The sequence below is a fragment of the Triticum aestivum genome, chromosome 7B (assembly GCF_018294505.1).
Source record: "Triticum aestivum cultivar Chinese Spring chromosome 7B, IWGSC CS RefSeq v2.1, whole genome shotgun sequence".
Lineage (NCBI taxonomy): Eukaryota > Viridiplantae > Streptophyta > Magnoliopsida > Poales > Poaceae > Triticum > Triticum aestivum.
The window spans coordinates 12,742,236-12,886,414 of NC_057813.1; the positions used below are offsets into that span (position 1 = coordinate 12,742,236).

The 144,179-nt window shown below is 47.9% G+C and overlaps 3 protein-coding genes and 1 pseudogene across 3 annotated transcripts; 2 read left to right on the forward strand and 2 right to left on the reverse strand.

Annotated features, from left to right (window-relative positions):
• Positions 1-23,469: 23,469 nt before the first annotated feature.
• Positions 23,470-81,579, reverse strand: LOC123157551 (rRNA-processing protein FCF1 homolog). Its single transcript, XM_044575838.1, has 9 exons — positions 81,211-81,579; positions 56,657-56,718; positions 56,473-56,529; positions 56,285-56,390; positions 48,915-48,957; positions 48,724-48,796; positions 48,489-48,576; positions 23,802-23,858; positions 23,470-23,523 (listed from the first exon to the last, which is right to left on the reverse strand). The coding sequence occupies exons 1-9, from the start codon at positions 81,577-81,579 to the stop codon at positions 23,470-23,472; spliced, it is 909 nt and encodes a 302-aa protein (XP_044431773.1).
• LOC123163278 (uncharacterized) lies at positions 43,488-43,588 on the forward strand (annotated as a pseudogene).
• A 1,734-nt stretch (positions 81,580-83,313) lies between the features above and the next one.
• Positions 83,314-86,380, reverse strand: LOC123157359 (rRNA-processing protein FCF1 homolog). The gene is made up of 9 exons (XM_044575617.1): positions 86,162-86,380; positions 86,013-86,078; positions 85,836-85,941; positions 85,293-85,335; positions 85,103-85,175; positions 84,863-84,950; positions 84,015-84,071; positions 83,850-83,928; positions 83,314-83,734 (listed from the first exon to the last, which is right to left on the reverse strand). Exons 1-9 carry the CDS (start codon positions 86,233-86,235, stop codon positions 83,721-83,723), a joined length of 600 nt encoding a protein of 199 aa, XP_044431552.1. The 5' UTR covers positions 86,236-86,380; the 3' UTR covers positions 83,314-83,720.
• Positions 86,381-86,462: 82 nt separating this feature from the next.
• Positions 86,463-89,276, forward strand: LOC123157360 (uncharacterized). The gene is made up of 4 exons (XM_044575618.1): positions 86,463-86,707; positions 87,257-87,457; positions 88,578-88,710; positions 88,795-89,276. Exons 2-4 carry the CDS (start codon positions 87,291-87,293, stop codon positions 88,849-88,851), a joined length of 357 nt encoding a protein of 118 aa, XP_044431553.1. The 5' UTR covers positions 86,463-86,707; positions 87,257-87,290; the 3' UTR covers positions 88,852-89,276.
• The last annotated feature ends 54,903 nt before the right edge of the window (positions 89,277-144,179 follow it).

Consider the following 144,179-nt stretch of genomic DNA (forward strand, 5'->3'; position numbering starts at 1 on the left):
AAAAACAAGTGGGGCTACTCTAAAAGACAATATGACGTGCGTAAGTAATAATATTCACAATTTCATTTTATTACACCATCATTTCTGTTGAGTTTCATTCATATATATGTATTAATTAACCCCCCTTCTGCAAATTAGACGTGGCAGATGCGGAATGAACTCCTAGAACCAGATCGCATGAAAGCAATTCAAGAGGAATTGGCGGGATTCTTTCTTGACCACGTCATCAGTAAAGCCAGAGAATACCATGTGGAAATTGATTTCAATTGCTAGGGGTTTGTAATTAAGAGATCTTATACATATTGTACATGTATGTTGCCAGTAGCGTCGGATACATGATACGAAAACTTGTTGTTCGACCAATCTCTCGGAGAATGAGAGGTCGATCGATCACCTCTCTCGGTATGCATGACGAACTTCTGTACTGAATGGTTCTCTCGATCACTTATGTATATATAGTACGTAGCGTCGACCAAGCACGGACATAAGAGAGGACACTTCTCTCTATTAATTAGCTAGCTAACACAATATATAAAACACCTAAATTAACCCCCCAAAACCCCCAACCCCCCCTCCTTTCAAAAAAAAAAAACCCCAGCCACTGGAATGCTGACGCGTGGATGCCTTTTGGTCCCGGTTGGAGCCACCAACCGGGACCAAAGGCCCCCTGACTGGGCTCAGCGCACAGGACCACGTGGAGGCACATTGATCCCGGTTCGTGTTTGAACCGGGACTAATGGGTGAAGGTATTAGTAACGACCCATTAGTCCCGGTTTATAAACCGGGACTAAAGGCCCTTACGAACCGGGACTATTAGGTGTTTTTCTACTAGTGCTAGTTAGTGAGAGGCACAAGCATATATAGAGAGAGGATTATATTAATTGCAGCCAGATTTCAAGAGATGGGCAGTACAAGCAGTCAACATCTGATTGCTTGTCATAGTAAGATGATTACTTGGATTGTTGATCAAATGACCCCACATAGTCAAAAGGACACCTCGGTTCATTTGAAAGTTGGCAAGTTATGTTTTGTACGATGTAGAAAATTGACCTTTTCTTGCTTTGTGTTTAAAAGATCTGACCACTTGCTAAATTCCGTCTTTGCAACAATGCGTGTTAGACAATTGACAACCACCCTATGGACATTCTTTTACCGAAAAAGGGTTTCCCCCGCTTTATATTATAAAGCACCAGACACCGATCACAGGATAACCGGGGCGAACGGCACAACAAGCCCAAAAGGGAAAAAGAAGAAGAAATAAAAGCCAACAACGGCAGCTCGGCAAGCACAGATGATCCGTCACCGCTGCGCCCTCCATCCACGTCCTACCATACGCCATGGCACCGGCCCGCCGCATACCAAGCAGCACCTCCAAGAAGGAATGCAACGCCAACGACGCTGCTGCCCGGACGTGTCCTAGGGTTTCCCCCAGCATACGGAGGGGAGCGGGGGATGGGTAGCGCCGACACCCTTCAAGAAGGAATGATGGCACCCTCAGGTGTCACCGCGTTGGAGCCGGAAGATTAGGCAGAGATTTCTCCCCCATCCCCAAGCACCGCTACCCACTCGAACCGGGGCCATCCAACCATCAAGCCACACGCAAGCACGCGCCACCACGGTCTTGGACACATCCAAGCCGCCCCGCTGCGAACACCACCACGAGGCCAAGGAGGCCGGAAAGAAGCACCAAGCGACGGGAGGAACCACACCGAAGACAAGCGGGAGGGAACCACCTCCCCCGCCGACGTGCGGGAGGCCCGAGCACCCGGCGACGTCGTGGTCGCCGACCGGACGTGGCAGCAGGGCACACCAGGCCACCCCTGGCCCGGCCAGGTCCACAACGGACCCGCAAAGCCCCGCCGGCCATGTTGCAGCAAGCCGGCACCTGCGCCGCCCACTCCCAGCCGTCAACGCCGCTCTCCCGCCTCCTGGAGGCCACGCCGCCGGCCCGTCCCGCCGCCGGCCCGCCCAAACCCAGATGGGGCCCGAAGGGCCCAGATCTGGGCCGAGCGGGCTGGATCAAGCCGCGCCGCTGCGCCACCCCGCCGCCAACGGCGACGCCTTCGCCCAGTCGTCCACCCACGCCGCGCCGGGATCTCCACTGCCACGTCGGACCGCCGCCGCCGAAGAGCACCTCCCGGCGCACACCGCCCCGCGCCGGGGAGCATCAAGAGGGGAAGGGCAGGAGGCCGCCGCCGCCAGCGACGGCGGCGGGGAGGGAGGGAGGGAAGGGGGGGCTCTAGAGGAGGGGGCGCCGGAGCGCGGCTGGTCGCCCGCGGGGACGACGCGGTCGCGCGAGGGTCCGAGCGAATTATGGTGTTCTCCAAAAAAAATGGATATTCTTTTTGCCAATGGGACAAATGTGGCGGTGTCAATAATATTGACTTGGCAACTGGGGGCAACAAGGATTATGCCAAGGGTATGAACCATATGAAAATAATATTATATCGAGGGGCGCGTTTACCAACCCCCCTCGAGAAACACTCATACCGAGCAAAAAACCTCGAATAATTGGAAAATTTTAAATTTAAACGCTCACAGTATAGTTAAATACAGACCATCTCTTCTGTACAAACAGAATTGGTCCTGGCCTAGTTGTAAATCCAACGGGCATTGAGACGTGAGTTCGAGTCTGGGCTCACGCTTTTATATTTCTTTTTGAGGATGAAAAGTTAAAAAATATTGCCAAATTGTTGGAGTGACCAGGGGTCGTACTCTACGAGTGAGCAAGTGGCAGCTCGGTTTTATGGCGCTAGGCCAGGGCAAGGTACATGATACTTAAGAGTTAAATACTTATCTATATCGATTAAAAATATTGAATTCAAAATTTGATTATAAATTTCGTCCGCTTTTTTGTTGGAATTTTGTGGTTACCATAGTAACCGCAAATTCGGGTTCCCCTTGAGAAAAAAGGTCTTTTGGGATCCAAAACCTTGGATACAATCAGCCAGGGGCGGAGCTCTGTAGGGGCCGAACCGGGTCATGGCCCGCCCAGGAATTTGATCAAATATCTTTTTACCTATGGGTCTTCCTAACCCAGCCCATGATCGCACAGGCACAACATCCCTGCTTTCCTCGTCTTGTGCATATAATCCCATCCTCTTAGCATGTAGCCACGCGCACTACCGTAGACAGGGAGCACCGGCCACCCAAGCACGCCGCCGGCCATCTCGCGGAGCAACCACCGCAGTGCCGCCCACCGAGAACTCACCTCGCCCCTTCCCTACTCCCTCCCGCCTCCCCCGGAGTGATCGATGATGACTATCCGCGCGGCCGCGCCGTTGTGCGTACTGCCGGCCAACCAGTCCTACGGCTGTTCTGCTCCAAGCCTCCAACTCCATTTCAAGGCTCCAACACGGCAACATGTCAAGCAGGGGACTGACAGCCCTATTGTGTTCTACGATTTGATTGACGTATTACTTTTTTTGTTCATTACCCTTTTAGCTTCTACAGTGTTGAACGTATATTTTGATTTCTAGTATGAAGACCATTCAAGATCACGCAATAAGATGGAAGATGAGAATCTTGCTAATAACATGTTAGTTTACACAGAGCGTGCTATTCTGAAGAACTAAAAGTCTAAAACCATGAAGATGTCATCGCAGATTTTAGAAGCAAGAAAGGATCAGAGAGTTGATTTTACAAGCAGAAAGGATCAGTGTAGTAACTTAATAGTTCTTCATGGTTGAACTGCCTTTTGGTACACACACATTTATATATATACACATATTTGTTCGTTCCATCTTGTAACATGAGCTTATGATTCAAAAGTTGAAAAAAAATTGTACTCTTCTTCAGTCTGGCCCGCCCAACATTTTCTTTCAAGCTCCGTCACTGCAATCAGCTCAACTCAGCACGAGAATATATTTATCAGTCCTAAATCAATGAACTTGGGCAAGTGTGACAGTGCATTCAGGCTAATAAGATTCCTATTGCATTCGTCGGCATAGGTGTTTACTAGTACATGTTTATTTTGAGAGAAAAGTAGAATACTTCATTGTGCTCAGAAGAAACATAACAATCAAGCGGTCTATAGAACAACCAACAAGCATCCGGACATTGGTTTTGATGGAGCGAACTTCGACCATTTACTGACCTAGATCTCCACGGCGATGCGTTGAAGGCTAGATACTGAGAGTGGTGCCCAGCTACAGCACAGCCAGGATAGCCGGCTCTGCTTGCCCCTATGGCAGGTCCATCACTAAATTAATGTGAACCCTAAGTTCCTGAAGTCTCTCAAACTCATGACTCGATAGAATGTCCCTATCCGAATGTCCAACATGGTAACAAACTTTCCGCTGCCCTTCCAACCTCTTTTGTTCTCTTTTTACCTTACAAAATAATGTGGTGGCGAAACTACTATACGGACGACGTTTCCTTGGACGATTTGTGGACGACAGTAAATCAGCGGCTGGGCTGCAATTTCTTCTATGCATGGACGGTTCTAACCATAGCGTCGTGCAAGCATCGGCTTGATTTTGTCGTGTGCATAGCAGCGCTGATGTGGTGGTAGCATCAAGTTTGCTCTATGCCACCTTTTATAACCAGCTGGTTTGGTTGGATGCATACATACAATGTCCTACCAAATAAAAATTAACGATTTTCTACAAATGGCCAAGGCAGAGCACATGGCCACCATTTTTAGTGTGTCTTGTAACGCTATTATGGTTGTATTTGTGATGCTTGTACCGATGGAAATATAGTGTTCAGAAACTATAGGTATCTCTACTAGAGTCACACCCGAGGTTATAAAGCCTAGGCTACTAGTACGTACTATTTGCATGGCCATCTACGTTGAGCTCATTCCGAAGAGAGAGTGATTATTTGTTGGACTAGTGTACAAAATCCATACCCAACACATATAGCAGGTTAGAGCATCTACAGACGGGCGCCTCAAACCGACCTCAAACGCCCGGGCGGGCCGCCCGGTCACTGACTGGTCACGAAATTTCGACCTAGACGGGGTATCAAATGGGCCACAAACTCCCGAGCTGACCGGCACTCTTCATACCCAGCCCAAATATGAGGCGGGTATGGGGGCGCCCGGTGCGTCCGCCACTTCGGACTGACCTCGGGGTCCCACGCGGTATCGCCCCAAAACCCGAAGGTCCAACGGACGTCTCCTATGATGGGCGGCGGGTGTGAACACCGCGTGGTGCCGGTCCGCTAGGCGCCCAATGCCAAATTCTGCTATTTAAGCCGGCCGGCGTCCCCCAACCCTAGCCCATCCACCTCCTGCCTCTCCCCGCCGCCAGCCCGAACCTATCCACCTCCTCTCCCACTCCGGCGCTCTTACCATGCACTCCGGCTTCGCCATGGTCCGGAAGAAGATAATTAACCACCTACGTCATGCTCACACCGGAGCGCCTATACGGGATCGAGTAGGAAATCCGGGCGAGGCGCGCCACCTGCATCGCTGTCGGGCTGCCTCCGGACTTGTCGGAGGAGGAGGAGGAGGAGGGAGCGAAGCAGTAGCCAGCTCCGATGGAGGTGGTGGATCCGGAGGATTACAAGGAGGTGGAGCAACCGAAGCAGGAGCTGGAGCCGGCTCCAGGCTTCAACATGGAGCAGGCGGAGGCGGAGTTCGCTCTCGCCAAGCGGACGAGATGACGGAGCAGTAGGCCATCCTGGGTGGTCATCCAGGATGAGGCCTATGTGAAGGCCAACCGGAGGTTCATCCAGCAGGATTGGGCGGCGACCGATGCCCTTTCCGACGAGGCCGAAGCGGGGATGGATGCATTGGCCGCCGCAAAGGAGCTGGAGGAGCCGCATGAGCCGGAGCTGCGGCTGCCGCCCATGTGCCCGGCGCCGGGCACATAGATAGTGGTTATCTCTGACGAGGACAAGACTAGTTGATCAACGTAGTATGTAGGATTTTACTTCTTCTTTGCATGCTTTTGTATGGATTTAAGATTTCTACTATGAGGTATTTGGATCTGGATGAGGAAATTTGAGGCGTGCCCGTCAGTGCTTGCGGACGCGTCGGTGGACGTTTGAGGGGCCGAATTAGCACGTCACGGCTGTAGTTGCTCTCTAACAACTCATCTTTGCCTTTTCGTGAATATCATTGTACACATCTGAAATACGGTGCTTCTTGACATGATTGACACATAAATGAGCTTCCAGACACGAAAATTGATATTGCTAGGCTAACGATATTCCCTCTATTGCAAAGTACTATAGAGCACATATTTCAGTTAGGTAAGACAAGCCATTGGCTAGCTATTACTCTGGAAATATGGAATATATTTCACATAGAATTGAAATGTTGTTGTTAAATTCATGTCGTGCTTATCATTATGATCTTTATTACAAAGTAATTTTAACATAATCCACGTCACAACGAAATAATTGTTAATCTAAGTTCTGCCCTAAATAATTTGAATGCACATACATTTTGCAACCAGGAGTTGTTGTGAAGCATACAATTCATCGAGAAGGGCAAGTAACAGACACACACACACACACACACAGAGAGAGAGAGAGATGAGCATTAGAAGTAGTAAGCAGGACCCACCATAGGAGGGAGAGAGAGAGAGGGAGGGAGCGAGAGAAAGAATCGCATGAGAAACTGCCCAACCCCTCCCGCGAGGCGATGGGGAGGGATCCCTAGATCGCAGCCCCCCCCCCCCTCCCTCGCCGACTCCAGGGAGCGTGGCCAGGTGAAGCCCGGTTGGTCCCAAAAAACAAGAAAAAACAGCAACTAGCACTGGGCACTAGGTTAATAGGTTAATCCCAAAAAATAAAATAATATGCAAAAGCATATAAAACATTTAAAATTGATACTATAATAGCATGTAACAACTAAAAATTATAGAAACGTTGAAGACGTATCAACCGGCGTTGGCAGTGTGTGCCCGGGGTGGCAAGGGCGGTCTGCCTGTCGGCTCCACCGGGTGGCTCTCACGGGTCATGGAGCCCTCAACTGTAAACAAGGCAACACAAAGAGGCGAAGCCACTTTGGCAGCCAGCTGGTGGAGCTAGCAATGGTGTCTTAACCCTCCCATCTACTCAGGCACGCACTTGGATTGGCGCCCGGTGGTAGTTCCTTTTGGGCTGGTAGTAGTGGCTCAATGTGTCGGGTTAGTACGTGGTTGGCTCGGATGGTAGGGGCGCCACAAGGACGGGGGCAGGGAGCCTCTTGGACTTGATGCTGCCGAGATCTCAATGTGCTAGATATGGCACGATGGGTGGTTGCAGCATGACTAGCAGCTATCGGCGATTTTTTTCATGCTCGGATCTAGCCAGCGGGCCTCGTTCTTGCCAACGGGGTCATTTTGGGATAAAAGGAGAGGCCTTCTGCCGCTTAACCGATTGGTGGTGTCTGTGATGCGGCGACGGTTGAGGGACGACCACGGATACCGAGGAGGTGACCCAAAGGGTGGGATCCATGGTGCTCATGGGCGGAGCTTGCAACTCAGGTGTTAGCTAGTCAGCATGGCCGTGCGGGCAGCATGGTGTCCGATGTGAGATGTTTGGTGGTGGTGGTGCAACAGGTGTCCTCGTGACTATTTGTACTACGTCTCGGAAGCGGAGAGTTCTTGCTGGGATGAAAACCTGTCCTGGATTTGTCAGGACGACAGTGGCGACACCTATGGGTGTCGTCTCGTTTTTGAAGGCATCACTATGTTTATTCTTTGTCCTCCGTGTTTCTCCGGGGGAACCCTGATCCCTGGATAGGGCGGTGGCAGTGCCTTGGAGTACATGGTACATCATGAGCGGCTTCGTCTCTTTGTGTTGACTTGTTCACGGTTGAGGGCTCCGGGGACTTCAAGAGATGACCTTGTATCATGTCTTGACTGCATGTGTTGGGGTGTCGTATTATATGTGTTAGGTTGTATGATGGTAATTGCTTTATTTGTAAAGCGGGGCAAGAGCCTTTTCTGATAGAAGCAGTAATTAGTATTGTTACGTTGCCAATCCTAAATGAAAATTCAACAACCGATTCCTTATCATAGTAAGATGCGCATAATGACAACTTTGAAACTGTTGATCAAATGATTCGATATCTCCTTAGCTTCCCTTGACTTTGACAATTGACAATAACCCAACTAGCCTTTTTTTTTTCGTGTTGCCAATGGGCGAAACGGGAATGCCATATTGGATTGGCAATTGGGGGCAATGTAGCATTAGCATGCTAAAGTATTGAACCATATGACAACATTTACATTTTACATATTGCATATAAGGTATTTTTGAGTATGCAACTCAACACAAATGTTAATAACACCAACAAAGTGGGGAAGTTGGTTGTACTGAAGTTCAAAACGAAGGATAAATACAGATTTCTTACAACGTTTCTTCCGAAACTTCTGAGAACAATTCCCATGAGGTTGGTACAAAATTTTGAAGTGTTTACGGTCAACTCGACCCAGGACGACAATATTCATCCATCCTAAATCAAGGAACTTGGGCAAGTGTGACAGTGTATTTGGTCTAATAATATTCTTGGTGGTGCATACGATGTCAGCACACGTGTTAGGTCATCCATTTACCACATGACAACTTCTCATAGCCACACAGCTGCTCGTTGACCCGTTGCCTTGGTCCTATGGGAGCTAACTGGTATGTAGTTTAGCTAACAATAAATTTGATAGCAAAAGAAAAGGTTCTCCCAACAAGGAAGCATGCAGCTAGTTCCCCACGTCTCTCAATCCCACTAGTTGGCTCCATTTTTGGTTGTCATCCAAAGGCCAGATCAGAACCATGGCAATCGTTGCTTCGCCTGTTTTTCTTTGTTTGACTTTGCAATGACTATAGGCAGTAGTATCATGCTTGCTCTATGATACTCATCCACTTTTTATAGCATGGTTTGGCTGTGTACAGATGTAGGCACACTTTTATTTATTCTTTTACGCTGTAATAATGTTGTACAAGACAATGGCTACCAATTATTTATTGCACCCTTGGGGAGCATGTGGTTTTTATCTAGTGACACTCTTATTTTCTCTAGGATTTTGGTGCTCGTGTTTATGAAGCTTCAGTGGCAGGCAATACATTTATTATCTTACAAAGCGGAAGCTACTAGTGCATCTTAGGGCATGTTTGGGACTGCTCCGCTTCACAAAAATCGGTTTCGCTCCACTAAATTTACTTTGAAGCAGTTTCATCTAGAAGTTGTAGTACTATCAAGGAGAATGTTTGGCTGCCATCTAGCTCCAGCTTCAAGAATGAGATATTTGGTGGAAAGAATCTATTTGATTGGTTGAGGGGGGAGAAACGAAGGGGTATCCACTTACTGGTGGCAGTGGTGGGTAATTTCCACCCAACTCCAGCTTCTAGAGTTTTTTGGAGCACCCCCTGAAGAGCTTCATAAAAAACTGGGAGTTGTACACAAGATTCTAGTTTTTTTGTGGAGCGGCATATTGTGGAGCTACCCCGTTTGGCTTGTGTTTTCTGAAGCGAAGCTGAATTTGAAGGAGCAGAGCAGTCCCGAATAGGCTCTTAATACGTGCATTGCTGGTGAATAGAAATACTACTCTGTGGCAAGCCCATCTAGAAGAAATGTATTAGACACGAGTGAATAAGTATTCAAATCCAACAACAAAAATTGTCATGCATGTCTGACAAAAATAATATTGCACTTTGACATATTCCATGTTCCAGTTCAAGAATTCTCCAAGAAATATTAACGTTTTTTTGTACATACTACTTATTCTTCGTAATAAAAAGGTACCTCTTCGTTCTCTAGCTCGAAAAAAAGTTATAGGTTTGTTGTTGCACTACAAGTTGTCGAAAGCTTACTAGCAGCCCTAGGCCGGCATCCCGACTACATGCGAGGGTTCTTGTTTGTTCTATGCTTCAATGTCAATTTTGAATCTAAACAATAACATGCCACGTTTGGACCTCAGGAAGGCTCAACGGAAATCAAACATTGTGCTTACCATAACTCACCAGCTCTGCCATCTCTATGACCAACTTTCCTAAACCCCGACACACTTGAATGCTTGATACCCTTCAGTGTCTCTACCCATGGGGGTATAGCAGCTGACTACAGACTAGGATGAGGAGCCAAGGTTGCAGTTAAAATACACAGAAATATCAATCATCCCGAGGTACTCGTTGTTGGAATAATCCAAACATACCTACATGTGTTAGTGCTAAAAGTAGGAAAGTTCATTGAGTCATGTTAGGATTAGTAAAGGGTAATTAGCGTTGCCGGATGATTAGTACGTCCGGGTTCTAGTAGGTGTCCGAGTTGAGGTTGGCTTGCTTACGTGTGTAAGCTAGCTAGTATGGTAGGAGTTGAGATCAATCAGGACGGTGTTAGTTTTTCATGTACGAGTACTAGTCCGTATTGGTTAGAGAAAAGAAGTCTGGGTCGGTGGCGTGAATCAGGTTCTGCACCTATATATACAGGGCAGGGCGTGTGAGTTTTGTAACACAGAGAAAAGGAGAAAAAGAAATAAAGAGGAAGAAAATAAGGGCACGACAAGGGCCCTTGGCTAAACGTTTTTGTGCGAGTGTGTTAGCGTTGTTATTATGTGATCGATCCTGTGGCGAATTTCCAACAATTGGTATCTAGAGCAAGGTTCGAGGGAAGCTACGCTTGCCCCCGGGTGGCGACCCTGCTAGCGCCTCGGGGCGGGCAATATAATCGCTGGTGTAGCGCCAACGACGAGCAGGCCATATAGTCGCTGAGTGGTCAGCGACGAGGAGAAGTGGGCAATATAGTCGCCGCGTGTTGCAGCGACGTGGCAGATCGGGCGGTAGTCGTTCGGTGGAGCGACGACGAGAAGGTGGCGAGGATGCTGTCGCAAGCGAGGCGACTGGTGATCGTTGTTCGGCGGAACGACCAGGAGAACGGCGACAAGCTGTTGTCGGCAAGGCGTTTGTGATCGTTGATGGTTATGGAGGTGCCAAAGTTGCGACACCGAGGAAATCATCGAGATCATCGTTGGAGGGTGCAACGTGGAGATCGCGAAGATGTGAGCCGTCATCAAGGAGTGCACATGAGTTCTTGTAAGGTGCGTCCAAGAGCTCGGGTGTGTGAATCTTCTGCTGCAGTTGAGATGCGTCACTGGCAGAGGAGAGTTGAAAGGAAGAGCGAATGGAAAAAGGAAATCGTGCCTTGCGTTTCCATTCGTGATCAAGGAGTTCCGGCGAGTTCATATACGATGAAGATGAGTTACACGTATATGGCAAGTTGTGTTGCCGCTGGACAGGAGGTGTCGTTCGATAAGATGTGGCATCAGCGACAATGAGAAAGATTGAAGAAGTGACGGGTGAAAGAGATGTGTCTCCCCATGTACAAGCAACCGACGTGAAGATGAAGATCAACGTGAAGATGGACGCGACCGATTAAGTCGAGTTCCTACATGAGGCTATGTGTTTAGTCCGCATGTAGCACGCTAAGATGCGGCAGCGTGGCTGGTAGTCCGGTAATCGTTGGTCTAGTCTAGAGGTCGTCATTAAGAAAAAAAGATGATGACAAAGTGGTAGCCATCATTGCAAGATGAGGGAAGTTGCAGTCCGGTAAGTCGCGACACCGGAGCCAATCGACAGGACAAGATGAAGAGGTGATCGTCTGCGTGTCTCATTGAGTAAAGAGTGGGATGTTTGGATTAGGGGGTGAATATTGGAATAATCCAAACATACCTACATGTGTTAGTGCTAAAAGTAGGAAAGTTCATTGAGTCATGTTAGAATTAGTAAAGGGTAATTAGCGTTGCCGGATGATTAGTACGTCCGGGTTCTAGTAGGTGTCCGAGTTGAGATTGGCTAGCTTACGTGTGTAAGCTAGCTAGTATGGTAGGAGTTGAGATCAATCAGGACGGTGTTAGTTTTTCATGTACGAGTACTAGTCCGTATTGGTTAGAGAAAAGAAGTCTGGGTCGGTGGCGTACGTGAACCAGGTCCTGCACCTATATATACAGGGGCAGGGCGTGTGAGTTTTGTAACACGGAGAAAAGGAGAAAAAGAAATAAAGAGGAAGAAAATAAGGGCACGGCAAGGGCCCTTGGCTAAAAGTTTCTGTGCGCGTGTGTTAGCGTTATTATTATATGATCGATCCTGTGGTGAATTTCCAACAATTGGTATCTAGAGCAAGGTTCGAGGGAAGCTACGCTTGCACCCGGGTGGCGACCCTGCTAGCGTCTCAGGGCGGGCAATATAGTCGCTGGTGTAGCGCCAACGACGAGCAGGCCATATAGTCGCTGAGTGGTCAGCGACGAGGAGAAGTGGGCAATATAGTCGCCGCGTGTTGCAGCGATGTGGCAGATCGGGCAGTAGTCGTTCGGTGGAGCGACGACAAGAAGGTGGCGAGGATGTTGTCGCAAGCGAGGCGACTGGTGATCGTTGTTCGGCGGAACGACCAGGAGAAGGGCGACAAGCTGTTGTCGGCAAGGCGTTGGTGATCGTTGATGGTTATGGAGGTGCCAAAGTTGCGACACCGAGGAAATCATCGAGATCATCGTTGGAGGGTGCAAGGTGGAGATGGCGAAGTTGTGAGCCGTCATCAAGGAGTGCACATGAGTTCTTGTAAGGTGCGTCCAAGAGTTCGGGTGTGTGAATCTTCTGCTGCAGTTGAGATGCGTCACTGGCAGAGGAGAGTTGAAAAGAAGAGCGGATGGAAAAAAGAAATCGTGCCTTGCGTTTCCATTGGTGATCAAGGAGTTCCGGCGAGTTCATATACGATGAAGATGAGTTACACATATATGGCAAGTTGTGTTGCCGCTGGACAGGAGGTGTGTTCGATAAGATGTGGATCGGCGACAACGAGAAAGATTGAAGAAGTGACGGGTGAAAGAGATGTGTCTCCGCATGTGCAAGCAACCGACGTGAAGATGAAGATCAACATGAAGATGGACGCGACCGGTTAAGTCGAGTTCCTGCATGAGGCTATGTGTTTAGTCCGCATATAGCACGCTAAGATGCGGCAGCGTGGCTGGTAGTCTGGGTAATCGTTGGTCTAGTCTAGAGGTCGGCATTAAGAAAAAAAGATGATGACAAAGTGGTAGCCATCATTGCAAGATGAGGGAAGTTGCAGTCCGATAAATCGCGACATCGACAGGACAAGATGAAGAGGTGATCGTCTGCGTGTCTCATTGAGTAAAGAGTGGGATGTTTGGATTAGGGGGTGAATATTGGAATAATCCAAACATACCTACATGTGTTAGTGCTAAAAGTAGGAAAGTTCATTGAGTCATGTTAGGATTAGTAAAGGGTAATTAGCGTTGCCGGATGATTAGTACGTCCGGGTTCTAGTAGGTGTCCGAGTTGAGGTTGGCTTGCTTACGTGTGTAAGCTAGCTAGTATGGTAGGAGTTGAGATCAATCAGGACGGTGTTAGTTTGTCATGTACGAGTACTAGTCCGTATTGGTTAGAGAAAAGAAGTCTGGGTCGGTGGCGTGAATCAGGTCCTGCACCTATATATACAGGGGCAGGGCGTGTGAGTTTTGTAACACAGAGAAAAGGAGAAAAAGAAATAAAGAGGAAGAAAATAAGGGCACGATAAGGGCCTTTGGCTAAAAGTTTCTGTGCGCGTGTGTTAGCGTTGTTATTATGTGATCGATTTTGTGGTGAATTTCCAACAGTCGTGGGCTCCGTAAACTGGTAACCGTGATATATTTCTGCAAGTTTTTTTGAGACAAACTTATATATTTCTGCAAGTAGATGTTGTCAAAAGAAACTGTTGAATGTGTGGCCCATCAGTTGCTGGCCCACGAGGCCCAGGCCCATACCGTCCTAGTGGTCATTGACCTAGAAGAAGAGTGTCTAGTTCTCAAAAAAAAAGTGTCTGATGTTTGCGCCGCAACACACCAAAACAGCCACTGGTACGTCTCTCCTTCATCAGCCTACAGAAACAAATATACTTTATGGCTAGGAGGTAATGGGAAGCATGATTTAGTTCTGTCGGTTAGTAATCTGGAAGTCACTAGAGGATAATGAGCAGGTCGTGCCCATGATTACTTCTAGTAATGAACTTGTAAAGCTGCCGATGTGCCTCCTCTGGGGTTGTAACGACTATGAGGCTGTAATACTTTGTTTGTGTTTAAATGCATTGGCAGTGGTAGGACACTCGACAAGTGAAAAGTAGCACAAGAAAAACAAGTCAAAGGTGTATGATAGAAAGCATTCGTTGACCAGACGTGGATCAAGAGCATCTTACAAATGGTCAAAGCCAAATGAACCATGTTGCTTGTGCATCGGTGCAATCTGTAACATTATTTGATTCTACTGGTTTAAACTTTTAACACTGAACACAGATAGTTCTAGCTAATTGCAGGCATTCTAACAAAATCTAGGTCAAGGGTCTTTTCAGCGCCTTGGGTTTCATCGGACGTGCCACACACGCATGTGAAAGCAACATCAAAGGCTTGCGATCGACGCAGCACATCAGATAACATAAGTGAGGCAATGTGGCAAAAAGAGAGAGCCAAGGACCATAACAAAGCAGCTGAGGCTATATGTACTAGATACATCTACCAGGGCTGAAGAGAGAAAAAAGCCCGTTGACCATGAAATTACCTAGCAACTTATCCCTACATACCCGATGTCTCTCAAGTCCGCGAATTAAGTTGCTAACGTTTTTTCTCCCATCCAAGGTTAGCTCGGAAGCGTCCCAATCAACTTCTTATCTATATTTCTTCCTTCCACTCTTGCGCTTCACAGAAACTATTATATATCATGGTTTGTTCTATGCTACTCGACCTCTTATACATGGCTTCGCCGGATGAATTTTTTTAACCACGTTCTCTCACTAAATGAAGGCTATTGATTATCTATCATGTCCACAGGCAAAGAGCATGTGCTTACGATTGAGGATCATTTTCCTTTACTCCTATAGGAGAAGTTCTCATGCTCAGTATTTATGGAACTTTAGTGCCGAGCAACTACAGTAATCACCACATGGGCCATAGCCCCAGCTTAGGTGGTTGCTACTTCGTACTAATTGCATCACAAACAGAATTCCCTACACAAGATCAATCATAATAATTTGTAAAGGTTTAGTGAGAATTATGAACACGTTGTTTGAAGCATTCAACTTACTAGTAATCATAGAAAAGGGTACACTAACTGTCAAGCTTTCGCAGAAACCTATATCATCTCAGCATTTGCATGGCTACAACTAGGGTAGGATACTTACCTAGCCCATACTATTTTCTCAGCAATAATTGTGCACATTAGAGTGCGTCTAAAACAATTTGAAGACCTCAAACGCTTGAGTTCTGACTAAGTATTCAGTTCACACAAAAATCACAATGTAGACTTGTCTTGCGGAACAATGAATTATTTTTGGATAAATATATTTTTATACCAAACATGTTTCTTGACTTTTGGATAAATAAAAAGCTAGCGATGAAATTCGTGTCCCCATTGCAGTACAATTACATAGAACAAAGCAGCTAGCAGTTTTCGGGTGGGCAACTTTGCTTCACAGTTGTGCAAGTAACATGTCCCATGTTTGGGTGGTGGATTGGACACAATGTAATCTCAAAGAATCAGAAATCACGGACGGTACATCAGAAAAAAGAGAGCAAATAGAAGCCACTGGCCAGTAGTAACACATATTTTTTAGAAAAGGAGAATGACCCCCGGCATCTGCATCGGGGCGATGCATACGGCCACTTTAATAATTATTCTCACAAGACCTTACAAAATCAATACAACAATAAGACTAAAGTCGTTATCTAAGCAACAAACTGTCGCTACACCTATCCAGTTGATGAAGGGGCGCAGATAGTCTGGGCCTAATACCAAACAGACATCGCAGCCAAGCCTAACATCTAAGACCTGAGACCCCAACCTAGCCACTTGCCGGGTCTGGGGCACACACTGGTCCGGCGTGCTCTCAGAGGCCGCCGCCTCCAACTGCCACCTCTTCATCTTCAGAACTGTACTGATGCATCAACCTTGCTCGGTCCAGCTATCGTCGACGCCACCACGGCGTCCAACGACACCTCCTCCCTACGCGCAAACAGTTGAACACGTCGCGGTCGCCACTGATACACCTCAGCGCCATGATGCCAAGTATCACCAGCCGACACAGCTTGAAGTCCTTGGAGGATCTGTCGTGCGTAGCACCTGCCGACCAGGCATGACCAAGCGTAGCACCTGTCGGTCAGGCATGCCTTGACATCTGCACCGAAGCTCTGTGCAAGACAAAGCCGCTCCACCTCCTGCCTCTGACTTCCAGCGCTGCTCCACAAACGGTGCTCCCAAGAGAGAAACGACACCACAGTGCCGCCATCATCTGATCTGGAACACGAGATCCTAGGGTTTTCCCCGGAGCAGCACGAGTGGGTCGACAGTAGTTACACGATGATGTCTTCATCAAGGTAACGACGTAGAACGCCGCCATCGCCTGTCGTCGGCTCGGTTTTCACCGGCAACCATGTCTCCCCAACTCGCAGTCGAGACTAGATGATGGATCTCGAGATCCGATCACCAAGCTTCTGGCCGGCCACCACCGACGAAGAAGATGACCACCACCACTGGCTACACCGGCCAGAATAGATCTGCCATGGGTGCCGCCAAGCAGTCCACCAGGCCCTCGACGCTGCCGTCGATCCAAAGCCAGATGACATGCCGCCGAAGACCGCATCGTGCCGTCGCCCGATCCAAGCCAGCCGCCGCAGCAGCCGCCCGTGGCCCGAGGTAGGGCCGACCGTCGCCGCCGTCGAAGCCAACATCGTCGCTTCTAGATCGGCCGCACCTCCACGCATGTTGGGGTCCCGCCACCCCTGAGACGCGGGAGGGAGGAAGAGCCCCCGCCACCGCCGTCAGCCTCCGGGCGCAAGCCGGCGGCGTCCTCTGGCGGTGGCGGGAGGAGAGGAGGAGGATGGGCTAGGCCCGGGCGGCGGCTAGGGTTGGGGAGCCCGAGTCGCCTGAGCGGGGGCGACCCGAGCCAAAGTCCAGCACGAACACGCGGTCTTCGTAACACATGATTCCCTCTTCTCAAAAAACCACTTGGCACATTAACAACAATCCAAAATAACTTGGTAGAGCTTCTGAACTATTAAAATCCAACAAATGATGACAATCTCTAAGCCTGGATTGTACTTACATAAAAGCAACAAAATTGGCTTGGTTGGCTGGATGCAGCTATACGACGTTTCTTAAAATAAAATTCACTACTGGCCACTTTAGTCTACAACTATTCTTGCACATGAACAAGCTTGTAAAGCTAGGTGGCTATATCATCTTCTTATTTGCATTTTATGCAGAGTGCACTATTCGTGATCGTCAGAAGAACACAACGACAAGTAAAGAAAATGGTATACCCATTAAATGTAGTATTCCACTAGTAACACATATTTACTTTTTCTCTCTCTAAAACAATTGTTCCTTTTGATACAGGTGAATGAAGGTAAATCCGCCCTTGATGATTCTACTTATACAACATTAACTTGGTTGTTTTGGGGCTGATCGCTATCTCTCTTTGTGGTTTCCATGTGAGTCAACAATTTCCGTAACCTGATTAAAGTTTGTTGCTTTCTCGGACATACTTGTCATATCTATTTTGAGAAAAAAAATGACAATATTCCATCGTTCCACCCGAAATCCAAGTGAACCTTAAGTTCCTGAAGTCTCTCAGGCCCACGATTTGCAAACATGGCACTATCCCAGTGTCTAGGGTACAGTGATAAACTTTCTGTCTCCCTTCCTACCTCTAGCATTCTCTATTCAGTTTACAAAATTATGTGGCGAAGCTTGCTCTATATATGCCACCTTTTATAGCATGGTTTGATTGGATGTGGACGCAAAATTTTCTACTACATAAAGGTCAATCATTCTCTACCATGGCCAATGACAGAGACCCACTAATAGAAAAGGGGGCATCTGTCCCGGTTCGTAAGGGCCTTTAGTCCCGGTTCATGAACCGGGACTAATGGGTCGTTACTAATACCCCCCCCCCTTTAGTCCCGGTTCAAACACGAACCGGGACAGATGTGCCTCCACGTGGCCGGTGCGCCGAGCCCAGGCAACCGGGACCAAAAGAAGATGTTTTTTTTAAAAAAATGGCTGCTTTAGGGGTTTTGGGGGTTATTTTTAGGTTGTTATTAGCTAGCTAATAGAGATAAGTGTCCTCTCTTACATCTTCGTCCATGGTTTACCACTGCTGCTATATTCATTTCACCCGCTGCATGCTCGCATCATACATCATCATATATAATAACAAGTCCTACTAATCATGCATCATATGCATCATACAACTTCTACTCATTATTAATAATAAGTCATACGATCATCATCCTCATAGTCATCGAACCCAATCCTACATATAATTGTTCTTAGCACATGATCATCAGTATCAGGTAGGACCTAAACACCCTTAACGTAAAATAGCATAAAATAATATAGACCCTGACTCTCCATTATGAAGAATGGAGATCATCCTATGTCCAATTTTTGCGCTTCGTTGCCTTTTGCTTCCAAGAAACTCCTTATGATTGTCCATACATTTTTTCCATTCTTTGATTGTCATGTCTTCACTTCTTTTAGAAACCCGGTATGGATAGTTCAGATTCGTAGGAAGACCTGGTTGTATGTTCAAAACATGAAGGGTACCGTGCGTATACATCAGATGAGGCACACAATCATTCGGGATTATCCGTTGAAAAAATAGTAATAACTTCGTAGTTAGCAATGATGCACTAGTTTTAAAAGTGTGCAAAAAGATGCACGGATGTCCTAATAGTGAAAACTCTTACCAGGGTATCTCCATGGTAGTTACCGTAGTTCAACATGTGCACTAGTGGCACGTATTGACCATAATGTTGAGGAGTTCGATTGTAGACATTGTAATTCTCAAGATCAGTACAAAATGCGATTAGATGATTTTTCTCCCTATAAGTTAATTCGGAGCCATCGATGTAGTGGGTTTCGTCTACCATCTTCTGCACATTCTTTGAAGAATGAAAAATAAGCTGTCAATGAAAATAAGATGTCAACTATTTTGAAATAAATAATATAAATTACTTAATAACTATGTTAAGCTCACATGGGGGAAGAATTGGAGGTGTGTACACAAGGACCCAAATCGAAGGTCTCTCTTGCTCAATTGTAGGATCACCAAGATCCATGGTGAGCATACCCTAATCAAAACCATACATCTTGCAAAGTGCTTCCCAATTTTTGCAACCAAAATGGGTTACACTCTCAGTATTGTACAGCTTTACTTGAAAATCCACACCATGATGGGTACTTAGGATAATTTTTTTGGTTTCCATACTTTCATGGTCTTCAAAACCCATCCTCTCCCAGACATAACGTCTTGCATAGCATGGGATAAGCTAGTCGAATTGGAAAAGATGAAAAATACATGTTAAAATAGTTGAAGTCGTGCTTAATTATGAAAAAAACTATTGTCGTCGTTGTGTACCATATGAACATCGAAGGTCTCCTCGAGCTTAATACTGAAGCGCCGATCTTCGTCCAGCTCAATGAACCTGTTGCACATACCTCGGTCGTCGTGGCACCAGTCGCACTCCGCCGGGCGGTTTTCGTCGTCCGAGTACGACATTTCCGGCCTATGTTCATAATTCAAATATTAAACTACATCATTATTATTAATCACGGGTTGACTATCAGTGATGTACGTAGCTCCTCCTTTCATTCCCGAGTGCATTATTACACCAAATTGTCTAGCACACGAGAATGAAGGATAACTTTTCCAATATCAGCATTCAATAAGCAAAACCAAATCATAAAATAAAGTAGTATTCTAATTAGCATGCATTCAATAATTATAAGAAAAAGTACATCATCTCTTGGTGTCTGTACATCATCGAATATTATCGCTAATATAGCATCACTAATACAACTAGAACCATAGCACCCAACGGGTATCGTCGCGGGCGGTGGACACCCAAAGATAAGGAACCATCATAGGATCATAGCTCCAGTGAGATCCCTGAAGAACCTGCCAGGTATTGTCGAACCTGCCCTCCAATGCAACCATGTAGCGACGGACGTGCTCGTCCTCCTCGCTGACACGGTGACGTACCACCTACGCGGTGTCCGGAAGCCTCGGCACCGTCACTGGCCCACGCGTCCGCCACCAAACAAGGATCGGGTCAACAACGGGCTGCCTCCTCACCAACCTACGTCCCTCGGAAGGTAGCACGTCCCAATACTAACCCGGCGGAGCCCAGTCCCGAACATGGCCCTGATCAACCAGGCCTCCACCGCCGAGTCGACGACGACGAGGATGCGGGATAGGCATCGCCGACATCGATGCGGGAACTACTTCTATATATAGTTAAATAAAGCAGTTTTATTAATTAAATCAACTAGCTAGTTCAACTACTAAACACTTACTATAAATAAATAAAGTAGTACTTACCAAAAACAAACTACTTCTATATATAGTAAAATAAAGTAGTTTATTAAATCAACTAGCTAGTTCAACTATATATGAAGCACTTACTATAAATAAAATAAAGTAGTACTTACTAAAAATAAGCTAGTCTTTTTCTAACTAATTATATTAAACACTTTCTCTTCTTATTTTTTTTTCCTTTTTCTAAATACTATGAACAAAAAAATCATTAAAATTCTATAAACAAAATTACAACAGAAAAAAATCATAAAAATTCTATGAACAGAAAAAAATCATAAAAATTTGACATATTCGATCTTTGCATATATATGAACATACAAACATGCATATTCAACAATAATATCACCAAAAAAATCTATTAACAGAAAAAAAAATCTAACACAATATGAAAAAAATCTAACAGAAAAATCTATGAACAACACCTCTAAATTACTACACATCTAACAAAAAAATCTATGAACTACAAAAAAAAATCTAAAAAAAACTAACAAAATCTAACAAAAATCATAAAAAGTTGCTTGCGGGGCGGGGCGGCAACGGCGACGGCGAGGTGCGGCACGGGGCGGGGCGGGGCGGGGCGGCGACGGCGTCGGGGCGACGCGAGCCGGGACGTCAGGGGACGGGGGCGTCGGGGCGGGGCAGGGCGGCGACGGCGCGGGCCGGGGCGGCAAGGGACTGCGGCGTCGGGGCAGGGCGGGGCGGCGACGGCGTCGGGGCGGCAGGGGACGGCGGTGTCGGGGCGGCTCGGGCAGCCTGACGGCGTCGGGATGGATTCGCCGCCGTCGGGGGAGAGGAGATCGAAGTGGGGATGCGCGATTATAAAATTTTCCTAAGTGCTACTTATGTAGCAAAAGCTTTGGTCCCGGTTCGTGGCTCAAACCGGGACCAATGCACCCTTTAGTCCAAGTTAGAGCCACCAACCGGGACCAAAGGCCTCTTTTTAGCAGCCCAAAGGGTGGGAAACAAAGACCTTTGGTCCCGGTTGGTGCCGCCAACCGGGACTAAAGAGGGGCATTGGTCCCGGTTTGAGCCACCAACCGGGACTAAAGAGGGGCATTGGTCCCGGTTGGCGCCACCAACCGGTACCAATGGACCCGTATAATTACTTATTTATTTTCTACAGTTGTTTTTTAGTTGATTCTTTCTGCAACTGTTTTTTTAGTCCCACCTCGCCAAGCGAGAGGCACTCACAGCTGTTTATAAACCCTGAGTGCAGAGACGATGAAGAAGAGGCTCAATACTCACATGCACGTTGGTTAGCTTCAAGCCTTGAGGAATATGGTAGACTGCACGGAGCTATGTGCAGTGCAGTTTACACTATTCCGAAAGGCTTGAAGCGAATTAACGAGCATTGCGCCTATTTTTTATTTTTAATGACTTATTACAACTCAGAAATAAATAAATAAATAAATATATATATATATATATATATAGCAGAAAAGAGAAAAAACTATATAAAAAACTACTCAGAAATAAATAGAAGAAAAATAGTTGTGATTAACTTTACTAAAAAAATAAGCATAGATGCTTATTTTAATGACTTATTACCACTCAGAAATAAATAAAAAAACTAAATATAGCAGAAAAGAAAAAAAACTATATAAAAAACTACTCAAAAATAAATAGAAGAAAAAATAGTTGTGATTAACTTTACTAAAAAAATGAGCATAGATGCTTATTTTTAATGACTTATTATCACTCAGAAAAAAATAGAAAAAAATAAATATAGCAGAGAAGAAAAAAAACTATATAAAAAACTACTCAGAAATAAATAGAAGAAAAAATAGTTGTGATTAACTTTACTAAAAAAATGAGCATAGATGCTTATTTTTAATGACTTATTACCACTCAGAAATAAATAGTAAAAAATAAATATAGCAGAAAAGAGAAAAACTATATAAAAAACTACTCAGAAATAAATAGAAGAAAAAATAGTTGTGATTAACTTTACTAAAAAAATAGCATAGATGCGCTTATAGAGAAAATTCAACCTAAATTCATAATAGATTTCTACAAACTTCAGAGAAATTCAGTATGAATTTAGGTCAAATTCCCTCTATAAGGGCATCTATTTTCATTTTGAGAGGAGCTCAACAAGGCAGAGAGGGAGGGGCTTATAAACCGGTGTGAGTGCCCTTCGGTTGGTGAGGTGGGACTAAACTCTGACCGCAACGAGGACCAACGCTTTAGTCCCGGTTCGTGGCACGAACCGGGACTAAAGGGAAGCCTTTGGTCCCGGTTCAGGCCACCAACCGGGACCAATGGTGGTGGGCCAGGAGCGAGGCCCTTTAGTCCCGGTTCGTCCCACCAACCGGGACCAAAAGGCCCAGACGATCCGGGACCAATGGCCCACGTGGCCCGGCCGGCCCCCGGGGCTCACGAATCGGGTCAAATGCTCCCATTGGTCCCGGTTCTGGACTAAACCGGGACTAATGGGCTGGCCCTGCCTAAACCATTGCCCCTTTTTCTACTAGTGACCATGTGTCCACCATTTTTGTTTTTGTCCTGTAAAGTTATTGTATCATGGAGCTTTGGCGTTGATCAACCATAGTTATCACTACATGAGTCATACATGAGCTTATAAAGCTTAGGCTATGAGTACATCTCATTATTTGCATTGCATTCTATATTGAGCTCATTTCAGAACAGATAGTTTACAAAATCAAAAACCCCAGCACGTATATTGGCTTGCCAATTGCGTGTACTGAACCAGAAGCATGCCAAATTATTGAACCATATGTCAACAGGTGTAGATTACATATGAGATGTTCGTGAGACATGAGTCTACAACTCAACACCAACATTAACACACCAAGTGCACTAGGAAGTTGGCTACAGTTCAGTTTTAAACGAAGAACAAGGAAAGATATCTTCTAAAGTTTCCTTCAAAAATTATGAAAACAATGTCCTAAGGAGGTTGATGCATAATTTTGAAGTGGTTACAATCAGCTCAATTCAGCACGGCAGTACTCATATCCATCCTAAATCAAGGAATTTGGGCAAGTGCAATAGTGTATTCAAGCTAATCGGATTCTTGGTGCTGCATAGAAGACCAGAACATGCATTAGGTCATGGATTTACCACAGCCAAAATAAAATAAACAGAACATAAAAGTAAATAGAAACTGACACTAGAGCAAGATATATATTGTTACCTCCACCAATTGTAGCTTCAAGGAGTGATCATTCTATCGAGTACCTATAGTGGGTGATATACATGATTGGAACACCAGGAACCTGCAAAATCAACAGTATGTACACGTTAATTATCAGTGTAAGGGCATGGCTTTGGTGTCCTGGTGGGCTGGTGCTAAACTTTAAGGGAGCAAGTATACCTTTCTTATTCTCCCCTTAAATCTCTATCACAAGTGGCGACGATGTAGCATTTGTGCTGTTACAGAAAACATGTGGTTTCAAATTATTAAACTTAAAGCCATTGTTTAACATAAAAGGTTGTATGCCAAAATGATTATTGACTTTCTATCTAAGGATGAACTTTAAGGGAGCAAGTATACCTTTCTTATTCTCCTCTTTAAATCTCTATCACAAGTGGCGACAATGTAGCGTTTTTGCTGTTACAGTAAACATGTGGTTTCAAATTATTAAACTTAAATCCATTGTTTTAACAACATATGCCAAAATGATTATTGACTTTCTATCTAAGGATGAGCTATGCAATCCAAAGCAATTAAAAAGGTATTACTTACGAGTAAGTTGAACGATATCTGACCATTAGTTTTGTATGAATATGTGTGCACAAGCTTATACTAAGTCATTCTACAAATCTGATGGCACAATTTCTATCTTTAACAAATTCCAAATTTCTGTTCATTAATTAGTGGTCAGATATAGAGAATTCTGATAGCAGACTTTATGGGAATCATGTATTTTTGAATGGCGATAGTACATGCCATGATACGGTATATGTATATGGTCACAGGACACAATATATGGCAGCAGCAGCGTCGGCGGGCGTCCTCGGGGAAGCTCTTGCGGTGGCGATCGGAGGAGGTGGTGGCACGGTGCTTCACCGGGGGGGGGGGGGGGGGGTTCTGGACCGGATTTGCAGTGGCGGTGGGCGCGCATGCCTTCCGGACAGCGGCTGCGGGAGCGCCACTCTGGATGACGAAGTTACCCTGGCGCTTGCGGGGATGGGCGGTGGAGGCTTGAATAGCGGCGGGCGTGAGACGGCCGGCAACGAGATCTGCTTGAGGGGTTGGCGCGTCCATGACTTCCACGGTGACGGGCGATGATTGGGAGGTGTCCATGGCAGCGCTGTAGAGCCGGAGAAGGTGGTCCGGAGCGGGCGGAGGAAGATCAATGGCGGCGGAGGGAAAGGAGAGCAGGAACTGCCGCGCAGAAATGTCCCTCCTGCCAAATCTCACTAGCGATAGGGGTCACCCTCGGGTCGGCCTCCCGCCCCGTGTTTCTAAAGGTTGAGGGGGAGAATTTGTCGCGCCCCGCAATTTTTTTTAAAGGCCGCAGTCCGATACGGTATTTGTTCAGGCCACTTTTTTGCGCAAAACAGTAAATTGGCGGTTATTTGCAATTTGGCGCGATATAATGGGTCTGCTAGAGATGCTTTAAAAGTCTGGGGATGAGCCAAGAGTCATGCCAGAAGACAATGGAATTGCCGTTGTTGAGAAGGACAAAGGAGATGTTTTGAAGTGGTTTTAGATGATCATGGACAACCTTCCAAATGAAGGATGAAGAGGTAGGTTTTGGGGTGGGGTCGAGAGAATATTGTTGAAAGAACCACCGGACCCAGGGAGGTTTGCCGTCTGGAGCAGTTTGTATATGAATGTTATGACGAGGCAGTTGTTCTGAAGTTGCAGGTTTTTTATGCCCAAAACACCCGACTCTTTTGGCTGGCAGACATCTTTCCACGCAAGATAAAATTTTCAGCAATATTCCTGCCAGAGATAAAGCATGTTTGATCACCATGAACGGGGAGAGGGATCATGGGTTTCAATATGTTGGTGATAAGTTTGGCGAAGGCTTTTGGAGGGCAGTTTTGGAGTGAGTTCAGGCGGAAGTCGTCCGGTGATCTAGCAAAAAAAAAAAAAACAATTGCGAAAGGATCATATATGCCAGGTTAAACCGGTCAACATCAGCATGAAGCCGGTGAAAATCGTCAAAAAAAGGAATGATTGTGTGTTTAATGGAGCCACATGATATAGTAACATCCCTTTGATTGAATAAAGTGCAGGGTTCTCTAAAACAAAAGGCTAACTTAGCACGTACACGTACGTGTTGCTCCTGGTTTGGGATCTAGCATTCTAAAACTAACATGTGGCCGAGACTATAGATTATTGAATTCATGCTTCAGCCAGTTGCTCTAAAAGTCCGAACTGATGGAGGGAGGTATGCAATATATTTCAACACTCCCCCTCACGTCTAGCCTATTTTAGTCCTTAGATGTGGGATCGATGTAGGCCGCAGAATCGTTTTATTTAATATTGTGTTGACAGGGTCTTGAACTCAAGACCTCTGGGCTCTGATACTATATTAAATTCATGCTCCAGCAAATTGCTCTAAAAGTCTGAACTCATGAAGAGAGATGGCAATATATTTCAACACAGATAGCATGGCAATGTGGGGAAAAGAGAGAGCCAAGAAACACAGCGGAGCAGCCGATGCGAGATGTACTAGATACATTTGCCACGGCTGGAGAAAGAAAAGCGCCCGTTAATCTTCATAGCATCTTTGAAACTTGTCGTTGCTTACCCGATGTCTCTCAAGCCCACGATTTAAGTTGCTCACATTTTGTGTCCTGTCCACTGTGCTTAGGTCCAAAGCATGGCAATCAACTTCCTTATTTTTTTTCTTCCTTCCACTCTTCCACTTCGAGTTTCCCTTCCACTTGCAAAAACTATCATATATATATTAGTTTCCTCTATGCTACTCGACCTCTTATGCATGGCTTGGCTGGATGATTTTGTTAACCGCATTGTCCCACTAAATGATGGTTATTAATTATCTACCATTGCACTGGCAAGGAGCATGTGGTTCCTATTGAGGATCATTTTTTTTTGCTTTTCTCTTGTATTTCCTCTATCCGCGAATAAGTGTACATCTAGCTTTTGTCCTAAGTCAAAGTTTTGAAACTTTGACCAACTTTATAGAAAAAAGTAGCAACATTTATGACACTAAATTAGTATCACTAGACTCTTTTTGAAATGTATTTTCATAATATATCAATTTGATGTCATATATACTACTACTCTTTTCTAAAAAGTTGGTCAAAATTATAAAACTTCTTTTTTGAAAGATCCAGCAATCGCTGGCTTTGCATTGATTTAGCAGGAAGCAGTGGTAAAACAGTTGTGGGGCGAAGATCCTAAGATCGCAAGTGCAGGGTTGGCCACAGGCGGCCGCAAACCCTAAGGCACGAAAGGGAAAAATCCTACTCTCTCATGGTGGTTCCCCAAAAGGGCTCTCAATGCATGATGCTCCGGTGATCCTCCAAAGCTCGATGCCGTCTCGGATGCGCCTGAGGATTTCTCTCACACTTGGGATGCCGCGGCGGAAAGTGCAGTGGTTCCTTTCTTGCCAAATCTCCCAGCACGCCAGCAGCAAGATCGACCGCGCGCCTTGTTGGTGAGGTGTGTCTGTGCGCACCAGGATGGTTTGGGCGATCGTGGTGGAGTTTCCGCTGCACCAGCTAGCTGCGGGAGAGAGCGATGAGCAGCCTTGCCATTGCCCGATCCTGCTCCAAACCTGCCTGGACTCCGGGCAATTCCAGAACATGTGGCTCGAGGACTCGAGGCTTCTGACACAGAGTTGACAGAAGTAGGAATTCGGCCATCCTCGCCTCTGCAGCCTGCGTTGCACCAAAGCCTATCCCGCAGCAGCAACCACGCGAAGATTTTGATCTTCCCTGGCGCCCAGGCCTTCCAGATGAGTTGGTCAAAGTTGGTGGCTATCCTTCCCTGGAACTGCACCCGGTATGCCGATTTGGCCGAATACGTCTCCGTGCCTGAGAGTTACCAACTGATGGCATCTTGCTCCCCAGGCCGTGCCGGCTGTCCCGAGCGCTACAGCTCGCGGTGCAGACTTAGCACCTCACTAAGGAGGTGCTAGTTTTGCCCGTGAGCGAGATCGCGGATCCATGTGTCGCCTTCCATTGCCTCCTGAACTGTTCTGTGCTTGCGGCGAGAGTGGTTGAACAACCGGGGGAAACATTGTGACAGGGTTTCGTGCCCTAGCCATGGCGACAGCCAGAAAGAGGCCCGCGTCCCTTCTCCGATCGTTACCTTGGTCGATGCCGCGAAGAGGGCCCTCTCTGCGTCGTCGCATGGCAGTTCAGACCCCGCCCAGGGCCTTTCCGGGTGGTGCCATGCGATCCATAGCCAGCGCAGCCGAAGCGCTCTGCCAAAATGCTCGAGGTCCGGGATGCCGAGGCCCCCCTGCTCCGTTGGGGCACACACTGACGGCCAGTTCACCTTGCAGCTGGCCCCAGTGATCTCCTCTTCGTTGCTCCAGAGGAATCGGCGCCTGCACTTGTCGATCTCCCTAAGAATCTTCTTCGGCAGGCGTAGCACGGTTAGCGCGAATGTTGGCATGGCGCTTAGAATGTAGCGGACCAACACACGACGCCCTGCCATCGGCAGCAGCCTGCCTTTCCAACCTACAAGCCTCGCCTTGATACGGTCGATGATGAACTGGAGGTGGACGAGGCGTAGACGGCCCGTGGTGATCGGTAGCCCTAGGTATCTGATGGGGAAGGGGGCGACAGGGCCAGAAAAATCTTGCAGCACCTCTGCCAAGTTGATGTTTTCGCAGCGGATGGGGGAGACGGTGGACTTGGCTGGGTTGATGCAGAGTCCTGTCGCCTTTCCAAAGTCCTCGAGGATGTGCAGCAGGGACTTCACCTCACCATGGCTAGGGTTTACGAAGATCACGGCATCGCCGGTGTAGGGGCTGACCCGGAGCGCGAGATCGCGGACTAGGAGGCGGTTGAGGAGCTGCTGGTCCACCGCGGTGGCAATGAGGTGGTGCAGCGGGTCGATCACCAGGATGAAGAGGAAGGGGGACAGCGGGTCGCCCTGCCGCAAACCTCTGAAGTGCAGGAAACTAGGGCATGTCCTGCCGTTCAGAGCGACCGAAGAAGAAGCCGTGGCCAGAAGGCGCGCGACCCAGTCCCGCCAGTGAGAGCTAAACCCTAGTTTCTGCATTAGCTCGAGAAGGTACTCCCAGGAGACCGTGTCGAAGGCTTTCGCTATATCTATCTTCATCAGAAGGCACGGAACTTTGCGACGATGCAGGGCCCTGGCGGAGTTTTGCACGTAGAGGAAGCTGTCATGGATACACTTCTTCTTTAGAAAAGCCGACTGCGCAGGAGAGATGATTGCGTCGATCATGGAGGCAAGCCTAATGCAGAGAACCTTGGAGATGAGCTTTGCGATGGAGTGGATCAGGCTGATGGGTTTGTAATCCTTGATCTCAGTCGCCCCGTCCTTCTTAGGGAGAAGAGTGATTGTCGCGCAGTTGATCACGGACATGTCTCGCCCAGTGAGGTTATAGGACTGACGAAAGGCTGCCATCACATCATCCTTGATTATGGGCCAGCATGAACGGAAGAAGGAGACGTTGAATCCGTCTGGCCCCGGCGATTTTTGTTGTGGAGATTTGCAGATGGCCTCCCACACCTCTTGTTCAGAGAACGGATTGTCTAGTCCTGCCGCGGGCAAAGTTGGCATCTGGATTGCATTCTAGTTTACATAGAAAGTGCAATGCGTTATTGTCCCCAAGCTGGACCTAAAATGCTCATAGATGATCTGCTCCTTGTCGCCGTGGGAGGTGGCAATGGCGTCACCATTGTGCAGGGCATGGATGAAGTTTTTCTGGCGTCTGGAGTTGATTTTGGCCTGGAAGAAAGCCGTCTTGGCGTCGCCCGCACGGAGCCAAGTGACCCGCGAGGCCTGTCGTTTGCGAGCCCTGTCGATCGCAGCTAGACCTAGTACGTGTAGCTTGAGCTGCTTTCGGAGCCGCCGCTCCTCACTCGATAGTTGCTTGTGCTCCTGGGCTATGTCTAAATGCAGGATGATCTCGTTTGCCATGTGCATCTGGAGCCTCATCTCACTGAAAAAGTCCTTCGCCCAAATCTTCAGGTCCTTTGCCGTTCTAAGCAGCTTGGCGTTGAGGCGTTGGAAGGCGCAGTTTGAAGCTACGGGGCGGTTCCAAGCATGCTAGACTGTCGTGTGGAAGCGGGGGAAGCGAGGCCAGAAGGATTCGAAGCGAAAGCGAGCCGCACGGCGAGGCACAGAGGCTTCGGATAGCAGCAATGGACAGTGGTCGGAGCATGATGTTGAAGCAGCATGCAGTAGATACGAAGGGAAGATGGAGCACCAAGCCATGTTGTAGAAAAACTTGTCTATGCTAACTAGGGTTGGCGTCATCCTCTTGTTACTCCAAGTGAATCTGCGGTTTTTGCATTTGATCTCCTTGAGGCCTGCGGCGTCGATGGCAGCCCTAAATTTGCCCATGATTCTACGGTTGATGTTGTTGTTGTTCTTGTCTTGTGCCTCGTAGATGAGGTTGAAATCACCATTGATGAGCCAAGGGGCGTCTGTTGGAGGTGCAGCTCGCGAAAGTTCAGCCAGGAACTCGTCCTTCCTCCCATCATCGACGTGTCCGTACACCGTCGTCAGCCAGAAGGAACCGGCCGATGCCCTCATGGTGATCTTGGCCGTGATGGAGAAAAGGCCGATGGCATGGGATTGCACGTCTACTCTGTTTTTGTCCCAGAAGATGGCCGCACCGCCACGGGTACCATCTGCCGGGAGCACGATGCAATCATCCAGCCTGCAGCCGCCAACCTCTCTAACTAGTGATCTACTCCACTCGTCGATCTTTGTTTCTTGTAGACAGAGGATAGCTAGCTTGTGTGTTTCCGCAGCTTCGCAAACTACGGCTCACCGGGCCGGCGAGTTGAGCCCTCGAACGTTCCATGACATGATTTTCAGGTTTGCGTCAATCATGGGGAAATAGGTGCATACTCCAAGGACTGAAACTACTGAAAAACAAAGACAGATACACCACCATCGGCCCGAGGCGTCGCCGGTGGCCACCAATAGGCCCCAAATTCCACCGGCAATCGACTATACCCCTGCTACGAGAGCGCCCTACACTGTTACAATGCATGGAGAGGCCTAACTCTACCCAGCCGCTTGCTGGGCGTCGCTGGAGGCTACAGCTACTGGGGGAACCTAACATGGAGAAGCAGCGGCCTCAGCAGCCTCTCCGTCTTGACCCTGCATGCCCGCGGCGATCTTGAGGGCAGCAGCGTCGAGGTTGGTGAGCCTAGCAATGGCCATGATGTTAGAATCGGAGAGTGGCTCGTTAAAGCGGCGGATCAAGGCTTCTGCTGCCTTGGCCATCACGGTCTCCTTCGGCCCCAAGATGCCCAGGCCGTGGATGATGCGAAGCGTGGATCTCTGGCTGACCGGGACACTGGAGGGGTTGGCCGCCTGTCGAGCGCTCTGGCGGGATGGTGGGGCCGCATGCCTAGATCGAGCCGGCATCTTGGCGCGTGTTGGGGCTGTTGGAAATATGCCCTAGAGGCAATAATAAATAGTTATTATTATATTTCCTTGTTCATGATAATCGTTTATTATCCATGCTATAATTGTATTGATAGGAAACTCAGATACATGTGTGGGTACATAAACAACACCATGTCCTTAGTAAGCCTCTAGTTGACTAGCTCGTTGATCAACAGATGGTTACGGTTTCCTGACCATGGACATTGGATGTCGTTGATAACGGGATCACATCATTTGGAGAATGATGTGATGGACAAGACCCAATCCTAAGCCTAGCGCAAAGATTGTAGTTCGTATGCTAAAGCTTTTCTAATGTCAAGTATCATTTCCTTAGACCATGAGATTGTGCAACTTCCGGATACCATAGGAATGCTTTGGGTGCACCAAACGTCACAACGTAACTGGGTGGCTATAAAGGTGCACTACGGGTATCTCCGAAAGTGTCTGTTGGGTTGGCACGAATCGAGACTGGGATTTGTCACTCCGGTAAACGGAGAGGTATCTCTAGGCCCACTCGGTAGGACATCATCATAATGTGCACAATGTGACCAAGGGGTTGATCATGGGATGATGTGTTACGGAACGAGTAAAGAGACTTGCCGGTAACGAGATTGAACAAGGTATCGGGATACCGACGATCGAATCTCGGGCAAGTACAATACCGCTAAACAAAGGGAATTGTATACGGGATCGATTGAGTCCTTGACATCGTGGTTCATCCGATGAGATCATCATGGAACATGTGGGAGCCAACATGGGTATCCAGATCCCGCTGTTGGTTATTGATCAGAGAACATCTCGGTCATGTCTGCATGGTTCCCGAACGCGTAGGGTCTACACACTTAAGGTTCGATGACGCTAGGGTTATAAAGGAAGTTTGTATGTGGTTAACGAATGTTGTTCAGAGTCCCGGATGAGATCCCGGACGTCGCGAGGAGTTCCGGAATGATCCGGAGGTAAAGCTTTATATATGCGAAGTCCTATTTTGGTCACCGAAAAAGTTTCGGGTTTTATCGGTAACGTACCGGGACCACCGGGAGTGTCCCGGGGGTCCACCAAGTGGGGCCACCATCCCCTGAGGGCTGCACGGGCCAAGTGTGGGAGGGGACCAGCCCCAGGTGGTCTGCTGTGGCCCCCCCCACAAGGGCCCAAGGCGCCTAGGGTTTGGGGAGGGGGCGCCCCACCTTGCTTGGGGGGCAAGTTTCCCCTTCTCCCCCCCCTTGGCCGCCCCCCTAGATGGGATCTAGGGCTGGCCGCCGCCCCTAGGGGTGGAAACCTAGGTGGGGGTGCAGCCCGCTCTCCCCCTATATATAGTGGAGGCATAGGAGCAGCCCACACACGAAGTTCTTCTCCTGTTGGCGCAACCCTACCTCTTTTTCTCCTCATATCTCGCAGTGCTTGGCGAAGCCCTGCTGGATTACCACGCTCCTCCATCACCACCATGCCGTTGTGCTGCTGCTGGATGGAGTCTTCCTCAACCTCTCCCTCTCTCCTTGCTGGATCAAGGCATGGGAGACGTCACCGGGCTGCACGTGTGTTGAACGCGGAGGTGCTGTCCGTTCGGCACTAGGATCTCCGGTGATTTGGATCACGACGAGTACGACTCCTTCAACCCCGTTCTCTTGAACGCTTCCACTTAGCGATCTACAAGGGTATGTAGATGCACTCTCCTTCCCCTCGTTGATGGTTTCTCCGTAGATAGATCTTGGTGACACGTAAGAAAATTTTAAATTTCTGCTACGTTCCCCAACAGTGGCATCATGAGCTAGGTCTATTGCGTAGATTCTTTGCACGAGTAGAACACAAAGTAGTTGTGGGCGTTGATTTTGTTCAATATGCTTACCGTTACTAGTCTTATCTTGATTCGGCGGCATTGTGGGATGAAGCGGCTCGGACCAACCTTACACGTACTCTTACGTGAGACAGGTTCCACCGACTGACATGCACGTGTTGCATAAGGTGGCTAGCGGGTGCCAGTCTCTCCCACTTTAGTCGGATCGGATTCGATGAAAAGGGTCCTTATGAAGGGTAAATAGCAATGGACATATCACGTTGTGGTTTTTGCGTAGGTAAGAAATGTTCTTGCTAGAAACCCATAGCAGCCACATAAAACATGCAAACAACAATTAGAGGACGTCTAACTTGTTTTTGCAGGGTATGCTATGTGATGTGATATGGCCAAGAGTAATGTGATGAATGATATGTGATTTATGAGATTGATCATGTTCTTGTAATAGGAATCACGACTTGCATGTCAATGAATATGACAACCGGCAGGAGCCATAGGAGTTGTCTTAATTTATTGTATGACCTGCGTGTCATTGAACAACGCCATGTAATTACTTTACTTTATTGCTAAACCGTTAGCCATACTAGTAGAAGTAATAGTTGGCGAGACAACTTCGTGAATACATGATGATGGAGATCATGATGATGGAGATCATGGTGTCATGCCGGTGACGATGATGATCATGGAGCCCCGAAGATGGAGATCAAAAGGAGCAAAATGATATTGGCCATATCATGTCACTATTTGATTGCATGTGATGTTTATCATGTTTATACATCTTATTTGCTTAGAACGACGGTAGTAAATAAGATGATCCCTCATTAAAATTTCAAGAAAGTGTTCCCCCTAACTGTGCACCGTTGCGAAAGTTCATCGTTTCGAAGCACCACGTGATGATCGGGTGTGATAGATTCTAACGTTCATATACAACAGGTGTAAGCCAGATTTACACACGCGAAACACTTATGTTAACTTGACGATCCTAGCATGTACAGACATGGCCTCGGAACACAAGAGACCGAAAGGTCGAGCATGAGTCGTATGGAGGATACGATCAACATGAAGATGTTCACCGATGATGACTAGTCCGTCTCACGTGATGATCGGACACAGCCTAGTTGACTCGGATCATGTAATCACTTAGATGACTAGAGGGATGTCTATCTGAGTGGGAGTTCATTAGATGAACTTAATTATCCTGAACATAGTCAAAAGCCCTTTGCAAATTGTGTCGTAGCTCGCGCTTTAGTTCTACTGTTTTAGATATGTTCCTAGAGAAAATTTAGTTGAAATTTGATAGTAGCAATTATGCGGACTGGGTCCATAAACTGAGGATTGTCCTTGTTGCTTCGTAGAAGGCTTATGTCCTTAATGCACCGGTCGGTGTGCTGAACCTCGAACGTCGTCTGTGGATGTTGCGAACATTTGACATACACGTTTTTGATAACTACGTGATAGTTCAGTTAAACGGTTTAGAGTTGAGGCACCAAAGACGATTTCGAAACGTCACGGAACATATGAGATGTTTCGATGGCTGAAATTGGGATTTCAGGCTCGTGCCCACGTCAAGAGGTATAAGACCGCCGACGATTTTCTTAGACTGCAAATTAAGGGAGAAAAGCTCAATCGTTGAGCTTGTGCTCAGATTGTCTGAGTGCAACAAATCACTTGAATCGAGTGGGAGTTGATCTTCCAGAGATAGTGATGTTTCTCCAAAGTCATTGCCACCAAGCTGCTAGAGCTTCGTGATGAACTATAACAAATGAGGGATAGATATGATGATCCGTGAGATATTCGCGATGTTTGACACCGAGAAAGTAGGAATCAAGAAGGAGCATCAATTGTTGATGGTTGGTGAAACCACTAGTTTCAAGAAGGGCAAGGGCAAGAAGGGATACTTCATGAAACAGCAAATCAGTTGCTGCTCTAATGAAGAAACCCAAGGTTGAACCCAAACCCGAGACTAAGTGCTTCTGTAATAAGGGGAACAGACACTGGAGCAGAATTACCCTAGATACTTGGTAGATGAGAAGGCTGGCAAGGTCGATAGAAGTATATTGGATATACATTAAGTTAATGTGTAATTTACTAGTACTCCTAGTAGCACCAGGGTATTAGATACCGGTTCGGTTGCTAAGTGTTAGTAACTCGAAGTAAAAGCTACGGAATAAACGAAGACTAGCTAAAGGTGAGCTGACGATATGTGTTGGAAGTGTTTCCAAGGTTGATATGATCAAGCATCGCACGCTCCCTCTACCATCGAGATTGGTATTAAACCTAAATAATTGTTATTTGGTGTTTGCGTTGAGCATAGACATGATTGGATTATGTCTATCACAATACGGTTATTCATTTAAGGAGAATAATAGTTACTCTGTTTATTTGAATAATACCTTCAAAGGTCTTGCACCTAAAATGAATGGTTTATTGAATCTCGATCGTAGTGATACACATGTTCATGCCAAAAGATACAAGATAGTAATGATAGTACCACCTACTTGTGGCACTACCATGTAACTCATAAAACGCATGAAGAATCTCCATGTTGATGGATCTTTGGAATCACTCGTTTTTGAAAAGTTTGAGACATGCAAACCATGTCTATTGGTATGTACACATGAAGAAACTCCATGCAGATGGATCGTTTTGGACTCACTTGATTTTGAATCACTTGAGACATGCAAATCATACCACATGGGCAAGATGACTGAAAGCCTCGTTTTCAGTAAAATGGAACAAGAAAGCAACTTGTTGGAAGTAATACATTTTGATGTGTGCAGTCCAATAAGTGCTAAGGCACGCAGTGGATATCGTTGTGTTCTTACTTCACGGATGATTTGAGTAGATACTGAGTATATTTACTTGATGAAACACAAGTCTGAATTATTGAATGGTTCAAGTAATTTCAGAGTAAAGTTGAAGATCATCGTGACAAGAGGATAAAATGTCTATGATATGATCATAGAGATGAGTATCTGAGTTACGAGCTTTGGCACGCAATTAAGACATTGTGGAAATTGTTTCACAATTAATACCGCCTGGAACACCATAATGTGATGGTGTGTCCGAACATCATAGTTGCACCCTATTGGATGTGGTGCGTACCATGATGTCTCTTATCGAATTACCACTATCGTTCATGGGTTAGGCGTTAGAGACAACCGCATTCACTTTAAAATAGGGCACCACATAATTCCGTTGAGACGACACCATTTGAACTATGGTTTGGAGAAACCTAAGTTCTCGTTTCTTAAAAGTTTGGGGCTGCGACGCTTATGTGAAAAAGTTTCAGGTTGATAAGCTCGAACCCAAAGCGGATAAAATGCATCTTCATAAGACACCCAAAACAGTTGGGTATACCTCCTAATTCAGATCCGAAAGCAATAGGGATTGTTTCTTGAATCGGGTCCTTTCTCGAGGAAAGGTTTCTCTCCAAAGAATTGAGTGGGAGGATGGTGGAGACTTGATGAGGTTATTGAACCGTCACTTCAACTAGTGTGTAGCAGGGCACATGAAGTTGTTCCTATGGCGCCTACACCAATTGAAGTAGAAGCTTATGATAGTGATCATGAAGTTTCGGATCAAGTCACTACCGTACCTCGTAGGGTGACAAGGATGCGTACTACTTCAGAGTGGTACAGTAATCCTGTCTTGAAGGTTATGTTGCTAGACAACAATGAACCTACGAGCGATGGAGAAGTGATGGTGGGCCCAAATTCCAACAAATGGTTAGTAGCCATGAAATCCGAGATAGGATCCATGTATCAGAACAAAGCATGGACTTTGGTGGACTTGCCCGATGATCGGCAAGCCATTGAGATAAATGGATCTTTAAGAAGAAGACGGACGTGGACGTTATGTCACCGTCTATGAAGCTCGACTTGTGGTGAAGAGTTTTTCACAAGTTCAAAGGAATTGACTATGATGAGATTTTCTCATCCGTAGCGATGCTTAAGTCCGTCGAAATCATGTTAGCATTAGCTGCATTTATGGAATCTGGCAGATGGATGTCAAAACGAGTTTCCTTACCAGTTTTTCGTAAGGAAAGGTTGTATGTAATACAATTAGAAAGGTTTTGTCGATCCTAAGGATGCTAAAAGGTATGCTAGCTCTAGCGATCCTTCCATGGACTGGAGTAAGCATCTCGGAGTTGGAATGTACGCTTTGATGAGATGATCAAAGATTTTGGGTTTATACAAAGTTTATGAGAAACTTGTATTTCCAAAGAAGTGAGTGGGAGCACTATAGAATTTCTGATGAGTATATGTTGTTGACATATTGTTGATCAGAAATGATGTAGAATTTCCGGAAAGCATATAGGGTTATTTGAAAGGTGTTTTTCAATAGAAAACCTGGATTAAGCTACTTGAACATTGAGCATCAAGATCTATAAGGATAGATCAAAACCGCTTAATGGTACTTTCAAATGAGCATATACCTTGACATGATCTTGAAGGTGTTCAAGATGGATCAGTCAAAGAAGGAGTTCTTGCCTGAGTTGTAAGGTATGAAGTTAAGAGTTAAAGCTTGACCACGGCAGAAAAGAGAGAAAGGACGAAGGTCGTCCCCTATGCTTTAGACGTAGGCTCTACAGTATGCTATACTGAGTACCGCACCTGATGTGTGCCTTGCCACATGTCTGGCAAGAGGGTACAAAGGTGATCAAGGAGTGGATCACCAGATAGCGGTCAAAATTATCCTTAGAGGAATAAGGATATGTTTCTCGATTATGGAGGTGATAAAGAGTTCGAGATAAAGGGTTACGTCGATGCAAGCTTTAACACCTATCCGAATGACTCTGAGTAGCAAATCGGATACGTATAGTGGAGCAACCATTTGGAATAGCTCCAAGTGGAGCGTGTAAGCAGCATTTACAATATGACCTAGAGATTTGCGAAGTACATACGGATCTGAATGTTGCAGACCCGTTGACTAAAACCTCTCTCACAAGCAAAACATGATCAAACCCCAGAACTCACATGATGATGTGAACTAGTTTAATGACACTAGTAAACTCTCTGGATGTTGGTCACATGGCGATATGACCTGTGAGTGTTAATCACATGGTGACGTGAACTAGATTATTGACTCCAGTGCAAGTGGGAGACTATTGGAAATATGCCCTAGAGGCAATAATAAATAGTTATTATTATATTTCCTTGTTCATGATAATCGTTTATTATCCATGCTATAATTGTATTGATAGAAAACTCAGATACATGTGTGGGTACATAAACAACACCATGTCCCTAGTAAGCCTCTAGTTGACTAGCTCGTTGATCAACAGATGGTTACGGTTTCCTGACCATGGACATTGGATGTCGTTGATAACGGGATCACATCATTTGGAGAATGATGTAATGGACAAGACCCAATCCTAAGCCTAGCACAAAGATCGTAGTTCGTATGCTAAAGCTTTTCTAATGTCAAGTATCATTTCGTTAGACCATGAGATTGTGCAACTCCCGGATACCGTAGGAATGCTTTGGGTGCACCAAACGTCACAACGTAACTGGGTGGCTATAAAGGTGCACTACGGGTATCTCCGAAAGTGTCTGTTGGGTTGGCACGAATCGAAACTGGGATTTGTCACTCCGGTAAATGGAGAGGTATCTCTGGGCCCACTCGGTAGGACATCATCATAATGTGCACAATGTCACCAAGGGGTTGATCACGGGATGATGTGTTACGGAACGAGTCGAACAAGGTATCGGGATACCGACGATCGAATCTCGGGCAAGTACAATACCGCTAGACAAAGGGAATTGTATACGGGATCGATTGAGTCCTTGACATCGTGGTTCATCCGATGAGATCATCATGGAACATGTGGGAGCCAACATGGGTATCCAGATCCCACTGTTGGTTATTGACCGGAGAACGTCTCGGTCATGTCTGCATGGTTCCCGAACCCGTAGGGTCTACACACTTAAGGTTCGATGACCCTAGGGTTATAAAGGAAGTTTGTATGTGGTTACCGAATGTTGTTCGGAGTCCCGGATGAGATCCCGGACGTCACGAGGAGTTCCGGAATGGTCCGGAGGTAAAGATTTATATATTGGAAGTCCTGTTTTGGTCACCGGAAAAGTTTCGGGTTTTATCGGTAACGTACCGGGACCACCCGGAGGGTCCCGGGGGTCCACCAAGTGGGGCCACCATCTCCGGAGGGCTGCATGGGCCAAGTGTGGGAGGGGACCAGCCCCAGGTGGGCTGGTGCGCCCCCCAACAAGGGCCCAAGCCGCCTAGGGTTTGGGGAGGGGGCGCCCCACCTTGCTTGGGGGGCAAGTTTCCCCCTCTCACCCCCTTGGCCGCCCCCCTAGATGGGATCTAGGGCTGGCCGCCGCCCCTAGGGGTGGAAACCTAGGTGGGGGCGCAGCCCCCTCTCCCCCTATATATAGTGGAGGCATAGGAGCAGCCCACACACGAAGTTCTTCTCCTGTTGGCGCAGCCCTACCTCTCTTTCTCCTCATATCTCGCGGTGCATGGCGAAGCCCTGCTGGATTACCACGCTCCTCCATCACCACCACGCCGTTGTGCTGCTGCTGGATGGAGTCTTCCTCAACCTCTCCCTCTCTCCTTGCTGGATCAAGGCATGGGAGACGTCACCGGGATGCACGTGTGTTGAACGTGGAGGTGCTGTCCGTTCGGCACTAGGATCTCCGGTGATTTGGATCACGACGAGTACGACTCCTTCAACCCCGTTCTCTTGAACGCTTCCGCTTAGAGATCTACAAGGGTATGTAGATGCACTCTCCTTCCACTCGTTGCTGGTTTCTCCATAGATAGATCTTGGTGACACGTAGGAAAATTTTGAATTTCTGCTACGTTCCCCAACAGGGGCCTTCCCCAGCACAGAAGGCACTGGTGCTGCAAACAGCTGGCTGGGCGGGGCGCCGCCCGCATCGGAGAGCTGCAGGTGGCACACCTGGGATGTGACTACGCCGAGCTGCAGGGAGTGCGTGGTGGCTGCTCTGGGGGTGTGCTGGGCGAGGGAGAGAGCGGGGCCCATGTTGATGCCGTCATCAATGTTGCTGGCCGAGTCTGCACTTGGCACGAAGCAGAGGGGCTTGTCGACAGTGGCCGCCGCAGCCTTGTCGATGGCGGCCTTCCTCGGGTCCACCCTGGGCGGAGGGGGCAGCTCCTTGCCCACCTCATCGAAGAACTCAGCCACCGGGTCACCGTCGGCCGCAGCACCGCCCGCTTCTCGTGGCAGCGGTCTGGGTGGCGCCAGCAGCGGGTTGCGCGTTGCAGCGGCCGTCCCAGAGGAGGACGCAGCCCGGGAGCCAGTTCTGCCAGACTTGGCGGCGTGTCCTTGGCGTGCGTCGTGGTGGCGGCTCCGGCTGTGCCTCGAGGTGGCCGTGCAACTGCGTTGGCGCTCCGTGGGGAGGGGGCGGCTGGCTCCTTTCCGCGGCCCTGCCCCAGCAGCGTTGTTGGGGAACATAGTAATTTCAAAATTTTCCTATGCACATGCAAGATCATGGTGATGCATAGAAACGAGAGGGGAGAGTGTTGTCCACGTACCCTCGTAGACTGAAAGCGGAAGCGTTATGACAACGCGGTTGATGTAGTCGTACGTCTTCACGATCCGACCGATCCAAGTACCGAACGTACGGCACCTCCGAGTTCAGCACATGTTCAGCTCGATGACGATCCCCGAACTCCGATCCAGCAGGGTGTCAGGGATGAGTTCCGTCAGCACGACGGCGTGGTGACGATGATGATGTTCTACCGACGCAGGGCTTCGCCTAAGCACCGCTATGATATGACCGAGGTGGAATATGGTGGAGGGGGGCACCGCACACGGCTAAGGAACGATCACGAAGATCAACTTGTGTGTCTAGAGGTGCCCCCCTGCCCCAGTATATAAAGGAGGGAGGGGAGGTGCGGCCGGCCCCCTAGGGGTGCGCCTGCAGGAGTCCTACTCCCACCGGGAGTAGGACTCCCCCCTCTTGCCTTGGTGGAGAAGGAAAGGGGGAGGGGAAAGAGGAAAGGGGGGCGCCGCCCCCCCCTTCCTTGTCCTATTCGTACTAGGGGGGTGTGCGGCCTGCCCTGGCCGGCCCTCCTCTTCTCCCTCATGGCCCATGTAGGACCATTAACCCCCGGGGGGTTCCGGTAACCCCCCGGTACTCCGGTAAAATCCCGATTTCACCCGGAACGTTTCCGATATCCAAATATAGGCTTCCAATATATCAATCTTTATGTCTCGACCATTTCGAGACTCCTCGTCATCTCCGTGATCACATCCGGGACTCCGAACAACCTTCGGTACATCAAAACTTATAAACTCATAATAAAACTGTCATCGTAACGTTAAGCGTGCGGACCACGGGTTCGAGAACTATGTAGACATGACCTAGAACTGTTTCCGGTCAATAACCAATAGGGGAACCTGGATGCTCAAATTGGCTCCTACATATTCTATGAAGATCTTTATCGGTCAAACCGCATAACAACATACGTTGTTCCCTTTGTCATCGGTATGTTACTTGCCCGAGATTCGATCGTCGGTATCCAATACCTAGTTCAATCTCGTTACCGGCAAGTCTCTTTACTCGTTACGTAATGCATCATTCCGTAACTAACTCATTAGCTACATTGCTTGCAAGGCTTATAGTGATGTGCATTACCGAGAGGGCCCAGAGATACCTCTCCGACAATCGAAGTGACAAAACCTAATCTCGAAATACGCCAACTCAACATGTACCTTCGGAGACACCTGTAGAGCTCTTTTATAATCACCCAGTTACGTTGTGATGTTTGGTAGCACACAAAGTGTTCCTCCGGCAAACGGGAGTTGCATAATCTCATAGTTGTAGGAACTTTGTATAAGTCATGAAGAAAGCAATAGCAACATACTAAACGATCAAGTGCTAGGCTAACGGAATGGGTCAAGTCAATCACATCATTCTCCTAATGATGTGATCCCGTTAATCAAATGACAACACATGTCTATGGTTAGGAAACATAACCATCATTGATTAATGAGCTAGTCAAGTAGAGGCATACTAGTGACATTAAGTTTGTCTATGTATTCACACATGTATTATGTTTCCAGTTAACACAATTCTAGCATGAATAATAAACATTTATCATGATATGAGGAAATAAATAATAACTTTATTATTGCCTCTAGGGCATATTTCCTTCAAGCGTGTCCTTCCAGGACCGCCTCTGACTGTCGTCACCGTCGTGGGAGCATCGATGGCCTGCCGAGGGCATGCCCTTGCAGCCCGAGGACGCGACCTGCGCGGGATGGCGCATGCGCGGCCGCGAGTCCAGCGCCGGCATACCATCCTCGACGCCGGTCACCCAGCCACCGATAGGCGGGATGCGCGGGTACAGGGGAGCCCACTCTGGCCCGCTCTGGCCCGAGTGCGAGGAGCGGGGGGAGAGCGGCGTCCAGTCTTTGACGCGATCGATGTGGACCAACACGTCCCAGCGAAGCAGGTTGGGGGGGCGCGACCACTCTACTCGGCGGCGAGAAGCCGAGCATCTCCTCCACCCTGCCGGCGCCGCGCGCGTGCTTCCAGAGCGTCCTCTTGGTGGGGATGTGGTGGAGCTGCCACACCCACACCCAGACGGCGAAGTGCTTCGTGTCCGCGCGCTCGAAGGTGCGGCTGTCGAGGCGTTCAATGATCACCTGGTCGCCCAGCACCTCCTTTGCGCCCTCCAGCGTCCACAGCTGCATCGGCAGCTTCTCCATGACGACATGGACATGGAGCATCCAGGTGTCATGGATCGCGTGCGTGTCTTCCCTCCATGGCTCCAGGAGGAAGGAGACACCATCCACGATGATCGAGCCGCGCCGGACGACGAGCTCCTTGTGCGCTGGCATGGTGAGGTGGATGAAGAAGTCTTCTGGATCGTGGCTGGTGACGCGCAGGAGGTGCGAGGGGATCTGGAACTCCCGCTCGATGGCCCGACCGATGGAGAGGGGGCTGGCCTCGTGTAGCTTGGTCATCGCGGTGATCACCACCGCATGCTGCTGCAGCAGGAACACCTGCTGCTCCAGCTCCAGCATGGAGGCGATCACCTTGTGGCTGGAGCGAGGCCGGCGTCCGTGGTCGATGAAGGGGGGTTCGCCGAGGCCATCAGGGGCGGAGGGGGGTGGGGCGGGGAACAATGACGCTCCCGCACCGGACGGGCCTGCCGCACACCCGCAGGTCGGCCACTCTTGCTGTTGGGCCACTCCCTACCAAAGTGGCCTGGCCGCTTGCAGAGGATGCAATGGAGGGGATCGTGGCAGTCGACGCGGCGGTGGTGGGGGCTGAGGCACTGGAAGCAGAGGCCCTTGAATCTCTTTAAGAAGGCCTCGCGCCCCGGCGAGGAGGGGGCGGCTGGATCCGGGCCCGCGGAGGCGCCCCGGGTTGCCTGGCGGTCGCTTGCCGGCCTTCTTGCTCTTGTGAGATTGATAGCGCGTCCAACCTTCATCAATGGCGGTTGGCTCCGAAACGGGCAGCGGGGAAGGCACAACTACAATGGACCGGAGTCGGGGCTGCTCTACCAGGGGGGACGCGTCGGAGGCCAGCGGTCCGAGCGAGAGGGCACCCTCGAGGTCAGCGCCTCGCTGTAGGATTTGCGGGGGCGTCCCCCACTCAAGATCGGCCGGAGATCGGGAGAGGTGGGAGCCATGGAAGAACCAGGGGATCCAGATCCGCCCCCCAGCCTGCGGCATTGATGGGTGGCAGATGGGGAAGCGGGATCCCGGGGAGAGGACAGGGTCGGCATGGGCGGCAGCGCCCGCCCGGGCGGGACAACGGTGGAGGAGGGCGGTGGCCGCCGCGGTCGGAGTGGCCAGCGGCGCGGGGGGGGGGGGGCGTGGCTGAGCGGGTCCCTGCGTTTCTCGACTCTTTCGACCAATCAGTACGCGTTCTCGGCCTTTTGGCTAAGATCAAGTGTAGTATCTGTTCTTATCAGTTTAATTATAAAACTTTGACTTAAGACAAATAGTAGAAGTACACTTATTCGCGGACGGAGGGAGTAGGAGTGAAGTTCGTGTGCTCAGTATTTATGGATCTTTAGTGCCAGGCAATTTACAATAATCTCCGCATGGGCCGTACCCTTAGATGAGGTTTGTACTTCGCATTAATTGCATCACAAACAGAATACCCTAGACAAGCTCATTCATGAGAATTTGAAATGATTTAGTGGGCTAGGCAAACATGTTGTTATTTTGAAGCATTCAACCCACTAATAATCAAACCAAAGAGTACACTAACTGTAAAGCTTTCACTCGATGATCCAGAACCCTAGATCACCTCAGCATTTGCATGGGGCAAACCTCTACAAGCTCATTCAGAAGAAACTATGGTCCTCTCTCAGAAAAACTATGGTGGATGAGATACATATGTAACCCATACTACTCTTTTGTCATAAATCATTGTGCCAATTAGTATGAGTCAAAAACACTTTAAGATCTTCAAACACCTGAGCCCTAACTAAGTATTCAATTCACACAAAAATCTTAGAGCTTGAGTGTACGCTTATGAGATGATAATATAATATTGAGGAACAGTGAATTATCCGCAACATGCCCATTCAAGGTAGAAGCAATTAAACAAGAGTATGTAATTAATGAGTAACGTGGTATCATTCACATCCAATTGTTGATACTAACTCGAGTAATTACTATCAAATTTCTACAACAGCCTTCACTTTTAAGGGGCTTTTAGCAAGCATGTTTCCCTTAGTTTGGGTTAAATAGAAATATTATAAATAGAATTCTGGTCCGCATTCACACAAGCAGTTTTGGGGTGGACAACTTTGTGTCACTGTTGTGCAAGTACCACCATCGTTTTGTCTTAGTAAAGTAGTTTACTGGCATGGCCCGTGATTTAAAAATTGCTTTGACACAAAAGACAAAACGGTATCCCTAGCGCATAAATCGTTGCGAGTTTACGCTTTCATCATCTTTGTTAAATTAAGTCCATCACATCGACACTCATAACACGCTCTACCATATTTTTGCGGAAATCCTAATTTTGGTCGGCTCCTCTCGCCACTACCTTCTCCTATTTCCATACTTCTGCCCCGGATGCGTTTGGGATGCTTCTAATAACCAGTGAATGACAAGTCATCTTCATGTTTAGATCGTATTTCAATCGGAACTTTCCACGTCAATCTTTTTTATTACGTCTTGTTTATACTCCTATATTGGGCTTTTCACTTCTATATTGGGCTCAAAGAATAAAAATTTACAGACGGTACATCGGAAAAGCAAAGGGCAAATAGAAGCCACTCCCCTTTCTCAGAAAAACACTTGGCACATTGACAACGATCCAAAATAACTTGTGGAACATCCCAACTATTGAAATCCAGCGTATGATGAGAATATCTACTCTTCGATTCCACTTAAACAAAAGCAGCAAAATTGGCTTGGTTGGTTGGATGCAGCTATTTCATGTTTCATAAAATAAAATTCACTACTGGCCACTTTAGTCTACAGTTTCTTGCACATGGACGAGCCTGTGAAGCTTAAGTGGACAGTGCATCCTATTATTGCACGCTCATCGAAAGAACACAATGACATGTACGAATACTCATTAAATGTAAATCCACCTTTGATGGTTCTACTTATGCAACAACAAGAGGGCTCTTTTGAGGCAGATCGTTATCTCACATTCCCCAGCATGTGCCCTCCTAAATTATTCTATGTGGTTCCAATGTGAGTCAACAGTTGCCGTCATGCAACTACGAGCTAGCACCCAAGTGAACCCTAAGTCCTGAAGCCTCTCAAGCTCATGATTTGCTAGCATTCCACTATCCCAGTGTATAGGGCATGGTGGTAAACTCTCTGTCTCCGTTTTAGTCTCCGCCATTCTATTTTCAGTTTAGAAAATTATGTGGTGGTAGGTTTGCTCTCCCTATGCCACCTTTTATAACACGGTTTGGTTGGATGTGAATGTACAATGTTCTACTACCTCTGTAACTTATTGAGGTAGTACCAAATAAAGGTTCATGATTCTGTACAATGACCAAGAGCAGAGACCATGTGGCCACCATTTTTATTTGTCATGTGAAGTTATTGTATCGGGGGAGCTTCCCCATTGATCAACTATAGTTATCACTACAGTAGTTCAGCAACTATAGTTATCACTACGAGTCATACATGAGCTTATAAAGCTAAGGCTACGAGTACACAAAAACAACACCATGATAGTTCTGCTGAAAACAGCGTCAGTCCGGGTTAGTTGCATCCAAATCATGGAAATTAGAGTCCCAAACAAGAGGAAAAATGTTGGGAAAAGTAGATACGACGGGGACATATCAGCTTGCAAGTAAAATACTAAGGAGTTAGTGCCGAGGTGATGTATTACGGAACGACTAAAGAGACTTGCTGGTAACGAGATTGATCTAGGTATGAAGATATCGATGATCGAATCTCGGGCAAGTAACATACCGATGGACAAAAGGAATTATGTATGTTGTCATAACGGTTCGACCGATAAAGATCTTCGTACAATATGTAGGAGCCAATGTGGGCATCCAGGTTCCGCTATTGGTTATTAACCGGAGAGGTGTCTCGGTCATGTCTACATAGTTCTCGAACCTGTAGGGTCCGCATGCTTAACGGTCATTGACGATATAGTGTTGTATCAGTTATATGATTTGGTGACTGAATGTTGTTCGGAGTATTGGATGAGATCACGGACATGACGAGGAGTCTCGAAATGATCGAGAGGTAAAGATTGATATATAGGACGATGGTATTCGGATACCGGAAGTCTTTCGGGGGTTACCGGGTACTTATCGGGTCACCGGAAGGGGTTCCGGGCACCCCCGGCAAAGTTATGGGCCTTATGGGCCAAAACAGAGGGAACACACCAGCCACAAGGGGCTAGTGCGCCCCCATAGCAGGCTGGCCTAGGAGAAGAAGGAAAGAGGGAAGGGAAAGGAAAATGTGGAGTAGGACTCCCCCTTCCTTCCCTCCCCCCCCTCTTTCCTTCCCCCTCGGTTATATATGGCAGGGGGCGCGGCTTGGGAGGGACTCCAAGTAGGATTCCTCCTACTTGGGCGCCCCCTATGGCTTCTCCTCCCTCCCTCCCACCTATATATATGTGGGAGGGGGGTGCCTAGCACACACCAGATCAATTGTTAGACGTGTGCGGCGCCCCCCTCCACCATTTACACCCCGGGTCATATTTTTGTAGTGCTTAGGCGAATCCCTGCAGAAAATCACATCACCATCACCGTCACCACGCCGTCGTGCTGCCGGAACTCATCTACTACCTTGTTGTGTTGCTGTATCAAGAAGGCGGAGGACGTCACCGAGCTGAACGTGTGTTGAACGCGGAGGTGTCGTACGTTCGGTACTGATCTGTTGGATCACGAAGAAAGTACGACTACATCAACCGCGTTGTGAAACGCTTCCGCTTACGGTCTACAAGGGTAAGTAGACACACTCTCCCCCGCGTTGCTATGCATCTCCATGGATAGATCATTGCGTGTGCGTAGAATTTTTTTTGTTTCCCATGCAACGTTCCCCAACAAGTCCGTCATCCAGTTGCTACCATTTCTCCGCATCGGGACCTCCATTGCGGTGGGATCGCGAACAGCCACACTATTATGGTTCGAAAGGTGGGTTGGTGATACACCCTTCCCGGCTCGCTTCCCATACCTCTTCTCCATCGTGGTAGACCCTCTGGTCTCAATTGAGACGACCATTATTGCCTTAGGGCGCTTCGCGTTCCGGCGGCCTTTTGGGCCCCCGGAACTAATCGCCTGGCACGAGCTCCTGGATGTCGTTGCACTCCACGAGCTGGACCTTGAGCTGGCACACGATCGCCTATCCTGGCACCTAGAGCCCTTGGGAAAATTCTCCACAAAGCCTCGATACTGGGCCATCGCTACAACCCCTGGGCCGGCGCCCTTGGAGATGATCTGGTTGATCAGACTCCCTCTAAAGATCAAAATCTTCTTATGGCAATGGATCCGCGGACGTGTCCCCTCCGGCGTGGAGGTGTTAAAACGAAATGGCCCGGGAGATGGGACTTGTCCTTTGTGTGGGACCGAAGAAGACTCAAATCACATTTTCTTCTCGTGCATCCCCGCCCAGTTCCTCTGGAGTTGCCTTCACGAGGTGGTCGGTGGTCATTGGTCGTTGGTGTAAGACCAACTTCCCGGACCTCTTCGCCGAGATCCAGGCCTCACCCCCATTAGGTCTCCATATTAGGTAGCTAGCTACTAGGGTCCTTTCTTGGACGCTTTGGACGGTTTGGAATAAGCTTGTGATCCAGCGTGTTCCTCTTCGGCGTGCTACTGACGCGGTGTTCAAAATGTGTGGTTATTTGCAGCTTTGGCGGCCGCTTAGCCGCCACGAGGACCGGGACGCCATGAACATCATCATTGCTGATTTTCGTGTGATGGCTCTTCGTTTGGTGCCGCCCCTCCCTCCGCCACCACTTGAGTCAGATTAGCTTCTTCGTTGCGGTGCTACCGCCTTTTCGTTTTTCTTTTAGGGCTTGTTGAGCTGTGCCCCCAGCTGCATCTCATGTACTACTTATCGCGAGACAGTGTATGTGTGTGTGTGTGTCAACTTGTGTGGTACTTTGTGGCCGTGGTGGTTTGCTTTATTTATATATGGGGCCGAAAGTCCTTTTCCGTAAAAGCATCATAAATTATTAAAATCTTACAGCTCTGATCTTTAATGAGCGAACAAACCCATACATCCAATTTTTTGCTGCAAATTATTTTAGTGCAAGTTTGCAATGTCAAAAGAATATGGTCCTCATATCAGTGACATACCTATGGACATTATGCAGGTAGTCTGCTAAATGTACAATCTTCAATCACTTAAGGTCACAAATATTGCTGGTATACGTCCACTCTAAGTACACAAAAAGTAATTCAAGGATCCAGAATCCTACCTGAGTAATTCTCTCAACCATACAGTCATCAGCATAAGTTCCCTTGTGTGTGCATGCTAGTCTCTGGAACCTAGGGTCCTTAGCAATTCTGTGACACATGGAATCGCAAAAAATAAATTCAAGTGCTAATGGATTAAAAAATAACAATATCAAACACTAATCACACATATGTAATTAGCAAAATTTTAAAGAGATGATTCAGGAACTATTACAACAAATGTGGCATGAATAATACCTCAAAGCCACATGATGTTTTTGTCCTAACTTTTCAAGCTCAGCCATAACACAATCAGTGATGCAGAGGGTACCTTCATAACAAGGTCGGGTTAGTCAGCAAAGAATTATGCAGTTTAACATACACATGAAAAGGATAACACACATCCAAATAAGACAACTAACAACAAAATAATGGTGTTGTAAGCTTACATTTTGCATAAAGGCAGTCCATCAATCCTTTCTCCAAATCCAACTGCATAGGGAAAAAGAAGCATCAAGTCAAGTAGATAACTTTATATGCATGAAGACGAGTCTGACTTGATTGTTAACATCACTAGCATTAGCAAAGCATACGACCAAGGCTATCGAACTAAATCTAATCCCAATACCACCACTTCATCCTGGCCATTTTCTTAGATATTATAATGGTTTTTTATCTAGTAAGCATTAGTAGCTTCAGTTTAATTGGTGTTGAAGCTCCGCACGCCGAAGCATGCCATGATACAAGCAAATGAAATTATGAGAATACATTAACCGTTGCACATGAACTAGCACACCTGCCTAAATGGTACAACTCCAACTTTTTGGTAATAAAAATAAACTCTTCATCTTACGCTTTGAGCGCTACTGAATGCAAATTTGAAACTGCCTGCTGTCCAAATGAGGCATTTGTAAGACAAGTTCTGGTGAACACAAATACTTTTTACAATTGAGATTACACGGGGGCTTCCAATTAGCAAGTATAAACAAACAACAAAGCAGGATAGTTCTTCTTAATGAAAAGAATGCACTTCGTGTGCTTGCTCCAGAAAGCAATCTAGGTTGTTGTTGCATTGCAAGTTCTCGAAAGCTACTAGCACCCTATTTTGGGCCCATTGGCAAGAAAATTGCACAGATGTTATGAATGAGGCCCTAGGTCGGCCCCAGGACTACCAGCAGTAAAGGCAGTGTAAGGAAAACAAGTGATAGGTGTATGGTACTCCCTCCGTCCCATAATATAAGAGCGTTTTTTACACTAGTGTGGGACGGAGGAAGTAGAAATCAATTGTTTACCAGACTTGGATCAAGAGTATACATGACATGTTGTTGTGGCGCTTGGTAAACGTTCAAAGCCAATTAACCATGTTGTTTTTGTGAATCGGTGCAATCTGTAACATTATTCGATCCTACTTGTCTACACTTTTAGCACTGAACACACATGGTACTAGCTAACTGTAACTATTATAAAAAATACCAACCAAAGCTCTTGTCAGCTCCTTGGGTTCCATCAGACATGCAACACGGGGATGAGAGGGCTACACCGAGGGCTTGCGACACAGAGCGACAAACATCCTGAGTGAGGGATTGTGGAAAAAAGAAATAGCTCAGGACCATCAAAAAGCACCCGAGGCCAGATGTACTAGGTACATCTACAAGGATTGAAGAAAGAAAAAATTTCGCTGGCCATGATGTAACCCAACAACTTATCCGCGCATACTCGATGTCTCTCAAGCCCACGATTTAAGTTGCCCACATTTTGTCTCCCATCCAGTGTGGCTTGTTCCGAAGCATGGCAATCAACTTCCTTATCTATATTTCTTTCTTCCATTCTTCCACGTTACAAAAACTATTGCCTCTATAATGGTTTGCTCTATGCTACTTGACCAGTTATACATGGCTCAGCTAGATGCATTTTTTTCAACCACATTGTCGCACTAAATGTAGGTTATTCATTATCTATCTTTGCTACAGTCAAGGAGCACATGGTTCCCATTGAGGATCATTTTCCTTTACTCGTGTAGGAGTGAAGTTATCATTCTCAGCATTTATGTAGCTTTAGTTCCGGGCAACCACAGCAATCACCACATGGTCCGTACCCCCAGTTTAGTTGCTACTTCGTATTAATTGCATCATAAATAGAATACCTACACATGCTCATTCATAATAATTTGTAATGACTTAACGGGAATTATAAACATGTTGTTTTGAAGCATTCAACTCACTAATAATCACATCGAAGAGTACACTAACTGTAGTGCTTTAAATGATGACCCTCAGCACTATATCATCTCAGCATTTGCATGGAACAAACCTCTACAACAAGCTCATTCTGAGGAAACAATGATGGATGAGATAGATAGGTAACCCATAATGCTCTTTCCTCAAAAATCATTGTGCACATTATATGAGTCTAAAACGGTTGAAGACCTTCAAACACTTGAGCCATGACTAAGTTTCAATTCACACAAAACATACAGAGACTGAATGTAGACTAGTAAGGTTATAATATGATATTACGGAGCTGAGAACTATCTACAACATACCCATTCAGAGTAGAAGAAATTAAACTAGAGTATGTAATAAGTAATGTGATATCATTCACATCCATTTGTTGGTAGTAAACTGAGTAATTACTATTAAATTTATACAACATCCCTTCTCTTTAAAAAAATATGGAACATGTTTCTTCCACTTTTTCATAGATAAAATTCTAGCAATGAAACTCTTGTCCCCATTGGAGTACAATTACATAGAACAACATACCTAGCAGTTTTTGGGTGGACAACTTTTGCTTCACCTTTGTGCAAGTAACATGTCCCATGTTCAAACGGTGGATTGGGCACAATCTAACTCAAAGAATCAAAAATCACAGGCGGTAGACTTGAAAAACAAAGAGTAAATAGAAGCCACACTATCCAATAATACCGCATGATTCCCTTTTCTCAAAATGTTACTTGGCACAATGACAACAATCCAAGATAACATGGCAGAGCTTCCTAACTACTGAAATCCAGCGGATGATGAGAATCTCTAAGCCTGGATTGTACTTAAATAAAAGCAGCGACAATAGCTTGGTTGGTTGGATGCAGCCATACGACATTTTATTAAAAAATAATCACCATTTAGTCTACACTTATTCTTGCACATGCACAAGCTTGTAAAGCTTAGGTTCTTAGTGCATCTGATTATTTGCATTTTCTGTAGAGTACACAAATCATGCTCATCAGATGAAACAAGGACAACTAAACAAAATAGAATACCCATAAAATGTAATATGCAACTCCTAACAAATGTTTACCCTTTTTTTTCACCAAAACCACTATGTCTTTTGTTTAAGGATGAAGACAAATCCACCCTATTCCCAACATAAAACATCATTTTGGGGTAGATCGCTATCTCACATTCCCAACATGTGCCATGTTTTCTAGGGTATACTTGTGATGCTGAGAAGAAGTGAAATATTGCATATCGTGCTATAGCCAACTAGCATACGGAACCCAAAATTCATGGAATCTCTGAAGCCCACGATTTGCTAACATGCCACTATCCCACTGGCTAGTGCATGGTGATAAACTTTCTTTCTCCCTTCTTGCATCCTTCATTTTCTTTTCAGTTTACCATATTATAATGTGGTGTCATCAGGTTTGGTCTATGCCACCTTCTATAACACAATTTAGCTGGATGTGGATGTATTACAATGTTCGATTCGTCTGTCCCAAATTATAAGACGGGCAGAGGTAGTACTAAATAAAGCTTAATGCTCATATGCCATGGCCAAGGGGCAAGGGCAGAGACCATGTGGCCACCATTATTATTTTTCTTACAAAGTTATTATATCAATGTAGCTTCATCACCGTTACGCAACTATAGTTCTCACCACACGACTACAAGAGTCATACATGAGCTTATAAAGTTTGGGCTACCAGTGCAACACATTGCACTCTACATTGAGGTCATTTCAGAAAAGATGCTAGTTTGCAAAATCCAAAACCCAGCACATACATTGGCTTGGCAATTGAGAGCAATGAACCAGAAGCATGCCAAAGCATTGAACCAAATGACAACACTTACATATTACATAGAACATATTCTTGAGTCTGCAACATTAACAACACCAAGCAAGCTGGGAAGTTGGCTATAGTTCAGTTCAAAACAAGGACAATCTTACACTTCTTCTATCAAAATTTATGAAAACTATGCCTTAAGGAGGTTGGTACACAATTTTGAAGTGGTTACAATCAGCTCGGCAGTACTCATATCCATCCTAAATTAAGGAACTTGGGCAAGTATGATGGTGTTTGGTACCAGTGCATGGCTAATCAGATTCTTGGTGCTGCACAAGATACCAGTGCATGAGTTAGGTCATGGATTTACCACGCCTAAAATAAGATACACATAACATAACAGTGAACAGAAACTGTCACTAGAGCAAGCTATTATTACCTCCCCGAATTATGTCTTCGGGAAGTCGTTCTATCGAGTACATGTGTTGGGTGATATACATGATTGGAACACCAGGAACCCGCCAAATCAATAGCATGTACACATTATCAGCGTAAGGGCATCGCTCCGAAGTCCTAGTGCTGAGCTTTAAGGAAGCAAGTATAGCTTTCTTATTCTCCTCTTTAAATCTCTATCACAAGTGGCAACAATGTAGCATTTATGCTGTTACAGAAACATAGACCAAAATAAATATTGACTTGCCATCTAAAAATGAACTTGTGTAATCCAAAGCAATAAAGAAGGTATTACTTACGAGCAACCGAAGCATTTTGACTTTTGTTTTTGTATGAATGTGTGTGAATAGTTATAAAAACTTATATTGTGAATCCATTCTTCATGAAAAATTTGATTGTACATTTCTATATATATCAACCAGTGGTCGAAGATAGAGAATTCTGACTGCACACTTTCTAGAAAATATGTATTGATATGGTACTTGCATGGGCACAATGGATGCACTGGATAAAGTATATGATGGGGCACAAATAGGCTCTGCTCACATGTAGTACCTATCCATTCACCTTGGAAGGAATTTTGATGCCACAAATGAATAAGGCAAATCAAACAACTCTTCGCGAAAAGGGAATGAGTGCCACTTTGTTAATCAAAAGCATCATAAAAATTTAAAAATCTTATAGTTTTGATCTTTAATGAGTGATCAAACCCATTCATACCAAATTTTCACTGCAGGTGATTCTAGTTACAACTTTGCAATGCGAAAAGAATATGGTCTTCATCAATGACATACTTATGGAGATTATACAGGTAGTTCGCTAAAATGAACAATCCTCAACCTCTTAAACTTCACAATTATTGCTGGTACCTCCACTCTAAGTACACATAAAGTAATTCAATGAGGCAAAATCCTACCTGAGTAATTCTCTCAATGGTACAGTCATCAGCATAAGTTCCTTTGTGTGTGCACGCCAACCTCTGGAACCTAGGGTCCTTTGCAATTATGTGACACAGGGAATCACAAAAAATAAAAGTCATGTGCTAATGAATAAGAAAATAACAATGCCAAACACTAATGTGTACAATTAGCAAAATTATAGAGAGACGATTCAGGAACTATTACAACAAATGTGGCATGAATAATATACCTCAAAGCCACATGATATTTTTGTCCTAACTTTTCAAGCTCAGCCATGGCACAATCAGTGATGCAGGGGGTACCTTCATAACAAGGCAGTTTTTTTCTTTCTTAAAGGACGATTACACGCAGCCTCTGCATCTGGACGATGCATGCAGCCATTTTATTAATTATTCTAAAAGACCTTAAAAAGTAGTACATTAGGTAGTCTGAAGCCACCATCTTAGCAACAACGGTCGCTACTCATATCCACTTGATGAAGGGGTACCGATAGTCCGAGCCTAATACCAAACAGACATCGGACCAAAACCTAACATCTAAAGCCGGAGGCCCCAACCAAGCCACATACCGGGTTTGGGGCACAAATCGGTTCGACGCACTCTCATGTGTCGTAGCCGCCATCTTCCACCAATCAATCCTCAGAGCAGAAACTAACGCACCGACCTTGCCAGGCCTCTCTGCCATCGACGCCACCATGACGCGAGACAACTTCCTCCTCCTGCTCGAGTCTATCTCCACGCATCGGACACCGAGTCTCCATTGCGCCATGCTGTCGAGATCTGCCGCCATCAATGTGTAAGTTGAAGCACCGCTCCACCAAAGAAGCCTTCCACTAGTCCCTCGGCCCATGTAAACCACCACGAATGATGCCCCCAAGAGGGAAACAACACCAGAGCACCGCCGTCATCTGATCTACTCATCTAGGGTTTTCCCTGGAGGTAGCAAAGAGTGGCCTTGAACTTCTCCACGGTGATGCCATCAAGAAGGGAACGACACAGACAGCACCGCCACCGCCGGCCTTGGCAGCTAGGCGAGAGTAGGTTTTCACCCAGATCTGTTCGAAGAGCCTCCCTCAAGCATCTCGTGCACGGACTGCCGCCATCTCTGCTGGGGATTGGACGAAAGGGATCCAGGCCACCGCCGCTGCCACCTGACAGGCCATGGCACCACCACGGTGCCTACTGTCGGCGCCGCCAGGCCCACTACGCTCGCCTGTAGATGCACACCGGAACCGCCAGCCCGCCCAAGCCCATCTGGGCAAGACAAGACCCGCGATCCCGGCCGCCGCCACAGGGGTGCCTCCGCCGCGGGGAGGTCGCGCCTCCGCTGACGTCGTCGTCACGTACGCTGTAGGGATCCCGCCGCTCCTTGCCGTTGGATCTCCGCCGCCACCGCCCGGAGATCTCGCCACCACTGCTCGAGGGAGAAGGCCCCGCCGCCGCCATCATAGGCCAGGCTTCGCCGGTGAGACCTTAGGCGGCGGCAGGAGGGAGGAGACGAGGGGTGGAGGCCTAGGGCCGGCGGTGCAATCGCCCCCCGTGTCGCCTAGGGTTGGCGACGCGGGGGTGGGACATGGTTTGTCAGCAAAGGACTATGCAGTTCAACATACACATGAAAAACGATAGCACATATCCAAATAAGATAATTGACACCAAAACAATGGTGCTATAAGTTTACATTTTGCATAAAGGCCGCCCATTATCCCTTTCTCCAAATCCAACTGCATAGGGAAAAAAGAAGCATCAAGTCAGGCAGATAACTTTTTATGCATGAAGACAAGTCAGACTTGCCTGGAACATCACTAGCATTAGCAAAGCATATGACCAAGGCTAGTGGCCTAAATCTAATGGCAATATAACGACTTTATCTTGGCCAATTTTCTTTGCTGCCATAGTGGTTTGTTATCTAGTAAGGATTAGTAGCTTCAGTTTAATTAGTGTTGAAGCTAAGCACACCGAAGCATGCCATGACACAACCAAATTAAATGATGAATACATTAACCGCTGCACATGCCTAATGGTATAACTCAAACTTGTCAATACTCCCTCTCTCTCAGTTTACAGGGCGTGCGCATACCCCCAGATCGTCAATTTAACCAACCAAATATAAGTCATATATTACAAAAAATATATCAATATAAACTTCAGATGTTCTATTTTCAAATGGTATAATTTTTGTGTTATATAGTGTATATTAGGGTGATAAAATTAACAACCTAGGTATACGTGTAGGACTTGTAAACTGAAACGGAGGGTGTAAGAAAAATAAACTTGTCCTTATGTTCCGAGCGCTGCTGAATGCAAACTTGAAACTGTATGCTGTCTAAACGAGGCAGTTGTAAGACAATTCTGGTTAACACAAAATAATTTGTACAGTTGAGATTACATGGGGACTTTCAATAATAAGTGAAACAAAACACATCATGCTAATTCGACGGACGGACCTTGTTCTGGATGGAGAAATTGATGGAGTTGGTGTTGGCGATAACCCAGTACGGCGGCCCGAGCGCCATGTTGTAGCTGAAGAACAGCGCCGACGACACCTCCAGCCTGCGAGCAAACACCGATTAGATCCAAGACTAGCACCCCCAAAAAAGGTAGCCCGAAATTCAAGCGCGAGCAGGGCACTCACACATTCCGGCCGAGCTTCTCCTTCTCGGTGTCCTTCTTCCACGGGTCCAGAACCTCTCTTCCTTGTACCTAACTTACCGGCGCAAGCTTCAGTTCAAGCAAAAAAAAAAAAAAAAAAAACAGCGCAAACTTCAGGGCTCCGAGCATTTGAAACCACAAAAGGTCGCAAACAGGAATGGACTTACTTCTTGATGGTCTTCGTCCTGATGATCTTCTTGACGGCGGCAAACTTGGTGCCATTTCTCTTCTAGCTAAATAATCTTTTTCTTTAAATTTTGGTAGACATGTGTGGCTTTTTTTTCTGAATGATCACCCGGGGGAAGGACCCCACTATAGCTGGCCAAATGGGCCGGTTTTTTCGGGCCGGCCCGTGAGCACGCCGGCACGGCACGGGCTAAACGGGCCGGGCCAGGCACGCGGCACGCCCTGGGCCGTGCCTGGGCCTGGAGGCTAGGCACGCGGGCCGGCACGGCACGGCCCGATTAAGTTTTTATTTTATTTTTTTATACATCTATATATGGCTCAATATGTAAAAATAGGCTAAAAACGCTCAGTGCGTCAAATAATAGGCTGAAAATATGCGGCCCACCGTGCTAAACGGGCCAACGTGCCGGCCCGTTTACTAACTGGGCCGTGCCTGGGCCTGGGGGCGCAGCTCGTGGGCCGGCACGGCACGGCCCGTATAGTAATCGTGCCCTGGCGGGCCGGGCCAGGCCTGGCACGATTATAATGGGCCGGGCCGTGCCGGGCCGGGCCGGCCCGTTTGGCCAGGTATGGACCCCACCTATATATATTACTCAAAGGGACGTGAGGCCATACGTTACATCAGAGATTACATCGAGAGGAGAGGTAAAGGAGCCATGACATGGCAGCCTCCCTTTCTAACAGGGTCCTTAAATCTAAAGGTCTAAAGGGTGGTGTCGTAGATGATGTTCTTTAGGGTGACATTTGCAGAGTGCAACTCGTGTCGTTACACCCTAGCATTACGGGAGTCCCAAATCATCCACGGCATGGCGAGAGCGACACTAGGCCAAATGTTGATGTTGAGGCTTACCGGAGTAGTAGTATACCAAATGGCGTCAATGAATGGAGGAGCGGTGAGACCAAGCAGAAGCCAGGCCCGTGCCGCCACAGGGCACACGGCACAGGATGGCAAGGTGGAGGGCGTCCTCCAGGTGTTGATCACTACACGGGCAAGAGGAGTCGGTGGAGATGTTTTTTCGTCGCAGATTTCCCATATGGTTTAACCTGTCGCATAAAAGCAGCCAACCAAAAAATTTGACCCTAAGAGCATCTCCGGCCGCGTCCCCAATAAAGTCCCCCAGGCGACTTTTCGGTTGCCGGCGTCAAAAAATCGGCCCAGCCACGTCCCCAGGGGCCCATTTTTCGCTGGCTCGGGCCGAAATTGGCGTCGGCGGACCCAACCCGAACCCGGCACGCTGGGGGGCACTCGGGGGCGTCGGGTGAATCGTTTTTGGCGCGAAAGCGCCGCGGGCCAGCCGCGTCAGCAACACCGCCCGCCTCGTCTTCTCCCGGCGCCTCGGTTTTCAACGGGAATCAATGGCAAGGCTGCCGCCGGTCAGCTTTGCCATTGATTCCTCACGGGCGGCGCGTCACGGGGCGGCGCGCCGATGCCTCCCCTCCCTCGGACGCGTACACACGGACGCGGCGCGGCTATATATGGCCTCGCTCGCCTCTGATGAGTGCTACCTCTCCCGAGCGCCGCCGCCGAGCTCTTCTCCCCCAGCCCTCCCTCTCCCGAGCGCCGCCGCTGAGCTCTTCTCCCCCAGCCACTCCGTCTCCCGATGGCCGAGCGTTTCCCTGGAGACGAGGCGGCGGCCAACGGCTACGGCCGCCGTTCACTCCGCGAACAGGAGTCCTGGCTCCTGCTCCAGGCGAATATCCCGGCGCCGCCGGACATGCGCGCCGAGCCGACGGGCTGGAGGCTCAGCAATAGGGGAGTGCCCATTCCCCCGTTTCCCGACGCCGTGGCCAAACCATCCTACTTCGCCGACGAGGTCGAGATCGTGCGCGCCTCCCTCACCGACGCCGAGCTCTCCCTCCCCCAGTACGCCGTCGACAACCACGCGGCTTGGGCGGCGTACTTCGAGCGCCGCCAGCAGCAGCGGCTAGCGTCCACCAACGGGGCGCCGGTGGTCGGCGGCCTGAAGAACAGCGAGGGGCGCCGCCTGTGGCGGGGCGTCCTCGGCCGCACGCTTGAGGGCGTGCTGACGCACCTCGAGGGCGGCAACAACCCGCCGTTGGCGTACCCCCCGGCGAGGGCGGCCGCCCCGGCGCACCGCCGACGCGACGGGCAATGGGCGCCAAGGAGGTTCGGCTCCTCCTCCTCTTCTTCCTCGTCGCGCTCTTCCTCCCAATCCTCCGGCACTCCGACGCTGCTCGGTGTCAAGGCCGAGCCCGTGGCGGACACGCCGCTAGGCCGGCGCACTCGCAGCGCCGGCATCGTCATCAGCAAGGGCGGCCGGCGCGCCTCCTCGTCGGCTCCTCCCCCGCACTTCGTCAAGCCGAAGACGGAGCCGGGTCTCGCGCCGGTGAAGACTGAGTCGGGGCTGGCGCCGGTGAAGACGGAGCCGGGGCTGCGCCGGTGAAGACGGAGTACGGCGAGGTCGAGCTCGACGACAACGCGGCCCTTGAATGGGCACGCCAGGACTCCCTGAAGATGGCGAGGGAGCGCTAGTGCGCTGCCCTGCGGCGCTTCGCGCAGCGCCGCCGAGGCCGCGACGATGGAGGAGTCGTCATCATCAACGACAGCGATGACGACGGCGACGACGACGCGCCGCCGCCGCCACCAGCCGGGGAGGGGTCCAGCAGGGGCGCCCGAGTAAAGGAGAAGGCCGACGATGGCGGCGACGACGGCGACTTCTCGGCCTTCAGCAAGTTTTTTTTGATTAGTTTATATATGTAATGGCGACTACTCGACTTAAATCCGAGAATATAAACCCAAGTTTGCCGAAATTTGGTGTGTTTTAGCCGAACTTTGCCTAAATTTGCTATACAAATTATTATTTTTCGCGCCTGGGGGCGGCGGCTGGGGGCCAACTCGCCCCCAGGCCCATCTTTTGCGCCAGGTCACCCCTAGGCGGCGATTTTAGGTGCCTCCTGGGGGGCAACGGCTGGAGATGGTCTAATTATTGAGGCCATAGAGCTCCAAATATAGTCAGCGTTGCCATCAACCTCAGTGTCGGGGCAGAGCAGCGTGTAGGCGCACCTAGAGGCGAACTTCGGACCATGATTGAGGAATCTGTCATCAGGTGCGTCACTCGTGGAAACATCCTGCAGCAAAGAGAAAATAGCAGCAAGTTCGATCGAAGCTACATGGGTTAGGCGATCCAGCAAGGTAGCAAGTAATCTGTCCTGCATGACTTTGGCAACTAGGATTTGAGGTGAGGTGGAGTATGGGTATAGATGGGGGCTGGGTAAGCTAACGCAGGTCTAGGGCATGAGCCAAGAGTCGTGCCAGAAGACAATGGAAGTACCGTTGTTGAGAAGGACAAAGGAGATGTTTTGAAGTGGTTTTAGATGATCATGTACAAGTGCACAACCTTCCAGATGAAGGATGGAGAGGTAGGTTTTGTGGTGGGGTCGGGAGAATATTGTTAAAAGAACCACCGGACCCAGGGGTGGTCTGGCGTCTGGAGCAGTTTGTGTGCGAATTTTATGAGGAGACAGTTGTTCTTTTCTATGCCCAGGCCACTGGACTCTTTTGGCTGGCAGACATCTTTCCACGCAAGATAAAATTTTCAGCAATATTTCTGCCAGAGATAAAGCCTATTTGATCACCATGAACGAGGAGAGGGATCATGGGTTTCAATATGTTGGTGATAAGTTTGACGAAGGCTTTTGGAGGGTAGTTTTGGAGTGAGATCGGGCGGAAGTCATCCGGCGATCTAGCAAAATCTTTTTTTGCGAAAGGACACTAGTAGAAAAGGGGGCATTTGTCTCGGTTCGTAAGGGCCTTTAGTCCCGGTTCATGAACCGGGACTAATGGGTCGTTACTAATACATTTCCCCTTTAGTCCCGGTTCTAGCACGAACCGGGACAGATGGGCATCCACGTGGCCGCTGCGGGAAGCCCATGCAGAGGGGCCTTTGGTCCCGGTTGGTGGCACCAACCGGGACCAAAAGGCTTCCACGCGTCAGCAGCTGGCTGGAGCTGATGTTTTTCTTTTTTTTTAAATGGCTGCTTTAGGGGTTTTGGGGGTTATTTTTAGGTTGTTATTAGCCAGCTAATAGAGAGAAGTGTCCTCTCTTATATCTTCGTCCTTAGTTTACCAATGCTACTGCTATGTTCATTTCATCCGCTGATATAATAACTCATACATGCTCACATCATACATCATCATATATAATAACAAGTCCTACTAATTATGCATCATCATACAACTTCTACTCGTTATTAATAATAAGTCATACGATCATCATCCTCATAGTCATCGAACCCAACCCTACATAATTGTTATTAGCACATGATCATCAGTATCAGGTAGGACCTAAACACCTTTAAGGTAAAATAGCATAAAACAATATAGACCCTGACTCTTCATTATGAAGAATGGAGATCATCCTGTCTCCAATTCTTGCCTTCGCTGCCTTTTGCTTCCAAGAAGCTCCTTGCGACTGTCCATATATTTTTTCCATTCTTTGATTGTCATGTCTCCACTTCTTTTAGAAACTCGGTATGGATAGTTGAGATTCGTAAGAAGACCTGGTGGTATGTTCAAAACATGAAGGCTACCGTGCGTATACATCAGATGAGGCACACAATCATTCGGGATTATCTGTTAAAAAACATAGTAATAACTTCGTAGTTAGCAATGATGTACTAGTTTTAGAAGTGTGCAAAAAGATGCACGAATGTCGTAATAGTAAAAAATCTTACCAGGGTATCTCCAGGGTAGTTACCGTAGTTCAACATGTGCACTAGTGGCACGTATTGACCATAATGTTGAGGAGTTCGATTGTAGACATTGTAATTCTCAAGATCAGTACAAAATGTGATCAGATGATTTTTCTCCCTATAAGTTAATTCAGAGCCATCGGTGTAGTGGGTTTTGTCTACCATCTTCTGCACATTCTTTGAAGAATGAAAATAAGCTGTCAATGGAAATAAGTTGTCAACTATTTTGAAATAAACAATATAAATTACTTAATAACTATGTTAAGCTCACATGAGGAAAGAATTGGAGGTGTATCCACAAGGACCCAAATCGAAGGTCTGTCTTGCTCGATTGTAGGATCACCAAGATCCATGGTTGTCGTGGTTCTAAGTCTGACAGTAAAATGGGGGGTAGGTATGGAGAGGCAAGATCCTAGCTATGGAGTAGTTGTACACACGAGTGTTTTTACGAGTTCAGGCCCTTCTCTGAGGAAGTAATAGCCCTACGTCTCGGAGCCCGGAGGCGGTCGACTGGTTTATGTGTATACGGGTTACAGGGGTGCGAACCCTCTACACTGAGGAGGGGGTGGCTTATATAGAGTTCGCCAGACCCCTCCGGCCCTCAGTTATGCAGGGTTTAAAGTACATTAAGACAGGGGGTTACTGGTAACGCCCTCATAAAGTGCTATGAAGACTATTAAAGCTACTTAATGACAGACCGTTGCGTGCTGAGTGACTTTAGGTCTCCTGGCCGTCGAGAGGTTAGCTTCATGGTCGAGTGGCTATCTTCATCGTCGAGTGGCTATCTTCACTGTCTAGTGTCCTTGGGTTCGTCGAGTGAAGTCCCTCTTGGCCGACTGGAATGTAGCTTCTTCTAAGGGTGTCCTTGGGTATGGTATCCTAGACAGGTCCATGATCCTACCCTAGGTACATAACCTCATCATTAGCCCCCGAATGGATCGAGGTTCGAGTGAGGAAGGAGTTGATGATTTTCTCCGACCTATTTCCCGTGCTTTGATTATGTCGTATCCTGGATCATCGATTTTTCTTTTTGGCGTTGTCATCAACTTTTCTTCAGTCGCCTTGATCCATTCTTGTCTTCTGTCGAGTAAACTTTTGAACTTTAGTGAACTTCCGAGCGACGGTTCGCAGGAAAGATATCGTCTGACAGATTGATCTGCTGTTAGCGGATTTTGCGGGATCCGAATTTTGGGAAGCGCGCGAAGCGGGGCGGACCGCGGTACTCGGATGGGATAAGGCGTGGATGCCTCGATTTCCGCGCCGCCTTTTTCGCCACGTATCGTGCGTGCACGACTGTTTCAAGATGTGACAGGACCGCCCGGACCCACTCGTCAGCCACTCGGAAGCGCCCTTATATAAAGCATCGGGCGAGGGGTTTTTGAATAGTGCCTTCCCATTCTTCTCTCCGCCCCCTTTGCCTCTGCCCACTGCGCCTGCTCTCGCCTCCGCCTATCCACTCCTCGCGTGCTTCGCCGGCGACAATGGTGAAGGAGAAGACGGCGGCCTTAGAGCGCGCGAAGAAGGCGACGGCGACGGGGAAAGCGAAGGGGAGACCGTCCAGTCAGGGCGGATCTTCGTCAAGGTCCCGCCTGCCAAAAGGTTGGGTCCAAGGGGATTGGATCTGCTCGACCATCACCGAGACAGATCTCAATGACCTGGCCAATGAGGGACTGATCCCCCACGGGTCAGCAAGGCTTCCGGGGACCGAGTGTCAACCGCAGCCGCAGGAGGGTGAGTGCGTTCTCCTAGCCACTCATGTAGACCGTGGCTTCTCTCTGCCGCCGAGTGTTTTCTTCCGAGGGTTTCTGAATTTCTTTGGGGCGCAACTCCACCATTTCACCCCCAATTCTATCGCCTATCTTGCTGCCTTTGTGTCCATGTGCGAGAACTTCCTGGGTTGTCGACCACACTGGGGTCTCTTTAAGCACATATTCACATGTCGCTCACAGACAATGAAAAAGGCGAGTCCGGACGATGAGAGGACTAAGGTTATCCAGATGTGCGGTGGTCTTGGGATTCAGATGAGGAATAAGAGTACTTTCCCGGCCATGACCCTTCCTGAGTCGGTTAGAGGGTGGCAGTCGACTTGGTTCTATTGCCAAGACGAGTCGACGCCGGGGCAGTCGACTGGTCTCCCTCCATTCTCCATGGACCGAGTGGACAAACCCTCTTCTCTGAAGGTGCTTCCTGAGGAGAAAGCTCAGGTGAAAATGTTGATGGAGCGCGTAGTCCAACTTGTTAGGGATGGAGTGACGGGTATGGATCTTCTGGAGGTCTTCCCTAGACGGCGCATCCAACCGCTTCAGTACCGAGGCCACCCGATGTGGCTGTACTGTGGTACAGAGGACACCACTCGGGTCCATCCAGAAGCGGTCAACGACGCCACACTGGAGAGGTGGGTGGCAGCCATCACAGGGAATAAGGACAACCCTCGAGGGGCTAGGAGGATCCCACCACTCGACTGTACCTATACACCGGACACGGTATGGCCACTTATCTCCGATTGTAATCTTGCTCTATTCATTCTGCTTTGCTATGAATTGGTCGATTGATCTTTGTTTTGTTTTGTTGTCTGATAGGCCACCACCGAGTTATACTCAATGCCCAATGGAGCGCAGACGCCGACTGAAGAGGAGGAAGGAAGTGGGGGTGAAAGCCCGGAGGAGTGGGATTCGGATGCTGACGACGATGATGAGGGTGACGACTCTAATGAGGAGGAAGAGGAGGAGGAGGAGGAAGTTGCACCTCCCCGCTCGGAAAGACGCTCGAAGCTTGTCCATGATCCCGCGACTGAGCGTGGTAAGGGGGTCGCAACCGCTACACAGTCTACCAAGCGCCCTCGGACCACTTCTCCGGTGCCGACTGAGAAGGCTCCAAAGCAATCTCGAGTGGCACCATCGAAACCGGCGAAGGTCTTGCCGAAGATGAAGATGGTGATCCCCACTATCTCAGGGTAATGGTAGTCTTGAGTTTTCCCGTTTCATGAACTTGTTCTTGGTCGACTCATGGGCCAATCGACTGACTTCTGGAACTGCAGTGCTGCTACTTCTGATACTTCGGCCAGGGCTGATGACCACGAGATGGAGGATGTTGTTACCTCAAAACCTGGTATGACTCTTGTGATGCCGTTTTCAGTCGATTGACTTATTGTCTCTAATTTTGATTCTTTCTGCAGCTTCATCTAACATTGTTATTGACCTTCCTGACAACGACGACGAGGAACCACTGAGGCAGAGGAGGAACAAGAAAGCTTCTGCTGGCAAGGCGACTCAGGACGTTCCAGCACCCGAGACGTTGGTCGTGGAGGGAGATAATGTCACTCGGCCTACCGTATCTTTTGCGGTGCCGTTGACGAGTGCTCGCCCTTCATCGTCGAGTGCTGCTCAACCCTCGCTTTTCTCAACCCACCACGTCCCGGAAGACCAAGTTAGTGCTGCTAAAGAAGCAATACGCCAAGCGAGGGTCATGATGGAGCAAGTGAAGGCGATCCGAGAAGCCAGCTAGGCAGCCTACGATGCCAGTTCAGCTCTTCAGAGTAATGTTTAGGTCAGTCGGTCACTACCTGTTCTGTTAGGATATGATATCCGAAAACCCTTCTTTCTGAAATTTTTAGAGTTTGTCCTACACCCACTGGGTGTGTCGATTAAAGTTTCGGGTTAGTGGGGGCACGCTGAGTGCACCCACTGGGTGTAGTCCCCAAGGCTATGGTGGACTGCTGGCAGTCAACCATAGTCTTTATGTCTTAAGTTTTTCCTTCACTCGATTAAGTCGAATGGATTCATAGACCGGTGGGGGCACACTGAGTGCACCCACTGGGTGTAGTCCCCGAGACTGTGGTCGACTGCTGGCAGTCGACTATAGTCTGAAGAACACCTCCCGTTTTTTTTTGGTCGACTGGTCGACTCTAACTGGTAAAACTAGTGGGGGCACGCTGAGTGCACCCACTGGGTGTAGTCCCCGAGACTATGGTCGAATGTTTGTATTCGGCCGTAGTCTTAGAAACGCTATGATTTTTCCTTAGTCACTCGGAAGTGAATTGTCTTTGACATTTGTCGATTGGTTCTTCGTAGAAATCCTGTGACCTTGCGGCTCGTTACACTGAGTTGGAGAACAAACACATTCAACTCGAGCTTGATCTGAAACTGGCCCAAGAGAACTTGACGAAGGCGAAGGAGGAAGCTAAAGGTATGTTTGGTGAGGCCTTCGACGACTGCCTTTGCCTCTCACTCGTTTCCGAATCTTAATCTCACTGTAACTTTGCAGACAAAGTGAGGGATGCCCTGAAGAAGCAAGACCTTGACTTGGCTGAGATGCAAAAAACTGCTTTAGAGAAGACCAAGCTTGCAGATGAGAAGCTGGCTTCAGTGACCAAGCTTGGAGAAGAAAACACCAATCTGAAAGCTGCTCTTGATGCTGCCAACCAGGAGGTTAGTCGACTGAAAAGTGACAAGACTACCCTGAATGACAAGGCCAGTGAGTTGATGAGAAAGAAGAATGATCTGGAGGCTTATCTGGGTGGACTCGCCAAGAAGTTGTTCCTCATGCTTGAAGGTAATCTTTTGTATCAAACAAATATTTTAACTGTAACCTCCGACTGTTGTCTTGACTCGGTGGTTGTGCTTGCAGAATTTTGCCAGAACTTTGAAGAGGAGACTGGTCGACTGGAAGTAAACCTGGACCCCATCAACTCTCCCGTGAAAGATGAAGTCGCCATGAATGTGCTCCGCCTTGAATCTCGTGTTGCTGCTGTCATCGACTATCTCGCAAGGCTGAAGGTCGCAACTTCTCGCATCGACACAACACTCTGGCCAAGAGAGACACTCCAGAACGACCTCGAGTCTCTGATGACTCGACTGAACGAGGTCCCAAGTCGAGTGCAGGAGTGGAAGAAGTCTTCGGCCAGGTGTGGCGCGGATGTTGCTCTGTCTCTGGTCCGCGTTCACTGCAAGGATGCATGAGAGGACAAGCTGGTGGCTCTTAGGGTGGCTAATACCAAGAAGCACGATTTCCGATTTTTCATGGAGACCTTCATTGCTGCTGCCACTCAGATTGCAGATGGAATTGACCTGGACGAGTTTGTTGCACCTTCCAGCCCTCCACAGGAGGGGTAAAAAAAACTTCCGAGCTCGATACTTTAAATTTGCCTCGGTATGACGAGTGAGTTTTGTAACCGACAAACCTTAACAGGCTTAGCGCCTGAGCACTTTCGGTTCCGTTAGGTGTTATCCGAACTTGGATTCAACGTTGAATATGTTTGCATTTGGTTTGAGATGCCTTTTGCAGGTTAAAGCGAAGCGCTCATTGCAATCGACTTGTTCCCCAATATACTTAGACGAGCACTGGGCTGCGGCTAAGCCTTCGAGTGAGAGGTTTGCTCTCCACTCGGTAGGATTTTCAAAAACTTAGGCGAGCACTGGGCTGCAGCTAAGCCCTCGAGTGGGAGGTCTGCTCTCCACTCGGTAGGATTTTCAAAAACTTAGGCCTCCTTTGGTTCATAGGATTGGAAAATCATAGGAATAGGAAAGTCATAGGAAATGAGATGACATGCATCTCAAATCCTATAAATAGGAATAGAAAAAGAGATGCCCTTTGATTCAACAATAGGATTTTTTCCATTGAGTCTAGGCTAATGTTTGTTTTCCTATGAAATGTGGAGGATAGGAAGAATTCCTCCATAGGAATAGGATTTCATTCCTACAAACCAAAGAGCTCTGAAGGAATTTTTCCTATAGAAATCCTATCCTATGAAAATCCTACAAAATTCCTCCAAACCAAAGGAGGCCTTAGGCGAGCACTGGGCTGCAGCTAAGCCCCCGAGTGGGAGGTCTGCTCTCCACTCGGTAGGATTTCAGATACTTAGGCGAGCACTGGGCTGCAGCTAAGCCCCCCGAGTGGGAGGTCTGCTCTCCACTCGGTAGGATTTCAGATACTTAGGCAAGCACCGGGCTGCAGCTAAGCCCCCGAGTGGGAGGTTTGCTCTCCACTCGGTAGGATTGTTAGATACTTAGGCGAGCACTAGGCTGCAGCTAAGCCCCCGAGTGGGAGGTCTGCTCTCCACTCGGTAGGATTTCAGATACTTAGGCGAGCACTGGGCTGCAGCTAAGCCCCCGAGTGGGAGGTCTGCTCTCCACTCGGTAGGATTTCAGATACTTAGGCGAGCACTGGGCTGCAGCTAAGCCCCCGAGTGGGAGGTTTGCTCTCCACTCGGTAGGATTTTTAGATACTTAGGCGAGCACTAGGCTGCAGCTAAGCCCCTGAGTGGGAGGTTTGCTCTCCACTCGGTAGGATTTTCAAGAACTTAGGCGAGCACTGAGCTGCAGCTAAGCCCCCGAGTGGGAGGTCTGCTCTCCACTCGGTAGGATTTTGTATTGGTGGCGTAGCTCGGAAGGAGAGGGTAGCAGTCGACCTGCACCTCGTCCTCCTTGCAAAGCGCATGTTGTGTTTGTGGCGTAGCTCGGAAGGAGAGGGTAGCAGTCGACCTGCACCTCGTCCTCCTTGCAGAGCGCATGTTGTATTTGTGGCGTAGCTCGGAAGGAGAGGGTAGCAGTCGACCTGCACCTCGTCCTCCTTGCAAAGCGCATGTTGTATTTGTACTTAGGTGAGCGCAATGCTGCAGCTAAGCCTCCGAGTGGAAGGCTGGCTTACCACTCGGTAGGATTTTGTTTATCTTAGGCGAGTACTTGGACTGCAGCTAAGCCTCCGAGTGGAAGGCTGGCTTACCACTCGACAGGATTTTGTTTATCTTAGGCGAGTACTTGGACTGCAGCTAAGCCTCCGAGTGGAAGGCTGGCTTACCACTCGGTAGGATTTTGTTTATCTTAGGCGAAACGGATTTCGCAGCTAAGCCTTCATGTGGGAGACTGCTCACCACTTGGTTAGGATTTTTTTACAGACTTGGGCGAATCGGATTCGCAGCCAAGCCACCCACTGGGGGATTGTTTTGTGTGGACAAAAGAAATAACGATTACTGGGAAAATTATAAAGCTCTTGTCTTTGATAAATAAACTACAAAAGTACTTTTATTAAAACTCATCCGAGTGAATACTTAAGTGTAAAAGGGGCGGAGAAGCTCCGCGTTCCAAGCTCGGGGCTCGTCGATCTGATGCTCGACATTGTAAAGACGGTATGCTCCATTGTGGAGAACCTTGGTGACGATGAAGGGACCTTCCCAAGAAGGAGCAAGCTTGTGTGGTTTCTGCTGATCCACTCGGAGAACTAAATCTCCTTCCTGGAAGGCTCGACTCCTCACGTTTCTGGCGTGGAAGCGATGCAAGTCTTGTTGGTAAATGGTCGATCTGATCAGAGCCATCTCCCTTTCTTCCTCTAAAAGGTCGACTGCATCCTGCCGCGCTTGTTCTGCTTCAGCTTCGGTGTAGAGCTCGACCCGGGGAGCATTGTGGAGAAGGTCACTCGGCAAGACTGCTTCAGCTCCGTAGACCAAGAAGAATGGAGTTCTTCCAGTCGACCGGTTGGGCGTGGTCCTTAATCCCCAAAGCACCGAGGGAAGTTCGTCGACCCATGCACCAGCCGCATGCTTAAGATCACGGATTAAACGGGGTTTCAACCCTTTGAGAATCAAACCGTTGGCTCGTTCTGCCTGTCCATTTGACTGTGGATGAGCGACTAAAGCATAGTCGACTCGTGTGCCTTGAGACGTGCAGAAAGCTCTGAACTCTTCGGAATCGAAGTTTGACCCGTTGTCAGTGATGATGTTGTGCGGGACTCCATATCTGAATATCAATTCTCTGATGAAGCTGACAGCAGTACCGACATCGAGGTTCTTGATGGGTTTAGCTTCGATCCACTTGGTGAACTTATCGACTGCTACCAGCACATGGGTAAAACCGCTTCTGCCTATTCTCAAAGGACCGACCATATCCAAACCCCATACTGCAAAGGGCCAGACGAGTGGTATAGTCTTCAAAGCTGACGCGGGCTTGTGTGACATATTGGAGTAAAATTGACATCCCTCGCACTTGTCGACTATCTCCTTCGCCATTTCATTCGCTCTTGGCCAATAAAATCCGGCTCGGTATGCTTTGGCCACGATGGTCCGAGAGGACACATGATGGCCACAGGTCCCCGAGTGGATGTCATCAAGGATTATTCGACCTTCCTCCGGTGTTATGCATTTCTGACCAACTCCAGTCGCGCTTTCTCTATACAGCTGTCCCCTTATCACGGTAAAGGCCTTAGATCGGCGGACGATCTGTCGAGCCTCTTCTTCGTCCTCCGGGAGTTCTTTCCTCAAGATATACGCGATATATGGTACTGTCCAATCGGGGGTGATCACTAAAACTTCCATGATCAGGTCGACCACTGCTGGGACTTCAACCTCACTTGGATCCGTAACACTCTTAGGTTGCGGAGCTTCGTCGGTAAAAGGATCTTCTACGACTGACGGAGTGTGGATATGTTCCAAGAACACATCACTGGGGATGGCTTCTCTCTTGGATCCTATCTTCGCCAAATCATTAGCTGCTTGATTTTTCAGTCGGGGTATGTGGTGGAGCTCTAACCCTTCGAACTTCTTTTCGAGCTTCCTCACTGCATTGTAGTATCCAGTCATGGCTGGGCTTCTAACGTCCCATTCCTTCATCACCTGATTGACCACCAAATCTGAGTCGCCATAGACCATAAGGCGACGGACGCCAAGTGAAATGGCCATGCGCAACCCATACAAGAGTGCTTCATATTCTGCTTCATTGTTGGAGGAATCAAAGTGGATTTGGAGCACATATCTGAGTTTATCTCCTCGGGGGGAAACCAAAACAACCCTAGCACCAGAACCATTTAACATCTTAGATCCATCAAAGAACATGGTCCAATGCTTCGAGTAAACTTGAGTCGGCTGTTGTTGCTCAATCCACTCGTCAAGGAAATCTGCTATAGCCTGGGACTTAATGGCTTTCTTTGCCTCGAATTTGACATCAAGGGGAAGGAGTTTAATCGCCCATTTAGCCACTCGACCAGTTGCATCTCTGTTGTGCAGAATCTCTGACAATGGTGTGTCGCTGACGACTGTAATGTCATGATCAGAGAAATAATGAGCAACCTTCTTCATGGTCATGTAGATCCCATATACAAGCTTCTGATAATGAGGATATCTTTGCTTCGATGGGGTCAAAACTTCAGAGAGATAATACACTGGGCGCTGAACTTTGAAGGCTTTCCCTTCTTCTTCCCGCTCGACCGTAAGTACTGTACTGACAACTTGTCCTGTGGCTGCAATATAAAGCAACAGAGGCTCTTTGCTGATTGGAGCAGCAAGCACCGGCTGGGTGGAGAGTAGAGTTTTTAACTCGGCAAATGTTGCATGAGCTTCTGGAGTCCACTCGAACTTGTCTGCCTTCTTCATCAGTCGGTAAAGGGGCAATGCCTTTTCACCGAGGCGAGAGATGAATCGACTTAACGCGGCCAAGCATCCAGTAAGCTTCTGGACGTCGTGCACACGCACAGGGCGTTTCATTCGGAGTATGGTGCCAACTTTTTTTGGGTTAGCATCGATTCCTCGTTCTGAAACGAGAAAACCGAGTAACTTTCCGCCAGGTACTCTGAATGTGCACTTTGATGGATTGAGCTTGATATCATACCTTCTGAGATTGGCAAATGTTTCAGCTAGGTCAATCAATAGGTCGGAACCCTTTCGCGACTTGACCACGATATCATCCATGTACGCTTCCACATTCCGACTGATTTGAGTGAGTAAACACTTTTGAATCATTCTCATGAACGTGGCTCCGGCATTCTTGAGGCCGAATGGCATGGTGATATAGCAGAAGCATCCGAATGGAGTGATGAAAGCTGTTTTGATTTCGTTAGGTCCATACAGACGGATCTGATGATACCCGGAATAAGTGTCTAAAAAAGACAATCTCTCGCACCCTGCGGTCGAGTCGACAATTTGGTTGATGCGAGGGAGAGGAAAATGATCTTTTGGGCAGGCCTGATTGATATGTTTGAAATCAATACACATGCGAAGTGAGTTGTCCTTCTTGGGAACCATGACGACATTGGCGAGCCACTCGGAGTGGTATATCTCTCGGATAAACTCTGCTGCAAGGAGTCGAGCCACCTCCTCGCCAATGGCTTTTTTCTTCTGAACGGCGGACCGTCGAAGATGTTCTTTAACAGGTTTCACTTTTGAGTCGACTCTAAGGCGATGCTCAGCCAGCCCCCTGGGAACACCCGGCATGTTAGCTGGCTTCCATGCAAAGATGTCCCAGTTCTCACGGAGGAACTGGATGAGCGCTTCTTCCTATTTAGAGTCGAGTGTTGTGGAAATATGAGTCGGATCTGCACTGGGGTCAGTCGGGTGGATATGAACTGGCTTCGTCTCCCCAGACGACTGAAATGCTGACTCTGTGGCGGGCTTCTTGGACCGCAACAAATCACTCGGATCTGCATTTTTCTTGTATTCCTCTAGCTCTACCACTGTTATGTGGTCATCCGCAATCTTTGAGCCTTTCTGGAAACACTCTTCTGCCTTCTTCCGGCTGCCAGTGATAGTGATCACGCCTTTGGGGCCAGGCATCTTTAATTTGAGGTACACATAACATGGTCGAGCCATGAAGCGATCATAGGCTGGTCTTCCCAAAATAGCGTGGTAGGCACTTCGGAAATCCACGACTTCAAATGTCAGCTTCTCTTTGCGGAAATGCTTCGAGTCGCCGAACACTACATCCAAAGCTATTTGGCCGAGTGACTCAGCCTTCTTTCCAGGGATGACTCCGTGAAAACTCATATTGCTGGAACTGAGCCTGGACATCGGAATGCCAATTCCCTTGAGCTTCTCTGCATACATTATATTCAATCCACTGCTGCCATCCATCAATACCTTCGTCAGTCAAGTGCCTTCTACGACTGAGTCGACCACCAGCGCTTGCCTCCCAGGGGTGGCAATGTGAGTAGGGTGATCAGACTGGTTGAAAGTAATGGGAGTTTGCGACCATCTCAGATAGCTTGGTGTCGCCGGGGCGACCATATTGACCTCACGGTTGATCACTTTCAGTCGACTTTTGCTCTCTACATCAGCAAAAATCACCAGAGTGGAGTTGACATGAGGTTACTCTCCATCACTATCCTCCTTGTCCTCGGCCTTGTCCGACTCCTTCTCTTTGTCCTTCGGTTGTTTTCCTTGAAACTGCTGGATTAAGAGCCGGCACTGGCGAGTGGTATGCTTTGGGTAGATGAAGTTACCCTCTTCGTCTTTCTTCGTGTGGATATGACACGGTAGATCCATCACGTCATTACCTTCCTTATCCTTTACCTTCTTGGGGTTCTAAGATCCTTTGGGCTTCCCTTTGAATTTGCCCTGAGTCACGACCAGAGCCTCTCCAGGAGCAGCCGGTTCGGCCTTTCGCTTCTGCTTCCGACTGGAGTTTCCTTTCTCCGACTGACTCGGCTTGTACTTGCCACTCCGGAGTCGGTCCTCTTCTTCGCCATTGGCGTACTTGGTGGCTATTTCCATCATACGACTCAGGTTCATATCTCCAGTTCGACCACTTGATGGTCTGACACATTCTCTACAGTATGATGCAAAGTGATCCATCTCTAGATGTAATCTCTCAATGTTTCACTCGACTTTTGTACACAAACTTGCAGCTCTGTCAATCCGGCCGGTCGCTTGCAAGTTCCCTCGAACGTCCTGATGAACACTCGGGAAAGATCTTCCCAGGTGTAAATGCTGCTAGGAGCTAACTGATTCAACCACGCCCTGGCCGAACCCTCTAGCATAAGTGGCAAATGCTTCATGGCCACCTCATCATTACCGCCACCAATTTGTACAGCCACTCGGTAGTCTTCAAGCCAAGTTTCAGTCTTAGACTCTCCGGTACTCCAGTCGCCAACCTGAAGTTGGGGGGTATCACTGCAGCTCTGATGGCTCTGCTAAAGCATTCTGGACCTGAAACGTGGACTCGGTTGCTTGTGGGCACATCTCTGTCATGGCCACCTCTATGAGCTCTGTTCCGGTCGACCAAACCTTGCACGATGATGGATCTCGCGTCAAAGCCCGGCTCTCTGGGGTCGACTGGAGCTCTCCGCCCAAAACTGAGCTGGCGTCTGTCATCTTGCTGCTGATGGGCGTTAGACCCACTTCTCGGGGGAGGAGTGGGCACTCGACGCCTGTCGTCACGATCAAATCGATCATCATAGTGGTCCCGCCGGCCTTCACGTCCCACGCGCCTCGGAGGCGACTTTGGACTGTGAGCCGACTGAACAGTATTCGCGGCGATGGATCGACTGTGAATCCTGTTGCGCGACTGTGACACAACTGAATTTTGATCTCCTGCCGCCCGGAGCAAACCTCTGATCTGCATCAAGCCTCTTCCAGCCTCTGACTGAGAGGGCTGAATTGACTCCGCTATACGGGCTGCAGCTGCCAAATTCTGAATCGGGGTCCGATATACCTGAGTCGGTTGCGGAAAGAGCTGACGTCGGCTGGAGTCGGGTACTCGTTGACGCGCGCGCTCGTCGAGTGCTCGCTGGAGGTTCTCTAGTCGAGTGCGTTCAGCCAAGTTGGCCAAACGCGCCTCTTCCAAGGCACGAGCCTCAGGAGTTCCTCCTGCGATGGGAGTATGCAGGGCATCCATGTTCCGGCGGCGAAGATCTTCTCTTTGCTGAGAAGTGAGCGGCTCGGGCTGATATTCTTCATGGGCCTGAGTGGGGTCGCCTCCATCGTCCATCCCGTCGATGCGGGGGAAACCAGGAGGGCTACGAGGCCCATTGACCATCAGGACCTCCGCCGCTGGATCACTACTGTCGCACTCGGATGCAGTCTCTACGGAGCCAGTTGACAGATCAAACAGGCCGTAGAGAGATTCGTCGGGCTCAATCGCCGCGACTTGGGTGGTGGACGATTGGCGAGCCACTGCGTGCCTCACCCATCGCTGAAGCCTCGACCGACCAGAGCGCTTGCGCTGGCGGGAGACAGGGAGGGAAGACAGTGCAGGAGTCGACCGGTATGGGGTCGACGGCTGCCGCAGCAGGACGCCGCGGACACACGCCTGAAAGTGCGTCGCCCCGCGGACGGGGAGCGCGTCGATGTCGAGTGGTGCCTCCTGGAGCCAAGCGGAGTCGTCAACGATGAAAGCGAGCGCACCGAGACGGATCTCGCGGCCCTCGACCAGAGCTCCGCCGGAAACCATGATGAAGGCAATCGGACAAATTGCAACTTCTCCAAAAAGTCGCTAAGACACCTGCCCCAAGACGGGCGCCAACTGTCGTGGTTCTAAGTCTGACAATAAAATGGGGGGTAGGTATGGAGAGGCAAGATCCTAGCTATGGAGTAGTTGTACACAAGAGTGTTTTTACGAGTTCAGGCCCTTCTCTGAGGAAGTAATATCCCTATGTCTCGGAGCCCGGAGGTGGTCGACTGGTTTATGTGTATACGGGTTACAGGGGTGCGAACCCTCTACACTGAGGAGGGGGTGGCTTATATAGAGTTCGCCAGACCCCTCCGGCCCTCAGTTATGCAGGGTTTAAAGTACATTAAGACAGGGGGTTACTGGTAACGCCCTCATAAAGTGCTATGAAGACTATTAAAGCTACGTAATGACAGACCGTTGCGTGCTGAGTGACTTTAGGTCTCCTGGCCGTCGAGTGGTTAGCTTCATGGTCGAGTGGCTATCTTCATCGTCGAGTGGCTATCTTCACCGTCGAGTGTCCTTGGGTTCGTCGAGTGAAGTCCCTCTTGGCCGACTGGAAGGTAGCTTCTTCTAAGGGTGTCCTTGGGTATGGTATCCTAGACAGGTCCATGATCCTACCCTAGGTACATAACCTCATCAATGGTGACAAGCATACCCTCATCAAAACCATACATCTTGCAAAGTGCTTCCCAATTTTTGCAACCAAAATGGGTTACACTCTCAGCATTGTACAACTTTACTTGAAAATCCACACCATGATGGGTCCTTAGAATAATTTTTTTGGTTTCCATACTTTCATGGTCTTCAAAACCCATCCTCTCCAAGACATAGCATCTTGCATAGCATGGGATAAGCTAGTCGAATTGGAAAAGATGAAAAATACACGTTAAAATAGTTGAAGTCGTGCTTAATTACGAAAAAAAACTATTGTCGTCGTTGCGTACCGTATGAACATCGAAGGTCTCCTCGAGCTTAATGCTGAAGCGCCGATCTTCGTCCAGCTCAATGAACCTTTCGCACATACCTCGGTCATCGTGGCACCAGTCGCACTCCCCCGGACGGTTTTCATCGTCCGAGTACGACATTTCCGGGATATGTTCATAATTCAAATATTAAACTTGTACAATTAAATATATGTACTAAAAAACCTAAATTAGATCATTATTACTAATCATGGGTTGACTATCGGTGATGGTACGTAGCTCCTCCTTTCATTCCCAAGTGCATTATTACACCAAATTGTCTAGCACACAGGAATGAAGGAGAAGCTACCCCCATGACGGAGTGGATGATGGAGGGGGCTCCTAGATTTCTGCATAGTGCTCTCCAATTTAAGCATTCAAAGTAGGAGTACTTTTCCAATATGAGCATTCAATAAGCAAAACCAAATCATAAAATAAAGTAGTGTTCAAATTAGCATGCATTCAATTATAAGCAAAAGTACATCATCTCTTGTCTCCGTACATCGTCAAATATTATCACTAATACTCCTCGAATACTATCATACATATAGCATCACTAATACAGCTAGAACCGTAGCGCCCGACAGGTATCGTCGCGGGCGATGGACACCCAAAGATAAGGAACCATCATAGGATCATAGCTCCAGTGAGATCCCTGAAGAACCTGTTAGGTATTGTCGAACCTGCCCTCCAATGCAACCATGTAGCGACGGACGTGATCGTCTTCCTCGCTGACACGGTGACGTACCACCTCCGCGGTGTCCGGAAACCTCGGCACCGTCACTGGCCCACGCGACCACCACCAAACAAGAATCGGGTCAACAACGGGCTGCCTCCTCACCAACCTACGTCCCCCGGAAGGTAGCACCTCTCAATACCAGCCCAGCGGAGCCCAGTCCCGAACATGGCCCTGATCAAACAGGCCTCCACCGCCGAGTCGGCGACGACGAGGATGCAAGATAGGCATCGCCGACGTCGATGCGGGAACTACTACTATATATAGTTAAATAAAGTAGTTTATTAAATCAACTAGCTAGTTCAACTATATATGAAGCACTTACTATAAATAAAATAAAGTAGTACTTACTAAAAATAAACTAGTTTAACTATAGTTCTATTATTTTTCTAACTAATTATATTAAACACTTTCTCTTCTTATTTTTTTTCTTTTTCCTCTATTTTAAATATGAACATATTCATAAATGACTTATATCATTCACAATTTTCCTATACATGCACAATAAATTGGCAAAGAAAATACTATGAACAAAAAAATCATTAAAATTCTATGAACAAAATTACAACAGAAAAAAATCATAAAAATTCTATGAACAGAAAAAATCATAAAAATTTGACATCTAAATTACTTACACAATATGAAAAAAATTGACATCTAAATTAAAATCATAAAAATTTGACATCTAAATTACAACAAAAAAAATCATAAAAAATCTAACACAATATGAACAAATTTATTACACAATATGAAAAAAAATCTAACAAAAAAATCTATGAACTACACATCTAACAAAAATATCTATGAACTACAAAAAAATCTAACAAAATCTAACTCAATTAACTACTACTAACATCAAACTAAATTAGTTGCTCACGGCGATGGTGTCGGGGACGGGGACGGCGACGGCGAGGTGCGGCGCGGGGCGGGGCGGGGCGGCGTGGCGACGGGCAGGGGCGGAGCGGGCCGGGGCGCCGTGAGGCGGCGCGGCGACGGGCAGGGGCGGGGCGGGCCGGGGCGAGGCGGGGCGGGGAGGGATGGCGCGGGGCGGCGCGGGGTGACGACGACGGCGGCGAGGCGGATACGGCGGGCAGCCTGGCGGCATCGGGCGGGCGGGGAAAACTGAACCAAAATTTCACGAGTGTTGTTTATATAGGCAGAGCGTTGGTCCCGGTTCGTGAGACCAACCGGGACCAATGCACCCCTTTAGTCCTGATTGGTGCCACCAACTGGGACCAAAGGCCTCTTTTCAGCAGCCCAAAGGGCGGGAAGCAGAGGCCTTTAGTCCCGGTTGGTGGCACCAACCGTGACTAAAGGGCACCAACCGGGACCAATGACCCCCCTTTAGTCACGGTTGGTGCCACCAACCGGGACTAACGGCCTTGTGCTGCCCGCGTCACGACACGAAAGTTTAGTCCCATCTCGCTAGCTGAGGGAGCTCGAGAGTGGTTTATAAGCCCCAGTCCCGCTGCCCTCTCAAGCTCCTCTCTACTGCAGGCTTACGGGCCTAAAATCACTCTCTATGCTTGTGGGCCTATTTGGCCTACTGCGGGCCTGCATCCTGGCCCTAGTAATGGGTTTCTAGTCATATGCAGGCCGTGGTGGCCCTGTAGGTGGCACTTTTTTTAATTTCTTCCCAGTTTTTTTGCTTTCTTTTTTGTTTCTAATTACTTATTTATTTTCTTTTATGATAATTCTTTTTGCTTTTAATGTTTTGAACAGAATTCTAATTACTTATTCATTTTCTTTTATGATAATTCTTTTTACTATTAAAATTTGTAACAGAATTCTAATTACTTATTTATTTTCTTTTATGATAATTCTTTTTGCTTTTAAAGTTTGTAACAAAATTCTAATTACTTATTTATTTTCTTTTATGATAATTCTTTTTGCTTTTAATGTTTTGAACAGAATTCTAATTACTTATTTATTTTCTTTTATGATAATTCTTTTTGCTATTAAAGTTTGTAACAAAATTTTATATAATTTTTGTTTCAATAATACTAGAAGTTTATAAAAGCTTTTTAGTTGATTCCTTCAGTACCAGTTCTAAGGCTGTTACAAAGGCATTTTATTTGGTACAGGTTTTAAGGCTGGTGCCCCGCGAGCACCTTTTAGTACCGGTTCGTGGCATGAACCGGTAAAAGAGTTTTTTAGTTGATTTTTTCTGCAGCTGTTTTTTAGTCCCACCTCGCCAAGCGAGAGGCACTCGCAGCGGTTTATAAGCCCTGAGTGTAGAGACGATGAAGGGAGAAGCGCGGTGCTCACCTGCACGTTGGCCTGAAGCTAAGCAACGTGCAGGTGAGCATTGCGCCTCTCTTTCATTTTGGCATGGTATATATAGGCATATCATTGGTCCCGGTTGGTGGCATGAACCGGTTGATGGCATGAATAGTTAAAATTTGAATTCTTTGAAATTTGTGTGAATCACAAGTTTGTAATTAACTTTACTAAAAAAATGAGCATAGACGCGCCTATAGAGAGAACTCAACCTAAATTCATAATAAATTTCTATGAACTTCGGAGAAATTCAGTATGAATTTAGGTCAAATTTCCTGTATAAGGGCATCTACTTTCACTTTGAGAGGAGCTCAACAAGGCAGAGAGGGAGGGGCTTATAAACCGGTGTGAGCGTCCTTCGGTTGACGAGGTGGGACTAAATTCTGACCGCAACAAGGACCAACCCTTTAGTCCCGGTTGGTGGCATAAATCGGGACTAAAGGGCAGCCTTTGGTCTAGGTTCAAGCCACCAACCGGGATCAATGGTGGTGGGCCAGGAGCGAGGCCCATTGGTCCCGGTTCGTCCCACCAACCGGGACCAAAAGGTCCAGACGAACCGGGACCAATGGCCCACGTGGCCCAGCCGGCCCCCGGGCAACGGCGGAGCTTAGTTGGGGCCAGCAGGTGCCATGCGCCCCCCCCCCCCCCAGCCTCACTAGTAAACCTGAAGGAAATTTTTTGGGGGCAGTTTAGATTAGATTTTTTTTAGCTTTTGGCCCCTCCAAACAACCATATTTGCTACCTCGCCCCCCTGGACATCATGTCTAGCTCCGCCACTGCCCCCGGGGCTCACGAACCGGGTCCAATGCCCCCATGGGTCTCGGTTCTGGACTGAACTGGGACTAATGGGCTAGCCCGGCCTGGACCATTGCCCCCTTTTCTACTAATGGGATCATATGTGCTCCGTTAAACCGGTCAACATCAGCATGAAGCCGGTGGAACTCGTTAAAAAAGAGGATGATTGTGTGTTTAATGGCGCCACATGATCTACTAACAATCCCTTTGAACATCGTTGTTGAATAAAGTGCAGCGAAGTTCTCTAAAACAAAAGGCTAACTTAGCACGTACATGTACGTGTTGCTCCTGGTTTCGGATCTAGCATTCTAAAACCAACATGCGGCCAAGAACTACAGACCGCATGGCAATGTGGAAAAAGGAGAGAGCCAAGGAACACAACGGAGCAGCCGATGAGAGATTTACTAGACACATTTGCATAGGCTGGAGAAAGAAAAGCGCTCGTGGACCATCAAAGCATCTAGAAACTTGTCGCTGCATACCCGATGTCTCTCAAGCCCACGATTTAAGTTGCTCACATTTTGTATCCCATCCAGTGTGCTTAGGTCCAAAGCATGGCAATCAACTTCCTTATCTTTTTCTTCCTTCCACACTTCCACTTAGAAAATCTAGTATTATAGTATATATTAGTTTCCTCTATGCTACTCGGCCTCTTATCCATAGCTTGGCCGGATGATTTTGTTAACCGCGTTGTCCCACGAAATGATGGCTATTAATTATCTACCATTGCACGGGCAAGGAGCATGTGGTTCCTATTGAGGATCAATTTTCTCTTCTCGTGTGCGAGTGAAGTTCATGTGCTCAATATTTATGGAGCTTTAATGCCGGGCAATTATAGTAATCTCCACATGGGCCGTGTCCCCGGCTTAGGTTGCTACTTCGTGTTAATTGCATCACAAACAAGAACGCCCTAGACAAGCTCATTCGTGAGAATTTCAAGTGATTTAGTGGGCTAGGCAAGCATCTTGTTTTGAAGCATTCAACTCACTAATAATCAAACCAAATAGCACACTAACTAAAGAGATTTCACACGATGATCTAGAACCCCTATATCATCTCAGCATTTGCATGGAACAAACCTCTACAAGCTCATTCAGAAGAAACTATGGTCCTCTCAAAAAAAACTATGGTGGATGAGATACGTATATAACCTATACTACTCTTTTCTCATATATCATTGTGCCCATTAGTATGAGTCGAAAACACTTTAAGATCTTCAAACACCTGAGCCCTGACTAAGTATTCAATTCACACAAAAATCTTAGAGCTTGAGTGTACACTTGTGAGATGATAATATAATATTGTGGAACAATGAATTTATCCGCAACATGCCCATTCAAGGTAGAAGCAATTAAACAAGAGTGTAAAATGAGTAATGTGGTATCATTCACATCCAATTGTTGATACTAACTCGAGCAATTACTATCAAATTTCTACAACATCCTTCACTTTTAAGGGGTTTTTTAACAATCATGTTTCCCTTATTTTGGGTTAAACAGAAAAACTATAAATGGAATTCTGGTCCACATTCACACTAGCAGTTTTGTGGTGGACAACTTTGCTTCACTATTGTGCAAGTACCACCATCGTTTTGTCTTAGTATAGTCTTTCAGTGGAGTAAATAGCATAACTACTACTTTACAGGCTAGTGTTCCAAAAAACTACTGGTTTTTAATTTTTCGCTGATAACTACCAAGTCAGAGGTTGGCTGTTTCAAAAAACTCTAATCACAGAGTGCTTTAAAATTGATCGCGATTATAACAGTTGGGACCCGCATGTAAGAGAACCGTTTGTTTGACTGTTACCTTACATGTAGGGCCCACATGTCAGTATCTGTAAGTTTTTTAAAAAAGCAATCGGGTCCCTATAGGTTTTTTTTAAAAAGCAATCGGGTCCCTAACTGTTTTATGGAAAAAGCAATCGGGTCCTTGCTCGCGCCTCGAGAGGAGCGCGCCCGCCGCCGTGCCCGCCCGCCAGCAGCCGCTGTGACGAGCGTGCCGGCCAGAAGCCCTGGCGCCGCTGCGGAAATCCCTCCCGTCGCCCGTCGCCCGTCGAATACGCGCCGCCGCGGAGCTTCCCTCCAGCGTGCGTGGCGGTCGCGGCCTCCTCCTACCGGCGAGCTGCGCCTGCAGCCGCCGTGAGCTCCCCTGCCGCACGAACTCTCTCACTCTCCCTCTTTCCTGGGCGCGGCGACCCGTGATCCTGGCCATGGCGCAAAGATGGCGGCAGCCCTTGCCGACGCGGCCCGTCGAGTCCCTCCCCCTGGCCATGGCGCGCGGTTGGTGGAGGCCGCCGCCACGCCCCCCCCCCCTCGCCTGTGTGCGCCGGCAGCCATGCCCTGCCTCGCCTGCACCGGCGGCCACCATGAGCTCCGGCGAGCACCTCCCACTCATGACCACGGGGAGGCTGGGGAGGGGAGGGATGAAGAAGAAAGTGAAGAGGAAGACGAAACTGACATGTGGGCCCTACATGTCAGTTAACGGTCAACACGGTCAAATAGACGGAATGTTTATGTGCGGGCCCGACCTGTCATAAACAGGTTTAATTTTTAAACAACAGGCATTTGGGGTTTTTTAAAACAGCCAACCCCCGAGTTAGTAGTTATCAGCAAAAAATAAAAAACCAGCAGTTTTTTAGAACCCTAGCCTGTAAACTAGTAGTTTTATGCTATTTACTCCTTTCAGTGGGATGGCCCGTGATTCAAAAATTGCTAAGACACAAAAGACAAAACGGTCTCCCTAGCGCATAAATCATTGTGGGTTTACGTTTTCATTATCTTTGGTGAATCAAGTCCATCACGTAGACACTCACAACACGCTCTACCATACTTTTGCGGAGATCCCAATTTTGGTCAGCTCGTTTCGCCACTACCTTCTCCTATTTCCACACTTGTGCCCCAGACGCTTTTGGGATGCTTCTAATAACCAGTAAATGACAAGTGATCTTCCTGTTGAGATCCTATTTCAATCCGAACTTTCCACGTCAATCTTTTTTATTACATCTTGTTTTCACTCCTATATTGGGCTTAAAGAATCAAAATACAGACGGTAGATCGGAAAAGCAGAGGACAAATGGAAGCCACTGCCCTTTCTCAGAAAATCACTTGGCACATTGACAACGATCCAAAATAACTTGTAGAACTTCCCAACTATTGAAATCCAGCGTATGATGAGAATCTCTATGCTTCGACTCCACTTAAACAAAAGCAGCAAAATTGGCTTGGTTGGTTGGATGCAGCTATTTCACATTTCATAAAATAAAATTCACTACTGGCCACTTTAGTCTACAGTTATTCTTGCACATGCACGAGCCTGTGAAGCTTAAGTGGCCAGTGCATCCTATTACTGCATTATATGCAAGAGAAAAAAAACAAAGCAGTATTCACGCTCATCAAAAGAACACGATGACAAGTACAAATACTCACTAAATGTAAATCCACCTTTGATGATTCTACTTATACAACAACAAGAGGGCTCTTTCGAGGCAGATCGTTATCTCACATTCCCCAGCATGTGCCCTCCTAAATTATTCTATGTGGTTCCAGTGTGAGTCAACAGGTGCAGTCATGCTACTACGAGCTGGCACCCAGGTGAACCCTAAGTCCTGAAGCCTCTCAAGCTCATGATTTGCTAGCATGGCACTACCCCAGTGTACAGGGCATGGTGATAAACTCTCTGTCTCCCTCCATGTCTCCTCCATTCTATTTTCAGTGAAGAAAATTATGTGGTAGTAGGTTTGCCCTATGCCACCTTTTATAATACGGTTTGGTTGGATGTGAATGTACATGTTGTACTACCTCTGTAACTTAAGGAGGTAGTACCAAATAAAGGTTCATGATTCTCTACAATGACCAAGAGCAGAGACCATGTGGCCACCATTTTTATTTGTCATGTAAAGTTGTTGTATCGGGGGAGCTTCCCCGTAGATCAACTCCAGTTATCACTACAGTAATTGAACTATATTTATCACTACGAGAGTCATACATGAGCTTATAAAGCTTCGGCTACGAGTACACTGAGCTCATTTCCTTTCAGAACAGATAGTTTACAAAATCCAAGACCCAGAACAATATGTTGGCTTGGCAACTGAGTGCAATGAACCAGAAGCATGCCAAAGCACTGAACCATATGACAACACTTACATATTACATAAAATATATTCTAGAGTCTGCAACATTAACAACACCAAGCAAGCTGGGAAGTTGGCTACAGTTCAGTTCAAAACAGAGGACAACGATACACTTTCTTCTAAAGTTTCTTCCAAAATTTATGAAAACGATGCCCCTAAGGAGGTTGGTACACGATTTTGAAGTGGTTACAATCAGCTTGGTTCAGCATAGCAGTACTCATATCCATCCTAAATCAAGGAACCTGGGCAAGTGTGATGGCGTTTGGTACCATCGCATGGCTAATTAGATTCTTGGTGCTGCATAAGATACCAGCGCATGAGTTAGGTCTTGGATTTACCACAGCCAAAACAAAATAAGATAAACAGAACATAGCAGTGAACAGAAACTGTCACTAGAGCAAGCTATTATTACCTCCACCAATTGTGGCTTCAGGGAGTCGTTCTATTGAGTACCTGTGTTGGGTGATATACATGATTGGAACACCAGGAACCTGCCAAATCGACAGCATGTACACATTATCAGTGTAAGGACATCACTTCAAAGGCCTGGTGCTGAGCTTTAAGGAAGCAAGTATACCTTTCTTATTCTCCTCTTTAAATCTCTATCGCAAGTGGCAACAATGTAGCATTTGTGCTGTTACAGAAAGCATATGGTTTCAAATTATTACACTTGAACCCAATGTTTAACATAAAAGGTAACATAGAACAAAGTGACTATTGACTGGCCATCTGAAGATGAACTTATAATCCAAAGCAATAAAGAAGGTATTACTTACGAGCAAACTGAAGCATATTTGACTTGTTTTTCTATATGAATATGTGTGTGAATAATTATAAAAAATTATATTCTGAAGCCATTCTTCATGACAAATTTGATGGTACATTTTCTATCTTATAACAAATCTAAATATATATTTATCAATCAGTGGTCGAAGATAGAGAATTCTGACCGCACGCTTTCTAGGAAACTTGTATTGATAATATGGTACTTGCATAGGCACAATTGACGCACTGGAGAGAGTATATGCAGGGGCACAAAGAGGCTCTGCTCACATGCATTACCTATTCATTCACCTTGGAAGGAATTTCGATACCACAAACGAAGAAGGCAAATCAACTAACAACTCCTCGGAAAAAGGGAATGAGTGCCACTTTGCTATTCAAAAGCATCATAAAAGATTAAAAATCTTACAGTTCTGATCTTTAATGAACGAACAAACCCATACTTCAAAATTATCGCTGCAATTGATTCTAGTTGCAAGTTTGCAACGCCAAAAGAATATGGTCTTCATATCAATGACATACTTATGGAGATTATACAGGTAGTCCGCTAAATGAACAATCTTCAATCTCTTAAGGTCACAAATATTGCTGGTACCTCCACTCTAAGTACACAACAAGTAATTCGAGGAGGCAGAATCCTACCTGAGTAATTCTCTCAACGATACAGTCATCAGCATAAGTTCCTTTGTGTGTGCACGCCAGCCTCTGGAACCTAGGATCCTTAGCAATTCTGTGATACAGGGAATCGCAAAAAATAAAAGTCAAGTGCTAATGGATAAAAAAAATAACAATATCAAACACTAATCACACATATGTGCAATTAGCACAATTATAGATAGACGGCCCAGCAAATAGTACAGCAATTGTTGGGCATGAATATACCTCAAAGCCACACGATATTTTTGTCCTAACTTTTCAAGCTCGGCCATAACACAATCAGTGATGCAGGGGGTACCTTCATAGCAATGCTAGGTTTTTCAGCAAAGAATTGTGCAATTCAATATACACATGAAAAACGATACCACATATCAAAAAGACAACTGACAGCAAAACAATGGCGCTATAAGCTTACATTTTGCATAAAGGCAGTCCATCATTCCTTTCTCCAAATCCAACTGCATGGGGAAAAAAGAAGCATCAAGTCAGGCAGATAACTTTGTATGCATGAAGACAAGTCTGACGGCTGACCAGAACATCACTAGCATTAGCAAAGCATATGACCAAGGGTAGTGGACTAAATCTAATTGCAGTATTATAACCACTTTATCCTGGCCATTTTTCTTGGCTGTCATAGTGGTTTGTTATCTGGTAATAATTAGTAGCTTCGGTTTTCTATGCCATGACACAAGCAAATGAAATAATGAATACATTAACCGTTGCACATGAACTAGTACACATGCCTAATGGTACAACTCAAACTTGCCGATAAGAAAAATAAACTTCATCTTAAGCTTTGAGCGCTGCTGAATGCAAACTTGAAACTGTCTGCTGTCCAAACGAGACAGTTGTAAGACAGGTTCTGGTGAACACAAAATACTTTGTACACTTAAGATTACACTGGGGCTTCCAGTAACAAGTAAACAAACAACAAAGTAGGCTAATTCGGCGCACGGACCTTGTTCTGGATGGAGAAATTGATGAAGTTGGTGTCAACAATAACCCGGTAGGGCGGCCCGAGCGCCATGTTGTAGCTGAAGAAGAGCGCCGACGACACCTGCGGCCTGCGAGCAGACATCGATTAGATCAAGAACGAGCACCCCCAAAGAAGGTCGCCCAAAATCCAAGCACTCACACATTCCGGCCGAGCTTCTCCTTCTCGGTGTCCTTCTTCCGGGGGTCCAGCACCTCCTCCTTGTACCTGACCGACCGGCGCAAATCCCATCTCAGGGCTCCGGCCATACGAAACCACGAAAAAATCACAAAGGGGAACGAGGGACTCACTTCTTGATGGTCTTCTTGCTGATGATCTTCTTGACGGCGGCGAACTTGGCGCCCTTGCTCTTCGACTTCCCCATCCTGCTTGAATCGAAACCCTAGGACCAGTTGTGGTCTCCGCGGCGCTCGAGTGCTCGACGGCGGCGGCGGCGGCTGGTCCGTGGGATGATAGCTCTCGAGGTCGGCGAGGGGGCGAAGGCGGCTGGCGGTATCTCCTGGGCCAAACCCCTCTCCTCTATCGGCGTCCGACTGGGCTGGGCCGGGCCTAAATTACTGGGCTGCGGGTGCCCTTTCTGATGAATGTCTGTCAGTTGCCCATGCTCCAGCCCAACTTGGAAGCCATTCCGTGATGTTCCTCCCCTGATCCCCCACCAGAGTCAGACGGCGGCGACGGGCAGGCGCGCGGCGGCGCGGTTCCGGCGCTCCGGGCATTCTGCGGCGACCCCCGCAATCTCCGTCGAGCACGGAAGAGCGACGCGCCCGCTGCGAGGTCCGGGCTCGCGGCTGCTCTGACGGTCTCAGCATCCGCTCTCTCCCCTGACTCCGGCTAGGGTAAGATGAGGAACTGAGGAATCGTCGGTCCATTCAGTTGTACTACTACTCTGCCAGCGCTAGTTGATTGATTCCAAATACCAGTACTTGTCAATTGTGTGGCTACCTGTTGCTCAATGATTCATTTGAACTTGAACTCGAACTTGGAACTGTTAGCCTCCGTTGGTTCATAGGGTAGAAAAAATTCATAGGAATAGGGTAGAAAATTTTCAGAGGAAGGGGAAGGTTTTCATTTTATCAAGTTCTTGGTAGCAATGATGTGATATGGGTCAATTGGTTGAATGAATTTGCGGGACACCATTTTATACACAAATACTAGTATAATAAATCTGCATTACTGCACTGCTATTATTACCCTGGTAACCTCACAGCAAGAAATTTCTTATTGTGTCAAGTCTTCTCCTTGCAACAAAAACTACCAAGCACGCACTCTTGCTGTTCAAGATAATTACCACCCGTGGCCACTTTTGGAAAGTTCCGTCGCTAGCCACTGGTAGGTTAGAAATGAAGGATTTCCTAACAATTTCTTTTCTCTTGTGGTCTGCCCAGGCTCTAGAATTTTCCTGGCCCCGCCTGGTGTAGAATGGCGGCGGCGACACTGCGTTGGGTGATCCAGATGCACCGCGACGTGCCACGGGCGGCACGATTCTACGCAGAGGGGCTCGACTTCAGTGTCAACGTCTGCACACTCCGTTTTGCAGAGCTCCAGTCAGGGCCGCTCAAGCTAGCGCTCATGCACACTAATGACAGGTTCGGAGCTGCACTGCCCTCTCCTCGTCAATTACTATAGTTCGTATGGGTTTGAAGGGTTAGGTGGATGCGGCTGTGGAAGTGTTTGATGGAATGTAGCCGAGGCCCGAGGGGATCCTTGCTACGGCATGGCATAAATGTGTGTGTTCAATTCCATGTGCGAAGCATTTCTTTTAGTCAGCTGCTCAAAAACTTATGGCATGGTGGGTGTGTCCAAGCAGATGAAATCTAGGCAGTAAGTAACTTATTCATGCCTGAAAATTTGAGCTCCATGACCAGAAATTCTTTGCCTGTGGATACGAACTGGGTGCTAAAGTCACGGTAAAATAAGCTGGTTGCTTAAGTTTTTCCCCTCTAATTTCAGTTTTTTAAATAGCTACAGGTTGCAAATGGGCATCGCAAATTCATGTGTTTTGGGTGGGTCTGTAGAAGGGTCGTTTTTGTTAATTTCATCACTTACCCTAGGTAGTGTCCATATATCCAATATGCATCAATTATCAAATGCACATTGTGGCTCTGACAAACTAAGACTGCTCTCAAGCATACATGATTGCTTCATCTGCTTCGTTGCTGGTTTGCTCATTATTCTGGAGTAAAATACCTCCAAGCTGAGTCATAGCCTGTTTCATTGTGTAAGTCTTTCCAAAGGAGGCATACATACTATACTGCATTCATCAGTATGATGATTTGAGATGCCCTAGGGATTATGCATTGTAGGACTTCCTAATTTATAATAGAGAACCTTTAACAATAAAATAAGAGTTCAAAAATGTGATCTCCTAATTCTGCTGGTGTCCTGAATTCAAGCTAGGTTATGTTATATTTTATTCTTGGTGGATTATGTTACTTTGGTTCTGGGATAGCTAGGGTAGTAGGGTAGTCTACGAAAATGCATGACTGAATTCATGTCTCATCCTTGGAGATTTGGAGTTTGTCTAGTCTTTCTTGCGGGTTTCGAATATGGTCATCATATGAATATGACTTATGTTACGAGAGGAGTTTGTCATGTTCAAAATATGAAGCTGTACAATCTATAAGTTAAGCTGTACAATCTATAAGCTGTTCAAAATATGACTTATGTTATGACTGCTTTTGTCTGAATATTCATACATATTTGCAGTACCCTTGCAACGCAGAGAGCCTATTCTTCGATGCTGTCCTTCACCGTACCGGACATAACCAGCACAGTAACAAAGCTAATGTCTCTGGGAGCCGAGTTGGACGGGCCGATCAAATACGAGATCCATGGGAAAGTATGACATCCCTCGACATCTATATGTGATACTAGTATTCATTCATGGTTTCTTCTTACATCATATTTATTTTTAATAATGCAGGTTGCAGCCTTACGATGCATCGACGGGCATGTGCTGGGTCTGTACGAGCCAGCCTGAAGAACCTGTTGTTCAAACGCACTGGATGAGAAGCCATTTTCATCGCTCGAAGATTAGGGATACGTGTGATTGTTTCTTGTGGCAACGTAGATAGATGTTTTGCCAGCGCAAATGGCTCGGTGTGCAACTTTCTGGGAGGTTAGGGGTGTTGAGGAACTAGGGTGACTGTGATGGTGCTCACTGCTTGCCTCATGCTGCCACTGGTGTTGCACATTCTGTCGCGAGTGAGTGCGTAAAAGCAGCAGCTCGATCGGGATACTGGCCAAAGCCAACAAGTTCATTCGTAGCGGTTAGCGGTATTTTCACCTATTCTGCTTGATCATGGCCTGGGCTATTACAAGCGTCTCAGTTTCTCTATTTAAACTTATTCGGTTTTCAGGCCGTGATGGTTCCAAGAAAATAAATTAAGAGGGTAAACATGTGTTGAGAAAGGTTTGTCTGACCCTGTTTTTCCCATAGCAGACAGGTAGGGCCCTTTAATTTTGGAGAATTGCAAAGTTCATGCGGTGTTGTTGTCAAATTTCTGCATAATGCAAGGCCACCAAAATTTACACGTCGCTTGGAAGAAGTGGTGATATTTTAGATACTCTGAGAGATGTTCAGATGAACAACAGCGTGGTTCGTCGCGGAAAAAAAGAAAGAAAAGGAAGGGCGTGGTTACCGAGAAATTCAATCTGTGCTTTTTCTGAAATTGATTTTTTTAGGGGTATTTGAAATTAATTCAAGGTGGTCTCTTTGCCGTGCAAACATCCAAACACACCAGCTTCGGGATTACTGCATCAACCTGTCAAAAGGTTGCGAGCCTATGACCAGACAGACAGGCACGCACGCGGGGGAGGAAGGTGGTGGGAGGAGGGAGCCAAGGCGGGCCGGTCCACGCAGAAGGAGGCCGTCATGTTCCCAGGCATCAGCGAATCCACCTGCCCCACTAACAGCGTCATCCAATCGATCGCCTGTGCCGTTGTACGCGAGTCCTTTTTACTCTGCATATTAGGTTTGTCTGAAGTCAATCTCATCCAACTTTGACCAAGTTTATATAAAAAATTATTGACATTTACATAACAACACCAACATCATTAGATTCATCTCGGAATATATTTTCATATTATATTTATTAGATATTATAGATGCTAATAATTTCTAATATAAATTTGGTCAAACTTAGCTAAGTTTGACTTTCGGCAAATCCAATGTGCAGAGTAAAAAGGACCGGAGGGAGTACTATGATAATGATGATGATTTTCTACGGGGGAATGGTCAACCCGCCCTGCGAGGCGTGGCGTGCCCTCATTGGACAAAGGGTTGGACTGGAGACCGGAGCACTGTCGCATCAACTGCTCCATTGGCCATTGCCCCTGTAATAAATAGAATAAAATGAGAACGGAGCTGCTCCATTGCTCTTTCCCTTTTGGTAAAATATAAAGAGAAGGCCCGGTTCTGGGTCGCATGGATTTCGCTAGGCATTCTGTTTTCTCAGAGTTAAGAACATGGAAGAGTTCTAGTGGGCATAGCAAAGGGGATTTCGGTCTTCAAAACAAAGGTTTCGGACGGACTTGTTAGGGTTGTCAAAAGTTCCCGGGAATCCAAGAATTTTCCTTCTACCGCATTCTCGCGTCCCCGGTGTCGTTGGAAAACCCGCATGAGTCCTCAATTTTACTTTGGAGCATTGCACCGTACTGGCGCGTTGCATATGTGCATTCCATTTCAGAATATAATGTTGCATTCCTTTATAGTAGTATCGCGGTGCAACGGTACAGGTGAAATATAATGCAACATTATGGTGCTGCAGGGCATAATATAGTGTTGCATTCCGTTTCATAATGTGATTGTTTTTTCATAATATAGTTATCGTATTGCACGGCATAATGTAATGTTGCATTCCATTTCATAATGTGATTATTTTTCTGAAAGAAACAAATCGAGTAGCAGTACTAATTAACAGTCAGCGCCCCCCATAAATATAGGAAACCATTTCCTTCCTTTGGTTTTTAGGGGAAATTCCTTCCTTTGGTTTTTTAGGGGAAATTCCTTCCTTTGGTGATTAAACTCTCATAGCTTGGCCCGCTCTACCCACTAACGCACCAGCGGGGACGCACCGAGGTCCCTCTCGATGGCCCGCGGCACGCCATCCACCACGCCAATCTCATCGATCAAGAGGTCGTCTGTGGCCGACACCGACTTCATGCCCATACCAGCATAGAGAACACAAGGACGTGCCGAGGTTGCCGGAGCCGGTAGCGGCGTCCAAGTTTAACGCCAGCGACTATCGTGCCCGAGTCGTTGTCTATAGCATAGACTTCAAGCATTGTATTTTGAGTAGGAACACGGTAGTTTCAAAACCCAACCAGCCTATTTCTCACTCTTATTTATTTAACCCACTCTTGTTGAACTGAGAACAAACCAGAAGAAAAAAAACACAGACGTCAAAGCAGACAAAAATAAAAGACCGTCTATGTGGCACGCCTGCTCGGTGTCAAAATTGAGGAAAAATACATGATGGGGCTTAAATGTAGCAAAATTTTGATCAATTGGGGTATACATTGAGATTATTTCCAGAATGGGGTAATATATGTTAGTAAGTTAAAACTAGGGGGTAAAATGAAATTTACTCTCTTTTTAAACTCAATAAGAAGACCATACATGATACATCTTGATGCAAAACAAATAGACAAATTTTTTTTATATTTTTCTATATAAAAGCATAGATTTCTGGCCATTGCTTAAATTGACATAATAGATGCGTGCACGTGATTGACCTACTTTATTGGGTTACCAAAGATGTCTGACGGGTTTTACCATAAGAAATAATTTGTTCACGGATTGTGAATTTATTGCTAAGTTTTATCGAATTTATTGGGTTAACAAATATTGGTTTGATGAAAACTAGAAGGGGTGAAAAAACAAGAAAAAATGATGGAAGGCGGGAGACAAACGAAGGGGTGGTGGAGAGAAAAAGCTGGAATAAGATTAGAGAATCTCTAGCCGGTCCCTTAGAAACCTTTTACTCCTCAAAACGAGGAGTTGAGCGCACATAACCGATCCCTTAAACGTTTAGAAAAGCGAAATTTTAAGGAATTGTCTTCAAAAGGCAACCCAACTTGGGAAACCCAATTCGGCTCCCGAGCATATTGACTCCCGAAATCAGTACCAACTATGCTGAGATTCGGGGTGACCACTGACTGTGTCCTTGGCGGAGGTAGGTAGAAATTGCCGGGGGTAGAGGGGCAATGCCAAAACATGAGTGTTTGGGGGTGCAAAATGCTAAACAAAAATATCATCTAGGCCCTCCCTCAAAATCACAGTTTGGTCAAAGGCTTGGGGCAAAAGCATAGATTTCTGGCCATTGCTTAAACTGACATAATAGATGTGTGCACGTGATTGGCCTACTTTATTGGGTTACCAAAGATGTCTGACGGGTTTTACCATAAGAAAAAAAATTGTTCACGGATTGTGAATTTATTGCTAAGATTTATTGTATTTATTGGGTTAACAAATATTGATTTGATTAAAACTAGAAGGGGTGAAAAAACAAGAAAAAACGATGGAAGGTGGGAGACAAACGAAGAGGTGGTGGAGAGAAAAACCTGGATAAGATTAGAGAATATCTAGCCGATCCCTTAAAAACCTTTTACTTCTCAAAACGAGGGGTTGAGCGCACATTACCGATCCCTTAAACGTTTAGAGAAGCAAAATTTTAAGGAGTTGTCTTCAAAAGGCAACCCAACTTGCGAAACCCAATTCGGCTCCTGAGCATATTGGCTCCCGAAATCTGTACCATCCAACTATGCTGAGATTCGGGGTGACCACTGACTGTGTCCTTGGCGGAGCTAGGTAGAAATTGCTGGGGGTAGAGGGGCAATGCCAAAACATGAGTGTTTCGGGGTGCAAAATGCTAAACAAAAATATCATGTAAGCCCTCCCCCAAAATCACAGTTTGGTCAAAGGCTTGGGGCAAAAGCATAGATTTCTGGCCATTGTTTAAACTGACATAATAGATGAGTGCACGTGATTGGCCTACTTTATTGGGTTACCAAAGATGTCTGACGGGTTTTACCATAAGAAAAAAAATTGTTCACGGATTGGGAATTTATTGCTAAGATTTATTGTATTTATTGGGTTAACAAATATTGTTTTGATGAAAACTAGATGGGGTGAAAAAACAAGAAAAAACGATGGAAGGTGGGAGACAAACGAAGAGGTGGTGGAGAGAAAAACCTGGATAAGATTAGAGAATATCTACCCGATCCCTTAAAAACCCTTTACTTCTGAAAACGAGGGGTTGAGCGCACATAACCGATCCCTTAAACGTTTAGAGAAGCAAAAATTTTAGGAGTTGTCTTCAAAAGGCAACCCAACTTGGGAAACCCAATTCGGCTCCTGAGCATATTGGCTCCCGAAATCTGTACCATCCAACTATGCTGAGATTCGGGGTGACCACTGACTGTGTCCTTGGCGGAGCTAGGTAGAAATTGCCGGGGGTAGAGGGGCAATGCCAAAACATGAGTGTTTCGGGGTGCAAAATGCTAAACAAAAATATCATGTAAGCCCTCCCCAAAATCACAGTTTGGTCAAAGGCTTGGGGCAAAAGCATAGATTTCTGGCCATTGCTTAAACTGACATAATAGATGTGTGCACGTGATTGGCCTACTTTATTGGGTTACCAAAGATGTCTGACGGGTTTTACCATAAGAAAATAAATTTGTTCACGGATTGTGAATTTATTGCTAAGATTTATTGTATTTATTGGGTTAACAAATATTGATTTGATGAAAACTAGAAGGGGTGAAAAAACAAGAAAAAAAGATGGAAGGTGGGAGACAAACGAAGAGGTGGTGGAGAGAAAAACCTGGATAAGATTAGAGAATATCTAGCCGATCCCTTAAAAACCTTGTACTTCTCAAAACGAGGGGTTGAGCGCACATAACCGATCCCTTAAACGTTTAGAGAAGCGAAATTTTAAGGAGTTGTCTTCAAAAGGCAACCCAACTTGGGAAACCCAATTCGGCTCCTGAGCATATTGGCTCCCGAAATCTGTACTATCCAACTATGCTGAAATTCGGGGTGACCACTGACTGTGTCCTTGGCGGAGCTAGGTAGAAATTGCCGGGGATAGAGGGGCAATGCCAAAACATGAGTGTTTCGGGGTGCAAAATGCTAAACAAAAATACCATGTAAGCCCTCCCTCAAAATCACAGTTTGGTCAAAGGCTTGGGGCAAAAGCCCCCCCCCCCCCCCCCCCCTCCCCCCAAAAAAAACCCAGTTGTACGTAGCTCTGCCACTAAATGTGATGTTATGTCCCCCATAATCCGTAGCATCAATTTGGCTCCGGAGCATATTTACTATTAGACTTTCACGTGAGGTGATCGCAGTGACCACTGTGATGTGATAGATGTTGCATACTCGTGGGAAGTGGCACTTATCTCGGTTGTTGTAAATGAATGTTTAATTATTTTTTGTGGGATAAATGAATGTTTAATTAATGGCCACAAACTTTGTTCTCTCTATTTTTCTACACCTTCACTAGCACATATCGTCAGAGTTCAGAGGAGAGCACCGACGTTGACTGCAAATGTTTAGCGCCGCCATCCGAGTGAGCCTTCGTTCAATTGTTTCCATCTAGAGCACTTTGGACCTGAGCTCCCACTCCAGGTCCACGGTACATCTCATGTTCATCAAGCCGTTGTCGCCGGTTTAGGCCCCTTTGGTTCATAGGGTAGGATTATCATGGGAATAAGAAACTTATAGAAAATGAGATGGGACAATTGCATTTTTGTCCTTAGTTGGTTCCTACCCACGAGTTTTGCCCTTATTTTTCGGGCTGCTCAGTTTTGCCCTTAGTTTTTCCTCTGAGTTTGTCCAAATGCCCTTCTGTCACGGCTCCGTCCGGTCAACGCCGTTTGACCACGACAGTGCACCGTTTTGGACATTTTTGCCCCTGTTAAAAAACTCACTCTCGCTCTTACATGCGGGACCCGTTGAGAAAAGGACAAAAACAGACTATCTCTTCTTACATGCGGGGCCCACGAGTAAATAAAAAAGAAAAAAAAACACTCTCTCTTCTACCTCACCTGAGTGCATCTCACGGCCGGCGGCCGGGGGTGCTCTGTGAGGGCCGTGGGGGACCGGCCGGGAGGCCCGGATTCGCACTGGGAGAGCCCCATGTATACGATAGAGAGGTAAGGAGGACGGGAAGGTCCAGAAGCGAGGGGACGGAGCTCGGTGGTGACGACCGGAGCACGGGCTACGCAGGGGAGGTATCTCTAGGTCGTGGAATTAATTGGGGAGGCGCCAAAATCTATTTACCGAAAAAGGGTTTTCCCCCACTTTGTATTACAAAGCAACAACATCAATACAACCAACATAGGTGCTGGGGTGTGACGCCCCCGTTTAATCGTACACTAATCATACGCGCAAACGTGTACGATCAAGATCAGGGACTCACGGGAAGATATCACAACACAACTCTACAAATAAAATAAGTCATACAAGCATCATAATACAAGCCAGGGGCCTCGAGGGCTCGGATACAAGTGCTCGATCATAGACGAGTCAGCGGAAGCAACAATATCGAGTACAGACATAAGTTAAACAAGTTTGCCTTAAGAAGGCTAGCACAAACTGGGATACAGATCGAAAGAGGCGCAAGCCTCCTGCCTGGGATCCTCCTAAACTACTCATGGTCGTCGTCAGCGGCCTGCACGTAGTAGTAGGCACCTCCAGGGTAGTAGTCGTCGTCGACGGTGGCGTCTGGCTCCTAGACTCCAGCATCTGGTTGCGACAACCAGAAAGAAAGGAAGGGGGAAAAGGGGGGGAGAAAGCAACCGTGAGTACTCATCCAAAGTACTTGCAAGCAAGGGACTACACTACATATGCATGGGTATACGTGTAAAGGGCCATATCAGTGGACTGAAATGCAGAATGCCAGAATAAGAGGGGGATAGCTAGTCTTATCGAAGACTATGCTTCTGGTCACCTCCGTCTTGCAACAGGTAGGAGGGTAGGTTGAAAACCTCCGAGTAACATCACATAGCAATAATCCTACCCGGCGATCCCCTCCTCATATCCCTGAGAGAGAGCGACCACCGCTTGTATCTAGCACTTGGAAGGGTGTGTTTTATCAAGTATCCGGTTCTAGTTGTCATAAGCTCAAGGTACAACTCCAAGTCGTCCTGTTACTGAAGATCACGGCTATTCGAATAGATTAACTTCCCTGCAGGGGTGCACCATCTTACCCAGCACGCTTGATCCCATTTGGCCGGACACACTTTCCTGGGTCATGCCCGGCCGCGGAAGATCAACACGTCGCAGCCCCACCTAAGCACAACAGAGAGGCCAGCACGCCGGTCTAAACCTAAGCGCACAGGGGTCTGGGCCCATCGCCCTGAGCACACCTGCACGTTGCGTGGGCGGCCGGAAGCAGACCTAGCCTAGTGGCGTTCCAGTCCAATCCGGCGCGCGCCGCTCCGTCGCTGACGTCTGAAGTGCTTCGGCTGATACCACGACGCCGGGATACCCATAACTACTCCCGCGTATATGGTTAGTGCGTATAGGCTCGTAGCCAACTCAGATCAAATACCAAGACCTCGTTAAGCATGTTAAGTATCCGCGAACACCAAACAGGGCCAGGCCCACCTCTTTCCTAGGCGGTCTCAACCTGCCCTGTCGCTCCGCCTCAAAGATCCACTCGCGGGTGCTCCATCAGCCGACCCGACTTTAGTCTCCACATGTATCATGTATAAAGTATATAGTATATACCCGTGATCACCTCCCGAGTGATCACGGCCCGATAGTATAGCACGACAGACGGACAAGAATGTAGGGCCACAGATGAATGTACTAGCATCCTATACTAAGCATATAGGATTGTAGGCAAGGTAACAACAGTAGTAACAAGGACATGCTATGCAGCAGTATAGGAGTATCTGAAAGCAGTAACATGCTACACTACTCTAAAGCAAGCAGTAAGAGAAGAGTAGGCGATATCTGGTGATCAAGGGGGGGGGGCTTGCCTGGTTGCTCTGGCAAGAGAGAGGGGTCGTCAACACCGTAGTCGAACTGGGCAGCAGCAGCGTCGGTCTCGTAGTCTACCGAAGAGAAGAGGGGGAAGAAACAATGAATATCATGTAAAAAGATGCATATTGATGCATGACATGCCAAGTAACGATGCTAGGCGTGCCCTAACGTGGTATGAGGTGGTACTGGTTAAGGGGGAAAACATCCGGGAAAGTATTCCCGGTGTTTCGTGTTTTCGGGGAGAGGAGCCGGAGGGGGTAAGTTGCAGGTTCAATAGGTTAGGGGGGTGTGGCGGATGAACGGACTGCGTATCCGGATTCGTCACGTCGTTCTGAGCAACTTTCATGTTGAAAATATTTTAATCCGAGTTACGGATTAAAAGATATGATTTTTTTAAAGATTTTATTAATTTCTGGAATTTAATTAATTAATTATTTAATTCGAAAAAATGGATTTATGATGTCAGCATGAGGTCATGCTGACGTCAGCAGTCAACAGGCTTGACTTGGTCAACCTGACATGTGGGTCCCGTTTGTCAGTGACTGTTTAACTAATTACCCTAGTTTAGTTTAACTAACAGTAGTTAATTAGGTTAATTAGCCATTAGATTAATTAATCAGGATTAATGAAATTAATTATTTACTTAATTAATTAGTTAATTAATTAATTAATTTTATTCATTTTTATTTTTATTAATTATATTTACTTAATTTCCTTTTTCCTTATAAAACCGTTCTGGGGTGGGCCCATATGTCATAGGCCCTGGGGCATAACGGGCGACGGGTGCGGGGTGGCCCGAACGGGCGCTACGGGCACCCGACCGCAGGCAGAGGCCATGGCCCGACGCGGCTGGGCGTCGGCGGCCAAGGCGCCGGCCAAGGGAGGCAGCGGAGGTGGCCGCGGGGCGCAGCGATGAGGAGTAGCGCGGGGAGGAGGCCGCGGGTGGTGGCCGAAGTGGGGACCGGACCGGCGAGCGGGAGGCACGGGTAGCAGGGGGCTTCGGTGGTGGCCGTGGCCAGTGACGGCAAGCGCGGGTGCCGACGCGCTCTAGGGAAGCGCGGGCGTGGACAGAGCTTAGGGGGGGTGGTTCGCAGCGGGCGTCACCCGAAGCAAGCGGGCGCGCGAGGGAGAAGTCGGGGACGGGCGCGTGCGGTGCGCACGCGCTGGAGCCAAGAGGGGCGGTGACCACGACGGGACAGCGCGGGCACGTGGCCACGCACAGGCGAGGGGCGACGACGAGTGAGCGTGTGCTCGTGCGGAGAACGGCAACCGCGACGACGGGGAGAGAGGGAGATGGGGATGGCGCTCACGGAGGGATGTAGGGTCCAGGGCAGTGGTGCTCGTGGTGGAGGCCGAGGACGACGACGGCGTGGAGGAGGCAGTCCCGTGGGGAGGCGGTCGGGGAGGTCCAGCGAGGAGCGAAGCTCCGGGCGGCGATGGTGCGGCGCACGGCGTCGGGGGCACTTCCCGGTCCAGGAACGGGGAGGAGGTGGAGGAGGGCGATGAGCGACGTGTGGCGGCGGGGCGAGGTGCGGTCGGGGGTGAGCCCCGATCCAGATCGGGGGGGGGGGGGCGAGAGGGACGAGGGAGTGGGGGTCTCCTCGATCTAGATTGGATCGAGAGGGGGGAAAGTGGGGTGACGGGGGGGTTAGGGTTAGCGGGTGTGAGGGGATAGGATTCGGGTGGGAGTGAGAGGATAAGGGAGGAGTGGGGGTCGGGTGGGCCGTGCGGGTGGGCCAGTTGGGCTGGCCTGGCTGTCAGCTGGGCCGGTTGGCCCAGTGGGGGTCCCTTTTCTTTTCTTTTGTTTTTACTTTTATTTATTTTACCTTTTCTATTTTAGTTTTGTTTCCTATATTTTTAGTTTTATTAAAATACACATGTAGCATCTAATTTAGTATTTCAACTTAGTCCATAGTCACAAAAAGTCTAATCCTCAAATAAATTAGTTTGCCATTTTATTAATTACAAAAGGTATTTAAATAATTGTTTTCACTATTGTTTTAATTGTTTTAGGGCCTTTAAACATTTTATCAAAGTTTGGTTTCTCCACCATAATTACCTATGTATTATTTGGTTCACTCCGAACATTTAAATCTTAATATTTGAAAACTTTTATTGTTTGCTCGATTTTGAATTTGAAATTCGAATTAGGTTCCGAACTAACGCGAGTTTATCCACAGTAACCGAGGTGACGTGGCATCATTAGTGGGGATTACTGTAGCTTAATTACCCGGGCGTCACAATTCTCCTCCACTACAAGAAATCTCGTCCCAAGATTTAAGAGGGGAGTAAGGGGAAAGTTCTGGCTACGATATTCTAACGGATCTTCTCGAAGAAGTTAATTCCTTTCGTTGATGTCTTCAATCCTTTATTCCGATGCATCATGATAAACTTGTCATCATTTCTTCGGGAACTCCATCGTACTTATGAAAAGATAAGGGGCAGCTCACTACGACATAATGCTTTTGAGGGAAACAATCTGGGGTTAACCCATGAATTAGTATAAGATTATCTCTCGAGTTGAACATATGAAATAGCTCGAGAGTAAGGTACGAAGGTACCATAATAGGCTCCAAGCGGATAGATAGTTGCTCGAAGCCTGAACCAGAGTGAGAAAGGGGTTCAGAGTAGCGAGAGTAAGTATTGCGTCTGATACCAGAATAGACCACTAGGACAGTGGCCCGTGGATTAGATACGAGTCCACGCGCGAGGAATAACTTTTGGAATAGGGGGTGTACAGGACAGTCAGGTTTCGATCCTGTGGAACTGTGGGTTATGGGCCCACCATGTGGTTTTTTTTAATAGGAGCAGTGACATCTTTCACGGTCATGATAGCAAGGCATGTCAGAGAGTACCAAGTCAGTTATGTCGGCATCAACGTTGGTACCAAGGGCGAGGGACGAAGAGAACCACTTTCCTGCTCGTTGAACGAGGCGGACCAATAGGCAAGGTTCTCGTCCATCGGTGGCTACCGGAATGTCATCAACAATAGTAACAGGGTCTTACTGACAGAATTGCACACCGAGGAGTTTACATAAGCAGTATAATATTGCTGCTTAGATCATATAGATCACAAGAAAGGTTCAAACAACCAATGGAAAGTAAAATATGATTATCCTATTAAACAGAACAATGGAAAGGAAAATGTGTCTAAACACATATTTCAGGGATATATCCTTCCCAAGGACAAGCAGACCATGATATCCGTGGCAGGATATAATGTAGACAACTCTTTAGGTAAGGGGGGGGAGGAATCTCATGATATTACCCCTACCACGGTGTTAGGATAAATGATAAATAAAATTTAGCATCGTGCTTCAAATGTTCCTGTTGAAAATCGGAGTACCATTGACATGCTTCGAGATAGCATTGACATGGTCTTCAGGTGAAGATCAGACTTTGGAAACACGAAGGATCCATCAGGAATAACTTGTAGAATAAGTCTTACAATTTCCTCATGGATGAATGAATAACCTTGCTGAAAAGGAATCTATAATGATAGGTCCTCCAGCCGGGGGGGGGGGTGCTAGGCATGACATCAGGTTACCGGGTCACCAAAGGATCAACATCATAACTCTCGGAAAGTTGTCCCAACCATCATATCTGAGCGAGATTCATATCCAATTGGTGTCATGATACCTCAAACTCAGGGGGTCTGAGAGGAAAAGGTGCAACACAAACCGACGAAATGACATTGCAAGATTCTCGAGGAATGAACTATGGGAGCGGGTTTCTGAAGCAATAGTTCATCATTAAACCAAGGAGGGGATGAGAAGGTGGCTGATGGGCTCAGCGACAATTCATCGAGAATTCCAAACGGATGGATTTCCACGATAATGTGAACAAGAAGATGACATTTGTTAGATCAAATGATATAATGGGATATGCTCGAGGAAAACATACATAATTAAACATTGGTTGAACGGTGCACCCGAAATATGGGTTGGGTTGCACGGCCAATGTTAGAATGGTGATTCAATTATCGAAAGACTTAGAATGAACTATCGCCCATTCACTTCAAAGCAATAGGGTTGCTAGAAGTTTTGAATTCACACGTCATAGCTCAATTGTCGGTATTCCGGTTGAAAACAATACGGGGACCAAGGAATGTACGAAGATGGAAAGAAGTATTATGTTATCAAGAATTCTTAAGAGGTGGTGAAATTCTCACCACATTCTTGACAAAAAGAGATGGTAATACTTCCGAGGTAAGGAAGATCAACTGCTGGGTAGCAGGGATCTCAAGGTTTACACAAAACACGAACAAGTTGTGTTGAACGGAATGGCAATAAAGTGGTCGATGAGAACAGGAATCATCGAGGGGCAAGGATGGTATTACCCATCATGAATTCAATTGAATTCTTGGAAGAGCTCATAAGGTTGATGATGATCACGACACAATTGTCGAGAGATTTCATGCAGATGTAATCAATCAGCGATGACATCAAGTCGAAGGAATGATGAAGCAAGAGGTTATTGGAACCACAGTTACGAAACAAACTCGAACTCAAGCTTGTTGTTTAAGGTGAAATGATATGATGAGGAAAATTCGACGTAAGCTTAGCTCATCGTAAAAATTACGCTCTGGGAAGAAGGACCAGGTAGCCTAGTTAAGATCGGCACGACAAGGATATAGCCAATCAGGCTAGGGATGACGTGATTGAGTTCAAACTCGTAAGTAATGAGGGTTACAAGAGTTGCTTAACCGCGATGCGGACTCGAGTCAGTTATCGGTGTCTTTGAGTGTCTAATAACTCCAAGCCCGTGAGAAAATTGGAACCAGTGGGAATGTAGCACTTGATGAAGAACTCATAAGATGTTATGCAGTTCCATGATAATCTCGAGATACCAGGGGGGTAATACTCGATGACAGACCAAAGTAGAGGTTGGACTGGGGGTATTGCTCTACAGAAGACAAGTGCTTAATCTTGCACGAGAAATGGTATTTAAAAGAGAACATGGTCGGAACCACGATTGCAAAAGGCCAGATCCCAGATATAAGATGAACTTATACCAAAGGAATAGTTATTATTTCAAGAAGCTTCCATGATAGGATCTACATCGTGTCCATGGGCATGAACACAAAGGTTCAAGGTCGACTCCCACTTTCTCAATGCATAACCTTCCATTCACTTCTCATTTTTCAGAGAAGTTGTAATGTTTAAACTTTATCTAGCAAAACACTGGAAGAGTATGACTCGTGAAAATTTTCGAGTTCACACATATTAAGGAGGGCATAGGTTCAACCCATCAGGGCATCTTAGAATCATATACCGGAATCTTTAGAAGTAATTAACTCAAGCTCGAAGACAGAGCATGGTTAAGAAAGCAGAGGATACAATTTACCAAAGGCATTATGTATCAGAGGAAAGGCTCACAAGGTTATTGAATATGAAGGGCGTTGTCAGATAAAATCCAACAAAGGATCTGGTGGTCCACAAGGGATCTGACGTGAGCATCGGTACTCAACTAGAGGAAGAAGATTGCAAGGAGATCAGATTATAGAAACAACTGACTAACTCAATTGTCAAATGCAAAGGAATTATGATTTCCAAATCAAGGGATCAGAAGCAATGCTCTGAGTAGGGATGGATAAGTTGAATAGCCTTAGGGTACAATCAATGACAATTGGATTGGTCGAGAACCAATTCCAGTTAAAAGAATGGCAGCTTAGCCGGAGAAGATCAATGATGATTGCGTGCATTCGCAAACATATTGAGTCAACAGACTCAAAATGATAATGACAAGGAATGTCATTAAGACTACGAGACTTATGGGATTAACCATAATGCGAGCAAGCAAGAATTTCAAGAGCCAAAGGCTCCAGAGGATTTTCGGAAGATCGAATAGTATTTTGAAGACTTTTGTGAAACTCATGGACAACTGGGGATGAGCGGATACTTGACAAGTGCGGGGATTTATTTGAAGGGGTATTCATGAGGCAAAGAACTGCTAGGCAGTAGGCACGAAGTATTCTCGGAACAATAGAGAAAACTTCGGGTATCTTGTAATAACAAGAACAATGGGGAATGATCGTAAGAATGGCAAGTGTAAGTAGTTATCCATAAGGATTTATCGGTGGTCGGGAATAGCAAAAGTGATGGGCACAAAGTCTCGAGAGAATATCAAAGAGTATCTCCGAAATCTTCTGGTGCAGTCTGTGACCATCTGGACTGAAGGGGCTCTCCGGGAGAAAGCATTTTCGAGAACCTAAAGTTAGTTTTTAGTAAAAATCGTTTAACCCGAATAGAAGAGGGTTCAGAATCCTAGAGTAAAGGTCGAGGAATAAAAGATCCTAATACCTCCCGATGGCGACGTGGGCCCATGGGCCACACAGCCATGTTAGTAAAAGTTTTTTCAACGACTAGACTCGACTTCGGCCAAGGAGTTGGAAGGGGGATTCCTACAGGCAGTCGGCTCTGATACCAACTTGTGACGCCCCCGATTCAATCATACACTAATCATGCACGCAAATGTGTATGATCAAGATCAGGGACTCACGGGAAGATATCATAACACAACTCTAAAACATAAATAAGTCATACAAGCATCATAATACAAGCTAGGGGCCTCGAGGGCTCGAATACAAGTGCTCGATCATAGACGAGTCAGCGGAAGCAACAATATCTGAGTACAGACATAAGTTAAACAAGTTTGCCTTAAGAAGGCTAGCACAAACTGGGATACAGATCGAAAGAGGCGCAGGCCTCCTGCCTGGGATCCTCCTAAACTACTCATGGTCATCGTCAGCGGCCTGCACGTAGTAGTAGGCACCTCCAGGGTAGTATTCGTCGTTGACGGTGGCGTCTGGCTCCTAGACTCCAGCATCTGGTTGCGACAACCAAAAAGAAAGGAAGGGGGAAAAGGGGGGAGAAAGCAACCGTGAGTACTCATCCAAAGTACTCGCAAGCAAGGAACTACACTACATATGCATGGGTATACGTGTAAAGGGCCATATCAGTGGACTGAACTGCAGAATCACAGAATAAGAGGGGGATAGCTAGTCTTATCGAAGACTACGCTTCTGGTCACCTCCGTCTTGCAACAGGTAGGAGGGTAGGTTGAAAACCTCCGAGTAACATCACATAGCAATAATCCTACCCGGCGATCCCCTCCTCATATCCCTGAGAGAGAGCGACCACCGGTTGTATCTGGCACTTGGAAGGGTGTGTTTTATCAAGTATCCGGTTCTAGTTGTCATAAGCTCAAGGTACAACTCCAAGTCGTCCTGTTACCGAAGATCACGGCTATTCGAATAGATTAACTTCCCTGCAGGGGTGCACCATCTTACCCAGCACGCTTGATCCCATTTGGCCGGACACACTTTCCTGGGTCATGCCCGGCCGCGGAAGATCAACACGTCGCAGCCCCACCTAGGCACAACAGAGAGGCCAGCACGCCGGTCTAAACCTAAGCGCACAGGGGTCTGGGCCCATCGCCCTGAGCACACCTGCACGTTGCGTGGGCGGCCGGAAGCAGACCTAGCCCTAAGTGGGCTTCCAGTCCAATCCGGCGCGCGCCGCTCCGTCGCTGACGTCTGAAGTGCTTCGGCTGATACCACGACGCCGGGATACCCATAATACTCCCGCGTAGATGGTTAGTGCGTATAAGCTCGTAGCCAACTCAGATCAAATACCAAGATCTCGTTAAGCGTGTTAAGTATCCGCGAACGCCGAACAGGGCCAGGCCCACCTCTCTCCTAGGCGGTCTCAACCTGCCCTATCGCTCCGCCACAAAGATCCACTCGCGGGTGCTCCACCAGCCGACCCGACTTTAGTCTCCACATGTATCATGTATAAAGTATATAGTATATACCCGTGATCACCTCCCGAGTGATCACGGCCCGATAGTATAGCACGGCTGACGGACAAGAATGTAGGGCCACAGATGAATATACTAGCATCCTATACTAAGCATATAGGATTGCAGGTAAAGGTAACAACAGTAGTATCAAGGACAGGCTATGCATCAGGATAGGTATAACAAAAGCAGTAACATGCTACACTACTCTAATGCAAGCAGTATAGAGTAGAATAGGCGATATCTGGTGATCAAGGGGGGGGGGGCTTGCCTAGTTGCTCTGGCAAGAGAGAGGGGTCGTCAACTCCGTAGTCGAACTAGGCAGCAGCAGCGTCGGTCTCGTAGTCTACCGGAGCGAAGAGGGGGAAGAAACAATGAATACCATGTAAACAGATGCATATCGATGCATGACAAGACAAGTAACGATGCTAGGCGTGCCCTAACGTGGTATGAGGTGGTACTGGTTAAGGGGGAAAACATTCGGGAAAGTATTCCCGGTGTTTCGTGTTTTTGGGCAGAGGAGCCGGAGGGGGTAAGTTGCAGGTTCGATAGGTTAGAGGGGTGTGGCGGACGAACGGACTGCGTATCCGGATTCGTCACGTCGTTCTGAGCAACTTTCATGTTGAAAATATTTTAATCCGAGTTACGGATTAAAAGATATGATTTTTTAAAGATTTTATTAATTTTTGGAATTTAATTAATTAATTATTTAATTCGAAAAAAATGGATTTATGATGTCATCATGAGGTCATGCTGACGTCAGCAGGCAACATGGTTGACTTGGTCAACCTGACATGTGGGTCCCGTTCGTCAGTGACTGTTTAACTAATTACCCTAGTTTAGTTTAATTAACAGTAGTTAATTAGGTTAATTAGCCATTAGATTAATTAATCAGGATTAATTAATTAATTATTACTTAATTAATTAATTAATATTCTAATTATTTTAATTATATATTTATATTTATTTATTTTATTTAATTCCTTTTTTAAAGTTCTAGGGTGGGGCCCCTTGTCAGTGGGCCAAAGGAGCCTATGCGGGCGTGCGGTTACGGGCGCCACCCGAAACGCACTCGCCCGCAGGGCGGGACGAGGCCGCCGGGGCACCAACGACGCGGCACGCCGGCGCGGCCAACCGGGGCCACGGCGGGCAGAGGTGAGGGGTGGCGCCGACGCGGCCAGTGGCGCGCGGGCGGGCGCGGTGGCGGCCGCGGGAGGAGGAAGGGCGGAGACGAGGCGCACCGAGGCACGGGGCCATGGGGCGCCGACCGGAGCGGGAGCGGGCGACGGCAGGGATGGGCGAGGGGCGCTGGCCGAGGCGGGGAGCACGGGGCCAGCGTCGCCGGAGGGAGAGGAGGCCGGGGTTGGAGGCGAGGCGACCTGGGGGAGAGGGCGCGGCCACGGGCGCGAGGGCCACGGTGAGCGCGACGAGCGCGGGGAAAGGAGGAGACGGGGGCGGGACGGTCCGGCGCGGTTGGTGTCGCGCGTGCCCAGGGCGCGGCCGGCGCGTGCGGCCCACGGCGGGGCGGCAACAGCGTAACGGGGGGATACGGCGCCGGTGACGGAGAAGGGAGAGGAGGGAGCTCACGGGGGGGACTGTAGGGCACTGGCAGCGGGCGTGACGGCGGTCGGAGAGGACCGGCGAGGAGGAGGACGAGGCGGCGGCGACGGTCGGCGACGGGGTGGTCCGACGTAGGCGAGCGGCAAGGTGCGGGGCGTCGGCTGCCCCGACCGGATCCATGCGGGTGGAGGGATGAGGGGGCGGGCACCGGCGTCGGTGCTAGGTGGCGGCGGGGTCAGCGCGGCGACGGGCGGCGCAGCCGGCCCGATCCAGGTTGGATCGTGGGGGAGCGTGAGGGAGGCGAGGGGAGAGGTGGGGATCGATCCCGATCCAGGGAATCGGGGAGGGAGTGGGCGAGTGGGGGGATTAGGGTTTCGGTCGGGTGGGGGGGGGGTTAAGTGAGTGTGTGGGGGGGGGGGGGCGGCTGGGCCGTGGGGTGGGCCAGCCCGTTCGGGAGGCTGAGGCCAGTTGGGCCACTTGGCCCAGCGGGGGGGTGTCCTGTTTTCTGTTTTCCCTTTTTTTATATTTTCTTGTCTCTTTTTATTTGTAGTTTTTTTTATTTTCAGTTTTATAAAATTACCACTAGTGCCTAATTTGTATTTACCAATAAACTACTACGATATTAATTCTTAACCCATAATAAAATAGTGTTAGCATTTTATAAATTCAATAGGCATTTGTTTAATTGTTTTCACTATTGTTTTAATTGTTTTAGGGCCTTTAAACATTTTATCAAAGTTTGGTTTCTCCATCATAATTACCTATGTATTATTTGGTTCACTCCGAACATTTAAATTTTAATATTTGAAAACTTTTATTGTTTGCTCGATTTTGAATTTGAAATTCGAACTAGGTTCCGAACCAACGCGAGTTTAACCACAGTAACCGAGGTGACGTGGCATCATTAGCGGGGATTACTGTAGCTTAATTACCCGGGCGTCACATGGGGCGGAAGCAGCACAGGCACGCCCAAAAAAAAAGAAAGAGAAAACACAAAAGGAAAAAAAATGCCGACAACGGCGGATCAATGAAAACGAAGATGACTCGCAACCGCTGTCCCCGCCGGAGAATTCCACCACGCTCCTAGCACCACAAAACGCCACATACCAAGCAACACCTTCAAGAAGGAATGCGACGACAACGACACTGCTACATGACATGGCCTAGGGTTTCCCCCGGTACGCGAAGGGCCGTGGGAGGGAAGGGGGATATCCGACGCCCTTCAGGAAGGCACGGCGGCGCCCACGGGCGTCACCGCGTCGTGTCGAACAAGCTGACAAGGTTTCTCCCAACCTCCAACCAACCACGACCCTAGACGATCCATCGCGCTCCATCATACTTACCGTCCACCAATATGCGCCACCACGGACTCGTAGTCACCATCGCCGTCTCACCGTGACACGTCCCCACATCCAGATGCTCGAAAAACAAAGGAAAACATAAAATTGCAAAATGTAGTATTCGAACACAGATGCTAATGTTAACTGACAGGGCCCTGTAACCACTGCAGCACAATCACTTTCTTGTGTTCTATCTGAAAACAGATCTCTTTTATCCTTGTCTCAGACCAGCACAAATTATTTCACAAAAAGGAACGTAAAAATGAACAAGAATTCACGAATTTTTAAATAAGTTCATTGTTTTTGAAACACAAGTTTACGGATTTACAAAAGAAATGTTCACAAAAAAAAGTTCGTCAATATTCAAAAAAAGTTCACTGGATTTTAAAAAAACATGGATTTGAAAAAGTTCATCAATTTTGATTAAAAATGTTCACAAATTTGAAAAAAGTTCACAAGATTTTGAAACCAGTTCTCGGATTTGAAAAATGTTTATCAATTTTGATAAAAAAGTTCACGGATTTGAAAAAAGTTCATATATTTTGATAAAAAAGTCCACAAGATTTTGAAAACAGTTCACGGAATTGAAAAAAGTTTATCAATTTTGATAAAAAAGTTCACAAGATTTTGAAAACAGTTCACGGATTTGAAAAAAGTTTATCAATTTTGATAAAAAAAATCACAAGTTTTTGAAAACAGTTCACGGATTTGAAAAAGTTTATCAATTTTGATAAAAAAAGTTCACCGGATTTTGAAAAAGTTCATGAATTTGAAAAAAGTTCACCGGATTTTGAAAAGGTTCACAAATTTCAAAAAAGTTCATGAATTTAAAGAAAGTTCACCGGATTTTGAAAAGTTCATTGATTTTTACAAAACAAAAGCACACGAATTTGGAAAAAGTACATCGTTGTTGAAAAAAGGTTCACGGATTTTCAGAAAAAGTTCATGCATTCAAAGAAAGTTTCATCAATTTGAAAAATTAGTTCACAGGATTTTCAAAAAGAGGTTCATCCGTTCTCATAAGAAAAGTTCACATATTGAGAAAATGAACGAAAAAGCAACAAGAAAAAACAAGGGAATGAAGAAAAGAAAGAAAAAAGTAAAAAGAAAAGACAAGGGAATAAAGGAAGTAAAAGAATGTTAAAAACCACATCGTCCAGTTGGCTACCAGAGATAACTCCTTTTTTTGACAGGAAAGTTTACTTTATTAATCAAAAGATAGCAACATCGTCTGCCAGGCGATTTACAATGAAGTCAGGCGGGTCATGAACCCAGCGAGTAGGACTTTTCGTATGACCCCAACATGCTAACTCATGAGCTACAAAATTTGACTCTGTAATGCAATGCTCAATAGTAAACTTCCCGAAATCGTCGAGATAACTGCGACATTCATCCAAAACCGGTCCTGCCACCATAGAGTATCCTCCGTTTAGTTTGAGTGCCTCCACCACCGTGATGTTATCTGATCTAACTATCACATTATGGCACCCTGTTTCCTTTGCTAGCTTTAATCCTTCTAGAATCGCTGCGGCTTCAGCTGTCTCAATATCAGCCACGTGCTCGAGTGTAGCTGTCACTGCAGACATGAAGTTTCCACGATGATCACGGATGACCACTCCACAAGATCCTGCATAATCTCCTTCGCTGAACGACACATCAACGTTAATGATCATCTGACCAGCTAGAAAGCCCGGCCAAATGTTCACTTTTGGTGTCATTTTTGTTTGTGCTCCACGGGCGTAATTCAGAGCAAGGGCTGCCACTGCTACTGCCGTTCGCGCTGGAGAGGCAACATCCTCCCCTCGCACAAACTGTCTCCTTTGCCACCAAATATACCAACAAGCTGTGGTAAACAACTCCGGTAGCTCAAGCACGCCCTCGTATTGTCTCCGAAAGTAGGTATCATACAGCAAAAACTCTATAATTGCTGAACCCTCTCGATCCAATTGACAAGCGAAATTTATATCATCCGCGACCCCCAGAGATCTCCACACTTCTTGCGATCTGATGCATTTGAACAACATGTGTGCGAGATCCTCTGCTCCTTCTGAACAAAATGGACAGCAAGATAAATTACCCACATGTCGGTTCATTAGCACACTACGGCATGGTATAGTGTTATGAAGGCATCTCCATATATGAATCTTTATTTTCGCTGGCACTTTCAGATTCCACAAAGATTTCCATACTTGATGTGGTGCCATAGCAGATCGGACCATGCTGCTATCATGTGATGCATAGCTCATTTCTCACTGTTTATAGTAAGCGGAGCGTACCGAAAAAACTCCACTTTTCGTTAGATGCCATGCCACATAGTCTTCCGTTTCTACATGAAATAATGGGATTCGAAGGATCCGTTCTGCATCAATATTCCAGAAATTGTCCCAGATCAGTTGCTCATCCCATTCTCCCGTACTTGGGTCTATAAGCTCGCTAACCTTTGTGAGAACTCGGTTTCCACGGGCTGTAAGGATTTTCTTTGATGCACTGTTTGGAATCCAGCAATCATCCCAGATATCAATCTTGTTCCCATTGCCCACTCTCCAAATACAGCCATGTTTGAAAGTTTGAACTCCTGCCCAAATGCTCTGCCACACATAGGACAAACCTGTTTTCAGTTGGCTGTTAAGTATATCTCCCGTGGGATAATATTTGGCTCGTAGTACTCGCGCACAAAGAGAATCATAATTGTCAATTAGTCTCCAACATTGTTTCGCTAGCATTGCCAAGTTGAAACTCTGAATATCCCGAAATCCCATACCTCCTCTCTCCTTTGGGATGCACATCCTCCACCACGCAAACCAATGCATCTTGCGATGATCATCCTCATCACCCCACCAGAAATGCGACATTGCATCAGTGATTCCCTTGCATATTTTTTTTGGGAATTTAAATACACCCATCGCATAGGTTGGGATGGCTTGGGTCACCGCCTTCAGCAAAGCCTCTTTTCCCCCGAAAGAAAGGCTTGTCTCCTTCCAACCATTTACCAATGCTTTGATCCTTTCAATTAAGTGTTTAAAACAATCCACTCGATCCACCCCAATCATAGATGGTAGGCCCAAATATTTGTCTGAGATGGTCTCAGTCATTATGTTCAAAATCTGGCATACATCAGCCTTTACTTCCACCTTTGTATTCAGACTGAAAAAAATAGAACACTTTGACTCACTAACCATTTGACCAGACGCTGCACAATACTCATCCAATATCGATCTCAGCGTGTTAGCATTCTGATCATCCGCTCTTATGAGAATTAATGAATCATCCGCAAAAAGCAGGTGGGATATTGTTGGTGAATCTCTGCATACCTGCACTCCAATAAGGTTTCCCGCCTCTTCCTCATGAGCAATTAACATTGACAGTCCTTCAACACATAACAGGAACAGATAGGGGGATAGAGGATCCCCCTGCCTCAGGCCTCGAGTCGGCAAGAAAGGAAGTGTTTCGTTGGAATTAAACCGAACCTTATACTTGACCGTTCTCACACATGACATAACCATCTAGATCCATTGGGCATGAAACCCCAGCTTGGTGAGCATGGCCTCCAGAAAAGTCCATTCCACTCTGTCATATGCCTTGTGCATATCAAGTTTTATTGCACAAGTGCCAACCTTTCCCTTCTTCCGTTTCTTCATCGTATGTAGGCATTCATACGCCACTATAACATTGTCACTGATGATGCGGCCCGGCACAAACGCACTTTGGGTCTCGCTGATAATATCTGGAGGAGAACCTTTAGGTGCGCCGCAAGCATCTTTGAGATCACTTTATAGACCACGTTGCACAAACTTATGGGTCTAAACTGGGTAACTCTTTCTGGGTTATCCACTTTCAGAATTAGGACTATAGTGGTTGAGTTCCACCCCTCTGGTATAATGCCTGTATTAACAGCCTCAAGTACCTCCTTGGTCAAATCGCCTCCAAGCAAGTGCCAATTTTTTTTGTAAAAGATGGCGTGTAACCCATCTGGTCCTGGCGATTTTAAGTCACCAATGCTAAAAAGAGCTCTCTTCACCTCCTCCTCTGTATAGGGTGCAATAAGAGACTCATTCATATAATCCGTAAGTCTCCTCTTGACTTTATTGATAACATTCATATTCGGTACACTCACTTCAGCAGAGAAGAGGTGCTGAAAATAATCACTAATCAAGCTACTCATAGCATCATTACTTTCTCTCCTAACACCCGAGTCATCCAGCAGGTGCTTTATGTGGTTTCTCTTCTTCCTAGCAGATGCAAAGTTATGAAAGAAATTGGTGTTCCGGTCACCATATCTGAGCCAGTTTGCTCGGCTGCGCTGGACCCAGTATAATTCTTCCTTTTCCAGATTTTCCTCTATCTCCATTAATAGAATTCGCTGCCTGTCTCCCGCCTCATCAGTAAGGGGGCCCGACCGCAGCTTTTCCAGCTCCTCCTTCAGTTCCTTCAATCTGCGTTGTGGTGCCTTCAAGATCGAGCGATCCCACTGATGCAGAGTGCAATGGACACTCCTTGTTTGTTCTGCAATTGGCGCCATCGGGTCTGTACGTTCCCATGCATCGGACACCACCTGCATGATGTTATCCTCTTGCAGCCACCTCGACTCAAAACATCTCCGATGGATATGAGAGTCTACCCGCGCATTTCCCTCGGTATTGATGAAAAGTGGTATGTGATCCAACTTTATATGAGCAGTGTTTATGACCTTTGTATTTGGGAATAGTCCATGAAACTGCCCATTGCATACCGATCGGTCCAGCCGCTCCCTGAGTCTCCTCCTTATCCAGGTGTACAGATCACCGCTACAACCCATATCCTCCACCTCACAGTCAACTAGAGCATCTCTAAAGTTCTGCATCATGTAAATTTGGCCTTGGTGCTCCACCTTCTTTTTCATGGGAATACAAATTTTCATTGAAATCGCCCGCTATCATCCACAGAAGATTGATTCGCTGGTGTAGATGACGCAAACACGACCACGACAAGTGCTTATCTTCCCATTTCGGCTCCCCGCAGAAGCCCGTAAATCTCCATGCCTCCTCCGTGCCATCTCCCACCGTAACATCTATAAAGTTTTTATCTTTATCTCTCAACTGTGTTGCCACGGGTCTCCTCCAAAATAGAAGTAGCCTCCCACTCGCTCCATTACTTTAATGCACTTCCATACAATCCATTTTTAATTTTCTCCGAAGCTTCCCTGCCTTAGCTTTATTCAGATGCGTCTCAGACAGGAAGACGACATCCGGCCCCACTGCTTCTGGACGTCTAGAAGAGCTCTTTCTGCCGCAGCACTGGCCATGCCACGGCAGTTCCAGCATATAAGTTTCATTGCGCCCGGCGATCACCCTCGAAGGGAGTCGCCGATATTTTGCTGGATGTACTGTTCTCTGCTGATCTCATTCTCTTTGGGTCATGAATTTTCTGCGGGGTATTCATCTTACTTTTATCCACTGGATCCACGTTGCTAGTGTTCTCCAAAAGATGAATTTGTTCCGACACATACCCTGGCGGCAGCGATGTGCCTGAGCCACTCGGAGCACCTGTGTGCGCTACCGGGCCATTGATAGTGCTGTCCTGTCCAATCAATCACTTTCGCGCGGAAGGCACTATTGCAGTAGCACTAGCACCATACGTTCCATCTAGATCCATCTCCAATTCTTCCTCTTGGTTTGGGTCTACGGGGTCAGATGGAGGAGGAGGGTTTTTGGAAGAGGTAGAGGAAAACCAGAGATAACTCCTAATGAGAGGTTGACGGATCGATTCACTATCTCGCAGATTTTTTGCAGTTTCAAAACAGAAGTAAAACGTAAATGGGCCGGCCCAGCGCGGAGTGGGCCCGTTTGCACCGATGCCTTTAACCGGCACAACGGGCGTCGAATAGGATTTGGCATCGCGCCGCCCCGCAGCCAAACAGCCACGCCACCGCCACCTTGCCATCTGAAGCTACCGCCTGCGAAGACGAGCCGCCACCGGATCCGACGCCGGCCTGGGTGCACCGCCGCCGGCACAATCGCCCGAGCTACAGTGCCGCGCGGGGAGGAAAAGAACGGGGCCGCCGCCGCCGGCATCACGCGAGCCAGGCCCGGTGGCCTACGCCGGCGGCGGCGGGAGGGGATAGGAGGAGGGGGGCCGCTAGGGAGGGGCAGGGAAGGGGAGCCCCCGGTCGCCTCGCTCGGGGAGGCGACGCGGGGGGTACGGGGGAGGAGGGGAGGGGGAGGGGGAGCCGGGGCGCGCCCGCTGGCGGCCGGGGGCGGCGGGAGCGGGGGAGGGCGGCGGCAGCGGCAGGGGGGAAACCCTAGCGGGAGTAGGAGCCCGAGCGGTGGAGGTTCAGTTACAGATTTGCACAGTTCCGTGAGAAGTTTATCCGCCAGAAGCTATTTGGAGACGTCGTGAAGTCCATGACATACGCAAAGACGGAGGGGGCTTGAAGGATCCGGAGATCGAGCGGCTATGGCTGGCAACCGGAGGTGGGGAAGATGATGACCAGGGCGGCGATTCCAGCCGGCAGCCTCCCTTCGTTGATTCGCTTCATGGACATACCCATGGAGTGACGCTGAACCTCTGAGACGCCTTATTGGGGCACGGGGAAGCCGTCGACCACTCGAACGACCAACGTGCCTGCAGTTCCGGCGAGCTCGATCCCCCTCCTGGTTGTGCACGCGCGCGCCCTCCAAAGGTTCACCGGCTGGGCCACGCGTTCGACCCGTGGTTCCCGTGCTCCTCCCGGCAGCCTCGCGCGAGGTTCTACGGCCGCACGCTGAGCTCCGGTGGCGCCTCGCCGGCTGCGCACGGAGTGGCTCTGGTGGCGCCTCCTCGTCCGCGCTACGCGTGCGCCCTGCGGATCCCGTGTGCTTCGAGCGTTCGAGGTTCCACGCTCGCACGTCGAGCTCCGGCGAGCTCCTACGATTAGTCGTGCACGCCGGCGGTGGCCATACCCGAGCTGGCGTCATGTCCTTAGTTTAGGAGTAGTTTAGATTTAATTAGCGGGGCTGCTAGCCAAATGCCAAGTGGGCCCGCTAGTGTTTGGTTAATTTAGTTAGTGGGGTTAATAGCCCACTGCCAAGTGGGCCTCCATTAGTATTAGGTTAGCTGTTTAAATTAGTGAGCTCAAAAAAGTTGCTCAAAAAAAAGTCAGCTCAGGAAAAGTTGTTTAAATTAGTTCCAGCGTTACCATAGCCCAGTTTCAATGACATGTGGACCCCAGCCCTCCAGTTGACTAGTCCTTATTGAGTAGGGCATCCAGACAGGGGCAAAAATGTCCAAAACGGCGCTCCGCCGTGGTCAAACGGAGTTGACTGGATGGAGCCGTGACGGAAGGGCATTTAGATGATCTTGGAGAAAAAAACTAAGGGCAAAACTAAGCAAACTCGGAAAGTAAGGGCAAAACCCGTGGGTAGGAACTAACTAGGGACAAAAATGCAATTGTCCCAAATGAGATGGCATGCATCTCAAATTGTATGAGTAGGAATAAGAAAGAAGGTGTTATTTGGTTCACATCATAGGAATTTTTTCATTGAGTCTAGGCTCATATTTATTTTCTTTTAAAATATATGTGGAGGATAAGAACCAATCCTATGTAAGAAAATGAATCCATTTCTATGAATCAAAGGCTCTAAAGAAAAAATTCTTATACGAATTCTATCCTATAAAATTCCTCCAAAACAAAGTAGGCCTTAATGTGTCTGTTTTTGTGTGATAATACGTGTCTCTTTAATAAAATAATGATTTAGTTACAGGCCACATAAACACAGACAATATAGGACTGAAGAGATGGGATAATCCTATGCAAAAAATCAGCGCATGTCCCTCTCCATCAAGAAAAATGAGACAAATCACCTCTTCACCTGAGCTCGACGTGGCTCCATCACTAATCTGCAGTTGTACGTACCTCCAAAGTAGGTTGTGTGAAGCAAAACCATTACGGTTGAAAGAATGAGACCGGGGCAACGCGTCCCCAGACACGACCCCCGCACGACTACGACGGAATGAGAAGGAAACCAGAGCTGTCAGCCTCCAACCACCAACCCAGCACATGATGCACCTTCTTCCAGCTGTCACCTATGTAGACTACTGTCTGCGTGTACTCCCGAACGACAAAACCTCCCTGCTCCACCATGACTTCGGAGACAACGCTGCAGCAATGGGGACAGAGCAGAAGAAGAGACACACCTGAAGGGGTTGCTGCCGTCGCCTCACCGACACCATCCATGAACACTTACACCGCCGATATGAAGGATTGGCAAACACACGATGCCATCGACTCCGAAATACTGCCATGAAGGACACCACCTGTGTGGGAGTGGAGATAAGGCAAATTTATTCGTCCGGGCGCCGCTCCCACCACCCCAACAGCGCACCACGACCTACAAAACCAAACCCTAACTACAGAGCAGAGGAACTGCGAAAGGATCGATATAGTTGACTAGAGGGGGGGGGTGAATATGCAACTAACAATTTTTAGCTTTTCTTTACCAAATTAAAATTTGCATCCAAGTAGGTTGTCTAGATATGCAACTACGTGAGCAACCTATATGATGGAACAACAACAAGCACACAAGCAAGCAAGGGATATAACACAATATAGATTTCACAAGTAAAGGTAAGAGATAACCAAGAGTGGAACCGATGGAGACGAGGATGTGTTACCGAAGTTCCTTCCCTTTGAGGGGAAGTACGTCTCCGTTGGAGCGGTGTGGAGGCACAATGCTTCCCAAGAAGCCACTAGGGCCACCGTATTATCCTCACGCCCTCACACAATGCGAGATGTCGTGATTCCACTATTGGTGCCCTTGAAGGCGGCAACCGGACCTTTACAAACAAGGTCGGGGCTCTCTCCACAACTTAATTGGAGGCTCCCAACAAAACCCCGGAGCTTCACCACAATGGAATATGGCTCCGAAGTGACCTCTTCTGACTAGGGTGCCCAAGCACCTAAGTAACAAAATCCACACAAGAAAGTATGGGGGAATCAAGTTTCCTTTGGTGAGAGTGTAGATCTAGGTCTCCTCCTTCAATCCCTAGCAAATCAACAAGTTTGAGTGGCTAGAGAGAGAGAGATCGGGCAAGAAAGCTTTCAGGGCATTAATGGAGGAGAGAGAGAGAGGCAAGAGGTAGGTGGGAGGTGGGAGAAGCACCTCCTTAAATAGGGTCCCCTTAGATCCAACCGTTATGCGCAGAAAAACATAGGAGCGGTACTTCCGCAAGGGTCACCGGTACAACCGGTGAAGGCGGGAAACCCCTGCTAGGGCACCAGGGTGGTACTTCCGGTGAGGCAACCGGTAGTACTGGTATATCAGAACATACCGGAACTACCGTCCCACCACCGCCCGACTACCGCCTCACCAACAAAAGGAAATCACCCTAGGTCGATAGTTAGAGCGGTGGTTGGCCCAGAGCTACCGTTGGGCCAGCAGTCCTTGAGTAGTGGAGTCTGAGGCGGTACTACTACCCTGAACACGGGTAGTACCGGTTTGTCAAGAACAACCAGAACTTCCGTTCCACTACCGGTCTACCACCGTACCCGGTACAGAAGGAAGTCACCCCTGAGTGGTACTTGGAGCGGTGGTAAGACCGGAACTACCGGCCAGCGGTACAACCGCTCAATGGAGCGGTACTACTGCCATGGGTAGAACTGCACATGATAGAGGACTTTGGGGAACCCCTCTCTCCTCGAACGGAGGGTATATGGTGGGTGCAGAGAACGTGTACGTGAAATGATTCACCCAATACCTTCCGATGTGGATTCCCTCTTAAAGATATGGATATCCTACGACCAAAGAAATAAAAACGTTGGAAACTCCGTCTTCGATCTTTTCTGCATAGAGGGAAGGCCTAAACGTCTTGCGCCCCACAATGTGTACCTGAGAAAACTAGGATGCACGATTAGTCCACACGAGTGTTGTCATCATCACCAAAACCTTAAGGCAGAAGATGCCCTTACAATCTCCCCCTTTTTGGTGGATGATGACATCCACTCGAAACGCATGGGAGGTATAGAAAATATAGACGGGGCTCCCCCTAAGTGTGAGCACTATTCAGAGTTTGCTTTGAGATTGCAAATGCTCACACTAGGATCAATGCTCCCCCTAGATTTTATAGACCAACCGGTGACAGCGAAACACAATACCAATCATAAAGCACAAAATAGTAGAAAATTGGCATGCAAGCTTTACTGACAGACGAGTGCATAGATAAATAGGTAAGGGACGCATGTCTTACACCATGCACAAAGTCACAACATAGGACAAGTTCACAAGACACTAGAAAGAGCAATTGCAAATGAACGCACAAGAACAACTGCAAAAGAACCCCCCATGCAACTCCCGTGACCTAATGGAGCTCTCTCCCCCTTTGGCATCAAGACACCAAAAAGGAAAAGAGCGAAGCTAGTGCCCCGGGGCTCAGTAGACCTCCTCGCTAGATGCCGCAGAGCTGTCAGAAGCACCATCATCAGCATCAGCATCATCAGGCTCCTCAGTCTCCTCAGACTCCTCAGACCCCACTGTAGTTGCCTCAGGACCACAGACAGAAGAGGTAGCAGGCGCTTCATCACACAACTGACAGTTCTCCAAGCACCATGTATCCTTAGGAGTGATGGTCTTCTCAGAGCCACTCTTCACATCTGGCACATTGAGGTGCCTCATCAACTGAATCTGCCTGCGACACGCCATCTTCTCAGCAACATGGGCCTTGTAAAGCTTCTTCTGAATATGAGTCTGCAAGAAAAAGGTTTTCTTGATCTTGGAAGTCAGCTTCTCAACCCAAGTGGGCTGGGCCCCAGCCTCCAACTCAAAGTCATCATCGTCTGAGGTAGCATACACATCCTCCTGATTGCCTGTAGAAAAGCGAGGAGTCTTATGCTTCTTCTTCCTCAACACCTTAACCTCATGCTCCGTGAGATTAGCTGGAGTGGTGAGAGGTTCTCCTGGCCTACGGACTGCCCAAACGGAGTTCAAAAACTGCATCACAAAAGGAGCATAGATCGGCACCTTGCGGTACCACACCATATTGTACATCTCCTCCTACATCCACTTGGAGACATCAAATTAAACGTGGCACCGGAAACCCTTTTGGTCTTCATGGCCACAAGAAAATCCACAAGATAACCATAAATATCGTCTTGATTCCCATCCTTGGGTAGCAGCACACAACAGAACACACGATGCAGAATATCATAGACTGGCAGAAGGTCATTGGATTTACCCACGATACCATGACCAGGGATGTACAGGGGAGCAAGCTTCACCTTATCCATGGGGTGGGCTCGGTCATGAGGACGGAGACCACCTTGGCCTTTCAACCCGGTATCCTCATAGCCAAGAGCATTGTAGAAGGCTCTCCAAGGGACATGAAAGAACTCATCATGGCACATAAAGGACAGGTGACGCTCATCATCGGTGCCAAAGTGGACTGTAGCATAGAACTGATGAATGAGCTGCACATCAAAGTCACAATTCACAGTCATGAGCTTGATCAAATCAAACTCCTCACAATTTCCAAAGCCTCTCCAAAGTAACCAAGGTTGTTCCTCCAGTGATGGATGTCAATGGACCACATCCGGGTGAACTTGTTCTTGTGGTGCTTGAAAATTTCTGACACAACCCTTAACTGCAACTCATTCCGGAACTGAGGGTTGTTCCATCGAGGATGTGGCGACATGGTGTAGGGATCCCGGAAACGAAACTTTTTGTTGGGGAACATTGCAGAAAATTAAAAATTTTCCCTACTGTTTCACCAAGATCCATCTATGAGTTCATCTAAGCAACGAGTCATGGGAGAGAGATTGCATCTACATACCACTTTGTAGATTGCGTACGGAAGCGTTCGAGGGAACGGTGATGATGGAGTCGTACTCGCCGTGATTCAGATCACCGATGACCAAGTGCTGAACGGACAGCACCTCCGCGTTCAACACACGTACGGTACGGACGACGTCTCCTCCTTCTTGATCCAACAAGGGGGAAGGAGAGGTTGAGGAAGAAGGCTCCAGCAGCAGCACGACAGCGTGATGATGGTGGAGAGGCAGTACTCCGACAGGGCTTCGCCAAGCGCTCAACGGAGGAGGAGAGGTGTTGGGGAGGGGAGGGGCTGTGCCTTGGATCAGGTGTTCAGCCCTCCCCTCGCCCCTCTATTTATAGGGGACGGGGGAAGGGGGCCGGCCCCCTCTAGATGAGATCTAGAGGGGGGGGGGCAGGGAGGGGGGCTTGCCCCCCAAGCAAGGGGGGTGCGCCCCCACTAGGGTTCCCCCCCAACCCTAGGCGCATGGGCCCAAGGGGGGGGGGCGCCCAGCCCTTCAGGGGCTGGTGCCCTGCCCCACGCGGCCCATGTGGCCCACCAAGAGGGGTGGCCCCCCCGGTGGACCCCCGAAACCCTTCCGGTGGCCCCGGTACAATACCGATATGTCCCCGAAACTTTCCGGTGTTTGTATGACAACTTCCCATATATAAATCTTCACCTCCGGATCCTTCCGGAACTCCTCGTGACGTCCGGGATCTCATCCGGAACTCCGAACAACATTCGGTAATCACATACAAGTCTTCCTTATAACCCTAGCGTCACTGAACCTTAAGTGTGTAGACCCTACGGGTTCGGGAGACATGCAGACATGAACGAGACGGTTCTCCGGTCAATAGCAAACAGCGGGATCTGGATACCCATGTTGGCTCCCACATGCTCCTCGATGATGTCATCGGATGAACCACGATGTCGAGGATTCAATCAACCCCGTATGCAATTCCCTTTGTCAATCGGTACGTTACATGCCCGAGACTCTATCGTCGGTATCCCAATACCTCGTTCAGTCTCGTTACCGACAAGTCACTTTTCTCGTACCGTAATGCATGATCCCGTGACCAAACACTTGGTCACTTTGAGCTCATTATGATGATGCATTACCGAGTGGGCCCAGAGATACCTCTCCGTCATACGGAGTGACAAATCCCAGTCTCGATCCGTGTCAACCCAACAGACACTTTCAGAGATACCTGTAGTGCACCTTTATAGTCACCCAGTGACGTTGTGACGTTTTGTACACCCAAAGCACTCCTACGGTATCCGGGAGTTACACGATCTCATGGTCTAAGGAAGAGATACTTGACATTGGAAAAGCTCTAGCAAAACGAACTACACGATCTTGTGCTATGCTTAGGATTGGGTCTTGTCCATCACATCATTCTCCTAATGATGTGATCCCGTTATCAACGACATCCAAATGTCCATAGTCAGGAAACCATGACCATCTGTTGATCAACGAGCTAGTCAACTAGAGGCTTACTAGGGACGTATTGTGGTCTATGTATTCACACGTGTATTACGATTTCCGGATAATACAATTATAGCATGAATAAAAGACAATTATCATGAACAAGGAAATATAATAATAATCCATTTATTATTGTCTCTAGGGCATATTTCCAACAGTCTCCCACTTGCACTAGAGTCAATAATCTAGTTTTGCTCACGAGTTAGGTTTAGTCAATGGATCTGCGACATTCAGATCCATATGTACTTTGCAAATATCTATGTCTCCATCTTGAACATTTTCACGGATGGAGTTGAAGCGACACTTGATGTGCCTGGTCTTCTTGTGAAACCTGGGCTCCTTGGCAAGGGCAATAGCTCCAGTGTTGTCACAGAAGAGTTTGATCGGCCCCGACGCATTGGGTATGACTCCTACGTCGGTGATGAACTCCTTCACCCAAATTGCTTCATGCGCTGCCTCCGAGGCTGCCATGTACTCCGCTTCACATGTAGATCCCGCCACGACGCTCTGCTTGCAGCTGCACCAGCTTACTGCTCCACCATTCAACATATACATGTATCCGGTTTGTGACTTAGAGTCATCCAGATCTGTGTCGAAGCTAGCATCGACGTAACCCTTTACGACGAGCTCTTTGTCACCTCCATAAACGAGAAACATGTCCTTTGTCCTTTTCAGGTACTTCAGGATATTCTTGACCGCTATCCAGTGTTCCTTGCCGGGATTACTTTGGTACCTTCCTACCAAACTTACGGCAAGGTTTACATCAGGTCTGGTACACAGCATGGCATACATAATAGATCCTATGGCTGAGGCATAGGGGATGGCGCTCATCTCTTCTTTATCTTTTGCCGTGGTCGGGCATTGAGCCGAGCTCAATCTCACACCTTGCAGTACAGGCAAGAACCCTTTCTTGGACTGATCCATTTTGAACTTCTTCAAAATCTTATCAAGGTATGTGCTTTGTGAAAGACCTATGAGGCGTCTCGATCTATCCCTATAGATCTTGATGCCTAATATGTAAGCAGCTTCTCCAAGGTCCTTCATTGAAAAACACTTATTCAAGTAGGCCTTAATGCTATCCAAGAATTCTATATCATTTCCCATCAAAAGTATGTCATTTACATATAATATGAGAAATGCTACAGAGCTCCCACTCACTTTCTTGTAAACGCAGGCTTCTCTGTAAGTCTACATAAACCCAAACGCTTTGATCATCTCATCAAAACGAATGTTCCAACTCTAAGATGCTTGCACCAGCCCATAAATGGATCGCTGGAGCTTGCACACTTTGTTAGCATTCTTAGGATCGACAAAACCCTCCGGCTGCATCATATACAGTTCTTCCTTAAGATGCCCGTTAAGGAATGCCGTTTTGACGTCCATCTGCCATATCTCATAATCATAGTATGCGGCAATTGCTAACATGATTCAGACGGACTTAAGCTTCGCTACAGGAGAGAAAGTCTCATCATAGTCAATCCCTTGAACTTGCCGATAACCCTTAGCGACAAGTCGAGCTTTATAGATGGTGACATTACCATCCGCGTCCGTCTTCTTCTTAAAGATCCATTTGTTTTCTATCGCTCGCCGATCATCGGGCAATTCAGTCAAAGTCCATACTTTGTTTTCATACATGGATTCTATCTCGGATTTCATGGCTTCTAGCCATTTGTTTGAATCTGGGCCCGCCATCGCTTCTTCATAGTTCGAAGGTTCACCGTTGTCTAACAACATGATTTCCAGGACAGGGTTGCCATACCACTATGGTGTGGAATGTGTCCTTGTGGACCTACGAAGTTCAGTAGCAACTTGATCAGAAGTACCTTGATCTTCATCATTAATTTCCTCTCCAGTCGGTGTAGGCACCACAGGAACGTTTTCCTGAGCTGCACTACTTTCCGGTTCAAGAGGTAGTACTTCATCGAGTTCTACTTTCCTCCCACTTACTCCTTCCGAGAGAAACTCTTTTTCCAGAAAGGATCCGTTCTTGGCAACAAAGATCTTGCCCTCGGATCTTAAGTAGAAGGTATACCCAATGGTTTCCTTAGGGTATCCTATGAAGACGCATTTTTCCGACTTGGGTTCAAGCTTTTCAGGCTGAAGTTTCTTGACATAAGCATCGCATCCCCAAACTTTTAGAAACGACAGCTTAGGTTTCTTCCCAAACCATAATTCATACGGTGTCATCTCAACGGATTTAGACGGTGCCCTATTTAAAGTGAATGTAGCTGTCTCTAGAGCGTATCCCCAAAATGATAGCGGTAAATCGGTAAGAGACATCATAGATCGCACCATATCCAATACAGTGTGATTACGACGTTCGGACACACCGTTATGCTGAGGTGTTCCAGGTGGCGTGAGTTGTGAAACTATTCCACATTTTCTTAAGTGTGTACCAAATTCGTGACTTAAATATTCTCCTCCACGATCCGATCATAAGAACTTTATCTTTCGGTCACGTTGATTCTCTACTTCATTCTGAAATTCCTTGAACTTTTCAAAGGTCTCAGACTTGTGTTTCATCAAGTAGACATACCCATATCTACTCAAGTCATCATTGAGAGTGAGAACATAATGATATCCTCCGCGAGCCTCAACGCTCATTGGACCGCACACATCGGTATGTATGATTTCCAACAAGTTGGTTGCTCGCTCCATTGTTCCGGAGAACGGGGTCTTGGTCATTTTGCCCATGAGGCATGGTTCGCATGTGTCAAATGATTCATAATCTAGAGACTCTAAAAGTCCATCAGCATGGAGCTTCTTCATGCGCTTGACACCAATGTGACCAAGGCGGCAGTGCCACAAGTATGTGGGACTATCATTATCAACTTTACATTTTTGGTATTCACACTATGAATATGTGTAACATTACGTTCGAGATTCATTAAGAATAAACCATTGACCATCGGGGCATGACCATAAAACATATCTCTCATATAAATAGAACAACCATTATTCTCGGATTTAAATGAGTAGCCATCTCATATCAAACGAGATCCAGATACAATGTTCATGCTCAAACTTGGCACTAAATAACAATTATTGAGGTTTAAAACTAATCCCGTAGGTAAATGTAGAGGTAGCGTGCCGACGGCGATCACATCGACCTTGGAACCATTCCCGACGCGCATCGTCACCTCGTCCTTCGCCAGTCTCCGCTTATTCCGCAGCTCCTGCTGTGAGTTACAAATGTGAGCAACGGCACCGGTATCAAATACCCAGGAGTTACTACGAGTACTGGTAAGGTACACATCAATTACATGTATATCAAATATACCTTTAGTGTTGCCGGCCTTCTTGTCCGCTAAGTATTTGGGGCAGTTCCGCTTCCAGTGACCCTTCCCCTTGCAATAAAAGCACTCAGTTTCAGGCTTGGGTCCATTCTTTGACTTCTTCCCGGCAACTGGCTTACCGGGCGCAGCAACATCTTTGCCGTCCTTCTTGAAGTTCTTCTTACCCTTGCCCTTTTTGAACTTAGTGGTCTTATTGACCATCAACACTTGATGTTATTTCTTGATTTCAACCTCTGCTGACTTCAGCATTGAGAATACTTCAGGAATGGTCTTCACCATCCCCTGCATATTGTAGTTCAACACAAAGCTCTTGTAGCTCGGTGGGAGCGACTGTAGGATTCTGTCAATGACCGCCTCTTCTGGGAGGTTGATCTCCAACTGGGTCAGGCGGTTGTGCAACCCAGACATTTTGAGTATGTGCTCACTGACAGAACTGTTTTCCTCCATCTTACAACTATAGAACTTGTCGGAGACTTCATATCTCTTGACCCGGGCATGAGCTTGGAAAACCATTTTCAGCTCCTCGAACATCTCATATGCTCCGTGCTTCTCAAAACGCTTTTGGAGCCCCGGTTCTAAGCTGTAAAGCATGCCGCACTGAACGAGGGAGTAATCATCAGCACGTGATTGCCAAGTGTTCATAACGTCTTGGTTCTCTGGGATGGGTGCTTCACCTAGCGGTGCATCTAGGACATAGTCTTTCTTGGCTGCTATGAGGATGATCCTCAGGTTCCGGACCCAGTCCGAATAGTTGCTGCCATCATCTTTCAGCTTGGTTTTCTCTAGGAACTCATTGAAATTCATGTTGACATGAGCATTGGCCATTTGATCTACAAGACATATTTTGCAAAAGTTTTAGACTAAGTTGATGATAATTAAGTTCATCTAATCAAATTATTTAATGAACTCCCACTCAGATTAGACATCCCTCTAGTCATCTAAGTGTTACATGATCCGAGTCGACTAGGCCGTGTCCGGTCATCACGTGAGACGAACTAGTCATCATCGGTGAACATCTCCATGTTGATCGTATCTTCCATACGACTCATGTTCGACCTTTCGGTCTCTGTGTTCTGAGGCCATGTCTGTACATGCTAGGCTCGTCAAGTTAACCCTAAGTGTTCTGCATGTGTAAATCTGTCTTACACCCGTTGTATGTGAACATAAGGATCTATCACACCCGATCATCACGCGGTGCTTCGAAATGACGAACTTTAGCAACGGTGCACAGTTAGGGGGAACACTTTCTTGAAATTATTATAAGGGGTCATCTTATTTACTACCGTCGTTCTAAGTAAACAAGATGCATAAAACATAATAAACATCAGATGCAATTATATAGTAGTGACATGATATGGCCAATATCATATAGCTCCTTTGATCTCCATCTTCGGGGCTCCATGATCATATTCGTCACCGTCATGACACCATGATCTCCATCATTGTGTCTTCATGAAGTTGTCACGCCAACGACTACTTCTACTTCAATGGCTAACACGTTTAGCAATAAAGTAAAGTAATTTACATGGCGTTCTTCAATGACACGCAGGTCATATAAAAATAAAGACAACTCCTATGGCTCCTGCCGGTTGTCATACTCATCGACATGCAAGTCGTGATTTCTAGTACAAGAACATGATCTCATACATCACAATATATCATTCATCATTCATCACAACTTCTGGCCATATCACATCACATTACAATTGCTGCAAAAACAAGTTAGACGTCCTCTAATTGTTGTTGCATCTTTTACGTGGCTGCAATTGGGTTCTAGCAAGAACGTTTTCTTACCTACGAATAACCACAACGTGATTTTGTCAACTTCTATTTACCCTTCATAAGGACCCTTTTCATCTAATCCGGTCCAACTAAAGTAGGAGAGACAGACACCCGCTAGCCACCTTATGCAACTAGTGCATGTCAGTCGGTGGAACCTGTCTCACATAAGCGTACGTGTAAGGTCGGTCCGGGCCGCTTCATCCCACAATACCGCTGAAGCAAGAAAAGACTAGTAGCGGCAAGCAAGTTGACAAGATCTACGCCCACAACAAAATTGTGTTCTACTCGTGCAATAGAGAACTACGCATAGACCTAGCTCATGATGCCAATGTTGGGGAACGTTGCAGAAAATTAAAAATTTTCCCTACGGTTTCACCAAGATCCATCTATGAGTTCATCTAAGTAACGAGTCATGGGAGAGAGATTGCATCTACATACCACTTTGTAGATCGCGTACGGAAGCGTTCGAGGCAACGGTGATGATGGAGTCGTACTCGTCGTGATTCAGATCACCGATGACCAAGTGCTGAACGGACAACACCTCCGCATTCAACACACGTACGGTACGGACGAGGTCTCCTCCTTCTTGATCCAGCAAGGGGGAAGGAGAGGTTGAGGAAGAAGGCTCCAGCAGCAGCACGACAGCGTGATGATGGTGGAGAGGCAGTACTCCGACAGGGCTTCACCAAGCGCTCAACGGAGGACGAGAGGTGTTGGGGAGGGGAGGGGCTGCGCCTTGGATCAGGTGTTCAGCCCTCCCCTCGCCCCTCTATTTATAGGGGAAGGGGGAAGGGGGCCGGCCCCCTCTAGATGAGATCTAGAGGGGGGGGGGGGGGCGGCGGCCAGGGGGGGGGGCTTGCCCCCCAAGCAAGGGGGGTGCGCCCCCACTAGGGTTCCCCCCCCCCCAACCCTAGGCGCATGGGCCCAAGGGGGGGGGGCGCCAAGCCCTTCAGGGGCTGGTGCCCTGCCCCACGCGGCCCATGTGGCCCACCAAGAGGGGTGGCCCCTCCCGGTGTACCCCCGGAACCCTTGCGGTGGCCCCGGTACAATACCGATATGTCCCCGAAACTTTCCGGTGTCCGTATGACAACTTCCCATATATAAATCTTCACCTCCGGATCCTTCCGGAACTCCTCGTGACGTCCGGGATCTCATCCGGGACTCCGAACAACATCCGGTAATCACATACAAGTCTTCCTTATAACCCTAGCATCACCGAACCTTAAGTGTGTAGACCCTACGGGTTCGGGAGACATGCAGACATGACCGAGATGGTTCTCCGGTCAATAACCAACAGCGGGATCTGGATACCCATGTTGGCTCCCACATGCTCCTCGATGATGTCATCGGATGAACCACGATGTCGAGGATTCAATCAACCCCGTATGCAATTCCCTTTGTCAATCGGTACGTTACATGCCCGAGACTCGATCGTCGGTATCCCAATACCTCGTTCAGTCTCGTTACCGGCAAGTCACTTTACTCGTACCGTAATGCATGATCCCGTGACCAAACACTTGTTCACTTTGAGCTCATTATGATGATGCATTACCGAGTGGGCCCAGAGATACCTCTCCGTCATACGGAGTGACAAATCCCAGTCTCGATCCGTGTCAACCCAACAGACACTTTAGGAGATACCTGTAGTGCACCTTTATAGTCACCCAGTTACGTTGTGACGTTTGGTACACCCAAAGCACTCCTACGGTATCCGGGAGTTACAGGATCTCATGGTCTAAGGAAGAGATACTTGACATTGGAAAGGCTCTAGCAAAACGAACTACACGATCTTGTGCTATGCTTAGGATTGGGTCTTGTCCATCACATCACTCTCCTAATGATGTGATCCCGTTATCAACGACATACAAATGTCCATAGTCAGGAAACCATGACCATCTGTTGATCAACGAGCTAGTCAACTAGAGGCTTACTAGGGACGTATTGTGGTCTATGTATTCACACGTGTATTACGATTTCCGGATAATACAATTATAGCATGAATAAAAGACAATTATCATGAAGAAGGAAATATAATAATAATCCGTTTATTATTGTCTCTAGGGCATATTTCCAACACTTTTCCCAGTCCGAGAGCTTCCATTGGTGCATAGGTAATGCAACACGTTGCTTGGCAGCAGCAGACTTCTCCCGACGAGTGGTCTTGGTAGGGAGCACAACCTCGCGAGTATCCTCACAGTCATCCAATGGTTTGCCCCTACGGGCCCTCTTCTTGGTGTTCCGAGGCTTCCGAGCAGCACGAGAGCTAGAGCCACCTACAAACGCACATAGAGAGCACACAGAAACCCCAGCAAAGATGAGAAGAATGTACACAAGATCAGAGGAATACATCCCATGTATGTAAATAGAAGAGGAACAGTGCAGATGGGTTCAGAGAAGTCGGTTGTTCCAGTTGTTTGCCCGGTAGAACCGCTCGAGCGGTAGTACCGCTCGCAAGGAGCGGTAGTATCGCTAAGAGCGGATCTGCTAAGTGGAAGCATAGGGATAATCCTATCTCGAATCTAGATGCATTATTCCTACTTCTAGCTATGCACAGGAAACAGGAGGAGTTTATACGGATCTCTCCCACCAAACATTTGGCCAAAAATGCAAGGTATAAGCAATGCCCTAGGGAAAGGATTCAACAAGAGGAACCCTAAGAACGAGAAGACCAGGGCATTACCGGTATCGATGGGAGGAGATCGAAGAGGAGGCGACCTCAACGGAGCGAATACGATGAAGGGCCGACCGATCCGGAGGGCCTGAGGGCGCTCCGGGGTAACGGGCGCAGCAACCGGCGGCTAGGGTTTAGATGGGGGATGAGCACGAAGGGGAAATAGAAAACCCCTTCAGCACATGCCCCTTTTATATGCGCCCAGATGCCAGCCGGTAGTACCGCTCCGAAGAGCGGTAGTACCGCTCATGTACCTAGCCGGTGTTTGAGAGCGGTACTTCCGCTCCAGAAGTAGCGGTAGTACCGCTTCCAAATACCAGTAGTACCGGCTAGTGGTACAGGAGCACGTAGAAGCGGTAGAACCACTCGTGCATGACCGGAAGTACCGTTGGGACTACACAACATAGTGACAGGGCGGTAGAACCGCTCAGACCACCGATTGTATCGCCAAGTTGTAACAACCCATGCACAAAGAGACCAAACTTGTGTACATTTGAAAAGATGGCTTGGGATGAGAAGGCTTAGGATGGAAGCAAGACACTATAATATGATGATGAAGCCCCCGAGAGTGCAAGAGGCAAACAACAAAAGCCACTCCTTAGAGAGTTCAAGCATCTAGGAGAACTGAAAGCACAAGGCACAAGGAAACACACACAAAAACCACCCTTGCACAAGGGCGGTGGGCGGAGCCACCTATGTTTGAGCGAGTGGTATGGCGCCATGAAGAATTATCCTTGGGCCCATGACCAAAACTTGTATTTAAAGCACAAGTACCATAAAAAATGGCTAATGTGAAAGACTCATCAATTTATGCATAATGGGGGGGAGGGAGAGTTCATTGAGAGAACAACACTCCCTCTATGTCCATGCCTACACCTAAACAAGACATCATGAAGAGTATGGTGGGGTGTGCAAGGGTTCAAGCTACATTGCTCGAATCAATGATATTTAGCTCATGCCTTAACTCGCGAAATCTTGCTTCATCCAAGGGCTTCGTGAAAATATTTGCAACGTTATCATGAGTGTTGACATACTTGAGCTTGATCTCCCCTCGCCTAATGTGATCCCGGATGAAGTGGTACCGAATCTCAATATGCTTTGTCTTGAAGTGTTGCACCGGTGTCGGTGTCAAAACCGGCGGATCTCGGGTAGGGGGTCCCGAACTGTGCGTCTAGGCGGATGGTAACAGGAGATGAGGGACACGATGTTTTTACCCAGGTTCGGGCCCTCTTGATGGAGGTAAAACCTACGTCCTGCTTGATTAATATTGATGATGTGGGTTACAAGAGTAGATCTACCACGAGATCAAGGAGGCTAAACCCTAGAAGCTAGCCTATGGTATGATTGTTGTTTGTCCTATGGACTAAAGCCATCCGGTTTATATAGACACCAGAGAGGGCTAGGGTTACACAGAGTCGGTTACAATGGTAGGAGATCTATATATCCGTATCGCCAAGCTTGCCTTCCATGCCAAGGAAAGTCCCACCCGGACACGGGTCGAAGTCTTCAATCTTGTATCTTCATAGTCTTGGAGTCCGGCCGATGATGGGAGTTCGGCTATCCGGACACCCCCTAGTCCGGAACTCCCTTAGTAGCCCCTGAACCAGGCTTCAATGACGACGAGTCCGGCGCGCATATTGTCTTCGGCATTGCAAGGCGGGTTCTTCCTCCGAATAATTTATAGAAGATTTTGAACACCAGGATAGTGTCCGGCTCTGCAAAATAAATTCCACATACCACCGTAGAGAGAATAATATTACACAAGATCAATCTGCTGACGTATTCTGCGGCGTGACGTCACACCACTCCCAAGCCTTTACTCGAATTGTTTTTATTGTTCCACCTCAGCGCATTTAGCGAGGCGGTTTCCTCGGCACGTCTTGTCGAAGCAGAGATCGTGTTCCCCTTATTCCGGGATTCCCATCAATACGGACGTGGGTAACCCAACCACGCCATCAATCGTGACACTTGGGGGATAAGCGAGTTTTACTGGGCCGGTGGGGACTCATGCTTTTGTCCGCCCATATAAGGGGATAAAGATCCAACCCTTTTCCCTGCGCCTTCTTCCTCCTTAGCTTATCCATCTCTGCGAACCCGAGCTCCAGCGCCCAAGCCCGCACATCCCACCTCAACCTTCTCCGATCATGTCCGTAGCGGGAGGCAAATGGATGGCCTCCTCCGTTACGGAGGCGCACATCAAGAAGCTGCACGACGCCGGATATCTATCCAGTGATATTCTGCACCGGCTCCCCAACGAGGGAGAGCTCATCCCCACCCCCAGGCCCCATGAGAGGGTAGTATTCCTTCCCCATTTCCTCCGCGGACTGGGCTTCCTACTTCATCCCTTTGTCCGGGGGCTCATGTTCTACTACGGCCTAGATTTCCATGATCTGGCCCCGAATTTTATTCTCAACATCTCGGCGTTTATCATCGTGTGCGAGGCCTTCCTCTGCATCCAGCCCCACTTAGGCTTGTGGCTCAAGACCTTCAGTGTCAAGCCGAAGGTTGTGAAGGGAAGCCAAGCGGAGTGCGGAGGCGCCATGGTGGGCAGGATGTCCCACGTTACGTGGCTGGAGGGCACCTTTGTGGAAACCATCAAGGGGTGGCAATCGGGGTGGTTCTACATCACCGAGCCGCGTGATCCCGAATGGGCAGCGGCCCCCGAATTCAGATCCGGCATCCCCACACGGCTCACCTCCTGGAAAGAGAGCGGCCGGATTTGGGGCGATTCGGAGGAGCTGACCGGACTCCAAGCCTGCGTCCAAAAGCTGGTGGACAAGAAGCTCAAGCTTGTCAACGTAGTCCAGGTCATGCTCATCCGCCGGATTCTCCCGTGCCAACGACGAGGCTTCAATATGTGGGAGTTCGATCCGGCGCAGCACCAGACTTTGAATGGGCTCTTTGACACTACGTACGAAGAGGTCTGGAAGGTGCTGTTCAAGGGCGCCGAGGCTCCCGCATCCGCTACCGAAGATCGCGGATTCAGCTCGCAGCGTCCAGCTGACGAGGTAAGTGATATTGTCCTTTACGGGACGCTTGTTATTCAATTGACTCTATGCGGGATCTAAAACTCCCTTTCCTTTGACAGGACTGGCTGAAGAAGGCCGCACAGGCTATCTGCCCGGCCCCATTGCCAGAGGACCCAGCTGACGCCCGCCTAACGGGGCTGCTGGCTCCGGCGCCCCACGTGGTGCCGAAGAAGAAAGCCAAGAAGAAGGCCACGGGGACTCGGAAGAGTTCCCATTTTCAGGTGCTATCGGACGATGAATCCGAGGCCGACTCCTCCCACCAAGGCAAGGAGGAGAAGAAGAAAGCCTCTCCCCCAGCGGGGGGAGGAAAGAAAAGGAAGGCCTCCCCAACAAGGGAGGCCGAAGGGTCCAAGAGGGGAAAAACTCTTCCCCTGGACTGCTTCGCCAACGCTAGTGACGACGACGAGGACTGGCCTCCAAGGGCCAAACCTCTGGCGAGATCGTAAGTATACGGACTCCCGAATAACTTCAAGGTTTTCGTTTTCCGCCACATTATGTCTTTCTAATGCCGCATACAACCCTGCAGTGCGCCTAAGGATGATCTCCCCACTTCGTCGAGCGGGTCCTTAGGGGCATCGGATATGGATTCTCTTCCGACTGCCTCCACCCCCCGTGATGTGGACGATGCCGAGGTGGGATCCCAGGAAGGGACCCACCAGGAGGAGAGGGCCCCGGAGGTGTCGCAGGACAACCTCCCAGACTTTGCACCGAACTCAGCCCCGGAACCGATAGTGGCTCCGTAGTCCGGCGGGCGACCCCTTCGTAAGAAGGGCAAGACCGCGACGCCAGCTGCCTCCATCCAACCGGAGGTGCCGGATAATTTGCTGGAGGCGCTCAACGGCGCTTCCATCGAAGAGGAACACCACACTGTTATGAGGGCGGTGATTCAGAAGGTTCAGCTCGCCAAGAGCGGGCTGACCGAAGCTTGCAGCAGTCTTCTAACAGGCTTTGAGGTAAGAATTTCAATATATGTAAAATTGTACCGCATAGACAGTAGCCCCTGATGCTCGGTTCGGTGTTCGGAAAGAAAAGCCGGACTGAGGATCTTTAGAAAGATAAAAGCAGGAGTCATGAAAATATGTCAATATGGGATTGCAGGCTGCACTGCTGACCTCTGCCGCATTGACTGCGGAGGTCGATACTTTAAACAATGACCTCGAGTGGTCCGAGAACGAGCTCGGCCATGCCAAGAAGCAGCTCGAGGAAAAAGAAGGTGAGTAATACCTTATGAAAATTGTGCCTTACAGAAAAGGATTTGGTTGCAAGAAAAATGACAAGGATAACTGGGGTATTGCAGGGGCCACTAACGAGGTGGCGACCCTGAAGGAGGCGGTGGCCGCGGCCGAACGCAATGCGGCTGCGGAGCGCACCGAGCGAGAGAAACAGGAGGTGCGGGTGGCGGAGGTACAGCAAGAGCTCCAGGATCTCGTGAAGAAACACGAGAGCTTGGAGCGTGACTCGAAGACTCGAGAGTCTGAGCTTGCAACGGCTCTTGAGAGTGCCAAAGCCGCTAAGGCCGAAGCCTACAAGGCCCTCCAGGAGATAGAGGCGGTGAAGAAAATAGCAGCGGGTAAGGCATTTTTCATGCAAAGTAAGCATGTGAGTGTTAATTACCTGTCGCTTACCCGAATTCGGAGCTCTCCAGGAGTGTTCGCAGGTCTTCCCCGCAGCGTGTCCGATGCTGCCGCATTCTACCGGGCCGAGGAGGGGAGCTCAATGGAGAAGGTCTTCTGGTCTCAGTATGCTGAGGCCGGACATCCGGTGCCCCTTAGCGACCAGCTGAAGCAGCTGGTCGAGCTCCACAAGGCGGCCGAACATGCCATGAAGGGCCTCATAGTTCGGCTGTGGCCTAAGGAGGCTATGCCTAGGAGCTACTTCGGCCTGGTGCGGCAGCTGGTGGACACGTGCCCGTGGGTTGAAGTTATCAAGCACTCCGCCTCTATCGAGGGTGCGCGTCGGGCCCTTGCCCGCGCAAAAGTGCACTGGGGCAAGATGGATGCCCAGAAGCTTGTGACGGACCCCCCACCAGAGGGCAAGGAGCATCGCATGCCCGAGATGTATTATAGGAGTGTGCTGAAGGGCACCCACATTATTGCCGGTGAGTGCTCCAAAGAAGAAGTTTTTGAGTAGACTCGCTTTTTGTTATCCTGTGCGCTGAAAACTAAGTTCATATGCGCGAAGCAACACTTGTTAATTTAAAATATTACCTTCTGTGCGGCTGTTTATCAAATCTGAGAGATGGCAAGTCGTCGGCTTCAGCCCCCATGCCACGAGTGCTAGGGTGTCGGGATAAATTTGGGCACTCTTGTTCCCATATTTGGGTCCATCGAGGGAGGCGCTCAACACAACGAACAAGGCAACCGGACTTATAATGCTTGAACACTCTCACTTAGCCATAGAATTCTATAATTTTAAATTTCGGCAAAGCCCCTAGTTTTCGGAAGGCCGAATTTGGGGCACTATCCACGCCTTGGCCGGACAAAATCCGGCTCCTCGCTGAAGCGGCATAAGTCTTTAGGGACTTGCAAAGAACCTCTCAAACAGCGACCAGCTCTCGCCTCATCATGACGGTCAGTTTTAGCTTTCTCCACTGAGGCGTTAACCCAGCTCAACTGGGGCGCAATCGCAGTGGTTCTCCCAGTGCTACCTTAGCCGATAAAACGGAACGTAAGGTACCAAAACATGGGAGCCGGGCAAACCCAACTATTGACCCAAGAACATGATTCGGAGCCGATGCATATAATGCTATAAGTTCGGGGTGCCGCACTTGTGAAAGTGTTCGGACTTATCACACCATAACGCGGGAAACATAAGCCCCTGGTGTATTTAGCCGTACCAAAACGTACGGATGCAACATGTCATAGATGAACATATGTGTAAGAAGGATATGCAATTGGGAGCAAAAAAGTGCTGCATTGCTTTATTTAATAAAAAACTGCTGTAAGTGCAGGACGATACAAGTGGTGCAGTAAGCAAGGGATGGGACTGTTTAACATGTCCCCTTCCCGGGGTAGGCTACGGAATAATGCATAAAACAGATTTAATGCTCATGATGGAGACTACCTGGATTTTCGTTGTAGCCTTTCTCCTTCCCTGGCTGTTGCATCGTGGGTTCTGCATGTCTACTGCCGGACAGGGCCTCTGACGAACGGAGTCCTGTAGGTAAAAAATAAAAGGAAAAGAAAAAGAAACGACACACTTAAGAGCCCCTGGTGCGGTTGAGCCGCAGTCTGGGCTTGTCGTGGTCAAGCCCCTTGCCCCATGCCCATGGTATCTTCAGAGCGTAATGGAGTACGCGAAGGGTCTATCTTAATGTTTACAGGGGCTGGGGATGGGGCCGCACTGCTACGCGTGCTCAGAACGTGCCAGGTGGTCGTGTTGTAGGTTACTTAGGGCACCCTTAGCTGTGTCCGGCCGCTTGGCAGCCGGACTTGAGAATTGCCTTAAAAGGCTGCTTTGTACTTCTGCCGCGAGAGCCGCTGTATGTTCCTCCGTTCGGAGGGAGCGTTCAGTGTTTCCGTTGACCGTGATGACTCCTCTAGGGCCTGGCATCTTGAGCTTTAGGTATGCGTAGTGCGGCACCGCGTTGAACTTTGCGAACACAGTACGTCCGAGCAAGGCATGATAGCCGCTGCGGAACGGGACTATGTCGAAGATTAACTCCTCGTTTCGGAAGTTATCCGGGGATCCGAAGACCACTTCTAGTGTAACTGAGCCTGTACAATTGGCTTCTACACCTGGTATGACGCCTTTAAAGGTTGTCTTGGTAGGTTTAATCCTTGAGGGGTCTATGCCCATTTTGCTCACCGTGTCCTGATAAAGCAGGTTTAGGCTGCTACCGCCGTCCATCAGGACTCTGGTGAGATGAAATCCATCAACGATTGGGTCTAGAACCAATGCAGCGAACCCACCATGGCGAATGCTGGTGGGGTGGTCCCTTCGGTCAATGGTGATCGGACAAGAGGACCATGGATTGAACTTCGGGGCAACTGGCTCCATCGCGTATACATCCCTGAGTGCACGCTTCCGCTCCCTTTTGGGTATGTGCGTGGCATATATCATGTTCACCATCCGCACCTGTGGGGGGAAACCCTTCTGTCCTCTATTGTTCGGCGGTCGGGTCTCTTCCTCGTCGTCGCTATGTAGCCCCTTGTCACTGTTTTCGGCAATTAACTTGCCTGCCTGCTTGAACACCCAATAGTCCCTATTGGTGTGGTTAGCTGGCTTTTCAGGGGTGCCATGTATCTAGCACAAGCGGTCGAGAATTCGGTCCAAATTAGACGGACCCTGAGTTGTTCTTTTGAATGGCTTTTTCCATTGACCGGGTTTAGAGCCTCTGAATCCGGCATTGACTGCCGTATCCTCACTGTTATCGCCGTTAATGCGGCGTTTGTTTTTGTTGCGACGCGACCTGCCACTACGGTCCCTGATATCCGGACTGCCAGAATTTTTGTTGAGGTTGTTGCTGCGTGCTAGCCAGCTGTCCTCACCCGCGCAGAAGCGGGTCATGAGTGATGTAAGGGCTGCCATGGATTTCGGCTTTTCCTGTCCCAGGTGCCGGGCAAGCCATTCGTCGCGGATGTTATGCTTGAAGGTCGTGAGGGCCTCGGCATCCGGACAGTCGACGATTTGTTTTTTCTTGGTTAAGAACCGTGTCCAGAATTGTCTGGCCGATTCCTCTGGCTGCTGAATTATGTGGCTTAGGTCATCTGCATCTGGTGGTCGCACGTACGTGCCTTGGAAGTTATCGAGGAATGCGGCTTCCAGGTCTTCCCAACTCCCGATTGACTCTGCTGGCAAGCTGTTAAGCCAGTGCAGGGCTGGTCCTTTAAGTTTGAGTGGGAGATATTTGATGGCGTGGAGATCGTCTCCGCGGGCCATGTGGATGTGGAGGAGATAGTCCTCGATCCAGACCGCGGGGTCTATTGTGCCATCATAAGATTCAATATTGATGGGTTTAAACCCTTCTGGGATTTGATGATCCATTACCTCATCTATGAAGCACAGTGGGTGTGCGGCGCCTCTGTACTGGGCGATATCGCGACAGAGCTCAAAAGAGCTTTGTCTGTTGTGTTCGGCCCGGCCGAACTTACTGTGTCCGGGGTGACGGTGATCGTCACGTATCGTGGGGCGCCCACGTGATCCATAGATCGATCTTGATTGTCTTGCCTTATCCTCCAATATGTCTCGCAGGTCCGGAGTGTTCCCCTGTGGCCTTGTGCTTTTCGAGCGATGCCGGGGTATGGGTCTAGTGAAGGGCCTTGAGGCCTCTCTGTCGCGACCACGGGGTGGTCGATCAGCCGTATTGTCTCCTGGTGAAGCGGGATCATATGCCTCCACCTCTAATCGGGGGAGCAGCTTACGTTTGGGGTAGCTTTTGGAGGGGCGTTCGAGTTCATGCTCTTTGGCCGCGAGGACTTCGGTCCATCTGTCGGCTAGCCGATCTTGATCAGCTCTAAGCTGCTGCTGCTTTTTCTTGAGGCTATTTGCCATGGCCATAAGCCTGCGTTTAAAACGCTCCTGTTCGATGGGATCCTCAGGCACGACGAATTCGTCGTCGTCGAGGCTTGCCTCGTCTCCGGAGGGAGGCATATAGTCCTCTACCTCTTCTTCGGCCGCTCTCTCATGAGGGCTGGCGTCCCCCTCCTCCTGTGCTGGATCTTGTAGGAGTGGGTTGTCTTCGGCGCTATCCGGTGTATTATTGTCTCCGGTGCCGGAATCCTCATTCTTGCTATGGCGGGATTTAGAGCGGCACCGCTGACGCCGGCGCTTGGGCTGTTTCTTGGAGGGGTCATCCTCCACTATTCCTTCACCGTTCCCATCCTTTGGGATATCCACCATGTATATGTCATATGAAGAGGTGGCTTTCTAGTGCCCGGTGGGTGCTGGGTCTTGGTCGTCTCCGGCATCGTCGTCCATACCGTCGATGTCCTCAGAGTCGTAATCTAGGATGTCGGTTAGATCGTCGACAGTGGCTACCAAGTGGGTGGTGGGTGGGCTCTGAATTTCTTCGTCGTCCGCATCCCAACCATCCTGGCCGCAGTCCGGCCAGGCCTCTCCTGATAATGAGAGGTATTTTAGCGAACTCAAGATGTCACCAAAAGGTGAGTGTTGAAAGATGTCCGCCGCGGTGAACTCCATGATCGGCGCCCAATCGGATTCGACTGGAGGGGGCGCGGGAGGTCCAGAGTCCGGCAAGGAGTCCGGCACCTCGGAGTCACGAGCTTCATGGGGGACAAGATCGGTGTTCGGCTCTATCGCCGTAGAGGTTGCAGCCCCCGAGGCGGTGTCTAGCCATCCATCCTTGGTCTGCGCAGCCGGCTCCGAGTCGAAGATCGGAGCGGGTTCGAGTGCGGCCTCCAGGGTACTGTCCGGCTGCAGAGCTAAATCATGCCCATCGTGAAAGTACGGCACGCTCGGATGTGGCTTGAATCCGTCGAGGATCAAGTCCCCGCGGATGTCAGCCGTGAAGTTTAAAACTTCCAAATCTGACCTGACGGCCAGGGGCGTAGCCTTCGATCTGCTCTAGCTGGCCAAGCGAATTGGCCCGCAGTGCGAAGCCGCCGAATATGAAGATCTGTCCGGGGAGGAAGGTCTCACCCTGGACTGCGTCGTTGATGATGATCGAAGAAGCCAGCGAGCCTATCGGTGACGACACAGAGGAACTCTCAATGAAAGCACCAATGTCGGTGTCAAAACCGGCGGATCTTGGGTAGGGTTTTACCTCCATTAAGAGGGCCCGAACCTGGGTAAAAACATCGTGTCCCTCGTCTCCTGTTACCATCCGCCTAGACGCACAGTTTGGGACCCCCTACCCGAGATCCGCCGGTTTTGACACTGACAACCGGGTTGAGAGAGATCTTGATGGCACTTTCATTGTCACACCAAAGAGGCACTTCGTCACAAGTGACACTGTAATCCTTCAAAGTTTGCCTCATCCAAAGAAGTTAGCACAATAACTACCGGCAGCCACATACTCCGCTTCGGTGGACGAGGGAGAGACACAACTTTGCTTCTTAGAAGACCAACTCACCAAAGAGCAACCAAGAAATTGGCACCCTCTGGAGGTGGACTTCCTATCCACTTTGTCTCCCACCGAATCTGAGTCTGAATAGCCCAAAAGATCAAAGTTGGATCCTCTTGGGTACCATAAGCCAAAGTTTGGGGTATGAGCCAAATATCGAAAGATTCGCTTGACCGCCACAAAGTGGCTTTCCTTAGGTGCGGCTTGAAACCGTGCACAAATTCCCACACTCAACATGATATCCGGTCTAGATGCACAAAGGTAAAACAGGGAGCCAACGATGGAGCAATATACCTTTTGGTCCACCGCTTTACCATTGGGATCTATGTCAAGTTGGCATTTGACAGGCATTGGAGTGGAAGCTGGCTTGACATCACTTAGGTTGAATCTCTTGAGCATGTCTTGAGTGTATTTGGCTTGGTTGATGAAGGTTACTTCTCTTCTTTGCTTGATTTCGAACCCGAGAAAAAACTTCAACTCTCCCATCATAGACATCTTGAACTTTGAGGTCATGAGAGCGGCAAATTCCTCATTGAAAGCTTTGTTAGGGGAACCAAAGATAATATCATCAACATATAGTTGGCATACAAACAACTCCCGTTTGACCTTCTTAGTAAAAAGAGTGGGGTCGATTTTCCCAATTTTGAACCCACGATCTTGCAACAACTCGGTAAGATGCCATACCATGCATGTGGAGCTTGTTTAAGGCCATAGAGTGCCTTGTCGAGTTGGTACACATGATCGGGGAAATAGGGATCCTCGAACCCCGGGGGTTGTTTGACATACACCAACTCATTAATAGGACCATTAAGAAAAGCACTCTTCACATCCATTTGTTGCAACTTGAAATTATGACGAGAAGCATAAGCAATCAACAAACAAATAGATTCAAGGAGAGAAACGGGAGCAAAGGTTTCACCGTAGTCGATACCCTCAACTTGGGAGTAGCCTTGTGCCACCAAATGAGCCTTGTTGCTAACAATAATCCCATGAGCATCTTGCTTATTCTTGAATATCCACTTGGTTCCAATGACATTATGATTCCCCGTTGGCCTGGGCACTAATCTCCACACTTGGTTGTGCTCAAAGTTGTTGAGTTCTTCATGCATGGCATTGAGCCAATCCGGATCCTCGAGCGCCTCATAGACCTTTTGGGGTTCGACACAAGAAACAAACGCGTGATGTTCACAATAGTTTGCTAATTGTCTATGAGTGCTTACCCCCTTTCTTAGGCTTACAACCACATTCTCCATGAGATAACCTTTGGTTGTGAGCTTGGATGCAATCTTAGCGCCACGACGCTCCAATTCCTCCTCAGGTGTGAAGAGAGGAGCGGAGACTTGATCATCTTGAGTGTCGTCTTGAGCTTGTTCTTGATCTTGACCTTGCTCTTGATCTTGAACTTGCTCGGAAGAGAGAACTCGACCTTGGGCATCACTTGGTGGCTCACCACCATCTTGAGGTTGATCTTGCCCTTGATCTTGTTCAAGTGGTTGAGGGCCTTCACTTTGTTCTTCGGAAGCGTGTGGGTCTTGGGTCAGTGATGGCTTCACTTGAGTGGAGCATTGTCCTTCTCCTTCGTCCACAAGGGGTTCCTCAATGGGTAGGATATGACCAATACCCATTCTTCTTATGGCTTGGGGAGGAATTTTATCACCTACATCACAGGTACCACTATGCTCCACTTGGGAGCCATTATTCTCGTCAAACTCCACGTTACATGTCTCCTCAATGAGTCCCGTGGACTTGTTGAGGGCACGGTAAGCATGAGAGTTTGTAGCATAACCAACAAATATGCCCTCATGAGCTCTAGCCTCAAATTTAGACAAACTAACACCTTTCTTGAGAATGAAACACTTACAACCGAACACCCGAAAGTACTTGAGGTTGGGCTTGTTACCGGTGAGAATTTCATATGGAGTCTTGTTCAAGCCTTTGCGGAGATAGAGCCGATTGGATGCATGGCACGTGGTGTTGATGGCTTCGTCCCAAAAGTTGTAAGGAGACTTGAACTCCGCCATCATGGTCCTTGCCGCATCCATCAACGTCCGATTCTTCCTCTCCGCAACACCAATTTGTTGAGGGGTGTATGGTGCGGAATATTGATGCTTGATCCCTTCATCACTAAGAAACTCATCCAATGTGTAGTTCTTGAACTCGGTGTCGTGGTAACGATTCCGACAATAAGAGAGGGGTAGGATAAAGGAGCATGATCTATCGAGATGCATATGGGTGACACGGTGGTTTTAGCGAGTTCGGGCCTCTCACGGTGGAGATAACAACCCTACGTCTCGTGCCCCGGAGAGGCTTTGTTTTATCTTAGTATGTATCCGGGGATTACAATGAGAGGAGAGCGGGTCTCTGTAGTCCTGAGACTAATGGTGAAAAAGAGAGAGAGAGATGGAAGAAAAAGCCCCCACAAGTCTAGTGGTGGGGGTGGATTATATAGAGTGCGCCACCCCATCACCTCCTATGTTACAAAGTGGGGCATGAATGCCATATTGCCAGCCCACTACCAAGCTCTCACCATGAGAATGATGTCGGCTGCTTTGTTGCCTGCTGGTCTTCGTATATCCGAGTGAGTCGTACCATCGAGTGGTGAACTGTCATCCGAGTGGACGATATACTACTTGGTCGAGTGGATAGTATTCTGCTTGTACGAGTGGATAGTATGTCTGTATGAAATTTATCTGGACCCACATGTTGTGTGGACCCCATGCTTTATGATACTTCGACCCTTCGTCGGCCTACCTATTATGTGTATCCCCAACATTAGCCCCCAAATCGATTGCGATTTTGCAGAACGAGTTTGTGAAAGACACAACTTGGCCCGAGTGATTACGGAAATACTCGGTACCTGTCATCGTACTTTCAGACAACCAAGGTTTGAACAAAATCTCAATGGATTCCAGCACTGCGCTTCCGACCGATCTGGGGTAAGTGCCCGCGAGGAGCAACTTGGTGACATTCTATCATCTCTCGGAAGAGGTTAACTCGTGATCAGAATATGGATGTCTCATTAAATCCAAGCAACAAGATCGACGCATGGACTGCTCTCTCGGTGAGATGCCATCCTTATCCCAGAGGAACGTCAATACGAGTCGGTTCTGGATACAAACTTATGAGTTTCACGCTTTGAGTCCTAGAAGAAGGCTCAAAACAGGTCCACGGAGGAGCCTTAAACTCACCTTATAGCAAATTTTTTTGGGAGTGATTTGGAGCTGGTCCTGCATCGAGTAACTGATTACTCGGAATTTCTTCACGCCTGGAACGTGTCTCTTTTTGTTGTTTGGCCGTCACTCGGACCGGGCGGACCATTCCGAGTGGATACCATTCCAGTGGGGGCACGCTGAGTGCACCCACTAGGTGTAGTCCCCGAGACTGCCGTTGACTGCGGGCAGTCGGCGGGAGTCTTAGAGCCTATCTTTTTTTTGTTTGGCCGTCACTCGGACCGGGCGGACCGTTTCGAGTGGAAACCATTCCAGTGGGGGCACGCTGAGTGCACCCACGGGCAGTCGGTGGGAGTCTTAGAGACTATCTTTTTGTTGTTGTTTGGCCGTCACTCGGACCGGGCGGACCATTCCGAGTGGATACCATTCCAGTGGGGGCACGCTGAGTGCACCCACTGGGTGTACTCCCTGAGACTGCAGTCGACTGCGGGCAGTCGGCGGGAGTCTTAGAGCCTATCTTTTTGTTGTTGTTCATCACTCGGATTGGTCAGGCCATATCGAGTGGAGATTACTCCAGTGGGGGCACGCTTAGTGCACCCACTGGGTGTAGTCCTCGAGACTGCAGTCAACTGCGGGTAGTCGGCGGGAGTCTTAGAGCCTATCTTTTTGTTGTTGTTCATCACTCGGACTGGTCAGGCCATACCGAGTGGAGATTACTCTAGTGGGGGCACACTTAGTGCACCCACTGGGTGTAGTCCCCGAGATCGCCATCGACTGTGGGCAGTCGGCAAGGGTCTGAGAGAACTAAAACTCTTTTTAGCTGGTATTGATCGAACTTGTTCTTCTCTCGGATTGGTTTCTGTTTGCTTGATACAACTTCTGAAGAGGAATCAATAGTCGACCAGTTGGACGATCTAGCAGGGCACTCAGCAATGGTCTTGATGTTCCTGTCTCAGCTCACGAGCAAGGCACTCAGTAATGGTCTTGACGTTGCTGTCAGCCATCTTCTTTGGCGCCAGCCGTTGGATGGGCCTTTGATAATGCACACAATCTCGTCCTTCTTCTTGACGGTGCAGCCCTGAAGTGGTGGTCATGGCCGACCCGCACTTTGCTAAGCCCTTGAGTGGGAGGATTGCTCACCACTCGGTAAGATTTTTCAAACTTAGGCGAGTACTAGACTGCAGCTAAGCCTCCGAGTGGGAGGATCGCTCACCACTCGATAGGATTTTTCAAACTTAGGCGAGTACTAGACTGCAGCTAAGCCCCCGAGTGGGAGGATTGCTCACCACTCGCTAGGATTTTTCAAACTTAGGCGAGTACTCGACTACAACTAAGCCCCCGAGTGGGAGGATTGCTCACCACTCGGTAGGATTTTTCATACTTAGTCGAGTACTAGACTGTAGCTAAGCCCCCGAGTGGGAGGATTGCTCACCACTCGGTAGGATTTTTCAAACTTAGGCGAGTACTGGACTGCAGCTAAGCCCCCCGAGTGAGAGGCAAGCTCAACACTCGGTAGGATTTTTCAAACTTAGGCGAGTACTGGACTGCAGCTAAGTCCCCGAGTGAGAGGCAGACTCACCACTCGATAGGATTTTTCAAACTTAGGCGAGCACTGGACTGCAGTTAAGCCCCCGAGTGAGAGGCAGGCTCACCACTCGGTATGATTTTTCAAACTTAGGCGAGTACTGGACTGCAGCTAAGCCCCGAGTGAGAGGCAGGCTCACCACTCGGTAGGATTTTTCAAACTTAGGCGAGTACTGGACTGTAGCTAAGCCTCCGAGTGGGAGGATCGCTCAGACTCGGTAGGATTTTTCAAACTTAGGTGAGGACTGGACTGCAGCTAAGCCTCCGATTGGGAGGATCGCTCACCACTCGGTAGGATTTTTCAAACTTAGGCGAGTACTGGACTGCAGCTAAGCCCCCGAGTGAGAGGGAGGCTCACCACTCGGTACGATTTTTTCTTCTACTTAGAAGAAACTGATTCGCAACTAAGGCACCCACTGGGGGATTTTAGAACATGTAAAAAATGAACAACAATCATTCGGAAGACTGTAAAATCATGTCTTTTGATAATCAAACTAAAGGGTACTTCTTTCTGAGTTCGAGTAACTATGGAGCTTGGTTTGCATCGAGCAAAATGTTTCTTTTTGAGTTCTCTTCCAGTGGGGGCACGCTGAGTGCACCCACTGGGTGTACTCCCCGAGGCTCTGTCGGACTAGATGAGTCTGGCAGAGGGTTTAAGTCTCCCGGTAAACCTCCATGCAGTTGGCATGGTAAATATCTTTGTCTGGAATTGAATCAATCGGATGGATGCGTAGCAAGGTGGTTGTATGAATGACGTTCGACGAGTAAGGCCACCTGTACGACTCAGCAATGGCACTTCATTTTTACCCTTTTGCA

Bases quoted from the DNA above. Each gene is read 5' to 3' on its own strand.
- LOC123157551 (XM_044575838.1), bottom strand. From the start codon at position 81,579: ATGGCCAGGGGGAGGGACTCGACGGGCCGCGTCGGCAAGGGCTGCCGC. The intron at 48,797-48,914 runs GTAAGCTTACAA...CTTGTTATGAAG, and splicing joins GGACTGCCTTTATGCAAAAT to GTACCCTCTGCATCACTGAT. The intron at 48,577-48,723 runs GTATTATTCATG...CATGTGTCACAG, and splicing joins AAACATCATGTGGCTTTGAG to AATTGCTAAGGACCCTAGGT.
- LOC123157359 (XM_044575617.1), bottom strand. From the start codon at position 86,235: ATGGGGAAGTCGAAGAGCAAGGGCGCCAAGTTCGCCGCCGTCAAGAAG. The intron at 85,176-85,292 runs GTAAGCTTATAG...ATTGCTATGAAG, and splicing joins GGACTGCCTTTATGCAAAAT to GTACCCCCTGCATCACTGAT. The intron at 84,072-84,862 runs GTAGGATTCTGC...TTTCTGTAACAG, and splicing joins TCGTTGAGAGAATTACTCAG to CACAAATGCTACATTGTTGC.
- LOC123157360 (XM_044575618.1), top strand. From the start codon at position 87,291: ATGGCGGCGGCGACACTGCGTTGGGTGATCCAGATGCACCGCGACGTG. The intron at 87,458-88,577 runs GTTCGGAGCTGC...ACATATTTGCAG, and splicing joins CTCATGCACACTAATGACAG to TACCCTTGCAACGCAGAGAG. The intron at 88,711-88,794 runs GTATGACATCCC...TTAATAATGCAG, and splicing joins AATACGAGATCCATGGGAAA to GTTGCAGCCTTACGATGCAT.